The sequence below is a fragment of the Bos indicus genome, chromosome 12 (genome assembly GCF_029378745.1).
Source record: "Bos indicus isolate NIAB-ARS_2022 breed Sahiwal x Tharparkar chromosome 12, NIAB-ARS_B.indTharparkar_mat_pri_1.0, whole genome shotgun sequence".
Lineage (NCBI taxonomy): Eukaryota > Metazoa > Chordata > Mammalia > Artiodactyla > Bovidae > Bos > Bos indicus.
In genome coordinates, this window is record NC_091771.1 from 9608500 (window position 1) to 9752678 (window position 144179).

The following is a 144179-nucleotide window of genomic DNA, read 5'->3' on the forward strand; positions in this document are numbered from 1 at the left end:
CCCAACACTTAATTGTCTTTCCTCTTAATGTGCAGCTTATACTATTAAAGCCAATTGCTTTCTATATCCCTTATAAAGCACAAATGTCATTTTCTCCTCTCCAGAAACTAACCTGATAACTTTCTCACCTCAGAAATCTCTGCTTATGCCTTTCTCTAAAATTCCCTCTTAAAACCTAGAAAATGAGAAAAAATAAGAAGCAAAGCAACAATTAACTCTAAATTGGATCCATACCTACTAAATATCTCTTTTTATGTTATTCAAAGTACACAAATGATTATGAGCAGAGATAACACAGTTAAAAGGCACATAGAATGAAATAATTAAAAAAACTCTTTTTTTGCCTGAAAAATTTGGGAAATTAATAAAATCATTTTGGCAAAAGCTCAGAATAACATTTGAGATTTCCTAAAAATTTTTAGGAAAGTTAACCTTTAATGACAGCCATCTTTTATAAAATCAGAATTATCAACATGTTCATTGATTTTTTTTATCTTTTCTTTAAAGTCATAACCTTATACACACAGGTAACCATACTCTTATAGCACATGCTTGCACCTGTTGGTGACATGTCTTTTATTTTTTAATGTTATTTTTCAGTTTCAACTTATTTTCTCTTCCAACCTGATGTATTTGAGCTATTACTTTAATAGGTATGCATCATCGCATATCATGGAGTGTTGTTATTCATTTTTCATTTATTCTCATATTTTCTGATTCCTTTTTTTCTTATACTTGCCATTCTTTTACAGTGTTTTCATTTAAACTATATTTATAGCCTCCACCCAAATGTTTATAGATTAAAATTTTACTTTTCACTACCATATCTTATTCTATATTTTACAAGTGCATATTTTAGTTGTAGATATCTCTTATTCCTGAGTCCTAAACATCAAAGACAATACAAAGCTGAAAATAATCATACTTAACTTTTAGGCACATGGAATAATTACAAATACATAATAAATTATACAATTTATGAAATACAATTTGTGTAGATATAATAGGCATATGCACACACCAGGGAGGCCTACTAGTTCATGAGGAATAGCCATTCTTCATTCCAGTAAATATGACTGTGTCACTTAGCGTGAATCGATAGATAATATTTGAGTTCAGAAAGATGGCTATTGAGTGTCTTTCTTTCTATACCCTTGAAAATAAATGCCAAGACAATTCTTTCCAATTTCTGTGACTCTGAAGGACACAACAGATCGTTTCGTTTGCATTTCTTTCATCATTACTAAGTGTGATTACATCTTCATAGTCACCAGTCTTTGAGCACCCCTTCAGCAGGTTTATATCTCTTTCCATGCTTAACTGGTATTCTCAGGATCATACTTTTGACTTTCCAGGGTTTTCTATATAGTCTAGATATCAATTTATTTTAGACACAGCAAATATTTTATTATACCATATCAGTTCAGTTCAGTTCAGTTGCTCAGTCGTGTCCCACTCTTTGAGAGCCCATGTAATACAGCACGCCAGGCTTCCCTGTTCATCACCAATTCCCAGAGCTCACTCAAACTCACGCCCATTGAGTTGGTGATGCCATCCAGCCATCTCATCCTCTGTTGTCCTCTTCTCCTCCTGCCTTCTATCTTTCTCAGCATTTTTTGTCTGTAAATTTAATGAAGCAAACTTTAAAAAATCTGGATGTAATGAAATTCATCATTTTTAAACTTGGCTTGTCCTTTCTGAGTCCTGTTGCATAAGTCTTTTATCCCTGGCTTATAAAGGGAATCTTCATCACTTTCAATTAGCTTTATCATTTTACTTTAGTCCACTTCATGTCCACCTTTGTATATGATAAAAATAGGAGTTAGTTGTCTTTATTCTCCATGTTAAAATAGAGTTTTCCAAATGTCATCTATTATATAATAAATTTACTATTACTATTACTTTACTATGCTATGTATGTCACCATGTGCACACTCTTTGTATGTACGCAACCCTATTTTTGACCCCTATATTTTGTAATATTTGTTGGTTCATCTGTTGTATGCCAATGCAAAACTAATCTTTATTACAATGACTTGATACTGTGTCTTAATATCTGGTCAGAAGTCCTACTCTCTTTGTTATTTTAAATACATGCCTCAGCTCACTAGAGGTCCTTATTAAGTGCCAAACTTCAGAATTTGGTGGGGGTGGGGGGGGTACCTCCAAAATTTCAGTTGGAATGCTTCCATTGTTATTCATTGTATATCTATTCATCTTGATTTTCTTTTAAGATCAGTAATAGATTTACATTTTCTTCTATGATTAATTTTGTGCCTTGTTTAATTCCTAAAAAATATTTTTGTTGTATTTGCTATCATGAATGGTACTTTCTTTTATTTGGGTACTGTTAGTATCATTGTGTTTTCTGGGTAAATCAGTCTTTGTATTCAATAAGCCTAGTGAAATATAATATTAGTTATATTGGTTGGTTTGTTGAATTTTCTATGTAGGTAATCATATCAACTGAAGAACAACAGATTCATCCCCTCCAGCCTTATAGCTTGCAATTTTCCAGTTGTGTGGTATTCAACATCCTTCAAGCCCCATTTTAACAGAAATATTGATAGCAAAACATGCAATCTTATTTCCAATTTAAAATTTCCTATTTAAATCTGTCAGTTAATTATTTTGACTGTAGGTTTAGGACTTACCTGGTGGCTCAGATGGTAAAGAACTAGCTTGCAATGCAGGAGACCCAGGTTCGATCCCTGGGTCAGGAAGATCCCCCGGAGAAGGGAATGGCCAACCCACTCCAGTATTCTTGCCTGGAGAATCCCATGGACAGAGAAGACTGTGGACTACAGTCCATGGGATCACAAAAAGCCAGCCAGATATGACTGAGCAACTAACATTTTGCATATATAGCCCTTAATAAGTTAATTAACTTCACCTTTGCTTCTAAATTCTATTTTGTAACTAATCAGATGATTTTGTTTTTATTGAGATAATCATGAGCTATTTCTTATTTATGCCTTTAGGGTAATAAAGTACAATGATTGCTTTTCTAATATTAAGCCAATCGGCCATACATGATAATCCCTATTTGATAAGAATGTATTATTTAGTTAGCTAATTGGATTTAATTAGCTAATACTATACTGTTTTTTTCATCTAAGTGATATATATCTATAATTTATTTTCTGATATTGTCTTTGTATAGTTATAAATACAGTTTATACTAGACTAATAAAGTTTGCTAAACAGCTTTAACTATTTCCCTATTATCAAGAACAATTCATATACAATGATTAACTATTAAAAATTTTGTTTAAACTTATTTGTAAAACTGTCTCAGCCTTAAGACTCTTTGAGGGCTAGAACAAATGCAGAATTTGACTGCAAAGGGTTACATAGTAACTGGTGTCATTAATTGTGCAGTGTTACAGTCCTGCAGTAAAGAATCTTCTCTCAGTGCTTACTTGCGAAAATGAACCTGAACGGAACAGCAATCTCAGTCCCACCTCATATAAGATAGGCTGATCCTGTTTCTTCACTAATTATTATTGGCTGGGATGTACCAGTACATTGGAAAGTACCGTGCAATTGTTTAAATCTTCTTATAAATCTTGTTTCTCCAAACACCGACATTCTTACTATCAGAATATTTAGTTTTGCCAAAAAAAAAAAAAAAACTAATTAAAGACACCTGGTATGTCAGCAAATTCGTATTAGGCACAGAACCTGACCGTGAGTATAAAAGGGCCTCCCTGAGGAGTTTAAGTGTGAATATTGTGCTTGTCTGTGTGTGCTTCCAGCCTGGCCAAGTGGAAGTGGGGTCCGCCATCAGGTCGGCAGAATGAGTCGCATAAACGACAGTCTATCACAAGCTGTCTTATTAGCACACTGATGATCCTCAGGTTCAGGTCCCAGGCAGAGGAATTCTCACCAGCCCCCGCCATTATTGTGTATCCAATTCTGCATTTTCTTTGTCTGTAGGCTGCTTGCTACCCCATTACTCATATATTTTAGTTTGAGCCTCTACATTTGCCAGGTTACAAAAATTCGCTCCCAGAACTCAATTGGAAAGGATGGAGTGAACCTCAGAGCAGGAAAGCCCTACCTTCTAGGAACTGGATCAAGAAACCACAAAGTCAGAAGCCAAAGTCCCTGCAGCTACCCAGTCTCCACTTCTCTCACTTATTTTAAGGCATCCCATTCATTTTCCTCCAGCCCCTGTTTTTCAAAGTAAGTTCCATATATGTGTTAGTCTTCTAATAAGATCATCTAGGCCAAATTCTCTACAGGGTAAATTCTCTCAAGAGTCTCTCAAGAATGGATTCCAAATTAGCCTGAAGCATGTGGAAAATAAGGAAGCCTCTTCTGATGGTCTGGGAAGAGATGTTTGTTCAACCAGATAAATGAACTGATAATCTATCTATTTTATTCACATCAAAAAATAGTAAGTGGCAAAAATTGATAATAGGTCTAGAAATCAGAAGTGTGCTTTAAAATAAATCATTATTTTTGTATTGAGATTACTACTACTTACAGATATCTTCTCAATGTTACATTTAAAAGCATAATTTATACTCTAATTGTAAATTTCTCCTAAGATATAGAATAATTCCGTTTCATTGCCTTCAATTTGCTTTTCTACTCTTTTCTTTATGGTTGTATATACCACGCTCTATTGTGTAGTACTTTGTAAGACAAAGGCACATTATATAAATGTGAGAAGTCATTATCATGTACTTACTATGCAAGACTGTAAAATGCCCACAGCAGTGAAGGGAAGGGAATTCTCTGTACAGAGCAATGTTTTGCATGTTGCTGATACATTTCTCAAATAGCAATTATTTCCATGGTAACAGTATGTGATGCTAAAGAGACTGCCGCTGTCTTCTAAGATCCAGGAGAAAAATAACTTTGTCTCTGAATGCAAAAGCTTCTTAGTCAATCACAAGTATTATCAATAATTAGCAATAATAGCAAGGGGAGTTCAATTAAAGGCAAAGCAAATTGCTTTTTATTTAAATGTTCTCTTTTTAATGCATCCCAGTGTGAAAGTCCCTCTTTAAATTAGTAAAAGCAAGTGTAATCTCAATATCTCCACTGGGGGTTGTAGGAATATGCATAGTCTCACTCTTTGGTTGAGTGTTTAGAGACGTAGGACAAAATTGTACTGCTGTTGGTACTTTGTAATGATAGATATTGACAGTAACTCAGATCATTAAGTGCATTCCAGCTTTATTTTCAAATTTCTCCAGTTGTAAAATTCTTGTCTGTTAGCTTAATATATTCATGTTTATGTGAATTTAAATATAATTGTAACCATTCCACAGTCATTATAAAAATAGGTTGGGCCATCTTATTTCATTTTCAGATGCTTTCTAACCTTTTGGAAAGGCCCAACAAATGTTCTCCTAGAAAAGAGTTGAAGAGGACTCATCTCATCTTAGTTCCTGTCAGTTGAGTTTAATTTTTGCAGTAGATGTCATTTTAGCCAATAGTAGAAATGTTAAAAATTTATGAACAGGAACCATGGCATCTGGAGGAAAAACCTGAGATGTCCTCCCTTCAGTAACTTCATTAAAGAAACAGGAATAAAATGAATTCAATTTAGGGATCCTGGGGAAATTTGCCTTGAGGTCAAAGTTTATCAACTGGTAAGAACTCCTCTTTATATACCCCTTTGCTTCTTTTCTCTAGAAAGGAGTCATAGTCTTAAAAAATGGCTCTTCTGCCCACTGAGTTGTAACTTGGCACAGAAACATAGGATATGCAAATTAGATCACTAGCAGCACTGAGAAAATCAAAGTAAGGGAAAATATAAGCTATAAGCAACTTCTGAGGGTGTCGACTCCAGTATACCCATCTTTCAGGACAATATAGTTCTAGCTGACTTAATCTATGTGAATAATAGAAGTTGGATTGTGGCTGAAATGCAAGCAATTTTTATTGATGTTAAGTATAAGCACTTAGGTGATTTTTATAGATTTTACTTTTTATCCTTCTCTTTATTATGTGTTGTTTCTGTCTCAATAATTACTATACATTCAAGGATAGAAACTGTGACTGAAAATTAACCCATCATCTAATTTAGGGTAATGGCATACAGCAAAAGGGACTTCCCAAGTGGTGCAGTGGTAAATAACCCGTCCCCCAATGCAGGAGACCCAAGAGATCCCAGGTTTGATCCCTGGGTGGGGAAAATCTCCTGGGTCTTGGCAGTTGCTCCAGTATTCTTGCCTAGGAAACTCTGTAGACGGAAGAGCCTGGAGGGCTGAAGTCCATGGGGGTCACAAAGAGTTGGACAGGACTGAGTGACTGAGCATACATACGCATACAGCAAAAGATGAACGTGATAGATTAAAAAATAGTTGAAAACACTATGATACTCTTCCCAATGAGGGGTAGTACCTAATTCCTCTCCTTCTGAACCTGAGCTTGAATCTGTGACTTGTTTGACTAATAAAACACTTCGGAAGCCATGTTCTGGAACATACGAAGCTAAGTGAAAAGAAGTCTTACAACTTCTGTCCAAGTCTTTTGAAACATACTCTTTTGGAATCTTGAGTGTCCAAGTAAGAAGTTACTTATCCTGAGACCACAATACTAGAAAAAGCCATTTGAGAGACCTGCTGTTGACAGCCCCAGCTGAGTCCAGATTGCAGCCCCTCGCTGCCAAAGTATCAAATGTGTGAATGAAGCCAACTTGGACCCTCTCAGCCAGTCCATACAACCGAGTTACTCTGGTGGTGCCATGTAGAGTAGAAAAGTCTGCCATCTGATACCTAACAGGATTCTTGACCCACAAGACTGGAAATATACATTTAAAAAAAGATTAATGTTTCAAGGCTCTAAGTTTTAGAGGGTTTAGTTATGCAATCAATAGAGACTGCAAAATGTTTTTCCTACTGACCAACTCGACATCTATTTTTGTCTACTACTAAAAATAAATGTAAACTTCATCTACTTAATGATTTCCCGACTCTTTTTTCCCTTTTAGCATCATCTTTGTCTTTGATGTTCTATATTTTATTTTCATTTTAAAAGTCAGATTCAGATAAAGTTAGTAATGATCTTTTCCCGGGCAAATGAAAGTGTTTTGAAATCACACAAAGGTCCCCTACTATATATTTTTGATAGCTATGTAAAATACTATATTTACATACTATAATTTTATAAACTTGTTTGTTATGAGTAGAGATCTGATGATAATAAACTTGATTATGATGGAATAGTAGGCTCAATTTTTCTGAAACAATCCAATATTATATATAAGATATTATAAAGCATCAGGAACATAAAGCAAGTACTATGATTTATATTTGAAATTAAGGAAGAAAAAAATCTTGAAATCATGAAAATAAAATTTTAATCAACCAAATGAAAGTAAAATATCTAACCATGAGCTCTCAGGCAGCCCCTACTTAGATAAAAGCCTGAGGAGTGCTTTAGTTTCCAGCACAGCACTCATAATATTATGCATGTATTTATCAAATTAATGAATTAGAGTCTAAAGGATTTCTAGATGGAAACAAAATATATTTTAATAAACCATGATAGGATATTTTTGAGAGACACAGATGATTCAGAACCTGTATCAAGAGAGTTGGCAAAAAAGAAAACATACACAGAAAGCAAACAAAAGCAGAAGAGATTCAACATCATCTATGACTTACTAACAGGGAAGTAGTTCTTCCAAAGGAAGTTATGGACCTCCCTCATGGCTCAGATGGTAAAAAATCTGCTTGCAATACAGGATATCCAGGTTCAATCCCTGGGTTGGAAAGATCCTCTAGAGAAGAAAATGGCAACCCACTCCAGTCTTCTTGCTTGGGAAATCCCATGGACAGAGGAGACTGGCTGACTACAGTCTGTGCAGGTTGCATAGAGTCGGACGTGACTGAAAGACTCACTCACTCAAAGGAAGTTATACACCTACTATCTAAAGAATCAGCATCCTGCATTTCATTTAAAAAGGTAAAATGAACACAGAAACAAAACCCAAGAAGTTTTTTTTTGTGAGTAAAATTTTAGTGCATGTGAATATGTCTCTGAGTCAGCCGGGATACTGTAGAAAAAAACCAAAGCTGAAGTCAATCATGCCCTCATCAATCACACCCTCGTTCAAACCCCATTTTCTCAAATGTCAGCAAATTACTAAACTTTCCAGAGATCTAATTTTATTATTTCCAAATAAAGAAACATCTCTTATTAACTAGTTACCTAGATCCTCCCTGAGATACATTAGTTAGAAATCCAAGAAGTGTTAGTTTCTTCCTTTCTCTTTAAGGGGTATGGAGACTACCTCTAACCATATATCATTCTAATATAGAGGTAAACCTTTTTTTTTTTTTGTCCTCAAGATGTTAAACTGAAAATTGTCTCTAATTTTCAAGTCACATTCAATGCTTTTTTTCTGCTTTTTCATGTGTAAAAGAAGGAAGAGCAAAAATAACAACAGCACTTATCTGTCATCCATTTCTATCTTTAAGTGTGACTGGAAAAAAGGTTAATGTTCTTTCTTTTTTGTATTGAAGATTATGATTTTGAAAAATAATGGAAAATGTGCTAAGTAATCATATCTATCTAAAAAATGAATCAAAGTTTCCAGAAAAGAGCTTTTATTCAATAACAGAAATGAGGAAGGAAATTTTGAGACAGTAGAATAATACCAAGAAATAGGGTAAAACAAAACATTATGGAGCTCAACAGCTGTAATTTAGAAAGAAGCATCACAGAAACATTGCCCAGTAATTCTTAGGTTAAAAACAATGAAATGGGAATGGTATTTAGGACTTTAGATATAAGACTTGTTGTTCAGTTGCTAAGTCATGTCCAATTCTTTGAGACCCTATGGATGGCAGCACACCAGGCTACCCTGTTCTTCACTATCTTTGGGAGTTGATCAAATTCATGTGCATTGAGTCAGTGATGCTATCTAACCATCTCATCCTCTGCTGACCTTTTCCCCTTTTGCCTTGAATCTTTTCCAGCACAAAAGTCTTTTCCAATTAGTCATCTCCCCTCATAAGAAGGCCAAGGTATTGAAGCTTCAGCTTCAGGATCAATCCTTCCAATGAATATTCAGGGTTAGTTTCCTTTAGGATTGACTGGTTTGATCTTGCAATCCAAGGGACTCTCAAGAGTCTTCTCCAGCACGACAGTTCAAAAGCATCAATTCTTTGGGGCTCTGCCTTCTTTATGGTCAAACTCTCACATCTATGCATGACTACAGGAAAAAGCATAGATTTAACTATAGGGACTTTTGGCAGTAAAGTGACATCTTTGCTTTTTAATATGCTGTCTAGTTTTGCCATAGCTTTCCTTCCAAGGAACAAGCATTTTTAATTTCATGGCCGCAGTCACCCTCTTCAGTGATTTTAGGGCCGAAGAAAATGAAATCTGTCAGTTTCCAATTTTACCCCTTCTATTTGCCAGGAAGTATTATTTAACTTATACGCAGAGTACATCATGAGAAACGCTGGACTGGAAGAAGCACAAGCTGCAATCAAGATTGCTGGGAGAAATATCAATAACCTCAGATATGCAGATGACCCCACCTTTACGGCAGAAAGTGAAGAGGAACTAAAAAGCCTCTTGATGAAAGTGAAAGAGGAGAGTGAAAAAGTTGGCTTAAAGCTCAACATTCAGAAAACGAAGATCATGGCCTCTGGTCCCATCACTTCATGGGAAATAGATAGGGAAACAGTGGAAACAGTGTCAGACTATTTTTCTGGGCTCCAAAATCACTACAGATGGTGACTGCAGCATGAAATTAAAAGATGCTTACTCCTTGGAAGGAAAGTTATGACCAACCTAGATAGCATATTCAAAAGCAGAGACATTACTTTGCCAACAAAGGTTCGTCTAGTCAAGGCTATGGTTTTTCCAGCGGTCATGCATGGATGTGAGAGTTGGACTGTGAAGAAAGCTGAGCACCAAAGAATTTATGCTTTTGAACTGTGGTATTGGAGAGGACTCTTGAGAGTCCCTTGGACTGCAAGGAGATCTAACCAGTCCATTCTAAAGAGATCAGTCCTGGGTGTTCATTGGAAGGACTGATGCTAAAGCTGAAACTCCAATACTTTGGCCACTGCATGCAAAAAGTTGACTCATTGAAAAAGACTCTGATGCTGGGAGGGATTGGGAGCAGGAGGAGAAGGGGATGACAGAGGATGAGATGGCTGGATGGCAACACTGACTCGATGGACATGAGTTTGAGTAAATTCTGGGAGTTGATGACAGACAGGGAAGACCTGGCGTGCTGCGATTCATGGGATCGCAAAGAGTCGGACACGACTGAGCAACTGAACTGAACTGAACTGAATGGACCCTCGTGCCATGATCTTAGTTTTTTTAAAGTTGAATTTTAAGCCAGCTCTTTCAGTCTCCTCTTTCACCTTTATCAAGAAGCTCTTTAATTCCTCTTCATTTTCTGTCATCATAGTGGTGTCATCTACATTTCTGAGGTTGTTGATATTTCTCTCAGCAATCTTCATTCCAGCTTGTGATTCATCCAGCCTGGTTTTTTGCATGATGTAGTCTGCGCAAAAGTTAGACAATCAGGGTGACAACATATAGCCTCTTTGTAGCTCTTTCCCAATTTTAAGCCAGTCGTCTGTTCCACACTTGATTCTAACTGTTGCTTCTTAACCTGTATACAGGTCTCTCAGGAGACAGGTAGGGTGGTCTGGTATTCCCATCACTTTAAAAATTTTCCACAGTTTGTAGTGATCCACACAGTCAAAGTGAAAGTGAAAGTGAAGTTGTGTCCGACTCTTTGCGACCCCATGGACGGTAGCCTACCAGGATCCTCTGTCCGTGGGATTTTTCAGGCAAGAGTACTGGAGTGGGTTTCTGTTTCCTTTTCCAGGGGATCTTCCCAACCCAGGGATCAGACCCAGGTCTCCTGCATTGTAGGCAGATGCTTTACTGTCTGAGCCACCAGGGAAGTCCACACAGTCAAAGGCTTTCTCCTAATCAATGAAGCAGAAATAATATTTTTCTGGAATTCCTTTGCTTTTCTATGATCCAGTGAATGTTGGCAATTTGATCTCTGTTTCCTTTGTCTTTCCTAAACCCACTTGTGCATCTGGAAGTTCTTAGTTCACATACTGCTGAAGCTCAGCATGAAGCATTTTGAGAATAACCTTACTAGCATAAGAAATGAATGCAATTGTACGGTAGTTTTAACATTCTTTGGCATTGCCCTTCTTTGCTGCTGCTGCTGCTAAGTCGCTTCAGTCATATCCAACACTGTGCGACCCCATAGATGGCAGCCCACCAGACTCCTCCATCCCTGGGATTCTCCAGGCAAGAATACTGGAGTGGATTTCCATTTCCTTCTCCAATACATGCATGCATGCTAAGTCGCTTCAGTCATGGCCACCTCTGTGCGACCCCATGGACAGCAGCCCACCAGGCTCCTCTGTTTACAGGATTCTCCAGGCAAGAATACTGGAGTGGGTTGCCATTTCTTTCTCCAGCCCTTCTTTGAGCTTAGAATAAAATTTACCTTATCCAGTCCTGTGACCACTGCTTAATTTTTCAAATTTGCTGGCATATTGAGTGCAACACTTTAACAGCATCATCTTTAAGGATTTTAAAGAGCTCAGGTGGAATTCCATCATCTCCACTAAGTTTGTTTGTGAAAGTGACTCCTAAGGCCTTCACAACCCAGATAATCACGATGGTGTGATCACTCACCTAGAGCCAGACATCCTGGAATGTGAAGTCAAGTGGGCCTTAGAAAGCATCACTACGAACAAAGCTAGTGGAGGTGATGGAATTCCAGTTGAGCTATTCCAAATGCTGAAAGATGATGCTGTGAAAGTGCTGCACTCAATATGCCAGCAAATTTGGAAAACTCAGCAGTGGCCACAGGACTGGAAAAGGTCAGTTTTCATTCAAATCCCAAAGAAAGGAAATGCCAAAGAATGCTCAAACTACCGCACAATTGCACTCATCTCACATGCTAGTAAAGTAATGCTCATAATTCTCCAAGCCAGGCTTCAGCAATATGTGAAGCGTGAACTTCCTGATGTTCAAGCTGGTTTTAGAAAAGGCAGAGGAACCAGAGATCAAATTGTCAACAGCTGCTGGATCATAGAAAAAGCAAGAGAGTTCCAGAAAAACATCTATTTCTGCTTTATTGACTATGCCAAAGGCTTTGACTGTGTGGATCACAATAAACTGTGGAAAATTCTGAAAGAGATGGGAATACCAGACCACCTGATCTGCCTCTTGAGAAATTTGTATGCAGGTCAGGAAGCAAAAGTTAGAACTGGACATGGAACAACAGACTGGTTCCAAATAGGAAAAGGAGTTCGTCAAGGCTGTATATTATCACCCTGTTTATTTAACTTATATGCAGAGTACATCATGAGAAATGCTGGACTGGAAGAAACACAAGCTGGAATCAAGATTGCCAGGAGAAATATCAAGAACCTCAGATATGCAGATGACACCACCCTTATGGCAGAAAGTGAAGAGGAACTCAAAAGCCTCTTGACGAAAGTGAAAGTGTAGAGTGAAAAAGTTGGCTTAAAGCTCAACATTCAGAAAACGAAGATCATGGCATACGGTCCCACCACTTCATGGGAAATAGATGGGGAAACAGTGGAAACAGTGGCTGACTTTATTTTTCTGGCCTCCAAAATCACTGCAGATGGTGACTGCAGCCATGAAATTAAAAGACACTTGCTCCTTGGAAGGAAAGTTATGACCAAACTAGATACCATATTCAAAAGCAGGGACATTACTTTGCCAACAAAGGTCCATCTAGTCAAGGCTATGGTTTTTCCTGTAGTCATGTATGGATGTGAGAGTTGGACTGTGAAGAAGGCTGAGCACTGAAGATTTGATGCTTTTGAACTGTGGTGTTGGAGAAGACTCTTGAGAGTCCCTTGGACTGCAAGGAGATCCAACCAGTCCATTCTGAAGGAGATCAGCCGTGGGATTTCTTTGGAGGGAATGATGCTAAAGCTGAAACTCCAGTACTTTGGCCACCTCATGCAAAAAGAGTTGACTCATTGGAAAAGACTCTGATGCTGGGAGGGATTGGGGGCAGGAGGAGAAGGGGACAACAGAGGATGAGATGGCTGGATGGCATCACTGACTCGATGGACATGAGTCTGAGTGAACTCTGGGAGTTGGTGACGGACAGGGAGGCCTGGCGTACTGCGATTCATGGGGTCGCAAAGAGTCGGACACAACTGAGCAACTGATCTGATCTCATCTGATCTGAAGGCCAACTTCACTTCAGACTCCAGGATGTATGGCTCTAGGTGAGTGACCACACCATAGTAGTTATTAAACCATTTTTGTATAGTTCTTTGGCATATTCTTCCCACCTCTTCTTAATCTCTTCTGCCTCTGATAGGTCCTTACTGCTTCTGTCTACCATGCCCATCCTTGCATGAAATATTTTCTTGATATATCCAATTTTCTTGAAGAGATCTCTAGTGTTTCACATTTTTTCTTTTCCTCTACTTCTTTGTGGTGTTCATTTAAGAAGACCTTCTTATCTCTCCTTTCTATTCTCTGTAACTCTGGATTCAACTGGGTATATCTTTCCCTTTCTCCCTTAATTTTCACTTCTTTTCTTCCTTCAGTTCTTTGTAAAGCCTCCTTAGACAACCACTTTGCCTTCTTGCATTTATTTTTCTTGGATGGTTTTGGTCACTGCCTCATGTACTTCTGTGCATAGTTCTTCAGACACTGTCCACCAGATCTAATCCCTTGAATCTACTTGTCACTTCCACTGTATAATCATAAGGGATTTGATTTAAGTCATACATGAATGGCCTACTGGTTTTCCCTACTTTCTTCAATTTAAGCCTGAATTTTGAAATAAGGAGCTGATGATCTGAGCCATAGTCAGCTCCTAGTCTTGTTTGTGCTGACTATATAAAGGTTCTTCATCTTTAGCTACGAAGAATATAATCAAACTGATTTTGGTATTGACCATTTGGTGACATCCATCTGCAGTGTTGTCAGAAAATGGTATTTGCTATGACCAGTGTGTTCTCTTGACAAAACACTACTGCTTTATTTTGTACTCAAATGCCTGTTATGCCAGGTACCTCTTGACATCCTACTTTTGCATTCTGATCTCCTGTGATGAAAAGGACATCTTTTTAAATTATTTTTTCCCCAAGTTAGTTCTAGAAGGTCTTGTGGGTCTTCATAGAACCAGTCAGCTTCTGGGGCATAGATTTGGAATACTGTGCTGTTGAGTGGTTTGCCTTGAAAATGAACCAAGATCATTATGTACTTTCTAAGACTGCATCCAAATACTGCATTTCAGACTTGTTGACTACGGGGCTACTCCATTTTTTCTAAGGGATTCTTGTGACAGTAGTGGTTATAACGGTCATTTGAATTAAATTCGTCCATTCCCATCCATTATAGTTCACTGATTTCTAGCATTCCAGGTTCCTATATAATATTGTTCTTTAGCACATTGGACTTTATTTTGACCACCAAACACATCCACAACTGAGCATCATTTCTGCTTTTCATCAATCACTCTTTCTTTCTGGAACAATTAACAATTGCCCTCTGTTCTTCCCTAGTGACTGATGCTGAAGCTGAAGCTTCAATACTTTGGCCACCTGATGTGAACAGGGGGCTTGTTGAAAAAGACTGAAAGACTCTGAAAGCTGGGAAAGATTGAAGGCAGGAGGAGAAGGGGGCAACAGAGGATAAAATGGTTGGATGGTATCACCAACTCAATGGAGATGAGTTTGAGCAAACTCTGGGAGATGGTGAAGGACAAGGAAGCCTGGTGTGCTGTAGACCACAGGTTTGCAAAGAGTGGACATGACTTGGAGACTGAGCAACAACAATTTCTATGGTAGCATATTGGACACTTTCCAACCAGGAGGGCTCATCTTCCAGTGTCATATATCTTTGCCTCTTCATACTGTTCATGGGATTCTTGTGGCAAGAATACTGGAGTGGGTTGCCATTTCCTCCTCGAGTGGACCACTTTTTTCCAGAACTCTCCACTATGACTTGTCCATGTTGGATGGTCCTGCATGGCATGGCTCATAGCTTTATTGAGTTTCACAAGCCCCTTCGTAACAACAAGGCTGTAATCCATGAAGGGGAGATATCTGAATATGACTGAGTACAAACAATCATAGCTAATATGAATTAAGTTTTTATAAAAATAGAGTTACTCCTTAAATCATTATTCACTTAAAAAATGTAGTTCTCAGGGCAATTCCATAAAGTTGGCACCATTATTATCTTCATTCTTTAAAATGAGGAAAGTATGTTACACAGATTCAGAGACTTTTCCGTGGTATACAGCTAATGAAAAATGGCCATACCAACGACACTGAAAGTAAAAACGTCTTATAAATATTACCTCTTCTTGCTGATTTGAAATATTATGGAAAGTGTTGAAGGAGATGATTCCAAAGGATCAGATTACAAGGAATCAGTGAGAAAGCAGCTGTCTGATCAAGCATATGTTGCAAGTTTTTCATGAATTTACTTGATTTCCCATTTCTGCAGTTATACTTCCAAGTGCTGTTGTAGTCACATACCAATGATGCAATCCACCAACATAGCAATCAATATCTGTTAGTTGTCTATGTGGAACAAGTTTCTCCCACTCCTAGCCCGCGTGTCCAGGTTTTACTTTCTAAAATAACCCACATCCTATTCTCAAATATGTGACAGTCAGGTGAAAGTGATCAAATTCTTAGTCATAGACTGGTTCAGTATGGACGTGTCATAAAATTCTGGCTAACTGGAAGAAAGAAGCTAATGCTGGTAGGTTTGGGGGAAGAAGAGTCCTCTCCGTTTTGTGAAAACTGCTGGAAAAATAAGTTTCTTTTCACTAGATGGCTTATTGCATGGGTGCAACAATATCAGTGTCACAGTATCGGTGCTGCTGCTACTGCTAAGTCACTTCAGTCGTGTCCAACTCTGTGCGACCCCATAGAGAGCAGCCCACCAGGCTCCCCGGTCCCTGGGATTCTCCAGGCAAGAACACTGGAGTGGGTTGCCATTTCCTTCTCCAATGCATGAAAGTGAAAAGTGAAAGTGAAGTTGTTCAGTCGTGTCTGACTCCCAGCGACCCCATGGACTGCAGCCCACCAGGCTCCTCCATCCATGGGATTTTCCAGGCAAGAGTACTGGAGTGGGGTGTCATTGCCTTCTCCAACTATTGGTGCTATAATAAGACAATTTGAGAACCTAGGTAACAGAAGAGTGAACACAACTGCAGGAAAGTGCAGATGAAATATGTAAGACTTGGCAAACTCTGGATCAGATCATGGTTGAAGCCAAGTCTAACTCTGTATTTTTCAGTATGCTAATCATCAAAGTTGCTTTTAAAATTTAAATTGCAGTTCATATAATAGAATGGGCTTCCCTGGTGGCTCAAGCAGTCAGACTCTGCCTGCAATGCAAGAGCCACAGGAGACACAGGTTCAATCCTTGGGTCAGGAAGTTCCCCTGGTAGGAGGAAATGGCAACTCATGCCAGTATTCTTGCCTGGAGAATCCCATGGACAGAGGAGCCAGGCGGGCTACAGTCCTTACGGTCCAAAAAGTCAGACACAACTGAAGTGACTTAGCATACATGTAATAAAACAAAATGGAAAATGATTTATTCACCTCAGCACTGTTGACACTGGCCACAGGAATCTTTGTTGACCGTCATGTGCACTGCAGGATGTTTAGCTCAATCCCTGACTTCTACCTACCAGATTCCAGTAGAACATCTCCAGTCCTGACAATTAATGATGTCTTCAGACATTGCCATGTGTTCCCTGCAGGGCAAAATTGCCTTCTGTTGAGAATCCCTAATATAAAGCATTCATAGACATTTTAGGACACCTTCCCATCAACCAGAGCCTCTTTTTAACTATTCTGATTATCAATCATGTTATCTCACATTCCTTACTTTGATATCTAGACTAAACCATGTAACCAATCCTATTCTTTGGTCACATTTTTGTTTGGAGGTTGACAGTGGAATCTGGGCTGATGAATTTCAGGAAAGCTTTTGTTACAGGGAAGATCTGATTCCATGGTGGGTCTGTTTCTTATACTCTAACCTTTGCTTCAGGTTGCTTTTGTTCACTAAAATGATATTGTCCATACTTAATGGCTTGCCTCAAGGGACCCTGCTCCTCTGCCTAAATGTTAAATTAAAATTCCTTTGTTCAGGACCCTGTCCACCTGTGGATGGCTACAGGAAGGAAGAAATTAACACATTCCCTTCCTGAGGCTTGCCATTCCACAAGATATTTATAAGATTAATGGCTTTTTTCACTTCACCTCTTTATACCCCTCCACTCTCTGTTCTATAAAAGAACCTGGCATCTAGACCCTGATAAGATGGTTATTTTGAGACATTAGTTACCATCTTCTTGATCAGCTGGCCTTCCAAAAAAGTGGTATTCCTGACCTCAATGCCTGGTCTCTGGGATTTACTGGCCTGCTGTGTGCACAGCGAGCTTGGTATCGGTAACAGTTTGTGATTATATCTAGGAAAAAACAAAACAAAACACTTCCTTGATGTTGTGAAAATTCTGTTTGTTTTGTAGAACTATTTAGTCATGGGAAATATGGGCAAACCGCTGGCAACCGTTTTGGGGAGGCAGCTGTTAGACCATGGCTGACATGATTCAGAAGAGAAAGACAAACAGAAAGACAAGTTTTTGACAAGCTATTATGCAGTTGACTAAAACCAGCTCTGCAGCCTTCCAGTTTCATAAATGAATATAATTCTCTCTATTGAAAAACTTGCTTGAATTATGTTGTGTGTTATTTACCACCTGCGTGACTTATTCAAGGAATGTGCTTTATCTAAGGATGTAAAAAAAGTTCTAGACAAATGAATAGAGTTTAGCAAATGCTGTTGAGACAAGCTGGAACCTGGGACTTGGAACTCTTTGCTTCAGAGCCTACATTTGGACAAATGTCTTCTGCAGCAAAAGAATACAATAAATAAATAACCTCAAGGGACTACAAGTAACTGCATATATGTGTAGTTGGGGCATATTTTGAACAAAGATACAAAAACGCCAAAACTGAACCTCCACTTGAACACGAACCCTGCACACAGCACCAATGAGGACATGGGCAGACGCCCTAAGTCCAACCTACATATCTGCCTGTACTTTCATTCCATCTAAGGAAGCGGCTCACCTCTCCTCAGGACCTGTTGCTTGTTTTTGCTTCCTCGTGTTGTAGCACTAATCCCAGTAAAGCCTTGCCTGAATTCTTCTTCTGGCTTCCTATCAATTTCTAGTTTATTGAGTCCTGGGACCCAGGTCAGTAACAGCATCTGAGAGAAGTTTCTGTGATGATGGGAATGCTCTACGTATGTGGTAGTCATAGTCACCTGTGGGTATTGAGCACTTGAAAGTTGGCTAGAGTGACTGAGGAATTGGATTTCTTCTTATTCTTCTTTAGGTAAGAACATGACCTCTACCCTTTTTACAAATTTACAATTTTGTAAATTTACAAATTTACTATGCAACCAAGGTGCATAATAGAACTCTAGAACATTGTTATCTTACGTAAGCACCTTTGTGTCTGTTAAAAATCAAGTGTTAATGTCTCCCTCCCCAAAGCCTTTGACAATCACCATTTTATTCTTGGTCTCTATGTTTTGATGATTTTGACTCTTTCTATGTTATAAAAGTTAAATTTTAATATTATTTAACTAAATTAATTTAAATGTAAAGAGTTACATGTGGATCATGGCTACTGTTTAGTACAGCACAGATCTAAAATCAATGAGAACAAAGAATACATTCAGAGCTTTGGTTAACACGAAGCCCCAGCCAATCGAGACAGTTAGTGCAGCCGAGGCTTTCAGCAAAATCAACAAATCAGCCGATCTAGGACTTGAAATTGAACTTCAGGATGGCAAAACAAGGAAACAGGACTATTTGACAACTATCTGTATTTCAGAGAGTACCAAAGCAGCCATGTTTCTCCAAAGGCTGTCCAAAGCAGATATGGAATCTTAATTTGCACACATCTAAAGCACAGTCTGCTGCTTCTGCTGCTGCTAAGTCGCTTCAGTCGTGTCCGACCCTGTGCGACCCCGTAGACAGCAGCCCACCAGGCACCGCTGTCCCTGGGATTCTCCAGGCAAGAACACTGGAGTGGGTTGCCATTTCCTTGTCCAATGCGTGAAAGTGAAAAGTGAAAGTGAAGTCACTCAGTTGTGTCTGACTCTTAGCAACCCCATGGACCACAGCCAACCAGGCTCCTCCATCCATGGGATTTTCCAGGCAAGAGTACTGGAGTGGGGTGCCATTGCCTTATCCAAAAGCACAGTCTACTTGGACTATTTTAGCAGACAAAGGGGCGAGCATCTATATTGGAAGATCTTGGGTCAGGTGCCCACCAAAAAGCCTGGTCACCTGCAGCCAGGGCAGTGGACGACATAACTGTATTCATGACAGCCTTTGTCTACAATCTCTTCAGTGGGCTTCACTGGCATTAAACGACAATAAATATTCTTATCTGGTAATTTGGATTTCTTCAGCCAAATAGCATGTGCTATGATAGTCTTATCAGTGAAGGAACAGAGCTCTTAAGCAAGTGTCATTTCTCCTGCATCAAGACAGCCTTTAGAAACCACAATAACTTACTGTGAAGTCTTCCCCATATATCCTCAAACTGCCTATAATTGTTCCTTTAGACCCCTTTCCGTCTCCCCAGGAAACAATTCCAGAAATACTTCCATCAATTTCAAAAACCCTCCTTGTTACTTTATTTAAATTTTACTTTCACTGGGGCACACTCCCTGAAGGAGACAAGGCTTGACTCCGTGCAGGTACCAAATAAAGACAGGCACTCTGCCTTTACTCCGAAACTTAAAGTGCATGCTTGAAATGAAAACATTGACTGTTTCAGAAAGCCACAAGCAGCCCTTTGCCTGTGTGTCTTTAGGATGAAAGTATGGTGATGTACTTGGATTGCAAAATAGTTAACAAGTGTAGAGGAGAGACTTTCTTAAAACCTTCCACCTAGGGAGCGCTCCAAGTCAGATCTGTCTCAAAGGCTCAGAAACCAAAGGAATCAGTGGGTGGGTCCTGCTCTGCAGGTTTTCAGCTGTCTGCAAGGGCTGTAGTACCATGGGGTTTTGCTAGCGAGTCTGAACAGTAAATTCCTGGGGAAGAAAGCTAGATCAGGGAACTGCCAACAGATGGGGCATGGTATCAACTGCAAAACTCATGCTTTGACAAAAAGAGCTGGAAAAACAAGGTGGCAAGCTCCAGCTACCAGGCACCTCGGTGCTTTTTCCCAGTACTTTTCTGCCCATGGCATAACTTATATAAAATCTGAAAACCCCAAAATCTGTAGTTTTTGAAATAAACCAGGTGAGTGGACCATTTCTGGGTTTGTATTAAACACTGAGCCCTTTTTGAGGGAAGAAGAGATAATGAAACAACTTGAAATAAAGTTTGCCACAGACTGATTTTTATAATCGGCCACGTACGTGGTGCCTCACTGAGTGTGCACTACAATAAGCTTTAATGAAATGGCCAAAAGAGAGAAATATTAATATCACTGTGGAGAAAAGGCAGTATAGTTTGCTCATCATTGTTGGAACATTCGGAGAGACGATGAACAAACATTCAGGTTAAGGAGACATCTGCCAAAGTAAAGGTCTTTCAGTGAAAAGGGCACTGGAAACTTCTGTCCAGCATATAATACTTGGCCAATGGAAGTATCAAACATGAGAATAAAATGTATCAAAAAACTAATAGTTGGCTTGGGGGACCTCAGGGAAGAATCAAAGGAGAAGAAAATATTGTGTCTATCTGAGCATTCAAAGGTAAATAAGATTTTTAAAAATTGCACTTACTTAAAATATTCATCTTACTAGTTTTAAGTATATAAAATGAATGAATAATTTAACAGGAAGAAAAGAGAGAGGCTGTGAGCTGCCTGGAGAGGTAAATTCCAAGCTCAAGCTAAGTGTTCTTTCTAGACTATTCTCTTTGGAAGGGTTTCTTGCCAAAAGTATGCTCCCAGGCTCACCTCAGGTGATGTATTAACATTCTGAAAGCTTTTACCTAAACCAATAAATGAAACTCCCTGATTAGCTACAATCCCTGTAGACTCAGTAACTTTACCCATTAATTAACAAAGGGGCAAGTGAAAACAAGGAGAGAGTGTAAGGCAAGAAATCTTGCCATTTCTGTTAAGTCTTAGGATAACAACAAAAATAAATAAATAAAAATGAATGATTTACAGCCACTTTTTGGGGGCAATTTGTCGAAATAGCTAGATTTTGTTCAGTTCAGTTCAGTCACTCAGTCGTGTCCGACTCTTTGCGACCCCATGAATCGCAGCACGCCAGGCCTCCCTGTCCATCACCAACTCCCGGAGTTCACTCAGACTCACATCCATCAGGTCAGTGATGCCATCCAGCCATCTCATCCTCTGTCGTCTGTTATGTATGGCTGTGTGTGTGTGTGTGTTTATAGTTTTTTAAACATATACACTCAGAATGCTTACTGATAAGTAAAAATATTTATGACACATTTGCAAATTCTGTTAAGGAGATGTTTCTATGGATAGTTTCACTTCAAAAATTGTGGTGTTGTGGCTTTTAGAAGATTGCAAATATATTTCCTAAGAGACATAAAGTACACATCTGCTAATAAGATGAAAGTCCAGGATAATGATTATCCTTTTTCACTCGGAAATTAACACAAAGGATGGATTTTAAAGATGAAGAGGGAAAAAATAAAAATAAAGATACAGAAGGTATGTGGCACTGAAATATTTATTAACTTAACCAGACATATCAGACATGTAATTTTTCCTTTATAAACAACACATCTATTTGGATAGGAAAATGTCACATTGAGACACAAAAGCACTTGGAGTGGGTAGCAGAGAAAAGATTGGTTCCAGGATTCTAGATGTGTTTCAAAGTAACAAATCTGCTACTGACAAGAGCAAAAAAGTTGAAGAGTTTGATGATCTAAGTATGAAGAGGCTATACTCTGGCACATTGGAGAAGACATAGAAACCAATACTTCCCAAACAATGTGATTTTAATATAAATCACATATTATCTCTCTGTATAATCACTAATTTAAAATGGCAATTCTCTGAGCTAAAGAAAAAGGGAAGTGGGTTGGGGTTATCAGAAGCTAGAAAGAAAGCCCTGTGGAGCAGGAAACTGCCTCTCCGAGGAAACGGTGCTCCCTGACCTGAGCTCCACGCGAAGGCCCCAGCTCTGGTGTTGTGAGGGTATAGCCAGAAGCTAGAATCTGGAAACAGGTGTTGCTGGGAGGACACCAACAGAAGCCACAAGTCCCTTCCTCCATTTGTCCTACCTCCGGGCTCCCTCTGCTTTGGTTTGGTTTGGTTTAGCTGCTAAGTTGTGTCCTACTCTTGGGACGCCATGGACTGTACCCTGCTAAGGCACCTCTGTCCATGGGATTCTCCAGGCAAGAATACTGGAGTGAGTTGTCAATTCCTTCTCTAGGAGTCTTCCCAAGCCAGGAATCAAACCCCGTTCTCCTGCATTGCAGGCAGATTCTTTACCGTCTGAGCTATAGGGAAGATATACCGGTAGAATCTATCAGAAAACCTTCAGGTAAGTGAGAAATATGTTTCAGCATCACTGGTCAAGCATCACAGAGCAGAACAAAGAAGAATGGGTTTGAAGCTTAGAGGTAAGAGATTTATAGCAGAATATTCTGTTATTCCCTTTCTCTCTTTGCACCATAAGTTTCTTTCTTTCAATCACATAATACCATCAGCATTCCAAACCCTTCCTGGACCTTACATGACTTCTAGAGCTACTTCCCTCCATTAGTATTCCCTTTCATTTTAAACCAATACAATATTGTAAAGTTAAATAAAATTAAATTAAAAAAAAAACTTCTCAAAAATGCTCTCTAGAAAGGCCATTGCAACTCAACTACCATTCAAATACTAAATCACTTCAATCTAGCTTCCCTTCGTTAGCATACGTGTGCATGCGTAGTCATTTTAGCCATGTCTGACTCCTTTAGAACAGTTCCATGAATACTGAATTTCACCAGGGTTACCAAACCAAAAGCCTCTGCTGTATGCTCACCTGACTCAGCCCCTGTGCGTAGAATCCAGGCAGCTACTCTCTCCTGCCAGAAACACTTTCCTTTGTGGACATCCATGAAGTCCTGTTCTCACTGAATGCAATTTTCAGTCTCATGCTTTCATCTCTTACTTCACTTCACTTCTAGTTGTTTGTATGTCACAAGTTTTGATGCAGGTATGCAATATTTCTGTAACTCCACTCACTCTGTAAAAATCTTTACTGTGAGTAAAACACTGTAATGTATTAAGTGTTTAATAGTGTCTCTATGCTGGTAAACTCCAAATTCATGGATCAAAATGATATCACTCCTGTGAACTCAGACATCCAGTAAACTGATATTCCTCCTTCGTTGTTGGACAACGTCATCAACATAATGTTGCTCAAATGCTACTATTTATTATGTCCTAAAAAATTTTCCTTCTTTAGTCTTCTCTAAGAAAGGAACTGGAATGAAATCTTACCAGCTGCCCATGTTAAAAACTAAGAAATTATCTTTAACGATTGGATTTATTTCATCTTCCACATGCAATACATAAAGATACGCTTGATTTTACCTCCAAATGTGTCTAAAATCTATTTACTTTCTATACTTTCATTCTGCTTTTAGCAGTAAGAATCCAAGTCACCATTACCGTATACACCACTCCTATCTTGTCCTGATTACCCAACTCCTGTGTTCTCTTACTCTAATCCAGCCTCTCCACAGCAGCCAATGATTTTTAAAGAAAACAATCAGATCTTGTTACTTCTCTTTGAAAGCAATCCAATGGCTTCCAACAGCACTTAGAATAAATTTCAAATGATAAATGATGTCCCATAGCCTATAGAGCCTAGCCTAACTATTATATTCACCTTGTTTAAGTCTTCCACAAGCAACTCTCTATATTCCAACAACATTGTTGTTTTTTGGATGTTAATTTAACTTTCTTTTAGAACTTTTCTTTATAAAATAATTTTATTAATAATGTATGTTTATTAATAATGAGTATACTTGATCTTTGTTGCCGTGCAGGCTTTTCTCTAGGTTCAGAGAGCTGGGGCTACTCTTATGGCAGTAGCCTCTCCCGAAGCAGAGCACGGGTACCAGGGCACGCCTGCTTCAACAGCTGCACTGCGCAGGCTCCGTCACTGTGGTTCCCAGGATCTAGAGCACACATTCTATAATTTTGGCACACAGGCTGAATTGCTCCATGGCATGTGGTTTCCTCTGGGACCAGGGATCAAACCCACACCTCCTGCATTGGCAAACCAGCTCTTCGTCACTGAGCCACTAGAGAAGCCCCTTAGTTTAATTTTAAAAATATTATTGAAATATAATTGATTTACAATGCTGTGTTGTTGTTTCATGGCTAAGTCGTGTCCGACTCTTTCGAACCCCATGGACTGTAGCCCGTCAGACTTCTCTGCCCATGGGATTTCTCAGGCAGGAATACTAGGGTGGGTTGTTTCCTTTTTCAGGGGATCTTCTAGACCCAAGGGTTGAAGGTGGGCACCCCACATTGCAGGCAGATTCTTTACCAACTGAGCCCCCAGGGAAGCGCTATCAATCTATATTCTTATATACATATAGTCTTTTCTATTGTGATCTACCCAGGATATTGAATATAGCTCCCTGTGCTACGCCCTAAGACCTTGTGACTTATCCATCCTATAAATAATAATTTGCATCTGTGAATCCCACTCTCAAAACATCCCTCCCCAACTCCCCTTCCCCTTGGAATACTGCTCTTTTTTTAGTTACTTAACAAAATTTTGAGCACTTACTATGTGTTACCATCATGGTAAACAGTCTTTGTATCCTCATAAATACTGAGTCTAATAGAAAGTGACACACACACCTGTATGCATACTTTCTATTACAGATTTAAATATTGTTCCATAGGAAATAAACTCGGGATTCAGAACAGAAATAGATCATGATTGGTGAAGAGTTAAGCTATAATCTATAAATCAAGTATTTAGCCATGCAAAAAAATGAAGAGAAAAGAAATTTCAAGTAGAACATTATATGGAAAGGCCCTAGAACCTTAGTGTGGACAAGCAGCTAGCAGGACTTGAAGGCCTTAATGTAGTAAATTAAAAGGAAACAGGCAGAGATATGGTTGGATGGATATAGTAGCCTAGCCAATTGGGCCATTACAGATTTCTCAACCTTGATAAGTTTACCAGATAAGTCTCTGTTCTGGATGGCTGACCTGTGTAGTTTAATCTTTAGCAACATTACTGACCACTGGAAAAAAGTAGCTTATGACCTCAGCTGTGAAAATTATGGTTACCAAAGGGGTAATGCACAGAGGGATAAATTGGGAGACTGGATTTGACATATACAGTCTAATATATACAAAATAGATAACTGATACGAAACTACTGTATAGCACAGAGAACTCTACTAAGTATTCTGTAATGACCTCTATCAGAATAGAATACAAAAAAGCATGACTATATGTATATGTATGTGTGTATCTATATGTGTGTGTGTATATCTATATCTATATCTATATGAGCTTCCCAGGTGGTTCAGCAGTAAAGAATCAGCCTGCAACAGGAGATCTGGGTTTGCTCCCTGGGTCAGAGAGATCCCCTGGAGAAGGAAATTCTTTCTTAGGACAACCCACAGACAGAGGAACTTGCATCCATGGGGTCACAAAGAGGCTAAGAGTCAGACAGGACTCATCAACTAAGCATGAACATATATATATTTATATGTCCATTGAGTCGGTGATGCCATTCAGCTATCTCATCCCCTGTCATCCCCTTCTCCTCCCTCCTTCAATCTTTCCCAGCATCAAGGTATTTTCTAATGAGTTGGCTCTTCACATCAGGTGGCCAAGTATTGGAGTTTCAGCTTCAACATTAGTCTTTCCAATGAATATTCAAAACTGATTTCCTTTAGGATTTACTGGTTTGATCTCTTTCCAGTCCAAGGGAATATCAAAGCATCTTGTCCAACACCACAGTTCAAAAGCAACAATTCTTTGGTGTTCAGCTTTCTTTTATAGTCCAATCCTCACATCCATACATGATTATTGGAAAAACCGTAACTTTGACTAGACAGACCTTTGTCAGCAAAGTAACGTTTGTGCTTTTTAATATGCTGTCTAGGTGGATCATTTTTTTCCAAGGAGCAAGTGTCTTTTAATTTTATGGCTGCAGTCACCATCTGCAGTGATTTTGGAACCCAAGAAGATAAAGTCTGTCATTGTTTCAATTGTTTCCCCATCTATTTATCATGAAGTAATGGACTGGATGGCATGATCTTTGTTTTTTGAATGTTGAGGGTTAAGCCAGTTTTTTTCACTCTCCTCTTTCACCTTCATCAAGAGGCTTTTTAGTTCCTCTCCATTTTCTGCCATACTAGTGGTGTCATCTGCATATCTGAGGTTATTGATATTTTTCCTAGCAATCTTGATTCCAGCTTGTGCTTCATCCAGCCTGGCATTTTGCATGATGTACTCTGTATATAAGTTAACTAAGCAGGGTGACAATATACAGCTTTGATGTACTCCTTTCCCAATTTGGAAACAGTCCATTGTTTCATGTCCAATTCTAACTGTTGCCTCTTGACCTGCATACAGGTTTCTCAGGAAGCAGGTCAGGTGGTCTGGTATTCCCATCTCTTCAAATATTTTCCACAGTTTGTTGTGATCCACACAGTCAAAGGATTTAGCATAGTCAATGAAGCAGAAGTAGTAGGTCTTCTGTAGTTCTCTTGCTTTTTTCTATGATTCAATGGATGTTGGCAATTTGATCTCTGTTTCCTCTGCCTTTTCTAAATCCAGCTTGAACATCTGGAATTTCTTGGTTCACGTACTATTGAAGCCTGGCTTGGAGAATTTTGAACATTACTTTGCTAGCGTGTGAAATGAATGCAATTGTGTGGCAGTTTGAACATTCTTTGGCATTGCCTTTCTTTGGGATTGTAATGAAAACTGACCTTTTCCAGTTCTGTGACCACTGCTGTGTTTTTCAAATTGTCTGGCATATTGAGTGCAGCACTTTACTAGCATCATCTTTTAGGATTTGAAATAGCTCAGTTGGAATTCCATCACCTCCACTAACTTTGTTCTTAGTGGTGCTTCCTAATAGTGAATTCAATTTGTTGTACAGAAGAAACTAACACAACATTGTAAATCAACTATACTCCAATAAATTTAATTTAAAAAAAACCTATATATTTCAATGTCTCATGAGGAGCAAAAACCACTGGTATGTACTAAGAAGTTGCAGTGAATAATAGCCAACATTTCCTAAACTTTGGCTTTTTCCACTTGCTTCCTAGAGCTATATACTTGAATGAATGAGGTTCTCCTTTCACGTTTCTCTTAGAAGAATTTTACCAAATGTTTGAATATATAACATAAACCATAAGCTTCTTTGCAGGCCACCTGTCTCCTAATTGTAAAGCGATGCCAAATATTATGCAGAACTCCACTTCAATGAACCATTTCTGTATTAGCATAATGCTGACTGCCTTAACAAAGGAGCCCCATATACCTTAAATTCAATGGAAATGCATATCTTATATAAATAGGTGGTGGTGCAAGTTTGGAGAAGGTAAAGAATGTTCTCTGTTCTTACGTCTGCCCTCCTATACAGGTGATCCTTAAAAAATGCTGAGATTAGGGGGTGGGCCCTCTGTACAGTCCCAAGTCTGCATATAACCTACAGTGGGTTCTCCTCATCCATGGCTCTATATCTGTGGATTTAACCCAGATCATGTAGGACCAAAATATTTGCTTTTGAATAAAATATCCTTGTATAAATGAACCTCTATAGTTCAAGCCCCTCCTGTTCAGGGTCAACCGTAATTCAACTTTCAATGTAACAGAAAACAAATTTCTGTAAACGTTAAGTCAAGTCATCCAGGTATCTCTTTAATACCCCATTTTAATTTTAGTAAAGACAGTCATAAAAGCCTTAGAGTGCCTAACATCCCCGACCTCATTTCACCAGTGTTCTCACTCGGTCTGCTCCAGGCACACTGGCCTTCCAGATGTTTCTAAGTGTCCTCAAACAGGACAGGTACAGTCTGGCCCCAAGAACTTTGCATTGACTACTCCCTCTGCTTGGAGGACTCTTCTTCCAGATATCTGCATGAGTAAGTTCATTATTTCCTTTAATTTCTCACAAATTCGCCATCACAGTGAGACCTATGTCCTCTAGTTCCCCACAGCTAATAACCCCTGAACTCTGAAATCCACTGTACCTGCTGAGGCGATCATTAACATCATGCATCAGATCGTTCTTGTTCTCCCTGCTACAAGGCAGCTGGCAGGGCTGTGCTTTCTGGTTGGCCCTCATATTGGAGTGGAACCACGTGATGAGTTTTTGCTGATAACCTGAGAATGGAAATGAGGTTTGGTCCTCCTGGCCAGAGTATCAGCTGTCTGGCCACGATTTTCTGGGTCCTTTTCCTCTGACCTAACAATGGCATGACCTAAACCATGGTGTTTCTAGCCGTTTTAACCCAGACCGTTTGTTAGACTGACTGTTTGTTATCTTTACTATGTATTCTCTCTTTCTCATGGCAAGAATATAAGATTAAGGAGCAGGGATCTTTATCTGTTTTATTCATGACTACAAAGTCCTCAAAATAATGTCTATTATATAATAGGTGTTCACTGGAAACATCAGATTGCTGAATAAATCAAAGTGAGTCCCAAAAGTATATTCTGCTTATGAAGAAATCACTATTTTTTTTTAAAGGACATGAAATGGGCATGAAAAAGTTTCCAAGAAACAGTTGGTGACAGTGAAAAAGTAAAGCATAAAAGTTCAGTCTAAAACTGAATGCACACACATACATATACACAGATTATATAGATAAAAATATGTAAGTATAAAAACAGTGGAAATAAATACGTGAGTATACTTAAAGAGTCTATTTTTATGTCTATAATCATTTATGTGTATATATATCTGTATGTATATATAAATATATATATTTACTTCTGTAATTTTACCAAATTATAAATGATTAATGCATAACATTTATATTGAGCCACCTGGGAAGCTCATATAGAAATAAGGTCGCACATAATTATCTTCGGAGCTTTGCTGGTGGCTTAGAGGGTAAAGGATCTGCCTGCAATGTGGGAGAGCCGGGTTCTATTCCTGGGTGGGGAAGATTCCCTGGAGAAGGAAATGGCAACCCACTCCAGTATTCTTGCCTGGAGAATCCCATGGACAGAAGAGCCTGGTAGGCTACAGTCCACAGGGTCACAAAGAGTTGGACACGAGTGAGCGAGTGGCCCTAACTAATTATCTTCAACTATTTAGTCTCTTCTTCTTCCTTTCAGTAAAGGGAATCCTCTAGTTTTTGTTTGACAGAAACATACAATATTTCTTAGTTTCTGTTATAGTTTGATTTAAACGTGTGCCTAAATTTGGCCAAGGGGATAGAAGCAGAAGTATTGCGTGGGAGGGACTTCCAGACCACCTCTTTAAAGAAGTTTGTCCAGTACTCTGCATTCTTCCTTACCACTGGATGAGAAATGCAAACACAGGAACAGAAAGTTGAAGTTGATAGATCTGCCCCCCATACCTGCTTGATTATCCTCTGGACTGTGATACTGAGAGAAATCAATTTCTAGTGTATCTTACTCACTATATTTTACAACCTATTAAAGAAGGCTGAGAGCCAAAGAATTGATGCTTTTGAACTGTAATGGTGGAGAAGACTCTTGAGAGTCCCAGTCAATCCCAGAACAAATCAGTCAATCCTAAAGGAAATCAATCTTGAATATTCATTGGAAGGATTGATGATGAAGCTCCAGTACTTTGGCCACCTGATGCAAGGAGTTGACTCATTAGAAAAGACCCTCATGCTGGGGAATATTGAGGGCAGGAGGAGAAGGGGACGACAGAGGATGAGACAGTTGGATGGCATCACCGACTCAATGGACATGAGTTTGAGTAAACTCCCAGAGTTGGTGATGGATAGGGAGGCCTGGTGTGCTGCAGTCCATGGGGTCACAGAGTCGGGCAAGACTGAGTGACTGAATGGTAACAACAATAATAACTTAGCTGTTATTCTAGATACCACTAAATCCAAGTAGGAGGTGGTCAGAGTAGATTGGTTTATGCACTTTCATGTATAGTATAAAGGTATGTATTTCACCCTTTTCTTCCTAATTCTATGTTAGTAATTATAAAGATTCAATCACAAATTGGCTCTTCCTTTTCTAAAGAATAATACTGGTTAAGACTAAAATAAAGTCATCACAAAATTTTTAAAGTCCTTGCCTTGTTATTAGGCAAATGTGGCACTTTAATATATATGAATAATTGCATGAACTTATGTGCATCATTTTGGCAACAGATCTTCCACAGTTGACACAAAGATGCCTGGGAAAAATTTGATAATTAGCAAAATGTGATATAAAGAAATCCATATCTTATGTTGTATTCATCAATACCCAATACAAAAATAATGAATGTCTGTATAGATAAAAAAAATAGGATGCTTCCTTCATCACTAAAAAGTAGCTTTTCAGGCAAGGATCTGAGTTTTACTTAAAATATATCCTTTATTATGCTTTAGTAAAAACATGGGGTAATGCGCATGGGGAATGTTCTGTAAAGGCAGAGCCAATCCATATTTTGTGTGATTATATTTGTAAATCTTTATTTTAGATCAATTTGCCACAAGTTATTTTCAATGAGTAGGACAGGGTATGATTCAATTGGTTTTGTTCTAAAAACGTATAGCTTCAATTATTTCCTGAACTCTGTCTATAATGATTTGCATTCTACTGTCCCTGCTGTTCCCTGACACCTACGATAATATAATCTTGTCCCTCTAGTTTTGTTCTATTTCTTTTCTTTCCTCCTCTTAATTACCCCCTTTTGTACCCCTGGCCTATGGTATCTGTGTCTCTAATACTAATTTCACAACCCCCAAGGCTTGTCAGGTTAAAGATTAATGAGCAGACTATACCCAGAGGCTTCAGAAAGGTTAAGCATAATTACAAATGGGTATTTTATGCAATGCTGGAGATGTGCAAGCTGTTTTTTTAAAAAGGGCAAGAAAAAAGGTAATGAAACTTATGGGATTCATGTCAACTATTGTATCTCAAAAAGAAGGTCTTGTTAAAATGAGAAATTAATATGCTAACTGAAAGGGATTGTTACATTCTACCCTTTGTTTTATTCCTGATTAAAAGACACACATCCACGAACAAAACCATATGGTAGAATTAAGTACAATCACAAGGCTGTTATATCACTCGCTTTTAATTTTACTTTTTTTCTTTATTATGAAAAGGTACTTTTTCATTTTACAGTAAAAAAAAGAAAAGTTACAGTTTGAAAAAAAAAAGACTGGAACATTGGAAAAATTAAACAGCATTCAAAGAAGGAATATGTCATTTCCAGTTGAAATTTTATACTCACCACGAAAAGAGCTACTTTCTGTGGAAAAATAAAGCTTTTTTAGAGGTCCAGTTACACAATTATTGTAAATTATAAGCTGAACATCTGGCCATCCCAGCACCATGGGGATAGTATTAGGATTATAGTAATTAAAAGAAATCCAGTCAGTGTTTTACTAATTATAAAGTGTTACCAGGGTTAAAACATTTGTGTTTAAAAGTGAGAAAGCTGTTGGCTTAATTGGAGGTGCTTTTCCCCAAAATGTTTCAGAACAAGGGAACACGTTAGAATTAACTTTGCTCAAAACGAAAAAACATAATGCGAATATTGATCTCTAAATGTTGAGTTGATAAGTAAGGATTTTTTGGTAGCAAAGAGGTTAGACATGAATAGTGTTAATTAATTTCCTTTCAGATTATTCAAGTTCTTACTGAGGGCAGCCCTTTCCACTTATACACTAGATTTCTCCACTTCCCCCACCAACCACTTTTCTGTAGGGGTTGGAGAGAAGTGGATGTTCTCAGGTTGCATCAACATTTTTTTCTCTCTCCACTGAAATATGGAAATATGGAAAGTCACAGATGAACATGAAAATTTCCATCTCATTTAAAATAGGGGGAAAAGCGCTTTCTTGCCGTCATTGTTTTTCTATCTACCACCCTATTTTCTTTATAGGAAAATTTCCTAAAGCACTTGTCTGGTTTTTCTGCCTCACATGTCTTCCTTCCCAGTCTCTTTTAAATTCACATCAATACAGCTTTCATTTCAATAACTGAAACGGCCATTTGTTAAGGTTATTGGTGATCTTCCTAAATCCGGTGTACAGTCTACTGGCCTCTCCTCAGCCTCCTCTTCCACGCTCAGCCGTGGCAAACACCCACTGAAGCCCTTGCTTTCTACAATCAGCCCTCCGTATCTGTATCTGCAAGTTTTCCATGTATGGATTCAACTAACCTCACATTGAAAATATTTGAGGGAAAAAAGTCCAAAATTTTCCAAAAAAGCAAAAGTTGAATTTGCTACACTCTGGCAACTATTTACACAGCATTTACATTGCATTTACAACTATTTACATAGAATTTGCATTGTATTTACAACGATTTGCATAGCACTTACTTGGTACTAGGTATTATAAGTAATCTACAGATGATTTAACGTATACAAGTGGATGTGCAGAAGATATGTGCAAATCTACACCGTTTTATAATACGACCAGACCAAACAGAGAAACAGACTCCGACTTTGAAAACAAACGTATGGTTACCAACGAGGAAAGGCTGGGGAGCAGTGGGGAGAACTTAAGGGTTTAGGATTAACATTTACGCACTACTCCACATAAAATAGATAATCAACCAAGACCTACTATATAGCACAGGGAACTCTACTCTAAATTTTTTGTAATAACCTATAGTGGAAAAGAAACTGAAAAAGAATGGATGTATGTATATGTATAACTGAATCACTTTGCTGTGTACCTGAAACTAACACAACACTGTACATCGATGGCACAATATAAAATTAAAACAAAGATACCAGAGTATTCTCAGATCCCATGGGGATCTCCTGTGGATACTCACAGACGACAGCAATATCTCCCTGCTGGATACGTTTTCTTCACTTGACATCCAGGACATCCACCGGTAACTGGTTTTACACCTACCACTCTGCTCGCTCCCTCTCAGTCTCCTTGCTTGTTCCTAATCTTTCTGAACTCATGGTTGTTTAGGAAGAGCCCAAGATCATCCTTGAACGTTCTCTCTTTCAGAATTCTTTTCCTTGGTGAATTAATCCAGTCTCATGACTTTCAATGTCGTGTATATGCTGATGACTGATAGACTAGAATTTTTCAGTTCACTTCAGTTCAGTCGCTCAGTCGTGTCCGACTCTTTGTGACCCCAGGAATCGCAGCACGCCAGGCCTCCCTGTCCATCATCAACTCCCGGAGTTCACTCAGACTCACATCCATCGAGTCAGTGATGCCATCCAGCCATCTCATCCTCTGTTGTCCCCTTCTCCTCCTGCACCCAATCCCTCCCAGCATCAGAGTCTTTTCCAATGAGTCAATTCTTCACATGAGGTGGCCAAAGTACTGGAGTTTCAGCTTTAGCATCATTCCTTCCAAAGAAATCCCAGGGCTGATCTCTTTCAGAATGGACTGGCTGGATCTCCTTGCAGTCCAAGGGACTCTCAAGACTCTTCTCCAATACCACAGTTCAAAAGCATCAATTCTTCGGCGCTCAAGCCTTCTTCACAGTCCAACTCTCACATCCATACATGACCACAGGAAAAACCATAGCCTTGACTAGACAGACCTTTGTTGGCCAAGTAATGTCTCTGCTTTTGAATATGCTATCTAGAATTTTTACTGCTGACCAAATATCTATGTTCTCAGTCACATTTCACAGAGCCTTTCTAGTTAAGTGGGCCCATTGGATTCATCAACACCAATAGGTGATGCCTAGCTCTCTAGACAGTGTTTGAGAGCTAACGTGAGCCCCTCTCACATGGTGATGGTGATACATGATGAATGTGAAGGCCTCATATACAAATAGTGGAATCCTGATATAAAAGCAGCGTAGATGCAAGTGCTTAAAAGCAACCTAATCTGTGAAGGTGTTTGGACACATAGCAGGCTTTTTATGAGCAAGAAATAAAGCTTTTCCACTTTATTCATAGGGTCAACAACTTCTTCAGTAAAATGACAGATGATAAATATTTCAAGCTTGTAGACCATGCCATCTCTGTTGCAACTACTCAGTTTCAATTTTGCCATTTTAGTGACAGAACAGCTGTGGGCATGATATAAATGAATCAGAATGTAGCTGTGTTCCCACAAAAGCTTATTTAACTGAAATGGGTGGTAAGCTGGATTTGGCCTATGGTCCATTGTTTCTGACCCTTGCTCTAAGCCACTGAGATTTTGGTGTTTCTTTACGATCACAGCATGTAGCCTAGTCTATATGGATTAATACAACTGTCAAACATATGCCTTCATTCCAGGTCTCCAGGCACATGCATGATTGACATGGGCTCCTAATTTCTCCTTTTTTAAAAAAATTTACCTTATTCTCAATCCCAAAGGTCAGTGTGATGCTATCAAAAGATAAGTTCAATTTTCTCACTCTTTTGCTCCAAGTTATCTAGCACATTTCTATCTCTTTATCAAAAGTCTACAACTGTTAAAATAGCCTGCAAATAGGATAACCATTCATTCCAGTTTTATAGAAAAATACCCAACTTTTTAAATGAAGTTCATCTCCTTTCACTTTCAAAAGTGTGCTGAGATAATCAGTTATATATAACTCATTATCTCCGTGGCCTCGTTTGCTTCTACTTTCCCATATTTCATATTGATCCAGCCGTATCTGCATTCTTGCCATATCAGAGCACACAAAACACCATTCAACATCAGTACTTTTTACGTTTCCTATTTTCGTTTCCTAAAATGTTCTTCCTCTAAAACTCGCCTGCTCTGTTCCCCCTTCACCTTTATCACACGTTTCCATAAATGGGATATTCTCAATGTAGTCTTCCTCAACTGATTTGCCTTCAATTGTATACCATCTGCCAATCCACTTTGTCTCTCCCTCCCTCATTTACTTATTTTCACCACAACACTTGTGACCATCTACGGCATAGGAGTCTGACAAAATGTTCTTACTTATTTCATTTGTTGCAAATCTTCTCACATTAGAATGTACCCTCCATAAAGTCGGATGCTTCCCCCAAATCTACCGCCATGCCTCATAATGCAGTTGGTCTGTGTTTTGAATGGATAGTATCTATAATGAAAATTAATTGTTTAGGTCCTAAAAGAGAGACTACCTCTCTTCAATTTTAGTTGCATTCAACTGATTTAGGGATGATCTGTGTCTTAGCCATGAGGACTTAGGGAACAGAGACTTGTGTGTGTGTGTGTGTGTGTGTGTGTGTGTCTGTGTGTGTGTAAAGTAGCTCAGTCGTGTCCGACTCTTTGCAACCCCGTGGACTGTAGCCTGCCAGACTCCTCTGTCCATAGGGAACAAAGACTTAGGGAAGTCCAAATAAAGTGTTATCTCTAACACTTGAAGATCTAAATATTTAACAAGAATGCAGAAATAATCTAGTTAATGAGAATATTATGAGAAGTAATGTGAGGTGACATATTACAATGGTAGCCACTGCTTCAAAATGAACTGATGAGAGATACAGAAAGTTGTTTTCCAGTGACTTTGCTCAGGCACATTGACTATCTCTTGAAGTGGTCAATGGGAAACCCTATCTAGGATCAGTCTATTAGAATAAGAGCAAATTGATCTCTGCTGCTCACTTCTAGCTCATGTTTCCATTGGTCGCAGTAGCTGTCTGGGGATTTAGTGCTCCTGAACTTTCTGCTTGCATCATTTGGCTCTTCTGCAACTGCTTGGAAAGTGAGATCTTAAACTCCAGAGTCTGTTGTTTTATTTAAGCTTGTTAATGTTTCAAAGAGCCAATGATATGAGTCCAGTTGACCTCAGGAAGAAAAAAATATGTGGAGACACACAGGGCTGGGAGGTCAGTGAAGTATCAGAGGAGGAGCAAGAGGTTGAGCATGCAAAAGTCAAGGAATTCAGAGAAAATCTGAGAAGGTACTTAGAAAATGATTTTTTTTTTTTTTTGTATCCATTCAGCCAGTCTTTGTCTTTTGGTTGGGGCATTCAACCCATTTACGTTTAAGGTAATTACTGATAAGTATGATCCAGTTGCCATTTCCTTTATTGTTTTGGGTTCGAGTTTATACACCATTTTTGTGTTTCCTGTCTAGAGAATATCCTTTAGTATTTGTTGGAGAGCTGGTTTGGTGGTGCAGAATTCTCTCAGCTTTTGCTTATCTGAAAAGCTTTTGATTTCTCCTTCATACTTAAATGAGATCCTTGTTGGGTACAATAATCTGGGCTGTAGGTTATTTTCTTTCATCATTTTAAGTATGTCTTGCCATTCCCTCCTGGCTTGAAGAGTTTCTATTGAAAGATCAGCTGTTATCCTTATGGGAATTCCCTTGTGTGTTATTTGTTGTTTTTCCCTTGCTGCTTTTAATATTTGTTCTTTGTGTTTGATCTTTGTTAATTTGATTAATATGTGTCTTGGGGTGTTTCTCCTTGGGTTTATCCTGTTTGGGACTCTCTGGGTTTCTTGGACTTGGGTGATTATTTCCTTCCCCATTTTAGGGAAGTTTTCAACTATTATCTCCTCAAGTATTTTCTCATGGCTTTCTTTTTGTCTTCTTCTTCTGGAACCCCTATGATTCGAATGTTGTAGTGTTTAATATTGTCCTGGAGGTCTCTGAGATTGTCCTCATTTCTTTTAATTCGTTTTTCTTTTATCCTCTCTGATTCATTTATTTCTACCATTCTATCTTCTAATTCACTAATCCTATCTTCTGCCTCTGTTATTCTACCATTTGTTGCCTCCAGAGTGTTTTTAATTTCATTTATTGCATTATTCATTAAATATATGAATATATATTCTTTAAATATAATTTCAGTGGTTGAAAAAAAAATATTGATTGAAATTGTGCTGAAACCATATTTAACCATCTGTGAATTGCCATATTTGACAAATAAAAATATAGTATGCAAAAAAAAAAAAAGAGGAAGCTTTGGAGTCAGCTTGCCCAGGGTTCAAATCCAGTGTGTGACCCTGGGAAGTCTCCTGGCCTGTAAAATGGGGATAAAAAAAAAAAAAAAGAAAATGATTTTTATAAACTATTTTTTTTAGCATTGGTCATATCCATACATCATGACCACAATTACTGTATGCACTTCTCTTTTGCAGGGAAATACACCTATTGATTTCACTTTCTTTCTTTTCTTTAGCAATATAATATTGATTTGTGACCAGATTATGTTGGTGAGTAGACTAAATGCTTAGTTGAGAATAAAAAGTTATTAAAGACATGTTAAAAGTATAGGAGAAAATGGCCTGTGCTTAGAATCTGACCTATAGAGATGCCTCACAGCCCTTGAAAACTAATTTTTAGAAGCTGCTCCATCAAAGGATAAATTCTCGATTGTGAGTGTGTGCTCAGGTAGACTGGGAACAACCAATTTCTATGGCCAGTTTCTGAGAGGACAGGGAGGCATCAACGCCAACCATCTGCCCTCCCAGAGAAAGCTGCAGTTCTGCCTGGCAACCACGGTGCTGGGACTGTAGCTGAGTGAAGCGTGCTGCGGACTTCCTCAAAGGTAACCACAACCTCAAACAATAGAGAGGACAGATTTCCTCCTCACTCTTCTGGAAAGTGTGTTGCATCTAAGCTGCACTCAGAGGCATGTGTGCTCCGTTCCTTCCCATAAAGCAAAACGGAACCTGCTTTTCCACTCAGAATCACAGTGCAGGGCAGCCATTACTAACTTAGTTCAGACAAAGGTCTGGACACAGAACCATCTGCTGCTGCTGCTAAGTCGCTTCAGTCGTGTCCGACTCTTAGCAACCCCATGGACTGCAGCCCACCAGGCTCCTCCATCCGTGGGATTTTCCAGGCAAGAGTACTGGAGTGGGGTGCCATTGCCTTCTCCGTTAACATAGTGATTCTCCATGTCTTGTTAAGAAATGAAGTAATGACTGTGATTTCTTTGTTAGTTCATTGATTTTATGGTTATTTAAGTAATGCAATGATTAAGAGAAATAAGTAATACAGTTGGTAAGGAGAAATGGTTTGCAAACCTTGACTCACTTTAGGTCTAGATCAAAATGCATTTACCAAAACTTTGCCACTGAGGAGACTTTAACAGAAATAATATTTATAAACCTAACAATATCGGAGCACAAATCAATTAAGAAACTGTTTCTAAAGGCTTACATAGTTCCTGTCCCTTGATTAAATTTTTCTTTCTTCGTTTTGTTATTAGTTGGGATTTTGGCTGATGTTTCCCTAGGAACATTTCCACTAATGAAAAGGTCTTTCAATTTAACAGCTTTAGAGATACAGCAAGATTTTGTCCATTAAAAGGAGCTATTTTCCTATTAATATGGAATAGACTAATGACTGAACAAAGAAATACAACAAAGTCAAAATGGGAATAGAGAACAGTTTCCAAAAAGAAGAAGAAGAAGAAGAAAGCCTAAGGGGGTGAGCCACGACCATTGGTGCAGCTCAAGTGTACACAGGATATCGGAAGGTCAGGTTCAAGTAACAGAGTAGCCAAAGAGTGCACATGCCAGCATTTAGTAGCCACTTACATATGCTATTTTATGTGACCTTCACAACAACTTAATCAGCATTATTTTCTTCAATATCACATGAAAATGATATTTTCATGTGAAAATATCATGTGAAATATGATGTGAAATATCATGTGAAAATATCATGTGAAAATGATAAGGGTCAGAAGGGTTTGGAAACTTGCCCGAAATCATACACATCAGTAGTTCTCAAATTTCTGAGTGTTCATGGAAGCAACCTAGATGTCCATCAGCAGATGAATGGATAAGAAAGCTGTGGTACATATACACAATGGAGTATTACTCAGCCATTAAAAAGAATACATTTGAATCAGTTCTAATGAGGTGGATGAAACTGGAGCCTATTATACAGAGTGAAGTAAGCCAGAAGGAAAAACACCAATACAGTATACTAACGCATATATATGGAATTTAGAAAGAGGATAACAATAACCCTGTGTACGAGACAGCAAAAGAGACACTGATGTATGGAACAGTCTTATGGACTCTGTGGGAGAGGGAGAGGGTGGGAAGATTTGGGAGAATGGCATTGAAACATGTAAAATATCATGTATGAAACGAGATGCCAGTCCAGGTTCGATGCACGATACTGGATGCTTGGGGCTGGTGCACTGGGACGACCCAGAGGGATGGTATGGGGAGGGAGGAGGGAGGAGGGTTCAGGATGGGGAGCACATGTATACCTGTGATGGATTCATTTTGATATTTGGCAAAACTAATACAATTATGTAAAGTTTAAAAATAAAATAAAATTAAAAAAAAAATTTCTGAGTGTTGTAGACTCAGTTGCAGTGAGGTATTAAAAATCCAAGTGCCATAGTTTACCCCATTAGCCTTCCATTAAGCATTTAGTCTGCAGTTTTTATGACCTCTCTACTGTTTACCTTGAGTGTGAAAGGTAACATGGACAGCAAGCTGCAAATCTAGGATTCAAATATAGGTCAAATCTATCTCCTATGTCCACAAAAAGAACTAAATCTCAACCCAAATCAGAGTTGGACAGGAAATAAAAGTGATAGTGTTTGTAACAATCAGTGTCCCTTCTCTACTCTTCATTTGAACACTAGCATTGAACATGACACTAATTAACCGTGGACATAAAAAATGTGTTTCCTTTCAAATGAAAGAAGTTGTCTCTGAGCACTTCTTTTAGGATTCTATCCTACATGTACATGAACTCTATGGATTAATTTGGTTACTCTTTTGCTATACATTTAAGTTTAAATAGTTCCAAAGTTTTGTCTGGTAGCAATATTGGAGATAAATAGAAAATGTGGCTAAGGTTTTGTCCTGAGAAGTAGGAACTGCCATAGATGTGATTGCTTGCTCCAAGGAGAATCATAGGAGCTAAAGTTCTGAGGTTTTATGATGTTGCTTATTCCCCCACTGAACAGTTGAATTCAATATCACATAGATTTAGAAGCATGGCTCCTCATCAATAGTAATAGGTGGATGCACTGTGGTCAAGTAAATTCTGCTATCAGAGCATTTTCTTTTCTCAGTAATTATTTATTAAATTGTAATAATTTCTTCCCTTTTCAGATGAGAAGGGGACATGAGTTCTTTTCAAAACATTTAAGCACTTAAACTCTCTATCCCCAAATTATGCAAGCTGAATTTGCAAATTTAAGGTTTGGTTTGGCAGAAGTCAATCAATCAATAAGAATAGATTTCTATCACATTTCTATACATTTTGTATGATGCTAGCAGAGAAACATTCTAAATTATTTTTATTAACAGGCAATAGTTTGTTTTAGGGCTTGGAGATCCACTCCAGGATTCTTGGCTGGGAAATTCCATGGACAGAGGAGCCTGGCAGACTGTAGTCCATGGGGCTGCAAAGAGTTGAACACGACTGAGCATGCATACACGCACAGAAAATTTGTTTTAGCCTTCCTTCAAGTTTAAGTCAAAGACTCCAACAATTATGGAGTACAGTTCTGCTCTTATTTCTAGTACAACAAGCATTTATCGGACACACTATCAACACATTTTTCTTTTAGGTATTCTTTTTGAATTTGTGTGAGCATTTATTTTCATTTTATATTGAACTATAGTTGATTCATGATGTGTTAGTTTCAGGTGTACAGCAAAGTCATTCTGTTATATATACATATATCTATTCCTTTTCAAATTCTTTTCCCATTTAGGTTATTACAGAATATTGACCAAACTTCCCTGTGCTATACAATAAGTCCTTGTTGGTTATCTACTTTAAATATAGTAATTTGTATATGTCAACCCCAAACTCCCAATTTATCCCTCCCTCACCACCCTTTTCCTTTCATAACCAGAAATTTGATTCTATGTCTGTGAGTCTGTTTATTTTTTGTAAATAAGTTATTTCTGTCATTTTTTAGATTCTGCATATAAGCAATATCAAATGAAATCTGTCTTGCTCCATCTGATTTACTTCACTTATTATGATAATCTCCAATTCCATCTGTGCTGCTGCAAATGTCATTATTTCATTCTTTTAAATAGTTGAATAGTATTCTTTTGTATATATTCATATCTTCTTTATCCATTCATCTGTTGATGGACATGTAGTTTACTTCCACATCTTGGCTATTGCAAACAGTATTGCAATGAACACTGGAGTGCTTGTGACCTTTCAAACCATGTTTTTCTTTTTCTATATATGCCCAGTGGTGAAATTGCTGGATTGTATGGTACCTCTATTTTGAGTTTTATAAGGAACCTCCTACTGTTCTCCATGGTGGTCACATGAGTCTTTCAAAGATGAACATGAAGTTACCCCACTCCTCATAAAATTAACAGCTCACTGCTTTAGGTCAGTTTAATGGAAAAGGTGTAGCCAAACAATTGAATGATAAAAGCAAATGCAATCTGACAACAGTTTGTAACATGAATCTAAGACAACTGATACATTCATTTCACCACCAGAGACCAAGTTTGAGGGCAGTCAAGATGCTGGGTGAGAAAAGGTCAGGGAAAACAGAGGAACAGGACAGACCAAGGGACAAAATCATAGAGACCAGGGCCTAGAAGAGAGGCAAAAAATGAGGGTCAGAGAAAAGAGAAGGACCAATGGGTATAGTAAGCCAGGAATTAGTACACAAAGTAAAGAAGAATAATATTCATAAAGAAAAACAGATCTACTTTCATATAAAATGATATAAGGACTTACTTCTAAAATGTAAATACATGAGAAATTGATATTCAAAGAAGTGCATGCTTGCTGAGTCGCTTCAGTCGTGCCCAACTCTGTGTGATCGTATGGACTGTAGCCTACCAGCCTCCTCTGTCCATGGGATTCTCCAGGCAAGAAGTACTGGAGTGGACTGCCATGTCCTTCTCCAGGGGATCTTCCTGACCCAGGTATTGAACCTGCATCTCTCATCTCCTGCCTTGGCAGGCAGGCTCTTTACCACTAGTGCCACCTGGGAAGCCCGTTAAAAGAAGCTGTACTGACAACTCTCCACAGAAAATAAAGCTCAAAATATCCCGGTTGTTTGAGGAGTTGATAATTTAACAAAGCAATCATTTGTGGTTGATGGTTGGAATTGGCCTGCTCAACAATTTAGCATGACAACTGGGTTCTAGTTCTGTCCTGTCAATAACTATAAAAAAATGCATATCATAACTTCTCTGAGTTTCAGTTTTCTGAAATCAGGCAAGGAAAGGTTGGAGGTAGATTGAGGCAGAGAAGAGAGATTTCACTTCCAAGATTCTGCAACATGGAAACACATAGATCCATGGTAAGTAAAGAATAGGAGGAGAAAGCAGAGAAAGTGAGAAGGGTATTGTGCACCAGCCATAGAACAGGGAGGCAGAGTGGAAGTTTATTATGGGATACCTCACGAAGGGAGCAAGATTTAAATTAGTGTTATATCAGGACTCTTCAAGGTGTTGGAGGAAATGCAAAGAGAAAGGCATGCTGAGACACAGACGCTATAATATAGAGGCACTATAATATGTAATATATAGTGCTGAATCTGGCTTAAGAAGGAGATGCTACAAGGAGGTGGAGAAAGTTGTCTGAGAGTGAGCATGATATGCATATCTTTTAGCTGGGGGCTACATCAGTTTTCTTTTTAACATGATCATCTCTGTGATTTAGGGTGGTCCCAGTGCCACCTCTTCTCAGGCAAATCTGTGAACTCCCCAGAGCCAAGCAATCAAGGTTCTTTCCCACCAGCCTTCTAAATCCATCTTAACACTGTCAGCTATTGAAAACTCTAAACTGTGGGTGAAAAAGTTGAACTCTGTTTTCTATTCTTCTTTTTGAAATATTTAGCTGGTGATGGAGGTAAAATGGCACCAGAGGTTTATCACTAACCTGGGAACCAGGGAATAAAAGGAAGTAAATGATGAGACCCACTGCAGAGGCTTTGCCCCTGAACATGAGGCAGGGAAGGCCCTAGGGACAGCCAACAGAACCTTGAGAGACAGATGTACCCATCAGGGATGGAAGAAAGACTATGGTGTAGGGAGGAGATGTGAGAAGCAATGTTATCAAGGCTTGTTGAATTTAGGTTTCCTGTGGTCATGTATGGATGTGAGAGTTGGACTGTGAAGAAGGCTGAGCGCTGAAGATTTGATGCTTTTGAACTGTGGTGTTGGAGAAGACTCTTGAGAGTCCCTTGGACTGCAAGGAGATCCAACCAGTCCATTCTGAAGGAGATCAGCCCTGGGATTTCTTTGGAAGGAATGACGCTAAAGCTGAAACTCCAGTCCTTTGGCCACGTCATGCGAAGAGTTGACTCATTGGAAAAGACTCTGATGCTGGGAGGGATTGGGGTCAGGAGGAGAAGGGGATGACAGAGGATGAGATGGCTGGATGGCATCACCGACTCGATGGATGTGAGTCTGGGTGAACTCTGGGAGTTGGTGATGGACAGGGAGGCCTGGCATGCTGCGATTCATGGGGTCGCAAAGAGTTGGACACAAATGAGCGACTGATCTGATCTGATCTGGGCCATACTTAATGGGACTAGACCTTATAATATGCAAAAAAAAAAAAAAAAAAAGAGTGAAATGGGCCAGAAAAGAAGCAAAGGTCTTTTAAACAGAAGTAAAATCAAAGGGAAGAATTAGATTCTGTGCGTAGAGAAGTGATGCTGGTAAACCCTGCGAACATTCTTCCTAAAGAGAAAGATAGGGCTGTGAATTTGCATCACAAGGTGGAGCTAATTATGGGATGGCCAGTAGTCTCTTCCTATCCTCCCAGGGAGTGGCTGTTTTCCCTTCTTACCATCACAATGAGGATGGCCAAGAAACAGGAGTCCCTGTTTCAACACAGTGAAGAATTGGGACACACAGAAGAGCCAGCAGGAATTAGAATGGCAAGAAAAATGCACACGTGGAGAAGGCTTGTGTATAACTCCCTAGGCTCCACTGATGGATTAGTTTGTAGCATTTGTACTTGATATGTATAATTAACACCTGCTCACTTATGTTTTAGGAAAATCTTCCATGCTCCAAAAACAGCCAGGACTGTGCAGAACGCAAGGGTATAATTCTTCTGGGTGGCGGGGTTTTGGTCCTAGTTCTGTAGTTAATCCTCACAATGGGTACAACGACCGTGGCTCTCTCCTGTCACCAATTCCATGGAAGGAAAAGTCACTGTGTTCAGTGACTCAGGCCCTTTCATCCTCAATTCACAGAAAAGAAAAGAGGGTTTTGTTACATCTAAGTGAGGGCTCCCTATCAGAGAGTGTTCACATATTGAGCGTAGGTTCAGAAGTCACCTTCACCAATGAGACAGGAAGGAGGAGGAAAGGGGCAGCTGTTAAAAGAATGACATAGACGTTGAAGATATAACAAAAGCTGCTTAGAACAGAGTAGCCTCACATTGATGGAAGATTCGACTTCCAAGTGATGTTGCACCTCATTATACAGTCATCATAATACATTAACATATGCTCAGTAATGCACCCACAGGCACCATGACAGTTCCCAGGCCAAAAATGGATGATGACCCAGTTCCTAGAAATCCCCACCCATTCCCCAAGCACCTCCACTTGGGCACCCACCCCAGGAATTCACTTGAGACCTGGGACATTCTTGCTCTACTCCATTCCCCTGCAATACCCTGCATAAAATCTAAGGCCTCACTCACTGAGGTCATCTATGGGTAATTTGGCCATATTAAAACCCAGAAAAAAGATGTATCTGCTGTTATCATTTCTAATTAATTTTATTTTTTTAATTTTATTTTATTTTTAAACTTTACATAATTGTATTAATTTTGCCAAATATCAAAATGAATCCGCCACAGGTTTTAATCTCCATACTTAAGTTTATTTTGTTGCCAAGCTATGGAATAAAACTATAGAACAAACAGCAACTGTATCATTGATTCAGTCACTAAGGTGGGTACTCAAGGATAATCAAATGTTGGTGTACTAAACTTATTTTTATCATATGCCTTTTGGTTGAAAAAATACAGTGAGGTATAACTGATCTCTTCAGGCTGAAAAATGAATAAATGGGTTGGAATGTTATTTGCCAAACAAAGCAAGGTCACCACAGCCGAATAGCAATTTCAGATGCATAACAGTCTATAAATTAAGGTATTAAATTTGTAAGATACTGTTTTTAATTCACAGCTTTAATATAATTGTGTTTGCTCAATTAGAGTTGTTGGACATTGTAATTTCTGAGTTCTAATCTGTTTTTTAAAAAGGCAGAGCAAGCATTGATCGTCCTCATTAAAGTTTGAACAGCAGCTATAAAAGCAGCATGATAGAGTTGTACATCAGCTTAAGGTAAAAGAAGGGAAATTATGGAAGCAGGTGATGGAATAGGGAAACAGCTCATATTTTCCCACCTGTTCTAAGTACCCTCTTGGGTTATTTGAGTGGAGTGAAAGGGCTAAATCGCTCAGTCAAGTTCAACTCTTTGCACCCACATAGACTGCAGCCCACCAGGCTCTTCTGTCCATGGGATTTTTTCAGGCATGAATACTGGAGTGGGTTGTTATGCAAAATAAGCATGTGACAAGGTGAGGCATGGAAAGTTGCTGACAGCTAGAAGGATTTACCGTAATATTCCGAAGGCAGCACTGGGGAAAGAGGAGGTTGCTAGGGGTCTACAAACAAAAGAGATGTTAATGTAAATGTGTAGGAAAGTGTCACAAAAGTTAAGAAAACACACACAAAAAAGGACAAAGAGGGAAAACAAGGGCCAGTATCCAAAAAGAACCCGAGGACTATAAAACACAGTGCAATTTGAAAGCTTTTCTTCTTTATTAGGAGCTGGTGATTTGATGCTCTTCACCTTAAAGAAAAACAATTTCTAAATTAACAAGTGCAATAAAAACTGACCATCTACTGTGTTACCATGCAATTAGGCGTATGATTAGTCAATAGTCCAAGATGGATGGAATGTTACAGCTGCTAATAACTTTGGGGTCTCATGGACAGTTAATGGCCTTTGGAAAGAAATGCTACTCAGGCCTTGAATTGCAGCTGAACTCTGCATGCTATTAGGGCAGGAGAACCTAGACCAGATGAGTCCCTTTCAGAAGCACATGCCATGCTGTGTGGATCCGGCTGTGGAAGCAGTTTGCCAATCTGATCTTCAGAAACACATAGTCGGTGTTCGGCCAATAATGAATGTCAAAATAATACTTAGCTTCCCTTTGGGTGATTCAAAGGGCTCCGGCCAGAAAATAGGCATTATAACCTTTCTGGTATGTTTCTCATTAATTGTCCTTCAAACTGAGAGAGGTATTTTCAGAAGATTGCTTGTGTCGAAAGATCAGGGGGCAATGAACAGTGTGAAAAGTACTGAGTTGGACAAAATCATTACGTGTGATATACTGCACAAGGAAAATGAAAGTTCAGTCCTGGCACTGGGACTGGCAGAGGAATGTATGCAAAGTTGCTTCGTAACTATTACTCCTTAGACTAGATAACCACTATGGCACTTCTGAGCCCCCAAGTAAAAATGACATAAATATAAAATGAGTTGGGTTTGTTTCCCCTTGGTCCTTCTGTTCAATCAAACTTCCAGCCCAAACTTGAGACCCAGAATTTTTAAAAAAGCTCAAAAAAGTCCAGGATCAGAGGGGAAAGAGGAAATGGATAAGCCTGATATGAACATATGGGGCAAGTACCACAAAGGGCCACGTAAGGAAAGAGAGGAGCCAGAAAATGCAGTTCCCATCTCAGTCTGGCCTGAAAATTCTACATTCCTTTTGGAAAAGCAAAGTGCTGGTAGGCAGGCAGTTGTAACAAAAGTATTTTGTCAAGGAAAGTAAATGTCGTTCTTGAGATGAAACACCACTTTGAATCTGGGAAAACAAGAGTGAGTATTGAATGACAGACCCAAGTCTCATGAGACAAGCATGGTGGAGACTCTGAGGAGAGCAATGAAATCTGGGCCATTGGGAGAGAAAACAAAGACTGGCTTCTGAGAGATGGATTGAGACATAACTGAGGCAATGAGATAATAATGATTTAGCGGAATCTTGAAAAAGTGTTTTTCCCAAACTCCCTGTTCGGGGGCAATTTAAAACAAGCTGCTACTGATGATAAAAGTAGACTTTCCAGAGGAGAATACATTTCACTGAACCCACTGGATTCTTTGTTCCAAGAAAATATTTAAAGAGTGTTTTCCTGTAGATTCCAATAGTCCCCTTGCTCTTTTATTACTGGACTCTTGTTGCTTTATACTGAATTTAATGGGTTTTAGTTTTATGATAACTTTTTTTTTTATTATTATACATGACCTGAAATTCTTTCTGGAACACAGCAGAGTATAAATTAATTCACAAAAAAATTTAAAAATACTGTTCAATCTTGGTACTCCCTAGGTTTTTTAAGCTAGAGAAAAATGAAAATTTAAAGAAATATGTATTAATATATATTTGGGTGTTTATATTTAGTATACATCTATATATAATTTGCATTATATATATATACATTGCTATTGCTAAGTCACTTTAGTCATGTCCGACTCTGTGCGACCCCACAGACGGCAGCCCACCAGGCTCTCCAATCCCTGGGATTCTCCAGGCAAGAACACTGGAGTGGTTTGCCATTTCCTTCTCCAATGCATGAAAGTGAAAAGTGAAAGTGAAGTCGCTCAGTCATGTCCGACCCTTAGCGACCCTGTGGACTGCAGCCTTCCAGGCTCCTCCGTCCATGGGATTTTCCAGGCAAGAGTACTGGAGTGGGGTGCCATTGCCTTCTCCGATATATATACATATATGATAATAAATGTGTAACTCACTTATATAAAAAAAGATTAGTTTAATGAGTTATTTGCTAATTTAGGGTTGCCTGCTGAAACTTACTTTGAGAGGATACAATGCACCTGAATAGGAATAAAAATCAGAAGAGGATTTGCAAGGATTCAGATTCTCAGAATGAGAATGAAGAACAATAACATAAAATTTTCAGAACTAAAGTAAAAGGTAGAAATAGTGAGACAAAAGCTATCTTAACATCAGTAAAATAAAGACCATGTATATTAAAAAATGTTGCTAATTACATATATTCTGTAGAAGCTTATGGATGAAACTACTATAGATATTATACAGACGAGATGCCGCTTTGCCAAAGCAAACACATCAATGAGGAATAGAACACGTGTGAAAAGAGAGTGATTAGAAATAGAATACCGCCTCTATATAGCACTAACTCTGTAAGGTCACTAAAAGCCAAGCACTGTTTAAACAGTTCAGTGCACATTTACTCATTAAACCCCTCGACAGCCCTGTGAAGAAGATCCTGAGAGGTTATGTCCTTTGTTCCAGGCACATCATCAGAGGCAGAGTCAGCATTCAAACTGGCTTCCTGACTCCAGCGCGCAACTTCACTAAAAGATACCTCAAGTAATGAGCAGAAAAGAAAAAATGACCAAATGACTTCTTTGTCTAACAAAGTTCATGAGTTAAAATCTTTTGAAGTAAACAGTGTTTAGAAGATTGCGAGTGAAATATGCAGTTGTATTTTTTAGGGTTCCCAATGTTTTAATCAGTATCCGTTGAATGGGTTCCCTGATGGCTGAGTGGTAAAGAATCCGCCTGCAGGGCAGGCGACGAGAGTTGGATCCCTGAGTCAGGAAGATCCCCTGGAGAAGGAAATGGCAACCCACTCCAGTATTCTTGCCTGGAAAATCCCATGGACAGAGGAGCTTGGTTGGGGTGGGGTACAATCCATGGGGATGCAAGAGAGTCAGACACGATTTAGCAACGGAACAGCAACAACAACAACAAAATCCATTTAATACCTAACATTTGAAAGACACAATGCCAACCATTGAGGGAGATAGAAGAAATTTCTTTGTTTGACCTCATTACATTCCACGAGATCCTGTCGTGGCTCCATGTTGCTTCAGAAAAAAGAGAGAAAAATGAATCCTTGGTCTGACATCAGAGACAGCTCGTGATCTACCATCACTTATTAACAGAGCTATGGTAGAGCTTGATCTCAAGCCATTCTGGGTCACCATGTCTCTCCCCTCTTGGTGAATTTCCATTGTGAATTTCCTGCAACAGTAACTCTTCCCCAGCCACTGTTCCTCCAATCACTGGGCCTGGCTAAAAGGAATCCTTCAAAATCCAACTCGCATTTTGCGACATCTTGTCTGATGAAATTCAGGCCTGAGTTAGGTATCCCTGATTTCTGTTCCCTTAGCCTCACACCCTATCACGCTCAGTTTATTTTCTCTACCACTGGAGAAGGGACCACAAAATATAAGGTTTGTTTCTAACAGGAATTTTACCTTTCATCTCTTTTTCTCTGCACTAAGTTTGGCCATAAGAGTTTTATAAAATATCTTGATTAATGAATAGATGGATGACGGAATTTAAGTAGGGGATGTATGCAACACAAACAATTAACAAATTTTAAAAAGAAATAGAAAACCAAGAAGAATAAAACAGCAGTATTTGACTTGTTCTTGAAACACCCTTTTCCACTTCACAAAGAATTTGAAGCATCTTACAAAAATGTTTCACTACAAAAGATAAAATATACAGTTAAGAGAGTCATTACAAAGGGGAACTAATCACACCTTGGTTTGAATAAGCACACCAAGAAAGCATTCCATATTGCATTATAAAAGCATGGGGAATGAGGTTCCCCAAATGTAGCTCCTAGTGACCAAAGCATGATCTGTTACCAGATTCACAGTGGCTATAATAGGAAATCAAATCAGTTTTTCAGTAGAAGCAGAGCTATTCATGATTGGTAAACCTGAGGGAAATTTCTTCCTTTGGTTTCTCATAAAAAAGGACCCTGTGTGATAAAGAGTTCAGTGTTTCCTATGCTTCCTTACACTTTCTATAATAATGCATTTCACATAGCTGCTTCAAATATAATCTTTTCATGTCGGCCAATGACCAGCACTAAAGCATAATTCAGTAGAAGTAAACCTAAGAGGGGTCAAAATAATACTGCCCAACACAGTATAATAGACCTGTGATGGTTGGACTTGATCCAAAAGCAACACTCTGGACAGCCAGGACAGCATATGTTGCATGGCCTTCAGGAAATTCTCCATACATATTAAGTCTCATAATGAGCATTTAATAACAAACTGACAGCAGGAATTTCAAGATTATATTATTGGCAAGAATCTAGAGGTGAGAACTTCTATTCTTCTGATCAAAGCACATTCATAGGCTTTGCCAACCAGTTGAGAAGAGCAAATATAAAATAAGGAATCTAATGAAGAATTATGCCTGAATGCCAACCATTTTAGAGAAGTATACTTGGTGTGATTTTCCATTTTTTGTTTTTTCCCTTAGAAATTAGTCCTGGCTCTACTGCTGCAGCTGCTGCTAAATCACTTCAGTCGTGTCTGACTCTGTGCGACCCCATAGACGGCAGCCCACCAGGCTCCCCCATTCCTGGGATTCTCCAGGCAAGAACACTGGAGTGGGTTGCCATTTCTTTCTCCAATGCATGAAAGTCAAAAGTGAAGCCGCTCAGTTGTGTCTGACTCTTAGCGACCCCATGGACTGCAGCCTACCAGGTTCCTCCATCCATGGGATTTTCCAGGCAAGATACTGGAGTGGGTTGCCATTTCCTTCTCCACCTGGCTCTACTAGAAAATGATTAATTGGGTAATTGATGGCAAAAGTTGTAGGGCAAAGGGTCATCAGTGTTGCTTGACTATGAAAGTTTCAAGTTAGTATAAAACACCATAATCTTTAAGAAAAAGATAATAATAATGTGTGTCTGTAGTTCAATAATGTCTACATGGGATTTGCAACAGAAAACAATCTACTTTTCCTGATACATCCTCTGAGATGAATGAATGGCAAACTGTTTGGGAATCCTGTATATTTGGGAATTATGTTTGAACAGAATATTTGCAAAATGAAATTACTTTTATTTTAAACTCTGGATTTTAGCCCATTATCAGTAAGGATATAGAAAGTGATGAACGATTATCTCTTAACATTAAGAACATGGGGGATGTGCAGTTCTCTGACCTTTGAGGGAAAGCTGTGGCCTAAGTTCAATTTTATGATAAGAGTAATAGGTATGGCTTTTAGAAACAAAGCACGTGTAATTTGGGGAATGTCCACATAAGGATGATGAAAAGTGTGGTGGGCGTTTATTGAAGCACCAATAGTGTCTGCTACGTTTGAGTTATTCTTACTGTTTTGCAGATCTGGAAACAATCTGTCAAAACTCACATGAGAGTACCAGGCTTTAAATGGCAGTACCAGGACCAGAACTTAAGTGCAGTGAACATTTATTGACTGCCTTCTCAGAGGCTATTCCCTCCTTCTTCAATTTAACAAGACTTTCACTTTCCCAAATATACAGATGAGAGGCACTGTAAACCGACAGAGCCAATCAGTATATCCCACTTCTCTGGCAACAGTGATATTTCAGCATTAAACACAATGAGCTACAAGAATAGTAAACTCTATTTCCTAGGCAGGATTACAAAATAGAACCCAGGATTACAAGATAGATTATAAAACAGGCAGGATTAAAAGATAGTCTTTATCCTCTTCTGTTATTGACATAATTATGCTACATTACACTGCAGTGTGTAGCAATGTAATTAAGGTTACTAATCAGATGAACCGTAGGTAGGGAGATTATCTAGGTGGGCCTAAATTAATCAATAAATGTTTTAAAAGCAAAACATTTTTCTCAGGCTGGTAGCAGGAAAGGAAATCCAAAAAGATGAGAAGAATCTGTGTCATTACTGCTGGCCTGAAGATGGAGGGGAAACACAGTAAGGAATGTGGGCAGACTAACCGCCAGCAAAGAAATGTCAACCTCAGTCCCCAGGACTCCACCAAACTGAATTGTTCCAACAGTAAGAAGCTTGGATGACAACCTTCCCTTGGGGTTCAAGTGAGAGCTCGTTCAGCTTACATCTCAATTCCACCCTCATAAAGCTCGGAACAGCAAACCCAGACACACTAGGCTGGACATCTGACCAAAGAAACTGTGAGAGTGTACATTTGCATTATTTAATCCATTAAGTCTGTGGCAATTTGTCACACAGCAATAGAAAACTAATTAAATTTCTAGATGCAAATGAGAAAGCTCCAAATGTTCTGGCAGCCATCTGTCAAACATGAGGGAACAGTCTGCCAAGGACGGCACCGCCGCCACAGAAGAGCAAAGGAGTGGGAACAGAGAGAGCAGGACTCAGTGCCTGCCCAACCTGAACAAGCCTCTCCTGGCACCTGCATACTTATGAACGTTTTTGATAAAGGAATCAGTACATTCTATGTGTTGCTTATAGAGCCCAAGTAGGATTTTTGTTGCTTCTGCATCGATGGATTCATCAAATTTATTGATTCTCAGATTACAATGATTTTGTTCACAATGATATTGGCTACAAAATAGTGGTATTTTCCCTTGGGTTTCATAGTTTCCATAAAACTCTGATGTACTTCAATATCTATTATATATATATGTAAAATAAAGTAGAGGGGAAGAGAGAGAAATGGTAAAATATGGAATATCTCCGAAGAGAAATATACACTGAAAGAATATGTATTGAAATTTTAATTTTTGATAATTAAGATATCTGAAATGCTGAATATATTGGAAGGCTTAGCAATATGTAGGATGAAGCAAAATAATCATTTTACTCAAAGACAGATGAGTAGAAGTTATTCAAGTTGAAGAGCAAAGAGATAAAACTAAGTATGACATATATAGGAGACAGTGTCAGTGACATGACCACAAGATCTAGCACTTGTATAGAAGGAAGGAGAGGGAAGAGAAAACACAGGAGAGGGAAGAGAAAACTACTCAGAATAAATACCCAAGGAAGTTGAGGACTTAGAAAATTTAACAAATAAAATCAACCCAAACAGTTAAGAATTTCAGCAAATCCCCAAAGGATTATTTTTTTAAATAATTGCAGCAGGACTTATTAAAACTATCACTAACTAAAAATAAATAGAAAAATTTTAGAAACATTGAAGAAAATAATACACATTGCATTCAGGATAACAACTGATATGCCATTAAGAAAATGGAAGGTAGAAAATAATGAAACATATTTTCAGTGTTTAAAGGAAAAAATATCTTAATACTGAATTCTAGATCTATTAAAATTTCTTCCCAAGAGGCAAAATAATATGGGAAAACAATAATCTTAATATATTATTGGTGGGAATATAAAATTGCATAGCCACTTTGGAAATCAGTTTGGTAGTTTATTAAAATTTTAAATATAACTGTATCATATAATCTACCAGTTGCATCTCATATATATGTATATATCTAAATGAAAATGTGTGAAAACATATGTCTGTCAAAATGAAAACATATGTCCATCCCCAAATAGTCAAATGAATTTTCAGGTAGTATTATTTATAACAGCTTAAAAATAGAAATAACCTAAATGTCAAGGAGCTGGTGAATAGATTTCAAAAGCAAGCAGTTCATCTATACAATGAAATAGTATTGAATGACAAAAAATAATAAACCAATGATATAGACCACTCATGAAAGATACACACAAAGTGTTATGCTAACGGAGAAAAGCCAGGCATGAAAACCACATGTAGTACGGTTACAATTATATATAATGTTTACAACAGGTAAATTTATAGAAATAGAAAGTAGAGAAGTGGTTGCCTAGGGCTGAGTGTGGGAAAGACGATTAGTTATAAATGGGCATGAGGCATTTTATCAGGATTAGAATGTTCTAAAAATAGGCTCTTGTGATATGTATGATTCTGAAAATTGACGAAATTGACTGAATCGCATAATTAAAAATGGACAAATCGAATGGTATGTGCATAAATATTACCTTGATCCTAAAAAAGGGAACAAGTTGGTAAGTGCAACAACTTCGATAAACTTCAAACTGTTATGTTGAGTGAATGAAGCCAAAGATAAACTCATTAATACTCTATGGTACTGTTTATATCAAGTTCAAGAATGGGTAGAATGAAAACTATTGATATATCTGTCAGAATAGTAATCACCTTTGGGAGATAATATTGAAAAGATAGGAGAATAGAGGAGTTTGGATACAGGGGTAAATGCATGTCAAAATCAATCTTGCTATACATTTACGATTCAGTATTTTCCTATATAAGTTATAAATTAATTTATTATACCTCATTATGATATAATTAATTTATAATATATGGGCTTCCCAGGTGGCTCAGTGGTAAAGAATTTGCCTGGCAAGCAGAAGAAGCGAACTCTGTCCCTGGGTTAGGAGGATCCCCTGGAGAAGGAAATAGCCATTCCAGTATTCTAGCCTGGAAAGTACCATGGACAGAGGAGGCTGGTGGGGTTGAAAAAGAGTTGGACATGACTTAGTGACTAAATAACAGCAATTTATAATTCATACATACGAAAAAATATTATTTTCAAAATAATTTAAAACATTTGAAATTATATAAAAAAGCAAAGTTTGTGATTCCGCTGGACCCTATTGGGCCTTCTTGGTACAGAACCCTTCCCCATAGCCTCTGCTTTTGCAGAGGGTCGCACAGAGTCGGACACGACTGAAGCGACTTAGCAGCAAAGAACCTATATACTAATATCCGATGCCCATTCTCTAAATAATTTTAAAGATGCTAAATCCCTTATCAAATGGAAGAAATTAACTATTTGATGACCATGGGCACTGAGTTCTCAGAGTTACTAGCACCTAAGGATTGATAATATTAACCCCTGTGACTCTCGCAAGTTACCATATGATCAACCAATCAGAACTGTACATGAGCTGAGACCATACCCTGAGATGCCTCTTTTTGCCATCTTACTTCTAAAAATGCTTTGCTGAAACCTATCAGGGAGCTTGGGTGTTTTGAGCACAAGCTTCCCTGGACTCCTTACTTGGCACTCTAATAAATCCTGTACTTTTCTTCATCCTTCACCATAACCCTCTGTCAATAGATTTGTTTTACTGCCTGTAGGCAAGCAGAACCAAGTTTGGTTGGGTAACAAGTTGATTTTAGCAACTGACTCAACAGGAAATTTCTCAGTTGAAATTTTATATCAGGGCACTGTGTGATATCATAAACAATAGCCTCAATAATATTTCTTCAGCAAATATAGCAGCAATGTATTTTCTATAGTGCTCCCTGATAAAAGCTGAAAATATGTCATTACCAAACACACTTCCAATAGCAGTTCTATGAGGACTTAAGATAAATATCACCCAAGAATATGGACTTTCTAATCTCTAGGAAGAGTTTAGACTCTCCAAAGCAGTGGAAGCCAGTTTATCAATTTTACCAGCGTGTTAAAAATAGCAAAATAGAAAGGAGTGATACCCTATTTTTAGGGATGTCACATTACAATAACCCAAAAAAAATTATATGAGAGTTATTTATACATGAGGTACGCTTAGTGCTCAGTCGTGTCCAACTCTTTGTGGTCTCATGGAGGGTAGCCCGTCAGGCTCCTCTGTCCATGGAATTTTCCAGGCAAAAATACTGGAGTGGGTTGCCATTTCCTCCTCCAGGGGATCTTCCAAACCCAGGGATCAAACTCGCATCTCTTGTATCTCCTGCCTTGGCAGATTGATTCTTTACCACTGTGCCATCTGGAAAGCCTATACATGAAGAATATTTATGTGCAAATAACCCAATTCTGAAACTGAACAAAAATGTCAACATAGTTCATAAGATAAATGGAATATAATGTGTCCTGAAACCTTCAACAAAAGTATGTATTGTCTGTTTCTGGGTTTCTGAGGTTCTTCACAAGGTTGTCAAACCAGAAAGAATTCCTTGCAGTGTAGAAAATGTAACAATTGCAAATTAGCAAGTAATGTGAACTACAAAATGAATTCTACTTCTCAGGGTTTTGACCAGAGGTTCTACTTTTACTACAACAACCACATTAACAGTTTCAGGAAAGAATCAATGTTCTTTGATCACATAGAAAAGATTTGAGAGAAGGAGACAAGAAGAGATGGCTGCCTCTTACCATCACGCCTTGTGTTTGCTGGGTCTACAGGTTATATGTCTGCTCTCTAAGACACGGCTTATAATTTCAGATGGCATATACCTACATTTTAAAAATAGGGAAATGTAAGCTGCAAAGGTAAGTATGAAATATGTGAGGTCCGTGACTCTCAGCATCTGGGTATACCTGTGCCTTTGTGTGAATAAGTATGTGTGATTTCTTGCTCTGGTAAGGATAGTAATAAAAAGACTAATAACATGAGCCTATGTCTACAGCTCACAAACACCTTCATATTCAATGAGGTATTATATTGTGAAGAAAATAAGCTTTATTTTACACGGTTAATTCTTATTTGTCATTGAGTATTTTCCTGCTTATACGATAAACACTCAAATTGTCTCTTCCATATAGCTTGACTCAGATAATAAATGTCTTTTTAACAGTTATTTTTCTCTCTTAATAAAGATCAAAAGGAATTCAGAATATTCTGTAAAAATATAACAGCATTACTTCTTATCCAACCTCAAGTATATCTAAGTTTGGTAATCTTTATAAAATTTTACATTTGTCTCTTTTTGAGAGAAGATTCAACCTCTCACAAAAAAATTAAATACCATGGAATTTGCTTGTAATATTAGTCAAATCATGAGAAATATCTCTGTATCCCTCATGCAGTACTTGGGTGCAATTTCAAAAATGACAGAATGATCTCTGTTCGTTTCCAAGGCAAACCGTACAATACCACAGTAATCCAAGTCTATGCCCCAATCACTAAGGCTGAAAAAGCTGAAGTTGAATGATTCTATGAAGACTTACAAGACCTTCTAGAACTAACACCAGAAAAAAAATTTCATTTTCATCATAGGGGATTGGAATGCAAAAGTAGAAACTCAAGAGATACCTGGAGTAACAGGCAAGCTTGGCCTTGGAGTACAGAATGGAGAAGAGCAAAGGCTGACAGAATTGTCCCATGAGAGCGCACTGGTCATAGCAAGCACCCCTATTCAACAACACAAGAGATGACTCTACACATGGACATGATCAGATGGTCAACACTGAAATCAGATTGATTATATTCTTTGCAGCCAAAGATGGAGAAGCTCTATACAGTCAGCAAAAACAAGACTGGGAGCTGACTGTGACTCAGATCATAAACTCTTTATTGCAAATTCAGACTTATATTGAAGAAAGTATGGAAAACCAGTAGAGCATTCAGGTATGACCTAAAGTCAAATCCCTTATGATTATACAGGGGAGGTGACAAATAGATTCAAGGGATTAGACAGAGTGCCTGAAGAACTATAGATGGAAGTTCCTGACATTATATAGTGATCAAGACCATCCCCAAGAAGAAGAAATGTAAAAGGGAAAATGGTTGTCAGAGGAGGCCAGCTATTTGTAAATAGCTGAGAAAAGAAGAGAAGTGAAAGGCAAAGGAGAAAAGTAAAGATATATCCATTTGAATGTAAATTTCCAAATATAGCTAGGAGAGATAAGAAAACCTTCCTCGGTGATCAATGCAAAAAAATAGAGGAAAACAATAGAATGGGAAAGACTAGAGATCTCTTCAAGAAAATTAGAGATACCAAGGGAACATTTCATGCAAAGATGGGCACAATAAAGGACAGAAATGGTATGGACCTAACAGAAGCAAAAGATACTAAGAAGAAGCGGCAAGAATACACAGAGAAACTATACAAAAAAGATCTTCATGACCCAGATAAGCATGATGGTGTGATCATTCACCTAAAGCCAGACATCCTGGAATGTGAAGTCAAGTGGGCCTTAGGAAGCATCATTATGAAAAAAACTAGTGGAGGTGATGAAATTCCAGCTGAGCTATAAAAGATGATGCTGTTTAAGTGCTGCATTCAATATGGAAGCAAATTTGGAAAACTCAGCAGTGGCCACAGGAGTGGAAAAGGTCAGTTTTCATTCCAATCCCAAAGAAAGGCTTTGCCAAAAAGTGTTCAAACTACTACACGATTGCATTCATTTCACATGCTAGCAAAATAAGGCTCAACATTCTCCAAGGTAGGCTTTAACAGTACATGAACAGAGAACTTCCAGATGTTCAAGCTGGATTTAGAAAAGGCAGAGGAACCAGAGATCAAGTTGCCAACATCCGTTGGATTATTGAAAAAGCAAGAGAATTCCAGAAAAAAAAAATCTACTTATTCTTTCTTGACTATGCAAAACCTTTGATTGTGTGGCTCACACAACTGTGGAAAATGCTTCAAGAGACGGAATACCATACCATCTTACTTGTCTCCTGAGAAACTTACATTCAGGTCAAGAAGGAACAGTCAGAACTGGACATGGAAAAACAGACTGCTTGCAAATTGGGAAAGGAATACGTCAACTGTATAATGTTACCCTGCATATTTAACTTATATGCAGAGTACATCGTGTGAAATGCTGTGCTGGATGAAATACAAGCTGGGATCAAGACTGCCAGGAAAAATAAGAATAACCTCATGTATGCAGATGACACCACCTTTATAGCAGAAAGGGAAGAAGAATTAAAGAGCCTCTTGATGAAAGTGAAAGAGGAGAGCGAAAAAATTGGCTTAAAAATCAACATTCAACGAATGAAGATCATGACATCCAGTCCCATCGCTTCAAGGCAAATAGATGGGGAAACAAGGGAAACAGTGACAGACTTTATTTTGGGGGGCTCCAAAATCACTGCAGATGGTGACTGCAGCCATGAAATTAAAAGATGCTTGATCCTTGGAAGGAAAGTTATGACCAAACTAGATAGCATATTAAAAAGCAGAGACATTACTTTGTTAGCAAAGGTCTGTCTAGTCAAGGCTATGGTTTTTCCAGTAGTCATGTATGGATGTGAGAGTTGGACTATAAAGAAAGCAGAGTGCCAAAGAATTGATGCTTTTGAACTGTGGTGTTGGAGAAGACTCTTGAGGGTCACTTGGACTGCACGGAGAACCAACCAGTCTATCCTGAAGGAAATCAGTCCTGAATATTCATTGGAAGGACTGATGCTGAAGCTGAAACTCCAATACTTTGGCCACCTGATGTGACGAGTTGACTCACTGGAAAAGACCCTGATGCTGGTAAAGATTGAAGGCAGAAGGAAAAGGGGAAGACAGAGGATGAGATGGTTGGATGGCATCACCAACTCGATGGACATGAATTTGAGCAAACTCTGGGAGCTGGTGATGGACAGGGAGGCCTGGCGTGCTGCAGTCCATGTGGTCGCAAAGCGTTGGACACGACTGAGTTACTGAACTGAACTGAACCTCATCTGCAAAACATGGTTACCAGTTCAGCTTTTATATTTTTCTGATCGCTGTCAGAACACAGTAAATGTATAATAGACCCACCATGCACTGGGCTGCATAAATGTAGACATTAGAATCATAGCAGCCATGATACCAGAGTGTTAATCTACTTTAAGAGTCACCAAAGAGAAATACGGACCTCCTGGTGAAACTGAATTTGAAAGTCACTCAGTCATGTCTGACTTTTTGTGACCCCATGGACTTCTCCAGGCCAGAATACTGGAGTGGGTAGACTTCCTCTTCTGCAGGGGATCTTCCCAACCCAGGGGTAGAACCCAGGTCTCCTGTATTGCAGGTGGATTCTTTATCAGCTGAGCCACAAGGGAAGCCCAAGAATACTGGAGTGGGTAGCTTATCCCTTCTCCAGTGGATCTTCCCGACCCAGGAATGGCAGCGGGGTCTCCTGCACTGCAGGCGAATTCTTTACCAACTGAGCTAGCAGGTGGCGCTAGTGTTAAAAGCCTGCCTGCCAGTGAAGGAGATGCTAGAGGCATGAGCTAGATCCCTGAGTCTGGAAGAGTCCCTGGAGAAGGAAATGACTACCCACTCCAGTATTCTTGCCTGGATAATTCCACGGACAGAGGAGTCTGGCAGGCTATAGTCCCTACATTACAAAGAGTCAGACACAACTGAAGTGAAGCAAGCCAGCGAGAAAAGAGATATTTAGAATGCTAACTGGAAATCTCTCTGGAAATAATGCATTGTCAGTGTAATTTCCTCTGGTCTAAACTGCATGTTAAAGCTATATGGTGAGGAAAAATCAAAATTAGTTATCTTTATGAATCCATGGCTACTGTGAAAAGATTATAAAAACACACATATATACATATTATGGATATAATTACATAAAATCAACGAAATTTTGTTGTAAAATTTTTATCAAAGACCATTTTAACCATAAAAAACTAAAAATACAACATATGCAATTGATCAGACAATAGTTTTTGTTAGGTAGAGAAGAAAAGTTGAGAAGTTTATCATTAAACATACATAACAATGCACCAAGGATGAAATAAATCACACAAATTAATTGGGTATATATCTCGTCATAAACTATAGTTCTAGGAACTTGTGTTTTCAAATAAAAATTGCATTATGTTCCAAAGTGCTTTATGGAGCATCTAATTAAAATATGAGGTAACAGAATATTGTTATGCAGGTAACCTGTTACTCACAGTCATGAATTAGTTGCAAGTATGTCAAACAACTGATGTTAACAGTCAGAGAAGAAATAAAGACTAAACAAATGTCATTTAAGGACCATGACAAGAAAAATATTGGAATCCATGTATAAAATGATGAATGTTACCAATGACTTAAAATTATTCATTCTTAAACGTGTCATTGCCAACTTATCTCACTTTCATAAAGACCACTTATGTAGTCTGTAAAGAAGCATTACAGATTTTGGAGACTTGTTTGTACCAAACCCAAGTAAGAACATGTTTTCTTTTTGTGTTGTTTTTCATGACAATGCTGTGTTAGTTTCTGTTGTATGACGAAGTGGATCTGCTACATGTATACACATATCCCCTCATTCTTGGACATCCCTTCTACCCTCCTCAATTCCACCCATCTAGGTCATCACAGAGCTGAGCTCCCTGTGCTATAGTGAAGATTCCACTGACTATTTTACACATGATTTCTTTTGGATGACTGAGTAATATGAAACTGTGCCCTTTGCAACAACATGGAATTATCTAGAGGATATTAAACTTAGTGAAATAAGTCAGACACAGAAAGACAAATACAACATGTTTTCATTTATGTATTGAGTCTAAAAAAATAAAATAAACAGAATAAAACAAAACAAAAGTAGACTACAGAAAACAAACTAGCAGTTACCACAGAGGAGAGGGTTGGGGAGAGGAATTAAATAGGTGAAAGGTATTAAGATGAACAAACTACCAGTCATAAAATAGATAATCACAGTGGTGACTCACAGTGGTGACAACACAGGGAATATAGTCCATATTTTACAGTAACTGTTTAGGCTGTATAATCTATAAAAAGATTGAGTTCCTATGAACTATGAACCTATTATATTTGGTTCATACCTGAACCTAATGTAACACTGTAAGTCAATACTATTTCAATATATTTTAGAAAAGAAAGTAATATTTCTATATTCTATTTTATAAATTCAGAAATTGTAAAACTGCAAACAGTTGATAGTTCCAAAAAGTAGAGCTCATTGCAAAGCAGCTAAAGTCCAATAAAAATTAAGTTAAAAAATAAAATAGAGCTATCCTTCAGATTTTTTAAAAAAATTATATAGACAATAATATAGAACACATATTTAAAGTTTAAAATTTGCTAAGATTTAGCATGTGCAGTGGCACCCCACTGCAGTACTCTTGCCTGGAAAATCCCATGGACGGAGGAGCCTGGTAGGCTGCAGTCCATGGGGTCGCTGAGGGTCGGACACGACTGAGCGACTTCACTTTCACTTTTCACTTTCATGCATTGGAGAAGGAAATGGCAACCCACTCCAGTGTTCTTGCCTGGAGAATCCCAGGGACGGGGGAGCTTGGATGGGCTGCCGTCTATGGGGTCACACAGAGTCGGACACGACTGAAACGACTTAGCAGCAGCAGCATGTTTAAACCCTGTAAAACCATCTCTGCAATTAAGATATGAACATATCTATGATCCACAGAAGTTTCTTAGTGTCTCTGTGCAATCACTGCCTTATGCCAGTACCCAGGCAAACACTGATCTGTCACTATAGATTTGTTTGCAGTTCTAGAAATGTATCTAAATGGAATCATACACCATAAGCTCTTTTTTGTCAAGCATCATTCCACAAAACTGTTTGGAGATGCATTTATGCTGTTGGCTTCTACAGACAGGTTGTTTTTGTTTGGGCTTGATTTTTTCTATGTAATACTGCCTTGTTTGGATACAGCAGAACTTGCTTATCCATCCACCTGCTGTGGACATTTGAATTGTTTCCAGCTTTGTCTGTTTCAAATAAAGCTGCTATTAATGTGTTTTCAAATCTTTGTATAGTCATAGGGTTTCATTTCTCTTGGGTAAATACCTATGAGCAGAATAGCTGGGTCATGTGGAAAGTTATGTTTAAAATCTTTAGAAGCTGCCAAACTTCAACTTCCAAAGTAATGGTATCATTTTACCTTATCACCAGAAATATATGAAAGTTCCAATTGTTCTACATCATTGCAAACAAGCCTGATAGAATGATTCACCTTCAAAAACTTGGCTGTAAACAAGTGCTGGAAAGTACCCGAAACAAGCCTGAGCTTTGGTCAGTTCAGTTCAGACGCTCAGTCGGTTCCAATTCTTAGCGACTCCGTGGACTGCAGCATGCCAGGCTACCCTATCCATCAACAACTTGCTCAAACTCATGTCCACGGAGTCGGTGATGCCACCGAGTCGGTGAGTGTGGTAGCTGTGTCCACTTTATCAAAGGTGACAAATTTTGGCATAATTTTGTTCCAGATTGTTTATTTTTCCTTTGTGTGTGTGTTTTAGTTGTTCAGTCATGTCCAACTCTTAGAGGCCCCACATACCCCATGGGCTGTAGCCCTCCAGGCTCCTCTGTATATGGAATTGTCTTGGCAAAAATACATGAGTGGGTAGCCATTCCCTCCTCCAGGGGACCTTGCCAATCCAGGGATAGCACCCAGGTCTTTCACATTGCAGGAAGATCCTTTACTATCTGAGCCACCAGGGAAGCCCATTTTTCCTTTATTTCCTCTTTAGTATTTGTGGTATGCATAATACAATTCTCTTACTCATTCTTTAACCATTGGCAATTTTTGTCACTTCTCTTTTCTTTTCCATTCTATTTTCCTAGCAATTATCATCTTTATTGACCTTCCCAAAGAACCAACTTTTAGCTTCATTGTTATTTCTCTACAGTTTGCCTGCTTTTATTTTGATATCTTTATACAGTCAGCAAAAACAAGACCAGGAGCTGACTGTCGCTCAGTTCATGAACTCCTTATTGCCAAATTCAGACTTAAATTGAAGAAAGTGGGGAAAACTACTAGACCAGGTATGATCTAAATCAAATCCCTTATGATTATACAGTGGAAGTGAGAAATAGATTTAAGGGACTAGATCTGACAGATAGAGTGCCTGATGAACTATGGATGGAGATTCATGACATTGTACAGGAGACAGGGATCAAGACCACCCTCAAGAAAAAGAAATGCAAAAAAGCAAAATGGCTGTCTGAGGAGGCCTTACAAATAGCTGTGAAAAGAAGAGAAATGAAAAGCAAAGGAGAAAAGCAAAGATATACCCATTTGAATGCAGAGTTCCACAGAATAGCAAGGGGAGATAAGAAAGCCTTCCTCAGAGATCATTGCAATGAAATAGGGGAAAACAATAGAATAGGAAAGACTAGAGATCTCTTCAAGAAAATTAGAGATACCAAGGGAATATTTCATGGAAAGATGGGCTCACAAAATGACAGAAATGGTATGGACCTAACAGAAACAGAAGATATTAAGAAGAGGTGGCAAGAATACACAGAAAAACTATACACAAAAGATTTTCACCACCCAGATAATCACGATGGTGTGATCACCCACCTAGAGCCAGACATCCTGGAATGTGAAGTCAAGTGGGCCTTAGAAAGCATCACTACGAACAAAGCTAGTGGAGGTGATGGAATTCCAGTTGAGCTATTTCAAATGCTAAAAGATGATTCTGTGAAAGTGCTGCACTCAATATGTGAGCAAATTTGGAAAACTCAGCAGTGGCCATAGGACTGGAAAAGTCAGTTTTCATTCCAATCCCAAAGAAAGGCAATGCCAAAGAATGCTCAAACTACCACACAATTGCACTCATCTCACATGCTAGTAAAGTAATGCTCAAAATTCTCCAAGCCAGGATTCAGCAATATGTGAACTGTGAACTTCCACATGTTCAAGCTAGATTTTAAAAAGGCAGAGGCACCAGAGATCAAATTGTCAACATCTGCAGGATAAAGGAAAAAGCAAGAGAGTTCCAGAAAAACATCTATTTCTGCTTCATTGACTATGCCAAAGCCTTTGACTGTGTGGATCACAATAAACTGTGGAAAATTCTGAAAGAGATAGGAATACCAGACCACCTGACCTGCCTCTTGAGAAACCTACATGCAGGTCAGGAAGCAACTGTTAGAACTGGACATGGAACAACAGACTGGTTCCAAATAAGAAAAGGAGTACGTCAAGGCTGTATATTGTCACCCTGCTTATTTAACTTATATGCAGAATACCTCATGAGAAATGCTGGACTGGAAGAAGCACAAGCTGGAATCAAGATTGCCGGGAGAAATAACAATAACCTCAGATATGCGGATGACTCCACCCTTATGGCAGAAAGTGAAGAGGAACTAAAGAGCCTCTTAATGAAAGTGAAAGAGGAGAATGAAAAAGTTGGCTTAAAGCTTAGCATTCAGAAAACTAAGATCATGGCATCTGGTCCCATCACTTCATGGCAAATACATGGGGAAACAGTAGAAACAGTGGCTGACTTTTTTTGGGGGGGGGTCCAAAATCACTGCAGATGGTATTGCAACCATGAAACTGAAAGACACTTACTCCTTGGAAGGAAAGTTATGACCAACCTAGACAGCATATTAAAAAGCAGAGACATTACTTTGTCGACAAAGGTCCATCTAGTCAAGGCTATGGTTTTTCCACTAGTCATGTGTGAATGTGAGAGTTGGACTATAAAGAAAGCTGAGCACCAAAGAATTGATGCTTTTGAACTGTGGTGTTGGAGAAGATTCTTGAGAGTCCCTTGGACTGCAAGGAGATCCAACCAGTCCATCCTAAAGGAAATCAGTCCTGAGTGTTCATTGGAAGGACTGATGCTAAAGCTGAAACTCCAATATTTTGGCCACCTGATGCGATGAGCTGACTCATTTGAAAAGACCCTGATGTTGGCAAAGATTGAAGGCAGGAGGAGAAGGGGACAACAGAGGATAAAATGGTTAGATAGCATTACCGACTCAATGGACATGAGTTTTGGTAAACTCTGGGAGTTTGTGATGGACAGGGAGGCCTGGTGTGCTGTGGTTTATGGGGTCACGATGAATCGGACACAACTCAGCAACTGAACTGAACTGAACACCTAGAAACACTTTTTTCTATCAACTCTAATTGCTATTAATATAGTTCCTCCAGCATTTTTTTTCTCCAGCTTTCTTTTGATCAAAATTATTTTTACACTATTTATGTCTATATAGGGATTGCATTTTTGTAGGCAACTTTTTATACAATTGTTTCTGACTTTTAGCTATTACCTCTTTCTTTCCCTTTGCTGCTGCTGCTGCTACTGCTAAGTCACTTCAGTCATGTCCGACTCTGGGCAGCCCCATAGACTGCAGCCCACCAGGTTCCGCCATCCCTGGGATTCTCCAGGCAAGAACACTGGAGTGGGTTGCCATTTCCTTCTCCAATGCATGAAACTGAAAAATGAAAGTGAAGTCGCTCAGTCGTGTCAGACTCTTAGCAACCCCACGGACTGCAGCCTACCAGGCTCCTCCGTCCATGGGATTTTCCAGGCAAGAGTACTGGAGTGGGGTGCCATTGCCTTCTCTGTTCTTTCTACTATCATTTAAATTAAGTATGAGTTAAATTCTATTTTATCTGCTTGGGTTATTATTTATAGCTCATCTTAGTTGTAGTTTTAGTATTTGTAGTTTACATTTTTACTCAGCACAACCTGTCTTCAAGTTATATTATACCACTCCACATACAAATTTTACTATTTTACAGTTGAATACTTCCATTTCTCCAGTGCAGATCTCTGGGCTCCTACTGTGTATGTTTTACATAAACTACATAATACATTGTTATTATTGTATTCATTCTTATATTTGCATTTTGAAGATATTTAAAGAAGTAATATATGTACCTAAATTAGCTGCTGTTTTCATAACTCTTTACTTTCTGCATATCTAGATTACAATCCAGTATCATTTTTTTCTGTTCACTTGGATTTCACATATTTCTGAGAGATATGCATTGTTTTATTCTCTGTCTGAAAAGCTCATACCTTTGTCTTTGTTTTTGAAGTATCTTTTTTCTGGGTGCAAAAATTTAGCTCTGTGCATAGCATATATGTCTTTAAGTATATATTTAATATATTAAAATATGCATGTAATATTTTATGTACACAATATTATTTTACATTTTATACATGTACTTGTGTTTTATATATATATATATATATATATATATATATATATATATATATATATATAGGCTTCCCTGGTGGCTCAGCTGTAAAGAATTCACATGTCAATTTAGGATATGCAGGCTTGATCCGTGGATTGGGAGCATCCCCTGGAGAAGGAAATGGCAAGCCACTCCAGTATTCTCGCCTGGGAAATCCTATGGACAGAGGAGCCTGGCAGGCTACAGTTCATGGGATTGTGAAAGAGTCAGACATGACTTAGTGAATAAACAACAAACAACAACATTATATATGCAATTGTATACAATATATATGTTATTTATAAATAATATATAATATATATGTATATGTGTATACATATACACAAACATACATGCACCTTCTCTCTCCAATCCTCCAATTTCATGGATACTGCTTCATGCTAACCCACAGCTCATGGATACTCTGTCAAGCTTTTTGTTTGTTTTTAATTTTTATTACTTTCTCTTTATATTTTACTTTGGATTGTTTCTTTTGTTATGTTTTCAATTTACTGAACTTTTTATTTTCTGTAGTGTCTACTTTGCCTTAAATTTCATCCAGGTTATTTCTATCTCTAGACGTTTAATGAGGGTCTTTGGGTTTTTCAATTATCCATGTCTCCAACAAAATTTTGAACATATAGTATTCAGTTATAATGACCATTTTAATGTCCTTGTTTGCAAATTTTAACATGTGTGTCGGTTTTAAATGATTGATCTATCTCTTCATTGTGAGTCATATTTTCTACCTCTTTGTCCGCTAACAATTTTTGGTTACCAAACATTGTGAATTTTACTTTTTTGATACAGGGAATATAGTTGAATTTCAGTAATTATTTCAGTAAGTATTGAATTATTGAAGAATTAAATATAAATATTGAATGAATTTCAGTAAGTCTTCTTTGTTCAGGGACATAATTATGTTACTTGGAAACAGCTGATTGTTACAAAAATGTCTTTAATTGTGTTACACAAGACCAGAGTTGAGTAATCTATCCAATTCCCCATAAATAACGGGGCTTGCAATCTGGTTGGTGAGAACAGAGACTTTTTGTAGTGATATGTGAGCATGGGGCAGTTTCCTCCTACTCTTTCTAGTGTGTTTTCCCCCCAACCTTGTGTAAATTCATCACAGGCATGTATGGATCAGTACTCTGTTGGGTACTCAACTGCACCTTCTGCACAGCTCTGGAGCTTAGTGTGGCTGTCTTGTCTCCAGGACTCTGTTCTGTAAATTCTAGTTTCGTCATTCTCCTCAGACTCTTCCAAGCTCTCTCTTCTTAACCTCAGGATTCCCCCAGGCTCCACATGGGTTACCTCTTTGTATGCCGCATCTACGAATGTTCCCAAATCAGTCCACTGGGGTACCTCATTTTCCCCCTATCTCTCAGTTATAGTTGTTTTCGTTGCCTAACACCCAATGTCTTGCAACCATTATTTCATACATTTTGTCCATTTCTTAATTGCTTTAAAAGGAAGGCTGAATATGAAAAATTCACTCCAACTTGGCCAGAAATGTAACTCTCTTTCTGGATTTTAACATTATTGGTGGAAAAGATTAAGATCTACCTTTCACATATACAAATGGTAAGGACCAGAAAAATTTCCACGAGATGTTAGAATGACAAAAATAGAACCATTACTGGCTCACATACATTAACAAATCAGATGATAATTTTCTGCTAAAAAATTTATTCTGAGTTTTTTGTCTCTTAGTTCTACTTTTTAGGTCATTTAGAATTTCTCTGCTATCAGAAGATTGACCATATGGATTCAAAGGGTATTGTTATACTGTTGTTGTTGTTTAGTCCCTAACCATGTCCGAATCTTTCGCAACCCCATGAACTATAGCCCACCAGGCTCCTCTGTCCCTCTTCCATGGGATTTCCTAGACAAGAATGCTGCAGTGAGTTGACATTTCCTTCTCCAGAGGATCTTCCAACCTAGGGATTAAAAGCACATCTCTTGTCTTGGCAGGCAGATTTTTTACTACTGAACCACCAGGTAATCTCCTCTTGTTACAGTACTCACACACACAAAAAATCTCCTAGTATTGAAGGTTTTAAACATTTTATTCATGTTGTTTTTATAATCAACCTTTCCAGATAGGAGGCCTCATCTTCTGCTGCCTTACTACTACTACTACTACTACTAAGTCACTTCAGTCGTGTCCGACTCTGTGCGACCCAACAGACGGCAGCCCACCAGGCTCCGCTGTCCCTGGGATTCTCCAGGCAAGAACACTGGAGTGGGTTGCCATTTCCTTCTCCAATGCATGAAAGTGAAGAATGCTTTAGTACAATTCAAATATATTTGATTTTTAATATCATTTTTACCCTCTTTGTCTAACAATGAGTGTACTTCTAATAACATTTTCACATAATAATTTAATTGCTTACTTCATTAGCTGTGTTCAGCAGTGGAACTTTTTCCAAGATTTATCACTACTGAGTAGTCATTTACATATCTAAATTCTCTGATGGTAGAGAAGTTTGGGAGAGAATGGATTTATCTATATGTATGGCTGACCTCCTTTGCTGTCCACCTGAAAATATCACAATACTGTTAATCAGCTATCAGATCAGATCAGATCAGTCACTCAGTCGTGTCCGACTCTTTGCGACCCCATGAACTGCAGCACGCCAGGCCTCCCTGTCCATCACCAACTCCTGGAGTTCACTCAGACTCATGTCCATCGAGTCAGTGATGCCATCCAGCATCTCATCCTCTGTCATCCCCTTCTCCTCCTGCCCCCAATCCCTCCCAGCAACAAAGTCTTTTCCAATGAGTCAACTCTTCGCATGAGGTGGCCAAAGTACTGGAGTTTCAGCTTTAGCATCATTCCTTCCAAAGAAATCCCAGGGCTGATCTTTAGAATGGACTGGTTGGATCTCCTTGCAGTCCAAGGGACTCTCAAGAGTCTTCTCCAACACCACAGTTCAAAAGCATCAATTCTTCGGCGCTCAGCCTTCTTCACAGTCCAACTCTCACATCCATACATGACCACAGGAAAAACCATAGCCTTGACTAGATGAACCTTTGTTGGCAAAGTAATGTCTCTGCTTTTGAATATGCTATTGGTCATAACTTTCCTTCCAAGGAGTAAGCGTCTTTTAATTTCATGGCTGCAGTCACCATCTGTATGTAGTGATTTTGGAGCCCAGAAAAATAAAATCTGACACTGTTTCCACTGTTTCCCCATCTATTTCCCATGAAGTGATGGGACCGGATGCCATGATCTTCGTTTTCTGAATGTTGAGCTTTAAGCCAACTTTTTCACTCTCCACTTTCACTTTCATCAAGAGGCTTTTGAGTTCCTCTTCACTTTCTGCCATAAGGGTGGTGTCATCTGCATATCTGAGGTTATTGATATTTCTCCCAGCAATCTTGATTGCAGCTTGTGTTTCTTCCAGTCCAGCGTTTTTCATGATGTACTCTGCATGTACGTTAAATAAACAGGGTGACAATATACAGCCTTGATGAACTCCTTTTCCTATTTGGAACCAGTCTGTTGTTCCATGTCCAGTTCTTTTTTTTTTTTTTTTTTTAAATTTTACAATATTGTATTAGTTTTGCCAAATATCAAAATGAATCTGCCACAGGTATACCTGTGTTCCCCATCCTGAACCCTCCTCCCTCCTCCCTCCCCAGTTCTAACTGTTGCTTTCTGACCTGCATACAAATTTCTCTAGAGGCAGATCAGATGGTCTGGTATTCCCATCTCTTTCAGAATTTTCCACAGTTTATTGTGATCCACACAGTAAAAGGCTGTGGCATAGTCAATAAAGCAGAAATAGATGTTTTTCTGGAACTCTCTTGCTTTTTCCATGATCCAGCAGATGTTGGCAATTTGATCTCTGGTTCCTCTGCCTTTTCTAAAACCAGCTTGAACATCAGGAAGTTAACGGTTCACATATTGCTGAAGCCTGGCTTGGAGAATTTTGAGCATTATTTTACTAGCGTGTGAGATGAGTGCAATTGTGTGGTAGTTTGAGCATTCTTTGGCATTGCCTTTCTTTGGGATTGGAATGAAAACTGACCTTTTCCAGTCCTGTGGCCACTGCCGAGTTTTCCAAATTTGCTGGCATATCAGCTATACTCCAATATAAAATAAAAAGCTAAAAAAGTTCTCTGATACATGGTGTGGTTTTTTAATGTGATCTATGCAAAATGTGAAATTGCAAAAAGTAATTCAGCATTTGTTTCACTTGCAGATTTTTTTAACAGACAGTTTTACATTTTGGTCAATCTATGTGACTCTGTGATTGTTTATATTTATGAAAATATAAATCCCTTTAAGACAAATTTAATTATTTATCTTTTGCTATAATTTTGAAAATTTTAATATTGACAATCACACAATATATTTACAAATGCTAATTGCATGTTAACCTTGAAGAACTAAAAGCTGTTTGTGAGAGATAAATTATATGACCTAGGTATTGAAAAATACCCATTGAGATTAACTTGGAAGTACCTAGGAAAATACAGTTTAGTATTTATCTTTTAAAATGTCCCCAATGTATTATTTTTATAATATGATTATTATAATTGAAAAAGCCATATATAAATGTATAATGTTCTTATTTCTAACATTTCATGGCTAAAATTTCTTTGCATGAAGGTAAACAAAACTAAGAGGTAAAATTTTCTTCAATTTTTCCAAATTTCATACACACAAAAATGTTCCATAACTCTTTTGAGTTATTTAGTGATTCATTTTGATTTAGGATACATGCTAATCCCAAAATAATTGTTTAAACTGCAGTTGCAACAAATACAGCTATATCCTAAGTATTTATTTGCCAAATATTTACTTGGTAAAGGCAGAATATGAGTTAATGATTCTTGATCTTGGCAAATAACTTTGAAAATGTCTTAAGGAAATCAGCAGCCATTCTCATATTTATTGTTTGAAAATAAATAGTAAGGAATCTTTGATCACATTATGGCAAAAAAGGGGGAGTTGAAAGCAGTAGGGTAAAGACACATCATTCCTCCAAAGAGGGTGGTTTGTTTAACAAGCAAAATTATAATTTACAACCTAAGGGGTAGTTTGCAATTATGAGAAAAATGTGTGCTTATGAATGGAATAAACTACTAACATTTTCTAGTTTTTCTGGAAACTTCCAAAGTTACATTTCATGTTTTCTTCAAGTTTCATTTCAGCTTCAAACAGTCACCAGCCAAACTTATTGAATGTTTACTGTGTGTCAAGCACACTACCAGTTATAACTTTCACTAACCCATTAAGGTCCGTCCAGTCAAGGCTATGGTTTTTCCAGTGGTCATGTATGGATGTGAGAGTTGGACTGTGAAGAAAGCTGAGAGCAGAAGAATTGATGCTTTTGAACTGTGGTGTTGGAGAAGACTCTTGAGAGTCCCTTGGACTGCAAGGAGATCCAACCAGTCCATTCTGAAGGAGATCAGCCCTGGGATTTCTTTGGAAGGAATGATGCTAAAGCTGAAACTCCAGTACTTTGGCCACCTCATGCGAAGAGATGACTCATTGGAAAAGACCCTGATGCTGGGAGGGATTGGGGGCAGGAGGAAAAGGGGACGACAGAGGATGAGATGGCTGGATGACATCACCGACTCAATGGATCTGAGTCTGAGTGAACTCCAAGAGTTGGTGATGGACAGGGAGGCCTGGCATGGTGTGATTCATGGGGTTGCAAAGAGTCAGACACGACTGAGCGACTGAACTGAACTGAACCCATTAAGATTCCACAATCCTTGGAGTTAGGAATCAAGTCTAGTTTTTTAGAAGTATAAAAAAGGGTGAAAATTGAAAGTGGTTCTGTCGCACCTGGCTCTTTGTGACCCCATGGACTGTAGCCCACCAGGCTCCTTTGTCCATGGAATTCTCCAGGCAAGAATACTGGAGTGGGTTGCTATTCCCTTCTCCAGGGGATCTTCCTGACCCTGGATTCACACCTGGATCCCCTGTGTTGCAGGCAAATTCTTTACCATCTGAGTCACCAGGGAAGCCCTTAATAGGGTAACTTACCCTTTACAACTTACAAGAGTATTAAGTGATGGGCCTGAATTTGATTCTTGGCATGCTTAAATCTGCTTGTAACTGCTATATGATCCTGAACTCAAGACTCATCTCTCTATACCCTGAAATAAAACACCAGGTTATGGTGATATGAGTAAAAATGTCATAGTGTACATCCTTATTATGATAAGGTTCCAGATGCCTTTCAACATGATAAAAAAAAAAAAAATCATCCTGATGAAACCAAAAAGCAAATAGAACGAGTCAACCATTTTTCCACACCTGAAAATCTGTTCTTATCCAAACTACTGGAAATGTTACCATGCTCTATGTTTTCAAGGTGAACAGAAATGGATTACCAATGTTATTTTTAAGTTTCTTTCATTGTTCCACTAAAAGTCAGTGACCCAGGAAATTCATAATGTTTTTCTATTTGTTTTATGTTTTATTATAAAATTATGAAAATAATTATAAAGATTCAAATGGGTATGGAAGATTGAAAAGTCAAAAAGTTCCCTTCCTTCACATTCCATAGTTAATTCCTGCTAATATTCTGTCATTTTCTGAAAACTTCCAAATGAGAAAATATCTAGAACAAGAGATTTGGGTAAATTTATTGCTGTAGGTATTTCCTTCCCAGGATTATGTCAAATCTTGTTAAGTAAAGATACAGATAAGAAGGCAATCATTCTAAGTGAAGGCTGGCAGAGAAAGACAAATATCACATGAAATCACTTACATGTGAAATCTAAAACATAATACAAATGAGTTCAGTTCAGTTGCTCAGTCGTGTCCGACTCTTTGCAACTCCATAGACTGCAGCATGCCAGGCCTCCCTGTCCATCACCAACTCCTGGAGTTTATTCAAACTCATGTCCATTGAGTTGGTGATGCCATCCATCCATCTCATCCTCTGTTGTCACCTTCTCCTCCTGCTTTTAATCTTTCCCAGCATCAAGGTCTTTTCAAATGAGTCAGTTCTTTGCACCAGGTGGCCAAAGTATTGGAGTTTCATCTTCAGCATCAGTCCTTCCAATGAACACTCAGGACTGATTTCCTTTAGGATGGATTGGTTGGATCTCCTTGCAGTCCAAGGGACTCTCAAGAGTCTTCTCCAATACCACAGTTCAACAGTATCAATTCTTCAGCGCTCAGCTTTCTTTGTAGTCCAACTCTCACATCCATACATGACCACTGGAAAAGCCATAGCCTTGACTAGACGGACATTTGTTGGCAAAGTAATGTCTCTGTTTTTTAATATGCTGTATAGGTTGGCCATAACTTTCCTTCCAAGGAATAAGCATTTTTAAATTTCATGGCTGCAGTCACCATCTGCAGTGATTTTGGAGCCCCAAATATAAAGTCTGCAACTGTTTCCCCATCTATTTGCCATGAAGTGATGGGACCAGATGCCATGATCTAGTTTTCTGAATGTTGAGCATTAAGCCAACATTTTCACTCTCCTATTTCACTTTCATCAAAAGCCTCTTTAATTCTTTTTTACTTTCTGCCATAAGGGTGGTGTCCTTATGGCAGACCTCAGATATTGATTATTGATATTGAGGTTATTGATATTTCTCACGGTAATCTTGATTCCAGCTTGTGCTTCATCCAGTCCAGCATTTCTCATGATATATTCTGCATATAGGTTAAATAAGCAGGGTGACAATATACAGCCTTGATGTACTCCTTTTCCTATTTGGAACCAGTCTATTGTTCCATGTCCAATTCTAAATGTTGCTTTCTGAATTGCATACAGATTTCTCAAGAGGCAGGTCAGGTGGTCTTGTATTCCCATCTCTTTCAGAATTTTCCACAGTTTGTTGTGACCCACACAGTCAAAGGCTGTGCCATAGTCAATAAAGCAGAAATAGATGTTTTTCTGGAACTCTCTTGCTTTTTTGATGATCCAGAGGATGTTGGCAACTTGATCTCTGGTTCCTCTGCCTTTTCTAAAGCCAGCTTGAACATCTGGAAGTTCACGGTTCACATACTGTTGAAGCCTGGCTTGGAGAATTTTGAGAATTACTTTACTAGCGTGTGAGATGAGTGCAATTGTGCGGTAATTTGAAAATTATTTGCCATTGCCTTTCTTTGGAAATGGAATGAAAACTGACCTTTTCCAGTCCTGTGGCCACTGCTGAGTTTTCCAAATTTACAAAACAGAAAAAGATCACAGACTTAGAAAATCAAAGAAAAAAATTGAGGGGAATAGGTTAAATTAGGAGGGTTGGTAGGCTTAGCATACACACACTACTTAACATATATAAAACTGATTATAAACAAGCACATAGGACCTCCTGTATAGCACATGTAACTTTACTCAGTACTCTGTAATAACCTATATGGGAAAAAAGTCTGAAAAATAGTATATATATATATATATGCATAATTAAATCACTTTGCTGTATACCTGAAACTAACAACATTGTAAATCAACTATATTCCAATATAAAATAATTTTTAAAAAGAAAGTAAGAAAAACTCAGAAGCTAAGGAGAAAAAAAGGAAATGGATTGAAATGTCTCATATTTTCTTTCCAAATATGTAGTAGTGAATGGGAAAAAAATGAAAATATTTTCTGTGTTCTCAAGTCCTTTGTGGTTTTTGTTTGTTTGTTTGTTTGTTTTGTTTTGTTTTTTATCACTCAGGATCAGTTACATTCAAGTCAGCTTGTCTGGGTAAGAGAGCCCCGTCAGGCATAACCTCTCCTGCCCACCACTGTGATTAGCTCATTCTGAACACGTGACTTCCTTCTGATCATTAGGTCAGCTCAGAGACTTCTGTCTGACTGATCACGTATAGCAATTACTAGGATTATTTAAGCTCTAGAATATATTCAGATTTAAGTCATAGTCTGCCACTCTGCCTGGCATTGATTTAAAATTATTCGCAACATTCTGCCTCTTGGATGATTGCTTATAGAGCTACAAATTTTGGCTCAGTCTTCTGCACCCAAATCCCTAACTCTCTGGGCAGTATTTTGCCTGAGATGTGTTAACAACACTATTTCTGTAAGTTAATGTTTTGGACATGAACCGAAATTGCACTTTATAACTTTCTCCCAGAGTCCCATATTGAGACATATTTGAAAAATTTTGACACATATGGGAAAAACACAAAATCAATGAGAGTAGTTGATACAATAACTTCAGAAATAAGAGTGGATAAAGACCTACATTTTATAATAAACACACACCAAAAATCTAGAGTGAAATTTCAGTAGAGATAATTGTGAACTTGTGGCAGGTAAATATATTAACATTTCATTTAAATTCATTGTGACAAATAAGGTTTGTTCCATTTCATAGACAAATTAAAGAAAAAATTTACTGGGCATGCTGAATAGCAGCAGAGACATAAATCAAACTTAAATATGTAGCTGTGTGCAAGGACAAAATGAAGATATTACTATTATCTCCACATAATCCTCTTTTTAATCATCAAGTGTCTATATTTTATAGGAGATATTTCTAAATCCTGTGAGTCATTTTCAGATTTTCAAACCACAGTGTTTCTCATCAAATGACAGAGCCATTTACATTCATGGCAGCTGAGAGGTATTTTTTTTTTTTTTTTTTTTGCACACATGGCCTTATGCCTGAGCTTCTATTATTTTTGTTCCAGAAGAATGCAATAAATATGTCTAGAGACAAGGGACAAAGTTAATAAAAGGCTGTCCTTTCCTTTGCCTAAGACCCTGGTTTAAAATGAGCTATTTTCCCTGAACACCATATATTAATTGGATGGCTTCAGCTTCAGCCACAGACAAAAGCAGTCCAGATCATGATTATTTGCAATACAATTCTTCTTGATAGGATGAGCAGTCACAGAGCATAGATATTAAAAAGTAAACTTTTTCCATGATAAGAAATAGATCCTAGAATGCAACCTCCGGGTAGGTCAGTTAAAGGAGCAACACTGATAATATTTCTGGCAGTGTGTGTCTCCCTCTCAAAGATTCAGAGGTATTTTATAATTGTAGAGACTTCAAAATGATTAGACTTCTAATTAGCTAAATCTTTTAAAACATCAGTTGCTTCAGTAGAGTGCTTTCTGTTTGTTTTTAAATTTTTTTTTATTTGGTTCTTTTATTTGTTTTTTTAATTTTTTTCTTTTTACTTTACAATATTGTATTGGTTTTGCTTTTAAATACATATTCAGTCTTCCTTGGTGTCTCAGAGCTGAAGAATCCACCTGCAATGCAGGAGATGCAGGTTCAATCCCTGGAGTGGTAAATGGCAACCCACTCCAGTACTCTTGCCTGGAAAATTCCATGGCAGAGGAACCTGGTAGCCTGCAGCTCATGGGCTCACAAAGAGTCAGACATGATTCAGAGACATAATGGACGTGTACTCAGGATGTCTGTTATGACTTCTACAACTTGTAGAGGGTGGACAGTCTTTAACTGACAGCACACTCTCTGGAGCTGTTTGTTCATTTTAATTAAACAAACTAATCTGTCTCTGTATGATTTGTAAAATATAAAGTTGTTGTTGTTCGGTCGTTTGTCTCTTGCTTGGCAGGCAGGGTCTTTACCCCTTAGCCACTTGGGAAGCCCCCAAAATAAAGTACTTACCTTCTTTTTCAAATATGAAGGTGCTATTCTCAGGACCTTTGGTTAAAATACCAAAAACGAGTTCTGAATCTAAATTAGACATGTTTCAAGTCTTTAGTCCTAGATAGCTCCTGAAATTCAAACTTCATAGTGATCCAAAGGACAGCAAATGGCTGTTTGCGTAGTGCAGTATCTACTATGCTGTCAGGGTGTCATTTTAATCTCCTAATGACTAGATTCATAGCTCGGCATCAGTGAAATATAACCACTCTTGATCAGGTAATCAAGGATATCAAAAATAGCAAGTACTCCCACTAGCCCCTCTTGAAAAAAACTGGGGGAGCTAAATGTTTGTGATTCTGGGGTTTGGCAATATCTGGAGTCATTTTAAATTAGCATTACTTGGGAGTTGGGGTGTGCTAGAGTGTAGAAGCCAGAGATGCTGCTAAAAAACAATGCTCAGAACAGCTCACAAAAACAAAGAACGATCTGGTCTGAAATGTCAATAGTGCTAAGGTGGAGAAATCATGACATAAATGAATAAAGGTAACAGAAGGATGGAGAAGGCAATGGCACCCCACTCCAGTAGTCTTGCCTGGAAAATCCCATGGACGGAGGAGCCTGGTAGGCTGCAGACCATGGGGTCGAGAAGATTCGGACACGACTGAGCGACTTCACTTTCAATTTTCCCTTTCATGCATTGGAGAAGGAAATGGCAACCCACTCCAGTGTTCTTGCCTGGAGAATCCCAGGGACAGGGGAGCCTGGTGGGCCACCGTCTATAGGGTCGCACAGAGTCAGACACGACTGAAGCGACTTAGCAGCAGCAGCAACAGAAGGATAGTAGAGAATTATCATATTTTATACTCACTCCATTATTCTTGCCTGGAGAATCCCATGGACAAAAGAGCCTGGTGGGCTACAGTCCATGTGCTTACAAAGAGTCGGACACGACTGAGCAACTAATACACACACACCATATTTTATATTGCTAAGCTCTGTTCTCCAAGCCTAAATAATTGTGTCTATTTCTACTTGTCTAAATTTAAATAGCTTTCATTACAAATATTCACTTATGCATTCAGACATTCATCTTTTCATTCATTGATTCATTTAAAAGGACAGTGGGGGAAGTTCCTAAAATTCAAATTAAAATAAATACTAGAATATTTAATACATAAAGGAGCAACAAAACAACAGAAGTATGAAGTGACATTCCAATATATATTTTTCTTAGACTTAATGATAGGATAAAGCAAAATCACCGAAGAATTTCAACTTGACAATGCACACAAATAAGATCTCTGCTTCAGAAGATTATCCTAGTTGGAGCAGAAGTTTATGCAGAGTCAGAATCCAAATAGGCCTCTCAGGTGGCACTAGTGGTAAATAACCCACCTGCCAATGCAGGAGACACAAGAGACGTATGTTGGGTCCCTGGGTTGGGAAGATCTCCTGGAGGAGGGCATGGCAACCCACTCCGGTATTCTTGCTTGGCAAATCCCATGGACAGAGGAGCCTGATGGTCTACAGTCTGTGGATCACAAAGAGTCAGACACGACTGAAGTGATTTAGCATGCATGCAATGTTCCAGCAAAGGTATTTAATGGTTTGGCATAAAACATTGTTCAGGATATGAATAAATAGGCTGATTACAGAAGTTGTTTAGGAAGTAGAATCAGACATGATCATTAAGGAGCTATAGAGATTATGAAGATGTGCACCAGTCAAGGACTACGCCTGGATTCCTTCTGGTTTAAACAGTAAGGAAATACTGGTATCATAGGAGGTAGAACATAGGAAAGAGGTGCTGAGGGTGAGAGAGAAAATAATGTCAGTTTTAATATCTTAAACTCAAAAACTTGTGCAACACCTTTGGAAATGTCCTTAGCTGGTTATATTAGATTAAAAACTCTGAACTGAACTCTGGATTGAAAACCGAGAAATCTTCAAGAAAGTGGTAGAAAATTTGGTTTGGCCAGAATTCAAATGTACTGAGAAGTCACAGAAGAATATATTTCCCTGGGGAAATATATTTAATCAGATTCGATAAAGTCATCAGATACAAAGAGGGCACAGACAATAGAGTTCCTCAGTCAAGAAAATATAATGGAAAAACCAGTGTCTGAAAGAGACACGGATTCTGCCTCTTGATGCTGTGAAAATAAAATGCAGTTAATATTAAAACTATCATTTGTGTAGTGTTTTAAAGTTTACAAAGTGCTTTATAATAATTATTAATATCTTATTTAATTCAAAGAACCTGAGTAGAAGAGGACAGATATTATTGTTCGAGTCTGTAAACATAGATACTGAGGCAATAGAGGTTAAAGTGCATTTCTTAGTATCATGTAGGATAAAAGTGCCATTGCTGAAATGAGGCAAGTTTTCTCATCCTAAGCTCCATGCATTTTTCAACACAGACACAGACACACATACACACACACATATACACACACAAGCGCAATGACTGAATATAGATTAAAAAAATAAAACATGTTATTTAGAACACAGTTTTTTTTCCCCCTTAAGTATTCCATATATGCATTAAAAATAAATCAGAGCCTATTTAAGTGACGGTAGCGTAATACTAAAGTGTGTTTCTATATCATTTATCTAACTGGAGAATTTATTTTAAATATTAATAATGAGCATACATAATAATACTAAAACAGGTCATTGCTCTCAATAGGAATTGATCACACGCAGCCTCCAAACCTACAAAATTTGAGTGTGCTTCCATGATAGGTAATTTTACAGTTTACTGCAAAATTTGAGTGTGCTTCCATGATAGGTAATTTTACAGTTTACTGCAAAATTTGAGTGTGCTTCCATGATAGGTAATTTTACAGTTTACTGCTAAATGTATATTTCAAGTGACCTTGGGTGTCAGATTTGAATAGCAAAGGTTTCCTGGAATAGGGAATTCAGAAGTAGAGGAACTTTAACATGCACTCTGGTTTCAATGGTTCACTATCTCGAATAAAAACTGATAATGACTCCAGGACTGGAAATGCTTTATCAGTCCCAGTGGCTTGGTCTCTTCACACCAGATGCAGGAAGTTGCCTGTATTCATTAATATCCTTCAGTGAGGTCACAGGTAGGGAGAGAAGGCGCTCCAGGGGGGATAGCTAGTGAAATAAAAGCAAGAATACTGAGCTTTGTGTAGTAAAGGAAGGATGCAGGTTTATAAAGTTCTCATTGTCTTAAGGTCATGAATAAATTGAAAGTCAAGCCCACTGCAAGGAACGTGTTGTCACTTACGCCTTACTACTACAGCCAGGAGAGACGGCCTCTGTTCACAGAGACTATGGCTTTTTGCCCCTCTTTCTCTCTTAGCCTACCTTGTAAAATCACACACACACACACACACACACACACACACACACACACACACACACACACAAAGGGATTAATTGCTCTGGCTTTGCTACTTTGTTATGTTTGTCTTGGAAAACCTTGGATTGGTGAAAACTAGAATTGAAACCAGTGGTCCTCTTTTATGACTCTTTTTCTGTCAGCTTTGTTTCTCAGAATCAAGCTTAACAAATTCAAGTGAATCTGTGCGCAAAAGTGACTCCTGAGGGAACAGGCAAAATCCTTCGAAAGGATTGCTACACAGCTTCAGCCACAAGCGCTGAGACCTCCTTATCCGTCTAACCCTGCTTACATATTTCAGAACTGAACCCCATCTTCATCCGGGCACAGCATCCCCCTGGTGATTTGAACAAGCCTTGTTAACAGTTTCATCTAACAGGCTCAGCAGGTTCAACATTTGATTATCTTTCCCTCAGGTTCACGATCAAGTCTTTTCCCTTCGTTATGAACTGACAGAACTCTGTGCTCAGGTTCTGTGTGTGTGGAGGTAGCTTCACAGACTGAACGTGCAGAAAATGCAGAATCGACAATCTGGATGAATCTCGTATTCAAGGAATTTAATTGTATTATTGAAATTCAGGGCTGTGCCCCTGAGACATTGATCCGGTATTGTCAGTTTCAAATCCTGGGCACACTGGCAGCAGGGGCGATTTGCTCATGGAATTTGCAATTGAGGTAATGAGGAATCAAAGCTCGTGACAGGATCCCTAACTGACAGAAAACAGGGGAACCCAACGCCAATCGATAGGGACCGGCCCAACGGTGCCTGCCTGGCAGCGTGCAATCTTGGCCAAGTTCCTGGGGTTCCAATTTAGAAAGAGGCTCAGGACTTCGGAGAAGGACACAGTTGGAGGTGCAGGCTGGGGAAGGTTTTCTTTCCAAAGCACAGAGACTGTTTGCTCATAAGCTTTTATTGCCAAAGGCAAGGCACTCTAGCTTCAGCAGCCAAATAAAACAAAGGGGGATTAAAACAAAACAGTGGAATACAAAATATGAGGGGGAAAACAGGAAAAAGACTTGTGACAAACGATTGCTTTTTGCTCTGCAAGAAGTTAGGTGCAATCTGCTCTGTTGGGGGAGTCTTCAACAATTTCAAAGGTGAAGGCCCTCAGTGGTATAAGGAGGATGCATTTTAATCATAAACTTGGAATTTTTTGTTTATTTTTTAGAACTGAGAGAAGCTCATTGTAATTTCAGAGCAACGGAGCTTTAGGCGTTTCTCAGACTAAACCAAAATAGACTGCTGTTGCTGTTGGCTAGTCACTAAGTCGTGTCCAAATCTTTTGCAACCCCATGGACTGTAGCCTACCAGGCTCCTCTGTCCTTGAGATCTCCCAGGCAGGAATACTGGAGTCGGTTATTTCCTTCTCCAGGGGATCTTTCCGACCCAGGGATTGAACCCACGTCCCCTGTATTATACTGCTGAGCCAGCTATTATCATCCATAGGCCCTTACGTTGAATAACCAATTTTCCCTTTTGGTTTACAGATACCCTGAGTTACAGTTGGAAACATGGAGAAAAGGAATCCACTGAGATAGCTCTCTCACACAAAATGTTTTTATCTTGTTCCTAGATATTTACTCTCATGAGATAACTATTAAATTACATAGATGTTCCTCAGCCCAATAAAACATAGGGTGGGTTATAGTTCTAACTGTGGAAAGAACTTGATTTAAACTTGTCCTGAGAGCATTAAGAAAAGCTCTCTTTTATTTTCAGAATATCTTGGTTTAGAGAATAAAAATATGGTAATGTATAGACACCTCATCTCGAAAACCTAAAAGAATTATCAGTTCAAAAGGAGAAGGGTTTTCCTTTTACCAGGCAGCATTCTTGGTACCGTATGCTTACATGTTGTAGCTTGATACCTACTTTGGAAAAAATATCAATATGACTACCTCAGTTTCCTCCAGAGTTAAAGAACAAATGCTGTGTTAAAGATTTTAGAAAAAAAAAAATACTGTTCTTTAGCTGGATTTTAATGGTACTTAAAATACTCCTTAGATGTTTTATGCTCTCTAGAAGGTACAAGGATATACTTGTGAAAGAACAATATATTTCATTGCTGCCTGAGAAATTGCTAGATTGCTCAATGGCTCTCAGAGTCACCTTTTCCTTACTATATTCCCACAACAGTGAAAATACTGTATTTTGTGTTTAAATACCAAGAAATCCAGTCAAATAGTGACATCCATTTAAATTATTCAGAACAAACCTTTTAGATAAGTGGGGAGGTATATTTATTTTAACCTTTTTGGATAAAAATAAGTCTCTAACATATGTGGAAACTTTCCAGACCTGATGATCAAAGCAACACTGAATAGTTTAAAGTTCGCAGGTGGCTCAGTGGGTAAAGAATCCACCTGCAGTGCAGGAGACACGAGAGACTCAGGTTCGATTCCTGGGTTGGGAGGGTCTCCTGGAGGAGGGCTTGGCTACCCACTCCAGTATTCTTGACTGAAGAATCCCCGTGGACGGTGGAACCTGATGGGCTATAGTCCATAGAGCCACAAAGGTTCGGCCAAGACTGAAGTGACTGAGCATGCACAATTGCTTAATTCCCACTGTGTGCTAAACAGTTAGGAGCACATGGGAGAGCATGTCAGGGATAATATAAAGACTGCCCCTGCCCTTATTGGGGAGGCAAAAATAAATAAATACATACAGGCAAAGGAAAGGCAAAATGATTCCAATTTCCCGTTCTATCTGCCTGCCCTGTTTTCCTTCTCCTAGATCATAAAAGCTTAAATACCTTCTTATTCCTTATATATATTTCTAGAGGGTTTTACTGAATATCATTCCCAAAAAGAAAGCACAGAGGTAATGCCAAGTTTTCATGCAGCTGATGAAATTAAAAAAAAAAAAAAAGCCTCCCCCTTGTTTTGTTTTGCTTTTAAGTCTAGTTTTGTTTTTTTTTTTAATTCCCTACTAATCATTGTTCAATATTCATTCTACTATGAAGAAATTATTATCCTATAGCACAAATTGCTCTCACTCCAAAATGACATGATTAGAAATTTTCAGCTAATCAGTAAGTGGTCTGTAGTTTGATTCCCATTCATCAGTGATAGGAAAGGGGGAGAGATCGAGGAACAGGAGCAGCGCTTTATCAAGCATTCCCTATTAGGAAGTGAACACTGAAATTGATTAACAATTGAGAAACGAATTAAAATTCTTTTCTTTCGGCCATATTAGAGAGAAGAAATCGCTATATTTAATAGCAATTATGTGAAATATTCTGGGTAATGAAGCAACTTAAATAAACTTTGCAGTCCCCACTCATATTACAAATAGAACAAAATGGTAATTTGAATGTAATATCACAATTTGCATTTAGGATTATGAGGAAACTCAGTGCTTGAACTAACTCAGCTTATTAGGCAATAACAGTTTCAGTAATTCTAAGTGTTATTATTATTTCTAATAATCATAATAACACACTCTGCTTAGTTGCCTTTAGTTTGACTAGCACAGCTTACAATTTTTTTTTAAATAGAGTATAAGCGGCAACTTAAAACCTATTCTTGAATTTTTTTAACAGGATGCAGACATCTTAGGGGTAAAAGTGAGGCCATTAATATTTCAAAATGTATCCTTTTGACTATTATCTTATTTGTAACTTAATTTTTGTGTGTCATTTATTTATACATGAGAAATTTGTCCTTGATCCCCCTTAGGCAAGAATACTGGAGTGGGTTGCCATTTCTTCCTCCAGGGAATCAAACCTGCATCTCCTGTGTCTCATGCATTCCAGGCAGATAAAGATCATCTGAGCTACCAGGGAAGCTACACTAAAGCCTTTTACTATGTGGATCATAATAAACTGTGGAAACTTTTAAAAAAATGGGAATACCTGACCATCTTACCTGTCTCCTGAGAAATCTGTATGCAGGTCAAGAAGCAACAGTTAGAACCTTATATGGAACAACTGACTGGTTCAAACTTAAGAAAGGAGTACTATAAGGCTGTTTATTATCACCCTGCTTATTTACTTTTTATGCAGAGCACATCATGCAAAATGCTGTGTTGGATGAGTTACAAGCTAGAATCAAGAGCCAGGAGAAATATCAACAACCTCAGATAGGCAGATTATAACACCTTAATGGCAGAAAGCAAAGAGGAAACTAAAGAGCCTCTTGATGATGGTGAAGGAGAAGAGTGGAAAAGCTGGCTTAAAACTCAATATTAAAAATGCTAAGATCATGGCATCCGGTCCCATCACGTCATAAAAAATAGAAGGAGAAAAGGTGGAAACAGTGACAGATTTTCTCTTCTTGGGCTCCAAAGTCACTGCAGATGGTGACTGCAGCCATGAAATTAGAAGACAATTGCTTCTTGGCAGGAAAGTTATGACCAACCTAGACAGCATATTAAAAAGCACAGACATTACTTTGCCAACAAAGGTCTGTCTAGTCAAAGTTATGGTTTTTTCAGTAGTCATGTACGGATGTGACAGCTGGACCATAAAGAAAGCTAAGCACTGAAGAATTGATGCTTTTGAACTGTGGTGCTGGAGAAGACTCTTGCGAGTCCCCTGGACTGCAAGGAGATCCAACCAGTCCATCCTAAAGGAGATCAGTCCTGGGTGTTCATTGGAAAGACTGATGCTGAAGCTGAAATTCCAATACTTTGGCCACCTGCTGTGAAGAACTGACTCATTGGAAAAGACCCTGATGCTGGGAACGATTGAAGGCAGGAAGAAAAGGGGACAGCAGAGGATGAGATGGTTGGATGACATCACCGATTCAATGGACATGAACTTGGGCAAACTCCGGGGAAGGTGGTGAAGGACAGGGAAGCCTGGTGTGCTGCAGTCCATGGGGTCACAAAGAGTCAGACATGAGTTGGTGACTGAACAACAAGATTAGTTCATTGGATTTGTACTAAATGAGAATATAGATTCATGTTTTATACATGCTATAAATTTCATGATAGTCTAACATTAACTCTCCTTCATCCCTGTACATCTTTTCTGAATTCTTAGCTATTTAAATAATCAAAAACCTATACTCTGGCATCTGGTGGTCTCTGGGGTGAAGGCCAGACAAGAAGTATCCACCATCTGAGGCTCACAAGGGGCTCCCCAGGGCCACCGGTGGTGTTATTTGTTCCCAGATAATGCTGGCAATTTTGGATAATAGTTTAGCTAAGATACCTAAAAACTGGATTTCCATTAAGCCAACATCAGTGAACCAGTTATCAATTATTTTGTGTTTACTCCCTTCCCAGTCAACTAAATAATCAGGTTTGCAAAATAGGGTTTTCTCATTACACATGATCATGCAGTACATGATCAGAACTATGTGAAAATATACACACAGAAAAAAGAACAGGAAGAACTCAGAAGTCTAAAGCATACTTTTTCTCCAAATGGCACAACTGTGTTTTCATGTGTTGTGGCAAGATAGTCTTACCTTATACCTTAGCTAATATAATACTGATATTATTGTAATTATATTTTTAAAATTTAGCAGTCCACTTTCAGGACTTTGAAATATGATTTAGGAAAAATATTTTCTGAGCATTGTCAAATGCTAAATCATTTCTGCAGTCACTGCCTTGTGCCTTTGCCATCCTAAACAGATATTTATTTCAACTAAGTCATGTTTAAGAGAAAAATAAACTCTAGAACTTTTAAGTCCTTATCATCTTTATTAAGAGTTGGTCGATGACTTTATACAAAATTTTGGAATTTTTTTTATGACTCATTAAACTATGAGAAACAGCATTGACATTCTGTGAAAAATCCCCTAACGCAAATTTTTTTTGAAAGAATCATCGCTAAGTTAAAGAAGCTTTCAGTTTTCCCAGGATTTCTCAAGATGTTTTGTTATTTTTGTAGTGTTTCATGGAGTCAGTGATTTCTTCACAACTAGGTTCCCTGGGGTTAATCTGAGAGGAGAAAAACAACAGTATGAACTTATTAATATTTTGTCATCTTAGTAGTCTATTTAAACAGAGATTTTGCTTTTAACATGAGGCTATTGATTTCCAGCTAAATCTTTGCATCCACTTTTGCTACCAATACTGTTTTCTTAGATTAGTAAAATGAAAATTGTTGAAGGCTTGTTACTGAAAGGAATAAAAGTAAAGAATACACAAGAATTTACTTAGTGTAGCTAAATAAGGGCTTAACAGAAAAGCTATTTAAAATACAGTATATATGCATACAGTTTGATTTATTAGATTTATTTATAGCACATGAATGTGTACTTTCTTCAGAAAAGACTAAAACAGATCTTCAGAAATGTTCAAAAAATTAAGTGTGTAAACTCAAATGTAAAAGACTTCTAACAACTGAAAATATAGACAACTTAAGTACATAAAACTAAATAAAATTAAACATAATTCTAACTTTTTGAAAGTTCTGAAATTAAAACAAGAGGTGGTCCAAGATAAAATAAGTTATTTTCTTCTAAATTAACAATACATAAAGGAGTTGATTTTACAATAGTTTTGAAATGCCGTGTATAAATCATCATAGTACTGTTATCTTGTTGTATAATTCTATTCTCAAACATGACTTGCTTCCTTTCACTTCATTTTCTCTGCTGTCGGCTTCATGCAAGTATCTACCTTTACTTCACCTGGCCAACTGCAGTAGACTCCTTAATTTTGCTGCCCATCTATTGCATTTAAACTCTTTTCTCAATCGTCTTATTTCCTTCCATACATAAAAATGTTCTAGTTCCTTTCGATATATCATTCTTGACCTCCTATATCTCTTTCTCTCCATATCTTCACAGTCAAGGTTCCCAAAATTTTGTACTTTTTGTCTGTCCTGCTTCAAAGCTTTTATACTCTTAATTCATAGCATGATTAATTAATTCATAATCTTACTGTAGCAAGCAACTAGAAACTTACTTCCTGAGGTCATTGAGAGCCTCCCAATTGTCAGATCCAATCTGACCTTTCTGCCATATCTACCACTGTTGACTGTTCTTGTCACTTGGAAACTCTTTCACACTTGCCTTTTGTGACACATTTCTTCTTTCTGCATCTCTGCTTATGTGTCAACCAGGGTCATGACAGGAAACAGATGGCACACATAAATTGGATAAATTGAGAAGATTTAATACAGGGACTATTTACAAAAGTGGAGCAAAGGAGATGAGTAGGGCAGTGTAGGTCCCTAGGTTTAATATTTGTGAGTGTCGCTACTCCTAGGCATAGAGTGCAAACAGTAGAGGTTACCAGGACTTGGGGACAGAGAGGCTTTTGTTGAGCTCTATAGAAAATGTGACCTTCAGTTATGGGCTATGTCAATGCTTTGAGAACCCACAGAGATGTATGTGAGAAAATAAAAGCTCTGAACTATTCCTCTTTCTACTGATTTTTTTTTTTTTTTACAAGTGCCTCCTCCTCAATTGGGTGAGTAATACCTAGCACTAGAGGCCAAGGGCACCGTCACATGTGGTCAAAACAGGTCAGCTCAGCATCTCAGGCAAGAGCAAAATGAAGAAGATTAGAGAAGGGAGTAATTTGGCCCAGTCTCTCTTTTTAAGTGGTGGTTTTTCTCCAAGGTTCCAATCTGAAACCTGAACATCCTTCTAATCCTGGGAACTTTTTATTCTTGACTTCTGTTAGTATTTATATGCTAGTGATTACCCAGTATATAACTCCTTTATAAATGCATTTTCTGAGGGCAATCTCATACATTCTAGTATCTCTTTCTTGAATTCCACGTCAGAAAATTAGAACTCATTTTCTTTGCATCTAATTTACTTTTCTATATTAACTTTTTGAAACTGACACCTAAACCTACCCAATCCCCAAATTCCCAAACCCAGAATTATCCTTGACTGATTTTTTACTCACTAGTTAGGTATGACCAGCTGATCACAAGGCTTTATAGAGTCCTCCCAACAGATGTTTAATTCGCCTGCTCCTGTGCACTGCCACCATCATTATCTTAGTGGTGTGGCAAAATTAAACATAGCAGAAGTCATGGAAACTGTGTATGCGACGTGTTCACCTGGTCTTCAGACTAAGCAAAGTTCTTCCAGAGGAAAGCCTTTGTTAGCTGAGTCCTGAAGGGTAAGTAGAGAACCTGGGCAACTAGAAAATGCTTTGGATGCAAAAGTAACAGCCAGGGGCAAAAAGAAATTAACCACTGGAGAGACTGAAATAAGGAAAATATAGCTGGAGTGTGGAGAACTGACATAGGAGAATATCTTAAAATATCTTCAGCTGAGAATGAGGAAGTAGGAAGACAAAATTGAGAAGACTTTGGAAGTGAGGATGGATTTGGGACTCAATGCCTACAGTACTCAAGTTGATGAAATAAATAAAGAATTTAAGAAAAGACTGAAAAATAATTATTCTATTTAAGCTTGAAAAAGTCTTACAGTCTTAATCTATACAGTAGGAGGACATACCAGACAGTTGAGAAAAGATGATCTGATCAAATGTAACAGGTAAAGAAATCTTTAGGAGCAGCATGTCTGCTTATTATTCACATAATTCTCCAACTGCAATTCATCTTTGTGCCTTGAACATCTGTGCATACTCAGGAATCTTCAGATTACATTGTGAGTCAGGAATGTCTCTTTGAAGGGAATTCCTTTGCATTTATAATTCATTCCAAAATTCTTAAAACATATTACGATATTCATCATATCCTCTTTCCAAGAGGCAGGGTAGAAAGATAATTTATCTAAGAGTTAAAGATCTTAGACATAATTTTTCTATTGTTGCTGTTATTGTTTAATCATAACCGTATAGACTGCTGATAATTGCAACAAACCATTTAAGCACCATGCTGTCATTTCTTCTCTTTTAAAATATGAATTGAATGAGATAACTACCAAGAGCCTTTCAAGCTCTGAAATCTTGTAAATCAAAATAAACCAAAATCATGAGAATGGGTAAAATGATCCTTGTAAGATTAGTTCCAACCCTCTAAGCCCTAAAATAAATACCATACAATAAGCGAAATGAATAATCATGAGAAATGCAATCATCATTGCATGATTCCAAGGAGATCAGTATTCATTCATGTTGAACAACATTATTTAATCCATAAAGCTTGGAATCAGATTCAGATCTTCCATCTACCATAGTGGTTATTCGAATGTTGAAATTCCATGTCCAGAAAGATATTTCTAATTAGATATCAGATAAATTCCAAGTTAATGCACAAGAGAAATTCATCTGACTCTTAGAAGAAGCTCCATATAACAATACACACACACACACACAATTCTTGTCAGAGGCTATAGTTTTTTTCACAGACAAAAGAGAATAGGAAGAATGAAAATAATGAGAAAATGAATAATTAAGAAAAAATACATTGTTCTTTCTAATTTTTACATCTTGAACTATGTTAAGGAATAACTTCTGACTTTACTCTTAATTTTCTTTTATCACCTCTTGACTTCAGCTTAACACTGTCCAGTGGAGAATTATTCATCTCCTAAAGGATCTTAAAGCTTAATTAATAGAGGAGGCAGCCAAAGGGATAAAGCTAGAGATATCAGAAGTAATTACAATTTAATGAAACAAGAATGAACAAATTACCACAAAGCCCAGTAGCCTAGTAACTGACCTGAAATGAAAATGTGGTCATCAAACTGATTACCTCTTTTTTTTTAACCTCTCCCTGAAATACCATTTCCCTTTACTATTTCTTTACATTCCTTTCTCATTTTAATGAATTTTTGAAATGATCATAGTTGTGACTACAAATAAAAATAATTTTAAAAACCATATATTATGTCTTCAACATAAGCTCATCACATTCAAAAGGTAACAACGAGGCATGGTCTGCAGGGCAAAAATAAAGTTCAACCTTTTGACATAATTTTGGAGAAAGAAATGACTACCCACTTCAGTATTCCTGTCTGAGAAATCACATGGACAGCGGAACTTGGTGGACTATAGTCCATGGGGGTCACAAAGAGTCGGACACAATTTAGTGACTAAACAACAACAATAATAAAATGACATAATTTAAGTCAAAATTAACTTAAAGGACTGTTTGGATGGAGGTTTCCTTTTATTTCAGATATACCATAATGTTTTCTGAATATTTAGCATATTTCCAAGCCTGCATGCAACTCACCAATGTCTCCCAAACACAGGTTGCAGGGTGGTTCTCAGAACACAGGCTCACCACAGTATATCTTTTCTGCTTAAATTCAGCCTTAGAAAATGTTTGGAATACTGGGAATGTTTACAGTCCCGTGCTGTTTATTTTGATCAACACAATCTCTTTCTGCACTACAGGCAGGAAAGAAAAAGGGATCAGAAAAAGGGATCAAAAATAGAGAATCTTTGTTTTAAGTCAGTTGCTATCTAACTTTAAGAAGCAAAAAGGGGAAATTAACTCCCATCCCTCTCCTGAGAAGCAGCAGCAGGATGAACTGAACTGGGAAGACGGTCACTGTTCTTAGGCTTCCTCTGAGCTGAAATGAAAGCCTGCTCTCGGGGTCCCCAAGTCCCTCTCCCAGAGATGCAGACTCACTCTAACACCCGTCAATATGCCTGAATGTATTACATACTACAAAGGATTTCAGTTTGTGAGGAGAGGGCCACGGGTGAGCAAAGTCTGCTGCTGCTGCTAAGTCGCTTCAGTCATGTCCGATCTGTGCAACCCCATAGACGGCAGCCCACGAGGCTCCCCTGCCCCTGGGATTCTCCAGGCAAAAATACTGGAGTGGGTTGCCATTTCCTTCTCCAATGCATGAAAGTGAAAAGTGAAAGTGAAGTTGCTCAGTCGTATCCAACTCTTAGCAACCCCATGGACTGCAGCCTACCAGGCTCCTCCATCCATAGGATTTTCCAGGCAAGAGTACTGGAGTGGGGTGCCATTGCCTTCTCCGTATGTATATACATACATACATATATATATATATATATACAGTGCAGGCTATGGCATTCTTTATTACAAAGCTGGCTATGAGTGAGCAAATGATCTCCCTCTTCTAGCCAGCATGGGAACAATTTAATCTTGCATTTTCTTGTATCTATCAGTTCACTGCCTCTGTGGACAGACTGGCTTTCACAGAAAAAGAAACTGAGGCAATTAAATGGGGGCTTAAAATTTACCTCAAATCTCTGAACTGTCTAATGAACTGAGACTGAGAAATTAATTTAAGTCAATATTGCAAAATGGACAGTTATTTCATTGTGTGCAATATTTTCTTCTGATAATAGCTGGCTGTAAAAATGCATTGAAAGTAGCCTTATCTAATCACATCCTTAAAGAATTATATTTATTAGGTAGATAAATGATGCTAAATTATGGCAAGATTGGTAACTGTGTGTGAGGGGGATTAGGTTTAAATGAGTCAGAAAAATGCTCAATAAATACAGTAAGTAAATGCAGTAAATAGAAAGAAAAATAACCAAATGAAAACACATTGATCTGCATAGCAATGTGTTATAACTATGAAGGAAACTCATATGACACTGAGAATAAAAGATGACATATTAAAGTGATTTATTAATAATTTATTTTAAAATTGAAGATTATTTAAGATAAATATTAAATTTACCTAGAGGAATAAGACTTCAAAAAGAAAGTAATAGATACAGCTTTCAGAGTATATGAAAAGAAATGAAAAATGCGTGTAAGAACCAACTCTAAAGTACTACATATGTGTGCATGTACATGTGTGTGTGTGCTCAGCCATGTCTGACTCTTTGCAAACCATGGACTGTATGTATACACATTATATATGTATAAAAATGTAGCAAAGATTTGTAACGAATGAACTGTTCTATCAATGAGGAATTCCCTGTGCAACTACACATTAAGCTATGTTTTCAAATTTTACACAAATTCATCCTTCCTGTGCAGGCATAAGGCCAGATGGAAGCTTATGGCTGCTATGTCAATACCTACAGAATGTTGATGTCCTCTTAGCTAGTCCAAATAGAGCCATTCCATCTGCCATAAACACTGGGCCCAAAGGCCACATTTATAGATTGCACTAAAAAAAGTTAGAATTATTTTTACAGCGAGGCATTTTTATAGGCTCTGAGAAAAAAGAAGCTCGATGTGTGTTCCAAAACACATATTCTCTGGTGACTGTGAGTGTGTTTTCATATGTGCATGTATAGAGAAATAATAAAATAATCTTAATAGGTGATTTTTATGGATGCCAGAACTAAATTAACTATGCAGTATTATTGTTTCCCTGGGGGTGAGATCTAGCTGATTCTTTTTACCTTCTGCATCATCAGTCTTCCCAAGATGATGATTGGTTTTATTTCTTTTTAAAGAAATTCTAACCACTTGATGTTTTCCTTCTCTGAATGGAAAATGTAGGGTACATCTTTGTTAATCTGCCAGATCAAATTCAGTGAGCATTTTCGTTTGTTTCCTTTCAAAATGAGAGTTTCACATTGCCTTCAGTTCAGTTCAGTCGCTCAGTTGTGTCCGACTCTTTGCGACCCCATGAATCGCAGCACGCCAGGCCTTCCTGTCTATGACCAACTCCCGGAGTTCACTCAGACTCGCGTCCATCGAGTCGGTGATGCCATCCAGCCATCTCATCCTCTGTCGTCCCCTTCTCCTCCTACCCCCAATCCCTCCCAGCATCAGGGTCTTTTCCAATGAGTCAACTCTTTGCATGAGGTGGCCAAAGTATTGCCTACAAAGGCTAAACCTCCAGCATCAGGTTCCTTTTTTTCAATTTTTTTCAAAGTTTAAATTTTTATTTTGTATTGGGAGTAGAGCCAGTTAACAATGTTGTGATAGTTCCAGGTGAGCAGTGAAGGGGCTCAGCCATACATATACATGTATATATTCTCCCCTAAATTGCCCTCCCATCCAGGCTGCCACATAACATTGAGCAGAGTTCCCTGTGCTATACAGTAGGTCCTTGTTTGTTAACCATTGTAAATAGAGCCGTGTGTACAGGACCTTCTCAAACTCCCTAAGTATCCATTCCCCTCAGCAACCATAAGTTCATTTTCTAAGTCTGTGCGTCTTTCTGTTTTAGAAGTAAGTGCATATACATCATTTATTTTTAGATTCCGCATATATAGGGATGTCACACAGTAGTTCTCCTCTGTCTGATTTACTTCACTCAGTATGACGCTCTCCAGATCCATCTATGTTGCTGCAAAAGGCATCATATCATTCTTTTTAATGGCTGAGTATGACCTAAATCAAATCCCTTATGATTATACAGTGGAAGTAAGAAATAGATTTAAGGGCCTAGATCTGATAGAGTGCCTGATGAACTACGGAATGAGGTCTGTAACACTGTACAGGAGACAGGGATCAAGACCATCCCCATGGAAAAGAAATGCAAAAAAAGCAAAATGGCTGTCTGGGGAGGCCTTACATATAGCTGTGAAAAGAAGAGAAGCGAAAAGCAAAGGAGAAAAGGGAAGATATAAGCATCTGAATGCAGAGTTCCAAAGAATAGCAAGAAGAGATAAGAAAGCCTTCCTCAGTGATCAATGCAAAGAAATAGAGGAAAGCAACAGAATGGGAAAGACTAGAGATCTATTTAAGAAAATTAGAGATACCAAGGTGACATTTCATGCAAAGATGGGCTCGATAAATTAACAGAAATGGTATGGACCTAAGAGAAGCAGAAGATATTAAGAAGAGGTGGCAAGAATACCCAGAAGAACTGTACATAAAAGATCTTCACGACCCAGATAATCACGATGGTATGACCACTCATCTAGAGCCAGACTAGATGTGAAGCCAGCTTGACTTCACACCCTGGAATGTGAAGTTAAGTGGGCCTTAGAAAGCATCACTACATAAATACAGTATACTAACGCATATATATGGAATTTAGAAAGATGGTAACAATAACCCGGTGTACGAGACAGCAAAAGAGACACTGATGTATAGAACAGTCTTATGGACTCTGTGGGAGAGGGAGAGGGTGGGAAGATTTGGGAGAATGGCAATGAAACATGTAAAATATCATGTAGGAAACGAGTTGCCAGTCCAGGTTCGATGCACGATGCTGGATGCTTGGGGCTGGTGCACTGGGACGGCCCAGAGGGATGGTATGGGAAGGGAGGAGGGAGGAGGGTTCAGGATGGGGAACACATGTATACCTGTGGCGGATTCATTTTGATATTTGGCAAAACTAATACAATTATGTAAAGTTTAAAAATAAAATAAAATTAGAAAAAAAAAAAAAAAAAGAAAGCATCACTACAAACAAAGCTAGTGGAGGTGATGGAATTCCAGTTGAGCTATTTCAAATCCTAAAAGATGATGCTGTGAAAGTGCTGCACTCAATATGCCAGCAAATTTGGAAAACTCAGCAGTGGCCACAGGACTGGAAAAGGTCAGTCTTCATTCCAATCCCAAAGAAAGGCAATGCCAAAGAATGCTCAAACTACCGCACAATTGCACTCATCTCACATGCTAGTAAAGTAATGCTCAAAATTCTCCAAGCCAGGCTTCAGCAATATGTGAACCATGAACTTCCAGATGTTCAAGCTGGTTTTACAAAAGGCAGAGGAACCAGAGATCAAGTTGCCAACATCCACTGGATCGTGGAAAAAGCAAGAGAGTTCCAGAAAAACATCTATTTCTGCTTTATTGACTATGCCAAAGCCTTTGACTGTGTGGATCACAATAAACTGTGGAAAATTCTGAAAGAGATGGGAATATCAGACCACCTGACCTGCCTCTTGAGAAATCTGTATGCAGGTCAGGAAGCAACAGTTAGAACTGGACATGGAACAACAGACTGGTTCCAAATAGGAAAAGGAGTACGTCAAGGCTGTATATTGTCACCCTGTTTATTTAACTTATATGCAGAGTACATCATGAGAAACGCTGGACTGGAAGAAACACAAGCTGGAATCAAGATTGCTGGGAGAAATATCAATAACCTCAGATATGCAGATGACACCACCCTTATGGCAGAAAGTGAAGAGGAACTCAAAAGCCTCTTGATGAAAGTGAAAGTGGAGAGTGAAAAAGTTGGCTTAAAGCTCAACATTCAGAAAACAAAGATCATGGCATCCGATCCCATCACTTCATGGGAAATAGATGGGGAAACAGTGGAAACAGTGTCAGACTTTATTTTTGGGGGCTCCATAATCACTGCAGATGGTGACTGCAGCCATGAATTAAAAGACGCTTACTCCTTGGAAGGAAAGTTATGACCAACCTAGATAGCATATTCAAAATCAGAGACATTACTTTGCCAACAAAGATTCGTCTAGTCAAGGCTATGGTTTTTCCTGTGGTCATGTATGGATGTGAGAGTTGGACTGTGAAAAAGGCTGAGCGCCGAAGAATTGATGCTTTTGAACTGTGGTGTTGGAGAAGACTCTTGAGAGTCCCTTGGACTGCAAGGAGATCCAACCAGTCCATTCTGAAGGAGATCAGCCCTGGGATTTCTTTGGAGGGAATGATGCTAAAGCTGAAACTCCAGTACTTTGGCCACCTCATGCGAAGAGTTGACTCATTGGAAAAGACTCTGATGCTGGGAGGGATTGGGGGCAGGAGGAGAAGGGGACGACAGAGGATGAGATGGCTGGATGGCATCACTGACTCGATGGACATGAGTCTGAGTGAACTCCAGGAGTTGGTGACAGACATGGAGGCCTGGCGTGCTGCGATTCATGGGGTCGTGAAGAGTCGGACACAACTGAGCAACTGAACTGAACTGAACTGAATATTCCAATGTATATATGTACCACAGGTTCTTTATCCATTCCTCTGTAAATGGATATTTAGGTTGCTTCCATGTCTTGGCTATTATAAAGAGTACTGCAATAAACACTGGTGCATATACCCTTTCAGATCATGTTTTTCTTGGATATATGCCCAGGAGTGGGATTGTACAGTAATATGGTGGCTCTATCTTTAGTATTTTAAGGCGCCTCCATACTGTTCTCCATAGTGGCTATATCAGTTTACATTCTCCACAGTGTAGGAGGGTTCCCTTCTCTCCACACCCTTTCCAGCATTTGTTTATTGTGGATTTTTTGGTAAAAGCTATTCTGACCGGTGTGAGGTGATACCTCATCAGACCTTTGATTTGCATTTATCCAATAACCCGTGATGCTGGACATCTCTCCATGTGCATATTGTCCATCTGTACATCCTCTTTAGAGAAATGTCTACTCAGGTCTTCTACCCAGTTTTTGAGTGGGTTTTTTGTTTTGTTTTGTTTTGATGCTGTTAAGCATCATAAGATGTTTATAAATTTTGGAGACTAATCCCTTATTCATCACAGTATTTGCACATATTTTCCCAACCTTTGGGCTGTGTTTTCTTTCTGTTTATTGTTTTCTTTATTGTGTGAAATCTTTTGAGTTTAAGTAGGTCCCTCCCATTTGTTTATTTTTGTTTTTATTTCCATTATTCTGGCAGAAGGATTCAAAAAAATATCGCTGTAATTTATGTCAGAAAGTGTTCTGCCTATGTTTTTTCTCTAGGAGTTCGATAGTATCTGGTCTCACATTTAGGTCTTTAATCCATTTTGAGCTTATTTTTGTGTATGGACTTAAAGAATGATCTAATTTCACTTTTTTACATGTGACTGTCCAGTTTTCCCAGCACCCAGGCTCTTATAATCTGTTAAGAACCCAAGGGTTCTGAAGGTAAAAAATGACCATAGGTCACTAACCGTCCCTAAACCTATTTTGTTGTAATACCCCAGCCTCTAGGGGACAGGAGGAACCGTTGCCTTGCACACTTGCTTTCCTTACTACAGCCAAGATCCTGAACATCTGTGTGTGAAATGTAACATAACCGATGGGAACCTCTTGCAGTTTAGGATGATAGCCCTCAAACAGGAGTCATTTGTCTTTGCTCATATTTTTAATCTTTTGTCAGTGCTATAGAATTTTGTAATAGTTAAAAGATATCAGATTTAAATTCAGTTATTTTGATTTCTGTAAACGACAGATAAGCATGCATAATTGAAGGGAAAAGAAGAAATAATGAGGATTACTGGAGGCTCTTGTATTATAAAAAGGCATCAGAAACTAGAGTCTGTTATTCTATAATCACACTAGACTCCAAAAGGAAAGTTAAGAAGGGAAGTCAACTCTGGCCTCATCTTTCCCTCCACCTACACTTCAATGCATTTGTTATCGATTTTTGGTCGGTTTGTTTGTACAAATCAAATTCAGTAATTCATTTTAAGGGATTTGAAAATCTCAGAGTGCTATCCAAAGATAAGTTGGATGGGGAACAAATTTAAATATATTTAGTGCCATACGAATGTACATTATCCATGAGTATCCCCACTATGCTCAGTATGAAGTGGTGAGGAAGGGAGGGGCAGGAACTGCTGAGCCAGTCAACCGAATTTGCCCTGGGAAGGAGAGATTCAGCAGAAAAGAGATGTCAGCTCTATGTCACCCTCTGAGGCACACGTGGTGATTGACCTTCCCACTCCTCCCTGTTGGTGGAAAGTCTATCACTCAAAGCTGCTGGAACAAACTGTCTAGGTGTCAAATGATCTCAAGGACACTGACTAATGCTGATTGGCATGAACCTGTGAGCAAACTCAAAATTTTCTCAGGCAGATTCTCCCTTCAAGAAATTTGGAATTAGGATACTGAAGAATATAATGTGTTGATAATGGTATATCCCTAGCTGAAAGCTCATGTAGTCAAATTAAAGTTAGCACGATGCTATATGCAAGCTGAAATTCTAGAAAAGAAGTGAAGATCAAACTACAGAGAGGTGGATTAGGGAAAAGAAGATGAAATATAAGCAAAGAACATGCCTTTGGGCCTCTAGAGAACAGGGAAGATAGAACTTCAATTTCTTTCTACTTCCAATCTTGAAACAGTGTGCTTGAACTTCTGCTGTGGTGTTGATTTAAAATAAGCACCTTTTCCATAAACAATTTGAAAGGATTTTTTTTGTACACAAATATGCCATGTCTACAACGTGAGCATATCCTTCTCTTAACTCTTCACACACACAGCCTACATCACACTGCTGTGTGTGTGCAAAATACTGCCATCAAGCTCTGTCATGTCTGTTCACATTGGTTTCAACACTGTTTAAGAGAAGGATCTATGCCGTCTATATTTGCACATATACTATAGATCCTAGCATTCTAGGCACACCAGTGCCATTTTAAATATAGATTCATTTGACAGTCATCTTAACCCAGTTTTTCTCAGTCAATGCTAGTTGCAAACTATGAGGAAATTACTCTTCACCTAGCTTTCCTCTAAAGCATAAATTATATCTGGGACTGGATGGATGTGGAGGCCTATGAGTTACTACTTCTTTGCTCCACCTCAGTGTCATCTTTATTTCATCTTATAAACAAGACTTTTGCTCAGAAAGAACCTATGTTATTTGAAGAATCACCAAAGGAAGAAGCTGGCTTGATTAAATATAACCTTAGGACTAAAGTAGACAATCTAAGAAAGTAAATCAACAGATATAGAAAAGTGCACTGACTTTGGAAGCTTTCTGAAAGATTCATAATTTGGCTATATTTATTGTTGGCATCACTAATTTTGTTCTTTGTGGAAATTAAAGATCAAGTTGGTAGGCAAGCAAACCTACATATTTTTTCTTCAAGGATTAAAAGGAAGAAGCAACACTGGGAAAATTTTTGAAGTTAATCTCGATAGAATAAGGAACTCCAAAACACGGATGATGTGGTGTTTGATGAGACAGCAAGAGTGAGTCAGGCTCAGAGACAGCAGCTGAGAGGAGTTGAGACAGAGGCAACGCGAGAGGGGTGGAGAGGAAGAGAGACTCTGAGGTCGCTGTCACTCCAAAATCACCAGGATTCCCTGAAGCTCCAGGAACCTTCAGGAAGGTCAGGTGAGCTTCTGCTTTGCATTTTCCCAAGTGACAGGCTATTTTTTAATTGGTAGGAAAATTTCAGACACTTAGCTTTCAAACCCTGATTAAGAGGGACTGTTGTGGGAGATTCAGCCGTTTCTTCCTGGAACTACCTAAGTATAAAATATGCGTGTGTATGTGTATATATATGTGTGTGTGTGTGTGTGTATGCTTGAAGTATTTGAAGTTCCACTTTCAAGCCCACTGATGATGATTCATGTGTTTGAAAATATTCCTGAAGAAAAATATGTTTTAAGTTCAAGTTATGAACTGTGAGTGATCGAGGCCGAATGTCCCTATTTACATAAACTGCATAGGATTTTTGTGCTGCCATCTTGGGAACAACAGAGTTTGGAAAATAAACAAGGAATAACAGTCCAGTATGGGTACCGGCAGCTCAGCTGGTAAAGAATCTGCCTGCACGCCAGTATTCTTGGGCTTTCCTAGTGGCTCAGATAGTAAAGAATCTGCCTGCAATCCAGGAGACCTGGGTTCAATCCCTGGGTTGGGAAGATCCCCTGGAGGAGGGCACGGCAACCCACTCCAGTATTCTTGCCTGGTAATCCCCATGGACAGAGAAGCCTGGCGGGCTAAAGTCCGTGAGGTCACAAATAGTCGGACCTGACTGAACAACTAAGCACAGCACAGCATAGCGTGAGCAAAAACAATCTCACTTCACATTTTTAGACAACTTATTCACTTTCTCCAAAGATGATCCATTGAAAATATCCACATATATGAGAAATATTTTACATTCTAACCTTATATAATGCAAGTGCCCAATGCTGATTCCCTAAAATCCTAGCAAAACAAGCCTTTATCAGAGGGAAATGCTTTGAGATACTTTTGTTTCCTTGAGACATGATGGTTTTCAACCACTCCTGGGCGCCAACCCTGTATCTTGATCCTCCAGTGGAGGTTGAGTAAGGGATAAAGTTTTTTGGAAGTAATAAATGCTGCTCCAAGTTTCTCTTCTGGGAGAAATTAACCTGTAAAAATTCCTAAGCACAGAGATTTCTGTTTCCCTTCCTCTTCACTTGGTCCAACGAGAGGAAATTACACAGGTTGGTGGTGGTGTTCAGTCACTAAGTCGTATCCGACTCTTTTGTGATCCCCAAGGACTGTAGCTTGCCAGGCTCCTCTGTACGTGGGGTTTTCCAAGCAAGAATGCAGGAGTGGGTTGCCATTTCCTTCTCCAGGGAATCTTCCTGACCCAGGGATCAAACCTCTGCATTGGTAGGCAGATTCTTTACTGCTGAGCCATGAGGGAAGCCCCATGGCTGGCTTGTCAGGAGGGATTGGTGTTGTTCTGAAAACTCAAATGTTGTCTTCATGCAGACTATGACAATTTGAAATGAAGTTGGGAGAAATGAAGACGGCAGGCAGGTTCATGATGGCACTCACGCTAACACCTCCAATTCACCCTTTACTGGCAATTAAGGTGATTGGTTTGGGCAACTCGTTTGCTGATATTTTTTTTTTTTTCTTCAATTTTTTTCCAAAAATTCATCAGGAAAGAGAGCACTTCATTTGATCCTGTAGACAGCCTGGAGTATAAAGGAAGGTGTATTTGTATATGAATATGAAAATACAATTTTGGATTGCCAATTAAATTCTATAAAATAAGAATTCCTAGTATTCAGCAATACTAGAAATAATGACTGGTTATCCATAAAGAACATTGACTCATTCATCTAACATGCTGTCAAAATTATTTTTAAAAACAGCAGAAATTTATACATAATTCTTTGAGATTACAAAACAGATACTCCATAACATTTGGTGTAGTCAAACACAAAGCCATATTTAAATCCTGAATTATGAATTCAATTAATAATTAAAGGATTATGCTAGTAGAGAAGGTATATATAAAACAGTAAATGGCTTTTTCAGGTGATTAAACATCTCAATGATGATTCACATCAAATAAAAAAGAAAGTTTATTGTGACTTTATTCCTTAGCTCGAATAATATTCCTCCAACATAATAAGAACATAATTCAATGAAGCTAAAATAACGGAAGAGAGAGTGAAGTTCCTCTGGGGGTTCTGAATGGCTGACCTGACTGCTTTCTGCAAGTTACCAAGGATATCACAGTGACGGCAAGCCAGGGGCGACAGGAAGAATGAAGCAAGGGCAGGTATGAAAATGGAATAATTATGAGAGGCTGGATTAAAGAAGTGAATAATTTTCAGTCGGAATGATCTGTATAGAAAGGCAGTGATATAATTAGGCATTTTAAAGCCAGTAAGAATTTCAGGGTCATTTTGTGAGTGGGAGAATCTTTGAATTTCCTAGGCTAGTCTTGCCTACATCCTTCTCTTGATGTCCTGGAACAATTATTCTCCCATAAGCCTGCACAGGATACAAACTGGACAGTGTACAAGTAATCACTGATGAATGTGAATGCACTGCTCAGTGATGAAATGTTTTCACAGAAACAGAATGAAGTAGATGGAAAAGGTACTCTCAGGAACTTTGAATAGATACCTCCAAAGATAATGCGCCTACCACAAAAGATTTGAAAAGAGGTGTTTCAGTAATGTGCTCATAAAGGGTCATTTCAAGGAGACTTTTGAAAAACACTCTTCTTGTTGAAACATAGAAAGGTGATTGTATAGAAAAAATTTACAAATACACATTACAGCTATTTAAGGAAGGGTGGATGCTACCTAAATGCATTCTATTCATTTTAATACTTGGATTTTTTTAAAAAAATCCCTGTGGTTGGAAAGGCACAAGTTCACACCATAAAGATACTGCTATATCTGCTGCTGCATCACTTTAGTCGTGTCCGACTCTGTGCAACCCCATAGACGGCAGCCCACTAGGCTCCTCTGGCCCTGGGATTCTCCAGGCAAGAACTAATGGAAATTAAATACTGAATTTCTTTCAGCATCAATAGTAGTCTTTTTAAAGGTGGGCATGATTTATAAGTTCCTTGAAAAGTATCTATATATTTTCAGAAAATTAATACCGATATCCATATAGACTAGAAACACTGTTATTTGGCCATATTTGGTCTACTGCTCTTGCTTCATTATTGCCTCTTAATCCTTCGTGGGTTCCCTTCTCACAGGGAGGGAACCTGCAATTTCACAATTCTCATGTGCAGTGACTCTGCACCACCACGCTTGGCCCAAGGAAAAGCTCCTGCATCTTGGACCCTTTCTGCCAGAAGGACAGGACATGTTCAAGAATTAAACTGAGTTTTCTGCATTGGCCTAAATCCTGTGCACTCTTCAAAGAAGTACAAATAAAAATCACAGTCCAGAAGACTGAACATGTTCTACATTTATGGTTTATGTCACAAAATACTTAAATTATTTATCCTATGATATTCCACTTGAATAATGCATGATATCAGCTGCAGAAATATATCCTGGGCCCAACTTCTCTTTCTCAGAGCTTTTCTCGTTAGCTTCCTGAGAGAACAGCATTATGAGTTGAAAAGGGGTAGAACCTCCAGAAATATCTGGCAATGTGTGAAAAGGCCGATAGAATAGCACAGTGGGAAAGAGCTTGGTCTCACACTCCACCCTTTTCAAGATGAACTACCTTGGGAAGTTTAACCTATCTTGGCCTGTGGGGGTTGTTGTGGGAATTAAATAAGATGTTGACAAATACTCAATTTGAATACATCGTTACTTCCCTTGGCTGCCACAGCCCTCCTAGGAGTTGTAGGAATGCTAAGCTAAGAAAGCTCAACATTCAAAAAACTAAGATCATGGCATCTGGTCCCATAACTTCATGGGAAACAGATGGGGAAACAGTGGAAACAATGTCAGACTTTATTTTTGGGGGCTCCAAAATCACTGTAGATGGTGACTGCAGCCATGAAATTAAAAGACGCTTACTCCTTGGAAGGAAAGTTATGACCAACCTAGACAGTATATTGAAAAGCAGAGACATTACTTTGCCATCAAAGTCTGTCTAGTCAAGGCTATGGTTTTTCACATGTATGGATGTGAGAGTTGGACTGTGAAGAAAGCTGAGTGCCGAAGAATTGATGCTTTTGAACCGTGGTGTTGGAGAAGGCTCTTGAGTCCCTTGGACTGCAAGGAGATCCGACCAGTCCATTCTAAAGGAGACCAGTCCCGGGTGTTCATTGGAAGGACTGATGCTAAAGCTGAAACTCCAGTACTTTGGCCACCTCATGCGAAGAGTTGACTCATTGGAAAAGACTCTGATGCTGGGAGAGATTAGGGGCAGGAGGAGAAGGGGATGACAGAGGATGAGATGGCTGGATGGCATCACCAACTCAATGGACATGAGTTTGAGTGAACTCCGGAAGTTGGTGATGGACAGGGAGGCCTGGCATGCTGCGATTCCTGGGGTCGCAAAGAGTCAGACACAACTGAGCGACTGAACTGAACTGAATCCCTTGCAATGGCTGTTTACCACAATTGTCCGATATGGTTTGTGCAATTTGAAGTCTAATGATGATGCATCAATATTTGTAACTTATCATATTTTTAATAACAAAATGGAGAGATTTCAAGGTGTAGGCATAAGAGAGTCACTTTCAAGATGCTGCTTTGAATGAGGATGAAAAGGGTTAAGTGAAAACTACCGCACTGGGAGTTTCCCAAGTTCCTGTCTCCTTTGAGGCAGAGGTCTCACAATGGATGTAAATGTCATTTGTCCGAGTGTGAGTGAAAGTCACTCAGTCACGTCAGACTCTTTACAACCCCGTGGACTGTAGCCGGCCCAGGTTTCTCTGTCCATGGATTTCTTCAGGCAAGAATACAGGAGTGGGTTGCCATTGTCCAGGTATATTAGATTCAAAATATTGAAAACACTCCTCCAAAGGATTGCCCTTAAATTTCCAAGTTAATAAAGTTATGGAAAATATGAGAATACTTTGGCAGAGCAAACAGAGAAAATCCAAAGTAAGCTTAAGAACAATAATTTGAAAGTCCAGAAAATTAACCTGCTTTGTTAGTTGCCTTTCATACTTTTCATGGGAATCTATATTTGGAAATATTCCGGGTCACAGGAAGAAGCTTAAGGGAATTGAATATATCAGGTTATATGGTGCCCTACACAAATTGCATGTATTCATTCAAAGAACGGTTATTAAACACCTTCTATAAGTCAGACACTACTCTGTCCTGGATGATAGTAATAGAACATTTAAAAAATGTTCCTTTGTTCTCAAAGTATATATTCACACATCCATGTGTGTGCTTTCATGGGATAAAAGAGATAGCCTCTCAGATAATGGGGGAAAATAAATCATTTAACAAACAGCACTAGAAAACTGAGTAGCAATTTGAAATAAAATAAACTTAAATTGAAACATCTCATCTTACACACACACACACACACAAATCCAGATGGCTCAAAGATCCATTAAAGATGCAGATGTCATGAAGTTAAAAAATAATACATAAAAATAAATAAGCACTTTGCATTGGAAAATGCATCATAATCAAAGTTAAAAGACAAAGAAAACATCTTGTTTTCTTAACGTGTAAAAATCACCTTGACATCAATAGGAATAAGACCAACATCTCAGAGAAAATTATAACAATGGAAAGATTCTTTGTAGTTTACCTATATATAGGTAAACTACAAAGAATCTTATATATATATATGCTGCTAAGTCACTTCAGTCGTTTCTGACTCTGAGTGACCCCATAGATGGCAGCCCATCAGGCTCCCCCGTCCCTGAGATTCTCCAGGCAAGAACACTGGAATGGGTTGCCATTTCCTTCTCCAATGCATGAAAATGAAAAGTGAAAGTGAAGTCGCTCAGTCGTGTCTGACTCTTAGTGACCCCATGGACTGCAGCCCACCAGGCTCCTCTGTCCATGGGATTTTCCAGGCAAGAGTACTGGAGTGGGGTGCCATTACCTTCTCTGATTTATATATATATATATATATATATATATATATATATATATATATATATATATAATTATAAATATATTATAAATATATTTTAATATATATAATATATATATATTATAAATATATATAATATTATATTATTATATATATTATATTATTATATAGATAATATTATAAAATATAAATAAATTATAAATATATAATATATATATATAATTATATATATATATATATATAATTATAGGATTATCTGAATGGTTGGAGTGGAAACTATCAGTATAAAGATAAAAAAAAAAAACACTGAACAATCTTTTTTTCTATTTATATTTGAATTCTGATTGGCTTATGTTTCCATTTGCTTATTGAGAAAAGAAGGTATTTTTGAAAAGGAAATGCTAGTTATATCATTCTGAGGATTTGGGATTCTGGAGAAATAATTTATGTTTCATTATTTAAATTTTACTTTGGTTTGCTTCTTTTTTATAGCAATAAACAAAGTGTTCATTGAACTTAAAGTGAAATCTAACTTGGTTTTATTTGTCAAATATTGCTTTAAAAATTATTTCATTCCACCAAACTATTGGATTAAATATGCAATAGTCATAAGTGAGGAAAGTATCCAATGTTAAAACATATTCCAATGTTAAAACATATTAATACCTTTCCCTTCGGTATAAATGCTGACCATAGCCTCTAGTCATTTTTCTATATAGTAAAATATAAAGCAAACACCAAGATTACAGGAAGTCGTTTCAAGCAGTCTCCTGGCTGTTAGTCATACACAATACAAAGATTTTACATGGCTGTATCACATTTAAATCATTGTGATAACTACAGCACTCTTATCCACAAAGACAACAAAATAAGATTACTAGTTAGTATTTTTCAGTTCATTTTTAGAATGAGTATTCATTTTACTTATATAATCGATAAAAGGTTAAGTGATAATTCCAGTTATTCTCATCATCATTAAATTTATAGTGCTATGTGTGAGTGCAGTTTTAAGAATCATAAAGATTACGAAGTCACTTGGCTAAAAATTCATGATTGAGACATATATAACAAGCTAAGCAAGGCCTCAAACACCAAGAGTACAGGCAGTTCTTAGGAGAAACTTTAATTTTAAACCTTTAATTTTATAAACCTTTAAGCAATATTCAAAAGAAATAATGTGTATTGCAATATTTCAAAAGTGAAAACCTTAAGACTTGTCAAAATCTTAAATTATAGATTGGTGTCCTACATTTTATTAAATTCTCCATAATGCTTTACTTAGGCAGCTTCAGAAATGCAATCCAGAAGCCTCATAGAATATTCAGGATTCTAGCTATTGCAAGAGACAAAAGCCCAGTTCAAGCTATCTTTAAATAAAAAGAACAAGAAAAGGCATGTTTGAGGCATTATGGCTCCAGAAAGGGTTGCATCCAGGAGCTAAAAAACTGTCACGGGTACTCAATTTAGTCCTTTGCATATTACAATCTGTCAGACATTTGTTACATCATAGCCTCCAGCAGCTCCACTTTATTCTACCAGCTCTCAGCTGATAGACCAAGAGTAAGAAACAGAAAATTCCTGGGACTGAGAATTGCTAGACCAACCAAAGCACACGTCCATCTGAGTTTAACTCATGTGTGAGGTCTAAGTCATAATCTGAGCCCTGAAGCCAAACTGAACCTTGTCTACTTAGACAGGGGAAAGAGAGTTTTCGTATTAGTAATTGGAGCTGTTGTTTTCAGAAGAAAAGAGGACTGGATGTGGGACACACAGATGTTTTCCCTTCAAATATGCATAATCCTCTGTTGTTGTTTAGTTCCTTAGTCACATCTGACTCTCTGCGACTCCATGGACAGGGGATCTTAATGGTGCAGAGATCAAACCCGCATCTCTTAATGTTTCCTGCATTAGCAGGTGAGCACTTTTACTACCAGCACCAACTGGGAAGCCCATAAATAAGGTTAAACTATTAAGATTGTAAACTTCTATATCCACCTCCATGCTTTCTATCAGTACAAAGAAATCTGTGCTATCATTATTCAATAATGTTGGCTTATAGGCTTATGAAGGGGCTTCCCTGATAGCTCAGTTGGTAAAGAATCCACCTGCAATGCAGGAGACCTGGGTTGGACCCCTGGGTCAGGAAGATCCCCTGGAGAAGGGATAGACTACCCACTCCAGAATTCTTGGGCTTCCCTTGTGGCTCAGCTGGTAAAGAATCTGCCTGCAATGCAGGTTCAATCCCTGGGTTGAGAAGATCCCCTGGAGAAGGGAAAGGCTACCCACTCCACTATTCTGGCCTGGAGAATTCCATGGGACTGTATAGTCCATGAGGTCACAAAAAGTCAGACATGATTGAGCGACTTTCACTTTCACTTTATAGGCGTATGAACACTTTTGCACATAATAAAACCATAGCATTATTGAATTCCATTGGATAGTTTTAAATTGTCAAAGTGCTTAAAACATTATAATCATATTTTTCTGTCTTCTCAATGACCTAGAAACACAAGGCAATATCTCCACTTAACCTATAATAAGATTATTTTTTAAAATGAGATTTGTTAATGCCTTGAAATGTTGGGCAATATTAATTTTGTTATTCATATGGTTCAATATGTGCCTAGTGTATATGTGCATGCTACAGAGATCAAAAATGCAAAATTTTGGTCAATAATATTGTGCAAAGCCACATCATCACACCACAGTTTAACATACTTTCATTTGATTTAGAAAAAGCAATTTATGAAATAGCCACAAAATCTAGTAAGCCTGAATCAAATAGAGAAAAGATATACTTGGGGAATTTCCACAACAGATCCTTTAGTGCTTTCACCTCTTATTGATATATTGATAATAGTTAATAATCATCATTTTAACCTGCCATCTTAACTTTGCATATGGTTTACCAAGTAATTAACATCATGAATTCTGAAGTACGTGTTTTCAAAAAACTGGTCTTACCACTAGCTTCACATTTTTTTGAAAATTATTGAACTTCTCTGTGTCACCATTTCTTCATTGATAGGATGGGAATAATACCACTTACTTTACAAGCTTGCTGGCAAGTTTATATGGCATTATACCAGCAAGGTGCTTAGACAGAATTGTACACGCATTATACACTCGTATATATTTAAATACCATTGTTTATGCAATGAGCTGATATGGAAAGGGACTTCTCAGACTCTAGTAACAATATCAACCAAAACTAGCAAATAAAGGCAACAATTCAGGCTCCACATAAGCAGGTTCACTGCATGTGCGTGAGTGCTCAGCCATGAGTGCCCAGTGTTCTTCGTGACCCCATGGACTGTAGTCCGCCAGGCTCCTCTGTCCATAGATGTCTCTAGGCAAGAATACTTGAATGGGTTACCATTCCCTCCCCCAATGGATTTTCTCAACCCAGGGATCAAGCCCACATTTCTGGCATTGGCTGGCAAATTCGCTACCACTAAGCCATCCGAGGGGCTTCCCTTGTGGCTCAGCTGGTAAAGAATCCGCCTGCAATATGGGAGACCTGGGTTCAATCCCTGGGTAGGGAAGATCCCCTGAAGAAGGGAAAGGCTACCCACTCCAGTATTCTGGCCTGGAGAATCCCATGGACTCTATAGTCCATGGGGTTGCAAAGAGTCCTACATGACTGAATGACTTTCACTTTCACTTTCAAGTCACCTGAGATGCCCTGGTTCACTGTAGTAGGCTCAGGAGTAATATAGAATACAGTAGTTTGCATTGATGATAATAATACATCAGGTGTGTTATTTGTACGAAAGACAATGCATTTTTTTGAAGTATGAATTCATAGAACACCTAGGATACACATATTCCAATATATATTTTTCCACTGTGTTCTGTACTTCATCTTCAGTTTTCAGAAAAGAAGTGAAGGGATTGACTTTAGGTTGGAGGTTACACAGGTCCGCTCTTATAGCAAGAGACAGAGAGCAGGGGAGTGGGCAGCTATGTGAAACCCTGAGGTCTGGTGACAGGAAATTAGAGGTTTATCTGCTCACTTAGTTTGGTGGCAACATTCCTAGGAAAGGGTAATGTGTTTGCTATTTCTTTAATGCTATTCTCTTTTCCAACGACACTTAACTAAACTCTGCACACTGTGAACACTCCACAAATAATCTGGGGTTTTCTGAAGTTTCCATTACTCTAGGTCATAAAAGGAAATATCAGTAGTTACAAATTAATGAATATTTTCTATAGTTTATAAATATCTACCATTCTGATGGAGTTGCCAGAAAGGACAGAATAGAATTTATTCCTCTTACTCATTACCTACATAGGAGCACTCAACTGAATTTTGGGATGAAAACAGTACTATAAAATTTACTTTTAGGTAGAAATCATTAACAAATATTATTTTTGCTTTTAGACTGTGAAGATCTGTACAGCACCAAGTCAAACATTAAAATAACATTTGATTGTTATTTGAATTTAATATCTATTAATTTGAACCAATTCTTGATTTTCATTTTGCTTCTATTTTTACGTACAGTGTTCTGAAATGTCCACATAATCCTTGAAGTATTTTGTTTAGCTTGAGAAGGTACAAAAGCTTTTAAAATGAAGCACAAATAGCTTGGCAGATTTCACAAGAATATTTACTGTTAAAAGATCTATTTTCAGAAAGCATTAGCTTTGTCATTTCCCTCAGATTAGAATAAAATATAATCATGTAAGGTAGAATGTGTCATCTCTTAAAAAATAATTTATTTTTATTCCTTACTTGACTCCCATTCTCCTTTTTATAGCATCTTTTTTATTTCAACTTCAACAAAGAGCCTTAGCGTCCTTCAGTAAGCCAGAATGCACTCATCAGATAAACTCTGTATATGAGCCTATAGCGCATATTGTCAATGTAAATTTAAGGGTACACACAGAAACTAAAAATTTTAAGAAAGGCCATTTTTGTTTTTCTCCTCTCCATTAGCCCAACCAGCAGGAAGGTGATGAAATAAGGCAAGGCTTCCGGCTTAGATAAAGGCTAGAGAGGAAGTCACCTGCACACCCCGAAGGTGTTCTTTTGCAAGGTGAGAGGAGGGGGAAGCTTTTCTGCTGTTTGGGGTAATTCTTGTGAGAAAAGGATAGCAGTGATCCATGGAGTTTAAGCCAAAGCACTAGTGAAAAGTTAATCAAATATAGCACTGCAAGTGTGAGATATTTTGACCACGTATTACCGAGTGACTCTGGCTCTCCTATGCTCACTGAGCTTAGGTCTTCTTATCTTTAAATCAGAAAATGTCTACCTGTGGCAGATTATATTTTCCAAAAAGGGCCACAGCAACATTTCAGGTGTCACATGCTCTTCTAGAATCTTGTTGTTTCCTGTAAAGAGGCAATCTGTTCCTTGTTCTTTTCTTGAATGTGGGCGGGACCTTCTGACTGCCTTTCCACGGGACCTTCTGACTGCCTTTCCAGACACAGTGATGCAGGTGATACCACATGATGGCAAGGTTGGATCCTGAAAGGTTACATCGCTGTCAGCTGGCTCTCAACTTTGAGACATGAAACTGTGGCTCCCTAGTCCATTGTACACAAAGTTCAAATCTCTTGAGTCCACCATGAAAGGAAAACACGGAGGGACGCCTCACCCCCACCCCAAAGAAAGAGCTGTTGGAGTTTTCCGGACAAAGCACAAGCTATCAGAATGGAGATGACTTCTGACTGTGTCCTCCTAAGGCCAGAAACTCCTAGCCAAACTACTCTTGAATTCCTAACCCACAGAGACCATAAGAGGTAACAAAGGATTATTATTGTTTTCAACTGCTAAATTTTGTGATGATTTTTCATGCAGCAATAGATAGTTAATACACTGCAATTTAGTCAGCTTGTGAAGATTCAGTTCAGTTCAGTTCAGTTCAGTCGCTCAGTCGTGTCTGACTCTTTGTGACCCCATGAATCACAGCACGCCAGGCCTCCCTGTCCATCACCAACTCTGGGAGTTCACTCAGACTCACATCCATCGAGTCAGTGATGCCATCCAGCCATCTCATCCTCTGTCCTCCCCTTCTCCTCCTGCATCCAATTCCTCCCAGATTAGAAGGCATATTTTAACTTATTCAGAGTATACACTCAATACAAAGCAGATATTTATTAATATATTTATATGTGCTACATGCATTTTACAAACCATCCTTCCATTCCCTGTCCCCAATAATTTTAATAGTAATAATAATAAAAGAATAAAAAGAGGAAAATATTACCACCTTCTGTACTTTTTTTCTACTTTTTGAAATTTTGTAGAGAATAATAAAAGAACATTTGGTGAGGAAAGACATAGATCCTTTCTTTTTAATATAACCATTAAACTGAACTGAATGAATAAATTTTATCTCTGATGCCAGCATTATTTTCCCATCCTTTATCCCTCAAGTTCTAAATCTACAAAGCAAGGTATTTTGTTAGGGTGAGGAATATTATAAGTATGGTAGCACACCAAATATAATTATTAGAAGATTCTTCATAATAACAATGATAAGCACACTATAATTAAATTAATAATCATTTCTTGGCATGAAAGACCATGCTGCTAAGTCGCTTCAGTTGTGTCCGACTCTGTGCGAACCCAGAGACGGCAGCCCACCAGGCTCCCCCGTCCCCGGGATTCTCCAGGCAAGAACACTGGAGTGGGTTTGCCATTTCCTTCTCCAATGCATGAAAGTGAAAAGTGAAAGTGAAGTCACTCAGTCGTGTCCGACCCTCAGCGACCCCATGGACTGCAGCCTTCCAGGCTCCTCCGTCCATGGGATTTTCCAGGTACTGGAGTGGGGTGCCATTGCCTTCTCCAATGAAAGACCATATACTGTTGCAAAAATCAGAAGATAATGTAACCAGTGGAATAAAATCATCACATGCTGGAGCTTGACTGGGCATTTAGTGGAAATCAAACCTTCATGTTTTGACCATGCTAAGGGCTTCCCAGGTGTTTCAATGGCAAAGAATTCTCCTGCCAGTGCAGGAAAGCAAGAGATGCAGGTTTGACCTCTGGATCACGAAAGTCCTCTGGAGGAGGAAATGGCAATCCATTCCAGTATTCTTGCCTGAGGAACCCCCTGGACAGAGGAGTCCGGCAGGCTACAGTCCAGGGGGTCACAAGGAGTCAGATATGACTGAGAGACTGAGCAAGCAAAGCATTCAAACATGGACTAAAGACAGTTGAAACTGTTCCATATAAGAAGTGGAAGAAGTGGGAGTTTTGCTTCTGAGAATAAGGAAACTGAGAAATTTGGGGAAGGGGAAGGAGTGGAAGAACAAAATCCAAAACAAAATGACAAAATGACTCCAATCACAAAAACCATAAAAGAGCTAATGTCTGAAATTCAACATCAGATTTGTTTGCATAGGTGCTATATTATATCCTTCTATCTCTACAAACACAAAATTAAGTTCCAAATGCCATCCAGGTAGCTTATCAATTTTGGATACTGAAACTGATGCTGAAACTAAAACCAAAAGTAATACTCTCTCAGGAACAAAGCTGGGTAAGTGAGAACTGCACTCATTACCTTAGAAATAAAACAACTCCCCATCTCTTGCAAATTCCATTTAGTTATTTACTACTCAGACAACTTTCTCTGTCTACTATTTGGAAACAATTCAACTATGCTGAACTAATATTATGGCAGTCTGATAGTTTTTGCTAGTAATAACATTGTTTTCCCAGCTACTCACCAAAGGGACAGCATAGTGATTCATACTAAACCATGCATTGTTCAGTCACAAGGTTGTATCCAACTTTTTGCAACCTCATGAACTGCAGCATGCCAGGCTTCCCCGTCCTTCATTATCTCCCTGAGTTTGCTCAAACTCATCTCCATTGAGTCAGTGATGTTATCTTACCATCTCATCTTCTACTGCCCTCTTCTCATTTTACCCTCAGTCTTTCCCAGCATCAGGGTCTTTTCTAACGAGTCAGCTCTGACCAAAGTATTGGAGCTTCAGCTTCAGCATCAGTCCTTCCAATGAATATTCAGGGTTGATTTCCTTTAGGATGGACTGGATTGATCTCCTTGCAGTCCAAGGGACTCTCAAGAGTCTTCTCCAGAACCACGGTTTGAAAGTATCAATTCTTTGGCGCTCAGCCTTCTTTATGGTCCAACTCACATCTGTAAGTGACTACTAGAAAACCATAGCTTTGACTCTATGGACCTTTGTCAGCAAAATGATGCCTTTGATTTTTAATACACCATCTAGGTTTGTCATGGCTTTTCTTCCAATACTTAAAATCTTCTTCAAAATAAAATTGTAATGGTGCCATGCTCCACAAACATGGCTGTATCTGTTTCAAATTAAAAATTATCAACCTTGAGAATTGGTACATAGATTCAACAGTGGCTGTAAAGTCAAATGATTTGTGAAGAGGAAGTAGCCATACTGATTAAAGTCTGCCATTAAGTACAATGTTAGCTGCTGCTGCTACTGCTGCTGCTAAGTCGCTTCAGTCGTGTCCAACTCTGTGCGACCCCATAGACAGCAGCCCATGAGGCTCCCCCGTCCCGGGGATTCTCCAGGCAAGAACACTGGAGTGGGTTGCCATTGCCTTCTCCAATGCATGAAAGTGAAAAGTGAAAGTGAAGTCGCTGAGTCTTGTCCGACCCTTAGCGACCCCATGGACTGCGGCCCACAGGCTCCTCCATCCATGGGATTTTCCAGGCAAGAGTACTGGAGTGGAGTGCCACGCTATACCCTATCTCAGGAGCATTAAAATTCTTGTTTTAATTGAGTTATTATAGGTTATTTTAAAAATGTTAGAAGGATTTTTATAGCTTTACATTCTGAATGTTACTTTATAATATACTTGGAGTTACAATTCTAAATAGCATGCAGAGCTAAAATCTTTGCATTGAAATTGGATATACCTGAAGCCAAGTTCTAGCTCAGCCATAAACTACTTAACCTCTTTAGGTCTTGTTTTTCTCCTCTGTAAAACGTAGACAGTAACAGTACCTATCCAAGGGGTTGTGGCAAGGGTTAAGTGAGAGGATTCATGTTTCTGGCCCAAATAAATGCTGCTGTTTAAGTCTATATGTTTAAAGCTGTTATCCATGTCCACAATAACATACTATCAGAGCGTAGAGCCAACATCTGCTAATGACTAATACAGACAACTGCCACAACTTAGAGGATTTTATACTTCACACATATTTTCACATGCTGTATCATATTCACTTTCACACTAACCCTAGCTGCTGGATATTCTTACTATCTCCAGTTCAGAGATTTTAAAAATAATAATAATAACATCTCAAGGAAATGAAGTAAATTTTTCCAAGGAGATTCATGTCATTAGAAGAAGAATCAAGAGCTGCTGCTATTGCCATAATAATTCATCTCAAAACATAAAAAGCAAAAAGAGAAATGTCTCAAACATTTCAGGTTTTTTTTTTTAATACAAGAAGTCAAGCTTATTCAACTTTAAGGGCTGTCTTTTTTCTAATTGAAGTATGGTTAATTTACAATGTTGTGTTAGTTTCAAGTGTACAAAAAAATGATTCGGTTTTAGACAGATAGATATTCTTTATAGATATATAAAGATAACTAGATATATATACATTTTTTTCAAATTCTTTCTAATTATAAGTTATTTAAAATGTTGAATAGAGTTCCTGGGCTATACAGTAAGTCCTTGTCGTTTACCTGTTTTATACCAGACATTTCAGCTTAAAGCATCACATGCTCATTTGCAGTCCTGACATCCCTATAGTCTTCTCAAGGAGGTATCACTGTAACCTCACTCACATCACTTGCTTTCTTGCCCTTCCTTGTGACGGCTGTGCCTTCATTTACACACACGTCTATGTCCTTCCTCCACCATCAGTTCACCCCAGTGGAGTTCTGCATCCTCACTTTGGGCATAACGACCGTGCTCAAAAGGTTTGCCAAAGCTGGCTCTGTATAGGCCTTGAAGACAGCAGGGGATACCCTGTGTGTCAAGAAGACCCTGATTCACAAAATGCAGTCTGTACATTGTCCAAATCACCGGCTCACTCAGGTTCAGCGTGTACTTTACAGAACTTGGTCCAAAGTACTAGACTGAAATATTGGGTAAGCAACAGATAGACCAACAGCTAAGGGAAAGATTTACAAATCTTACTGGGGTTGAAAACACAATGAAAATTAAACTTTCACACCTCTCTTCTGATCAGAGCACAAGCTTACTTTTATCAGCTAGACATCTTGTTTGTCTTGAGATTGCATTATGGTGGAGTCAACTCATTTGCTGACCTCTGTCTTATTCATCCTGAATATTTCACCTCAAATGTTAGACTGGTTTTCAAAAAGATCCATAATACAAAGCAGGGTTTAAAAGGTGAAGAGACAAGGGTCCTTGAGGAATTTTGAGTAGGACAGTCAAGTAACAAGGGCACTGGAAGCTACAATTAAGTAGCTTGGGGAACTGTAAATAGCTGTGAACAGCAGCCTGAGGGGGCTGTCCGTCTTGGAATCATAGCTGCAAAGTACTGAACATTTTTCCACAAAGAGATGGTTTTCTACCTCAGAGAATTGTGTGGTCCATATGTTTTCTTATAAACTCATCCTATAATATCCTTGGCTTTCACTACCTCCAGAAGGATCTAGATAGTCCTTCTAAAGAGAGAGGGAGACTCCCACTCTATGGCAGCGATGCCTTTAGTGACTAATAGCATATTTCTTATCTCTGCTTTATTCCTTGGCTTATTCATCAATTTTTACCATTTGTGGAGCCAAGCAAAAAAAAAAAAAAAAAAACTGCAAATTTCTGCATAATCTGATTGTGCTGAGCTAGTGATATATCACATGGTTCATTGCCAATAACATCTCTCATCAATACGCATTCCAAGAACCTCCCACACAATGCTCTACATAAAGAGTGAATCGATGGCCACCACGACAAAGCCTTCAAACAATAAACAAGGACAACTGTGGTCATTGGAAGTATGGAGCTAAGTGTGTGTGCTCAGTCGTATCCAGTTCTTTATGACCCCACGGACTGTAGCCCGCCAGGCTTCTCTGTTCATGGGATTCCCCAGGCAAGAATATTAGAGTGGGTTGCCATTGCCTTCTCCAGGGGATCTTCCCAACCCAAGGATCCAACCTGCACCTCCTACATTGCCAGGCAGATTCTTTTATCATTGAGCCACCTGGGAAGCCCAGTCATCAAACGCCTTTTAATAATACTCTAGAGCTGATATACCAAAAATATTTGGACTTATTAGTCGTGGTCAAAGAATTTTTAAATATATAGAGAGGCTTCCCCATCTTAATACATGGCATTAGCTTCCACCAAATCCTCCTAGCCAAAAAGGCAGGTTCATCTTGACTCCTGTCATACCATCCATCAGATTGTTAATTCAGTTATAATTTCTGAATCTTTGTCATGCCATTTACACTGTGGCCAAGAATGCCCCAAGCACTGCCCCTGCTGGCCGGGATGGCTTTCATCTGGTCTCTCTGCTGATTACCACCTCACTATCATCTACTCTGCACAGCACCAACATGAAAATGCATGCTACTCATCATGGTTTTCTTGCTTCTTGCGGTCTCGTCTCAGCCTCACTGTTCATCTAGTACACTCCCTGACAGTACTCTCCTTTTCATCTTTGAATATTTGAAATTTATTCTTGCCAAATAGTTCTCACCATTCCTGTATCTTTGCACAGCTGGCATCTCTGCCCAGGTAGGTCCCTTCTGAGATATTTTCCTAAAGACCTATCCTGACATTCTTTTTTAAGTCGCTCATCTCAAGTCATTATCTGCTCTTCCATTTTACATTTATATCTTGCTTGCATTTCAGTAAGTCCCCTACATACAAACCTTCAAGTTGTGAATTTTCAAAGGTGTGAACACGCATCTGCTTCCATCAGGGAACTCAAATCTGTGCCATCATTGCAGGCAGGAGTGAAACTGCAAGCATCCTTCATCTCCTATTGCCAGGGATCCTTCAGCTTAGCGTTTGCATCTCCCACCTTTCCCTCCTCCAGTCGGTAACTCTTCCTGCCTGTTCATTCAATGACAGCTGCTGTACTGTGCTTTTCAAGGTTAAATGTTTTCAATTTTGTGCATTCGTTTTTCATGTATTATTTTGTGAAATGTATTATAAACTTGTAGTACAGTGCTATATAGCCAATTGTGCTAGTTGGGTACCTAGGTTAACTTTGCTAGACTTATGAAAAAATTAGATTTATGAAGGTGCTTTCAGAATGGAACTCAATGGCATGTAGGGGAGTTATGTGCATTTATTATGATGATGATCTTATTGTTTGTAATTGACTATTGTTTGTCTCTGCCACTTAAAATATAAGCTCCATGAGCCCAAGGAGCCTATTGTGCAGTTTCCTTGCTATTACCAGGCTTGGTTCTATTCATAGTCTGGGGTAGTAATCAGTGAGCATTTTTTAATGGGTGAATGAATGAAAAGGACCTATACGAAAAGATAAAACAAGAAATAAAAAGCTATGTCTTAAAAATTATCATATATCCAAGGTTTGAAATTAAAAGCTTTTATTATATATCACTCATCTTTTATAAACTCGGTTAATAGATCATTTGTTATTCTCTCACGCTTTTTTATGTAGAAATGTGGGATAAAGGTTTACTCATCGTACTTCTCTGAATTCTTATTTACATTTACTCATGGAATGCTTATTAAGGAAGTAAACTAGAATTGCAAGCAAGACCAAAAGACAGGGTTAGCGGAGCCTGGTTTCTTGATGAGACTTGTGAAATGCAAACATATTTGAGAATATAAACATTTTTAATAACGAATGATAATTAATGTCCTCTAATCAAGGCAGAATGTGTTACTTAAACAAACAATTATCTTTCAGAATTGAAAAATGTTTAAGAAGATAATTCACATCTTTATTATTTTCCTCTACTGTGTTTTCCAACAGGTAGCACATTGCTCCCTATGTGAGAATTGGCAAGTTTGCAGAGACATGAACATATCTACCAGTGAGCTAAATGACCTAATAAAAGGTCATGAGACATGGGGGGAGGAGGCTTGTGATTCCAAGATGGATGTTACCCCAGAGATCAGAGGAACTCAAATTACATGAAAGTTTCTTTCCTTTCTTTGCTGTCTCTGTTTAAAGGAGTATTTATTTTTTATTTTTTAAATTATTTCCTTAAATTGTTGTTTTTATTTTTTAGCTACACTGCATGTGGGATCTTAGTTCCCTGACCAAGAAACAAACCTGCAACCCCTGCCTTGGAAGTGCAGAGTCTTAACCAATGGAATACAATGGAAGTCCTCATAGGACTTATTTTCTAACCTGAAGTTTCAGAAGCACGGTCTCAGTGGGGACAACTTCACATTGGTCTCATTTGGGGACTCTTAATTAGCTTTCAGTAGCCCTTAATGCAGGTTCCATGTTTGAGCAGTGCTATTAAGCCAAGCACTGGTTTATTTGGGAGGCAGCCTGTTGCTGTGAGAATACTATGATTCACAGGGTCAAACAGACTGATTCCTCTTAAGTGTGCCATTACTAGCTTTCAGCTAGGCTCCTTCACTTCTGCAAACCTCAGTTTCTCACCTGTGAGATAGTGCGTAATCTCACAAGGCTCTGACAACAACTGAATGACATGGTGTGGACAGACACGCTTAACCCAGTGTCTGGCACACTTGATCCCCTCTAATCCACTCCTCCTCTAAGTTCAGTTCTGACACTTCCCAGCAGTGGGAACTTGTCAGTTTGCTCATCAGATCTGAATTTAATTAGCCCCTTATGAAAGCATAATAGCCTACATCATCTTAAAAGAATGCATTGGATCCAAAAGTCTAAAATTCTTACCTGTAAGAATCGTCAGTGTGACCATTCATTCATGGTGCATGCCTGCACCATCACTCAATCATGTCTGACTTTGTCATCCTTTGGACCGTAAACTGCCAGGCTCCTCTGTCCACAGGATTTTTCAGGCGAGAATAAATAAGTCAGTTGTCATTTCCTCCTCCAGGGGATCTTTCTGACCGAGGGATCAAATCCTCATCTCCATGTCTCCTGCATTGCAGAAGGACTGTTTACCCACTGAGCCATTGGGAAGAGGGGAACGATATAGTCAACATCTTGGTAATCCCGTCCACATATATTTCTCTGTTTAATTTCATCTCTGCTTCATCATGTATATGTGCTACAGATAAATCTGATTTCCTTGAGAAAGGCCACTGTATTGTAGATGTATCAAGTGCCAAATCTTATTAAAGTTCAGCACCCACAGTGTGTTACAATGTCAGACACAATGCTGGTCCTCTGGGTAATGTCCTTAAAGGACACATACCATGAATTTTAAATTCTCAAAAGAACATATTTTTTGTTTTGTGACTCTAATATAGATCATCTGTGACTCTAATATAGATCATCTGTATTTGAAAAGGCAGTTTAGGAAACAAGGTACTTCAACATGAAGACTCTCACCTTCAAGTGTTCAGTCAATACAGCCACACCTAAATCAGGACCTATGAGCCAGATGGATGGCAAAAGATATTCTGTTCCCACCTGAAAATCCTCTTAGCTTCAGTTTCAATTTTGCAATATACTAGATCCCAACTTTACCTGATTCTTTTCATATTTTGTCATGTAAGAATAAAACACAGATAAAGAAATATGCAGTTAGAATGCATTTGTATTTTAATCAAGAACTGTGTGTTCAGGAATTATCGCTCATGCAAACAGAGATAGTCATCAGGCCTAAGTGCTCCTTTGTATCTGCGGCAACATATTACAGAGAAAAGTATTTCTGAATTCTGAGAAATCTGCTGTCAGAAATACTGCACAGAACAGCTTTCTTTTTTTGTAATTTCCTGCTATCTTCTGAAGGCAGAAATGAAGCAGGGGGGATGCTTTCTTTCTTTGCTGTGACCTGTAAATAGGAACAGAAAATCTGTAACATTTCCATTTAAATCAAAACTCTGGAAATGATGTTAGGTGTCATTTTATTTCATAATGATAACCGTAGCAAAATGGGCATAATAACTTATAGTTTGGAAATTATACATATGTATATAAACTATATACATTTATAAGTATAGGTTTTTGTACTATATAATTTGATTTATATAAAAACTATCATATTTTAACTGAAATTCAGAAGACAGCAAGGGACTTGAGACAGGAACTCAGGGCTTCTGACTATATGTCCTACCCTATTTCCATATTGTATTTTCTCACTTAGCTTCTAGTAAGAAACATCAGAGATTCAGTTGAATAAGAGTTTGAGAAGTTGAATAATATTTTATCTTTATGTCTGTATATATATTCATACACATAAGGGCTTCCCAGGTGGTATTAGTGGTAAAGAACCCACCTGCCAATGCAAGAGATGTAACAGACATGGGTTCTCTCCCTGGGTTCGGAAGATTCCCCGGAGGTGGTCATGGCAACCCCCTCCATTCTTGCCTGGAGAACTCTATAGACAGAGGAACCTGGTGGGCCACAGTCCGCAGAGTCACAAAGAGTAGAATATGACTGAAACTACTTAGCACATATATTTATATGCATACACATAAAACAAACCAACTATGTTCATATCTAATAGTTAAGGTTTTGGTTTACCTTTGTTTAATTAAAACATAAACATTTATAATTCATATAGACCTACTTTCAACCTCTAGTTTCCATATTTAAATTGTCAACTTTGGGAAATGTATAGCAATTTTAATTCCCAATCAACATAAACCAGACAGGAGACTGAAATCATCTATAAGGTGCTTTGTAAATGTTCTTGAGTCTTTTCTGCATGTGTCACTCTGTATTTCTAATATTATGTAAATAACTTCAAAATGTGGACTGTGCTTTCCTTTTTGTGATACCTTATAAGCATTGAGAGATGAAGACAGTGACATCTTAGTAAAATGATGCTGTCTGAATCTAACTATGTAGGTTTTTAATAACCCACGGACACTTCAACTTGTTGTATTCATGTTCTCCTCATACTTTAAGCTGTGAAATCAAGAGCTAAGCAGAAGAGCCTTTTAGTTATGCTCTGATATTAATAAGAATCATTTCTTTTGCATCATCCAGAATATGCCCAATTCAATCATGAGTACTGAGCAGATTTGCATCTTCAAGCATTTGTATGAGAAATTTCATGCAAAAACCAAGTCCTATGGCCTAGATGGTAAAGATCCTATCTGCAATGCAGGAGATCTGGGTTCGACCTCTGGGTTGGGAAGGTTCCCTAGAGAAGGAAATGGTTTTTGCCTAGAAAATTCCATGGACAGAGAGGAGCCTGGTGGGCTACAGTCCATGGGGTCACAAGCTGTGCATGACTGAATGACTAACACACACACACACACACACACACATTAATGCATAACACACACACAGACACATTAATGCATGTATATCTACTTAAAAGTATTCATAACCTAAAAGTTAGGAGTTATGTTTTATTTGGTGGAAATTTTTAAGACTTCATGCTCAGGAGATAGAATCTCAAGTAACCCTGAGAGAACTTCTTTGAGGAAGTGGTGAGGGGAGCTAGTTTATATAGAAGTTTTACAACTAAGGGCAAGTAGTCTGATCATTAAAAGATTATTATTAATTAAAGGAAAACCAGATTTCTAAAGTCAAGGAAGTTTACACTTTTCTATGTATGAGAAAATGCAAGAATCTGGGTTCACTGAAATACTTCCTTTGATATGCACCTCACCTGTCTGGGGCCAGTATCCTGTGTTTTCACATCCTGAGTTCCTCAGGACTCACCAATGGGAGTGGCTGTAGTCTGATGGCTGGTAAACCGCAAATATTATTTTCCTTCCTGAGATTTGTCAGGACTCATTGACTCATGTTGGAGGTCTACAATTACTTTTGACCTTGACATCCTTCTTTACTAGTATGGCAGGAAAAATTCCATTCCTCATGTACAACACTTTGATCAGTGTCTGTACACGGTTACTGATCATTTAATAGTACTTAGTAATCAGAGTTTTAGCACATTATGAATGCTTCTTTTGCTATTTTACATTTTATCCACTTCTCATTCATTTAACAGATATCTATTGGGTACCAGCTAGGTAAGAAGCACAGTCCTAGGTGCTAGTTGCACAAAAACATACATTTTTGTTCTCTGGATTTTACAGTTATTCTATTTCTGTTGTTCCTCCTTCCCTGATAGCTCAGTTGGTAAAGAATCCACCTGCAATGCAGGAGAAGTGAAGTGAAGTGAAAGTCGCTCAGTCATGTCCAACTTTTTGTGACCCCACAGACTATACGCTCCATGGAATTCTCCAGGCCAAAATACTGGAGTGAGCAGCCTTTCCCCTCTCCAGGGGATCTTCCCAACCCAGAGAATGAACCTAGGTCTCCCAGATTGCAGGCGGATTCTTTGCCAGCTGAGCCACCTGGGTCAGGAAGATTTGCTGGAGAAAAGATAGGCTACCCACTCCAGTATTATCGGGCTTCCCTTGTGGCTCAGCTGGTAAAGAATCCACCTGCAATTCAGGAGACCTGGGTTCAGTCCCTGGGTTGGAAAGATCCCCTGGAGAAGGGAAAGGCTACCCACTCCAGTATTCTGGCCTGGAGAATTCCATGGACTGGACACTCCATGGGGTAGCAAAGACTCCATGGGGTCGCAAAGAGTCATACACGACTGAGTGACTTTCACTTTCATTGTTGCTCCTAATTCTGCATTATGCATCCTTTACTATGTTTTCTGTTGTATTAATTCCATCATTAAATAAATTCACAATAAATTCACCAATAAGTGTAACATTTTTGACTGATAGCTCAAATAAGAGTGGGTTAATGCTATGAACTTCATTGTTTTTTTCACACTGAGTAATAGACCTGATACATAGCTATCACTTACAAGAACTCAAGGTTAGAGAGAACTGAAGAGATACCCAATTAAACAAGCATGTGTTTGCATGTTATACAGTTTCTTCAATGTCTGCCCCTTGTACATTTCCATCATTTATTCTAAAGTTCATTCTCACAATTTCTTGTCACTTTCTCAACTTGCTATGATGTAAGATAAATAATTATGGCTAAACAATAAGGCTAGGATATAAATGAGAAAACAATATAGTGAAATCTTGTTAACCCAATGCTAGTTCATTCAAAATAACATTCAAATCGAATCAACAGTTATTCCCCAGTCAAATAGATATGGTTTTCTCATTAAAATTGTTCATTTAATACAAAGCATGCATTATGAATTATTTAAGGCAGAAATTAAGTCCCAAGAGGACCTTACATTATTAAAGAGGTAAAATAATTCCAAAAGATGCCAGCAAACAGCTGTATATCAGCTACAGTGAAACTGTATTTGTGAACCACTGCGACTGTTCGTGGCTGCAGGACTTGGTATGTAAGATAATCATTCCTTCACCTCTTTAAAACAAGCATTAAGGGCAATTTCTATGAGCTTACAGTTTTCCAGAAGGAGGGCTCCCCCTGCTCCTTTCTACAGTGTTCAATATCTGGTACAGAATTATTTAATTTTCACAATTAAAAACAATTAAAGATGTTTTACTCTGAACTAGGGGCTAATTTTTCAGTGATAAACTGCTTTTTATGATCTCCTCACATTTCTAAAACCTGAAAACATTCCCTTGTGAATCACTGTTTGTATAAGTGGGGAACTAAAAGAAACTCACTGTTTTAAAAGGTACAAAGAATATTTGGGGAAACGATTGGAAGATACAAAGCAGCATTTTTAGAGACAAATTTCCTCAGCCTTGCTGTCTTTGAATCAGAGCTATGATGATTTGATGCTCATCAGAAAGTCCAGCCTTAATATAATTTTAATGTTTAAGAACCTGAGGATCATCAGATTAGAAGTGTTTTGAAAGTACAAATTAAGATTATTTAAAATGTGTTAACTGTATCATCTAATTATAAAGGAAAGTCTTGCTTTAGAATCCCTAGAGGTATGGATGGTATTTCTCCTTTAAAACTATTAAATAAACTAAGAGCCGACAGCATGATTAGTGTGGTTTGAGCTTTCAGGCATGATTTCAGTGTAAGATTTCCCCTCTGTTCTAGGGGATGCATAACTGTTGAGAACAATTATTTCCTGCTGTGGCCCTAGTTGTGTCAATAGGATAATTCATTTGGGAGATTTGCAAATTATTAGAAAAGGTTTACAGTGTTTTATCCCCATAATGACCACAATGTGCTATGTTACATGGTGATTTATGACTCCTTGTGAATTTCCTTGGGATAAACCACGTGTAGTTTAACATTCTATACTCTTAAAATTAACCAAAATTGCCATCTCTACGTGATCCATTTGCAACACAGAGAGGGGTAGATTTGAAGGTTAAGTTACAAAAGCATGTAAAAGCAGGATGTGTGTTTTATAGTAATAATTCATATAATAAAACTACAGTTTTAAGGAAAGCCAATTCAATTCATAAAAGAGGCGTGATAACATTAACTTTGCTCTTGTAATAATAACAGGCATCCAGTCAGCAAATATTTTTGTTGACTATTCATACGCAGTTTGTCAGGTACAACAGGGAACATAAAGTTATCTAGAATTTTGCTCCTATTCTCAAAATCTTTACAAATTTCTCCTACTCTCTTCCTTTGGCTCCATCATACCAGAGTCAAAAAAATAAACAAAACTAATACCAGAAGCTTTTCTCTGCCTTCTTCCCAGACTTCCTCTTGGAGCACAGCCAACGTTACTGATTTAATAAACCCCATTTTATGCCACACAGCCAGTTGTAATCGCAAGTGTAGGGTCAGCTCAGGTCCCCCTGGGAAAACTCTGAGGTACTCACAGTATTAGCCTCTTTAAGAAGAGAACTCAGAACTGTTTTGTTCCTGCCCAAGAAGAGGGGTTGTTTCCCCTTCTCTCTCCCTGCCAACCCTGGGGCATTTAAACTCTCCATTGTTAAACCAACTGAACTCCTGTTTTTACTCCAAGGAAAAGGGCGGGGCTCTGCCTCACACTTCTCTGTCCTCCATGCACTTCCTCAGACTCACCCCTGTTCCTTGGGGGCACTGAAACACACACCCAAAGTGCACGTAAGTTTGGTCAGTGGTCAGTGACGTAAGTACCTCCCTGTCTCCAGGGCAAGGGTTCACATTGCAGGAGAACCCAGATCCCATCTTACTTTTCCTTGTATTTCCAGAAAAGTATTTTTGCATTTATTTTTTATAAACATTTTTATATTACTTCTCGCTTTTTAATTTTTACAATGCTATGTTGGTTTCTGCCATACAACAATGCAAATCAACCATAATCATACACACATCACTTCCCTCTTAAGTCTCCCTCACTTCCCCACCTGCCACCCCTCTAGGTCATCACAGAGCACCAGACTGGGCTCCCCGTGTTATACACCAACTTCCCACCAATGATCCGTTTTATACAGGATAGTGCATATATGTTCCCTCTCCCACTGTGCCCATAAATCCATCCTCAATATCTATGTCTCCATTCCTTCCTTGCAAACAGCTTCATCAATGCCATTTTTCTAGATTCCATATATATGCATTAATATATATCTTTTTTCTTTCTGACTTACTTCACTCTGTATAACAGGCTGTAGGTTCACCAACCTCACTAGAACTGACTCAAACGCGTTCTTTTTATGACTCAGTAATACCCCATTGTATATATGTAGCACATCTTCATTCATTCATCTGTCAGTGAACATCTAGGTGGCTTCCATGTCTTGGTTACTGTCAAAAGCACTGCAATGAACATAGCGGTGCATGTATAGTTTAGAATGTAGTTTTAAGAATTAAATGATGGGCCATGATCTTTCTAATTATTTTACAAACTTTCACCTGTTGGACTGATGGACTTGCTTTCCAGAGCTTTAGAATCAGATGAGAGTCCCATGAGTAGAAACTCTACAGAGGACACATTGGAGTACACAAAAGAAACAATCAGAAGTACTACACAGAAATCACCAATAACCAGAAAAGAGCTGGTCACTGGAGGTATCAAAATAGAAGACGAAGAACAATTTGGCAGCAGTGTTGTAAAGGGAAATTCAAAACTCAGATCAGTTCATACTACAAGGAATTTCTCTTTTTTTCTGTTTTCTATTAATACACAATGCCGCAAGCAAGTAGTAATGAGTTTTTGGTTTGTTTTTAAATAAACAAATGATGAACCTGCTTTTAGTGTAACAGGGACAGGTATAAGGAGACCACACACTGTGATAACATCAGTCTCTATTGTTTCTTTCTACTTTCTACTTTCCTTTTCTCGTTTCTTCATCTGGGTTTCAAACCAGCCATAACGTGGTGTGTGTTCTGGACTCACCTTGGCTCCTTGTGATCTGAATCCTTAGCCAGGAATTAGCTCTTCCAGTTGCTAGACTGGATCACGTTCCCTGGTGATGCTTTGAAAGTCCAGGTCTGCCTCCTGTGCTTCCTTCTTCTTCTTCCCTTTTACTGAGTTGACAACACAGCCGTCTGTCACTTTTTCTTCTTCCTCCACACCATCCCTGGCCTCAAACCACCTCATCCCTGCAGGCCAAAACTCCACATCCTGGAGTCAAATGACTTTGCTGCTGCTGAGTCACTTCAGTCGTGTCGGACTCTGTGCGACCCCATAGACGGCAGCCCACCAGGCTCTCCCGTCCCTGGGATTCTCCAGGCAAGAACACTGGAGTGGGTTGCCATTTTCTCCTCCAATGCATGAAAGTGAAAAGTGAAAGTGAAGTCTCTCAGTCGTGTCGGACCCTCAGCGACCCCATGGACTGCAGCCTTCCAGGCTCCTCCATCCATGGGATTTTCCAGGCAAGAGTACTGGCAGCTTCTATTGTGCAGAAGGCCTTAACTCTGCTCACTCCAATTGTGTAAAAGGCTGAAACTAGGATATCAGTGAGGGAACTGATTCAATCTGAGAAAAACATGGAAAGCAGAAACATATCCCCCATGGGTTTTCACAACCACAGTCGTAATCTCAAGTCCATTTTTCCAGGTTTCAGCCATGCAACCCTGGCAGACAAAAGCAGATGAAGCTGCTTTTTTAAATTGTAAAAGAAAGTCTCCACTGCAAGTGTTTGCATCCACCAGTCAAAAGGTTCCGCTCAGACACTCAAAGCTTTGCCATCTGAACTCAGAACGCAGGACAATTCATGTCGAGGACAGACATCAGTATTGTATGACAACCCCCAGATCATGGTCAGACAGGTGGCACTGTGAGCTGCCAGCAGTAATGGCAGCCCCTCGTCAACCCGCGTTTGCGGGGTCACACATAAATGTAATTAAGGGGCTGGGCTGCTGTGCCTCTGGTCTCAAGGTTAATTAACCACACGAAAATGACACCTTCAGGTGTCCCATATCATAACAGCCCTCATGGAGAGAAGCAGGATTTTAAACTGACAGCACTGATCCCGCCAGACAGCAGACTTGAAACCAGCAGAGGTGAAAACACAGACTGACAGAGGTTGCCGCACGGCTGATAAGAGGGCTAGGGGACACATTCCCCCTGCCTTTAGTAGAAGTAACTCTGAAACCAGGAAAATCGCACCCAAGGTGGCTCACTGCTGAGTGTGATTAAGGACAGGCGTGCAGTCCTGATGCCTCCATCCGAAAGATGCTCAGTGCTCCAGCTCTCCGTGCTCTGGCCTCCAACGTGAGCGCGCATGCACGCACGTCCACGCACGCAGGCTGTCCCCTCTGCGGCCAGCCGGGAGTCTCCAATTTCCTTCCAGTTCAGTCCAGCGTGGAGGAGGGTGTAAGGCCACTACGACTCACCGAAGGCTGAGACTCCCAGGCCCATGACCTTCTTGCGGGTTTATTTTCTTCCCATGTATTGCCTCTTTCTGACTCTGTATCTTTCCATATGTGCAAGCTCTGTCCAGGCCGGTCCGCTCCGTCATCTGGCTTACCCATGTCACTTGGGAAAGTTACACTTGAGAGCAAGAGAGACTTGCTGGCCCTCAACCTCGGAGATCCTTGGGTTTCTCGTCAGGCGTTTTTGTCTGCGTGCAGAACTGGGCCTCTGCTACTGCGTCAGGATGTGCATTGAGGGCTAATGGGGAGGGTGGTTTTTTTGTTTTGTTTTGTGTGTGTGTTTTGTTTTGTTTTCTATAAGGAGTGGCACCCAGTCGACCGGTATGGAACCCCCGCTCAGGTGCCTTGAGCCCTGAATGCAGTGCGCTCACTTCTCTCTGAAACCAAATCCCCTCTGCTCTCGATTTGTAAACAACTCAGCTCTGCCTGCATAATATGTGAGCCTGCGATGCCAGCGCTTCGCTGTGCCCTTCTCTGCTCCCAGCCAAGTACACCTGCTGCCCAGGGCTCCGGCTGCCGCGGCCGCTGCTGCTGTCATCATGCTCTGCCATCGCGCGCCCTGCTGCTCGCTGGGCTGGCGATGCATCCTCGGCGTGGGGAGGAATGTTTATTAGTTTTAATTGGTGGACACGGCTGGGCAGTGACATTTGGGTAGCATTGTGTGTCATTCACCCTGCACCAGGTGCCGGCTGGGATGGCAGATGTAGGTGGATCCACTTAGAATTCAACCTACAGATGAATGTCTTTCCAGAATAAGGCAGCTGCTGTGTCTCTCCCCTAGGTAGGGGAACACACACTCTTCCCTTTCTTTTTATCGCCTCTGATGCCTTCCTAAGAGGAACAGTTTTATTAAAATTTAGACTAGAATGCAATAGTTTCATTCAAAAATAGATAAATAAATAAACCCATCCTCTCTCCCAAATCCCTAAATCTGTAGCCTATGAATACCAGTGAGCAACTTCCCTTTTGTGTGACCCAGCATCTCTCAGAATTGATTGGTGACATTCCATATGTTGCAAAAATGTATATATTTCCTGGGTAGTATCCTGAACATCAACTTAGCAAATCTTTTTATACACAAATAAAATGTTTCCCTATCAGATTCTACTCTATTCAACTCTGTAACTGATCTCTCCCTAGTAAGAAGCCAGGAAGCTGCCTGCTTTTCTGTCTAACAGATTGAGTTTTTATGTCTCACTCCTCTTCTAAAGGGGGTTAAGCAACAAGACCCATCGTAGAGTCAGGTGGAAGTACCAGAAGCCCTTTGAGAAACAGTGGATCTGCGAGGTGCAAGTTGTCTCCTTCGGGTGCTCGATTCCTGGGCAGTGGTACAAAGTCTCCCTCTCTCTCACATACACACAGAGCACCAAACCTCAGCAAACAGTCATTTTCTCAGGATTTCTTCTTTTACTTCTCCCCCTCAGCAAAGTCTAGCCTTCCCTAGACCAACAGAAGCCAGGAACTTGGCTTGGTATTGTTGCTTTATGCTTTAATAAGGGTGATGAGTGTCATGTATAGCTTCTTCTTGTTTATACATTTGTATCAGTCTCAGCTGCCGCAGGAGTAAGAGTGGAGAGGGGACTCGGTGGCTTCAAAGCACAGATCTAGCAATTGCAAAGCACTTCTGCCACCTAGCGGGGCAGCCAAGGCGTCACTCATTGGAAAATGTAGGTATGTCTATAGGGCCAGTGAAAATCAACTTGTTAAACTTTGGCTTCAGTTTAAAAGGAGACAATTACGGCATATAACCCATGTCCTCAAATGCAGTAATTAAAAGTGACCTAAAAGTAATGTTTAATGATGCCAGCTCTTTAAGCAGTAAACAGCTAAACAAAATACCCTATGCTGGTAACTAATTACAGTGTTCCCAGTTGTTGATTTATAAAACAAAGTGACCCAAGCAAATGAAATCACTATATTGAATTTCTTCTCTGAAGTCTCAGGGTTTTTTTATTTTTTTTTCCATCTGTTATTTAACTGTATACTGTTGCAAAGTGCAGGGATGAATTGGAGTGTTATTATAAGTGGCACGATTATCAGCTTGGAAAAACATACAGCTCATGTCGTAGCACAGAATCGGTAGAGTCACAGAAGGTGCCCCTCATCCTAAAACACTGGAAAAGAGAGAGCAGTCAGGATGTATGTAACAGGCACCATAATATAGTCATTATTGAATCTTATCTTCATATAGCTGTAAACAACACAATATTTAAAAACTGCAAAATAAAACAATTATTAAATTGTTTCCAAATTGCTGCTGAGTGGGTCTCTGCCACTGTTTTAAGACAAGTGAATATTCTGTGTAATGGAATCATTCTATACATACTGCGGAGTTGATTCCTTTTCAAAAGACAACAGGATTCCAGAAAGAATGAGTATTCTGAAAGGATCTTAGGAAAACTGTCCAAACAGCAGATGGTATGGATCCTTATGGATACTCAGGATTCAATAGTGAGATTTCGATAATGCTAAAGATGTAGAGATTGCAGAATCAAGGGTCGTTGTTCTCCTCTCTAAAAATGTAAAATAAGAAAACAAATCCTATGCATAATTTATGGATGCCCCAGGATAGTCTTAAATTATGCAATCCACCTATCCACAAAAAGTTGCTTAATATATTCCTTAGTAACTTCATCCACTGGCTGCACTCCGCCCCCGCCCCCAAATACACACAGCACTTTATTTCTGAGACAAGTCAGTTAGAGAAGGATGTCTGTATCTACCGAGTGTGTAACATTCATTTCTAAAGCAAATACACTGGCGAGCAGGGAAGCACAAAGGCATTTAATAACTAAATGCTTCTTTTATCAACTCAGTGGTCTTCCCTGCTTAGAAAGCTTCTGAAACATGCACAATGGGATTAAAAGCACTCTCAATAAAGTTCATTACCTCCGTGGTCCTTTCCATCTTCCTGTGAAATTAACTGTATCTCCTATATGTACATCTACTTAAGGTAGTAATTTAATGGCAGTAACATCTATATCTAGGAGGGTTATTTTTCCCTTGGGTCTGCTTCACACTCAGAGATCTCTTCATAGTGTTTAGAACAAAAACCAGAAATGCTGTTTTCCTTCTGTTTTAGAGAAATGAGGGAGAAAGGGACATAGAACAATCAAAGCAATTTTAAAGTGATCATCTTAGAAAATAGTAAAGCCACAAATATGAGTGCTCAGTGAGGAAGGAAGATGAGCCATGGGTACATACACTTGATTTGCACTAAATAATTTCTTAAATTTTTAGTTTTTCATCTTATACTCTCATCTCTTCCTCTCTGCATCACCCCCACCCCCCAAAAAAAAAAAACATATGCAATCTTGGTCTGTCTTTTTATTTAGGAAGATCATGTTTATTTCCCCTATTTTCATATACATTCAAGGTATGTATTCTTAAGCCTACTCACCCCTCTTTTTGTAGGTAGAGCTCTGATTTTGTACCCTTTTCTACTCTTCTCACCCTTGACTCAGACTGAGCTTCTGCCCAGCAGGAAACCCCAGCTTGCTGAAATAAGTCATCATCATCCCTTTTCTGGTGAGCATGTGAATTAGGTCTTCTCAGTATTGGAGGAGATAGGCTGAGAAAGGGCTTCCCAGGCAGTGAGAGTGGTAAAGAGCACATGTGACAATGCAGGAGACATAAGAGACCGGGGTTCCATCCCTGGGTTGGGAAGATCCCCTGGAGGAGGGCATGGCAACCCACTCCAGTATTCTTGCATGGAGAATCCCATGGATAGAGGAGCCTGGCAGGTTCATAGGATCACAAGGAGTCGAACATGACTGAAGTGACTTAGCACGAAAGCCCGTGCTGAGGAAGAGGAGGAGGAGAAAAACTCTGAATACCTACAACAACCCCAGGGATAGGGGTTTCTTTGTACATCTTTCTTTGTACATCTGGACATGGCTCTTTTTAACTGTGTCTCTTGAAACTGTCACATACATCCTACATCTCTGAATGTAACCTTTAGGAGGATGGTAGAGGATGAGTGGAATGTAAGTCTGTGATGACTTTGCACCCAGGGGTCCACTAATCTCAGAGGCTCTGACCTTTAAGTAAAAGTTCGTATACTTTGGCCAAATGCACCCTCATTTATGTCTTTGCTTAATGACCTGCAGCTAAAAAGACTCCAGATGGCTCCAGAATATGTTTCCTTTCAATACTTTCAATTCTAAAACCTTGACCTTGTCTGCATTACTGCTCAAAATTACTGTGACGATTCTAATTATCTTTTCTATATAGTTTCCTATCGAATCCTATAGATTTCACTTTGTAAATATCTCTTGAATCAGTCTTTTCTTATCTGTTCCACATTCACTCTTTTAGTTCACTCCCTCATAATTTTTCTCTTGGAGTCTTGTTAAAGCCTCATAACTCCTCTATCTCAAATAAATTCTTTGCCTCTAGGATGATCTTGTAAGTTTCAAATACAGTAGGTCATTTTCTATGCTTCAATGCATATCAAAATATTTCTCTATGTTCAGATTCAAGACAAAACCCTTTTATGTGATTAATCATAACTTCTTTACTTTTTTCTTTCTTGTCTTTTTTTTTTTCCTTTTTTGCCTTTTCCTGCTTGCCTTATGCTAGATTTTTTTTAATTTTTATTGAAATATATCTGATTTACAATGTTGTGTTAGTTTCAGGTGTACAGCAAAATGAATCAATTCTACATATATCAATTCTTTTCATATTATTTTCCTATGTAATTATTAAAGAATATTGAGTAGAGTTCCCCGTGCAATATAGTAGGTCCTTATTAGTTGTCTCCAAAATAGAAACAGACTCACGGATCTCTGATAAGCCAGCCCTCTCATCCTAACTTCCGTGTTTTGTTGGTGTGTCCACCTTCCTCTTCTTATCTCTCACCATCCTTGCCTGGTATGGTGCTGAGCACACTGTTATGTCATTTCTGTTGCTGCTTTTTTGTGAATTTCTCCTCTACTGAATGAGCTATTTCAGAACACAGAGCATAACTTTACCTATACTTCATACCATGAAGAAAAAGCTCTCAATAAATAATTTCTGATAAATGACAATATCTAACGGCTTCCCAAGTTATAAAATAATGATTCTAAAAGGCACAAGGCTAGTTAGTAGTGCAAATGCAGTTAGAATTGAGAACTCCTTTTTATTTCAATATGCTGTTTCAGATTCAGTTTACTCTAGACCCTACTGATTCAAACTTAGAACTGTCATTTAAGACAAATAGCTTCTTCAAAAGACTTTACCAGAGCCTTATAGTTAGAATTGCTTGAGGCAGATCTTTTAACCTTCCTATCATCCTCCTTCTTATTTACAAAACAGAGGCAATAGTATTGCTCATCTCTTTTTGCCAAGGAATGATTAATGTAAGGGTCAGTGAAACCAATATCCATGGAAATGATTAAAGGCAAGGTTAGAACTCAAAAAGAATATCCTCATGCTCTTTTTTAGCTTGCTAATATCCTTCTGTGTATGTACTGAATGCAAGAAATTTACTCACAGTACAACTCAGAGTACATTTTTCCTGTCGCTTCTAAGAACATAATATGAGACAAACAAAAGAAGCACAGCACATCATCTGTACATACCCTTCTGTGTTAAAAATGAAATCTAACATCTTTCTATTTCACTCTGTTCATGTATCAGGCAACAAGCCCTTGACCCAGTAACATGTTATATTTCAATGCATTTAATCAATTCTACATTTACACCCTGAAATGCCATGCACTTGGGTTCTGCTCAGTATGTGACAGTATAAATACAATGGTTCTATGGGGAATAATCATAATAGTTAAAATGAAGTGAAATCTGAGTTGTCTTTCTGACTATTTTAAGCATGATGAGAGCTATGTTGCTATGTAGATAAAAACAATATCTTCTAGACAGACTCATTTCTCATCTTCCTCAGTTATCTCCTCAAATGTTAGTATGAGGAAGCCTTTCTCAACTATTCTGTTTAAAATGGTACCCCCACTTCTATGCACTCCATCTCACACACACACACACACACACACACACACACACACACACACAGAGTCCTCTCTCTCTTTCTCCCATCCTTCCTCTCTCTCTCTCTCTCCCTCCTTCCTTCCTTTCCTTCCTATTTTCTTTCCTGGGCATTCTTTCCTGCAGCTTTATCATCCCTGAATCACAACCTTAGATGACACACCCTTTACTTTGTTTGTTAACGCCGTGCCTATCTCTTTCCACAGAATATAAGTCTCATGAAGGCAAAGGCGGGTTTCTTCATGCCCATAACAGCATTCAGCAAGCATAAGGTACTCAGTAACCAAGCACTGGAATAATGAATATCTTACGCTGCAGAGATCATTTCAATTTGAAGATTCTCTCAAACAAGGACCTATTTTTCCATAAAAACATTTTTATTTTTTGTCCATTTTACTGAAGAATAATTGATTTATAAGGTTATATTGGTTTCAGAAGTGTATCATAGTGACTCAGTATCTTTATAGATTATGCAAAGTAATTACACAAAGTAATTATAATTATACAAAGTAATGACCATTTTTCCTTAGTTGTACAACGTATCCTCATAGCTTGTTTATTTTATACGTACTAGTTTGTATCTCTTAATTCCCCTAACCTATTTTGCCCCTCTGCCTTCCCTCTACAATTCATCCTCTATATCTCTGAGTCTACTTCTGTTTTGTTACATATGCTTGTTTTATTTTTGAGATTCCGCATATAAGTGATGGGTTTCTCAGGTGGTGCTAGAGGTCAAGAATCTGCCTGTCAATACAGGAGACGCAAGACACGTGGGTTCAATCACTGGGTTGGGAAGATCTCCTGGAGTAAGAAATGGCAATCTGCTCCAGTATTCTTACCTGGAAAACTCCATGGAGCCTGGTGGGCTACAGTGCATGGAACCACAGAGTCGGACACGACATATAAGGGATAAAATAGCATATTTTTCTTTTTCTGTCTGATTTATCAACCACAAAGAGATATGATCTCACACCTGTCAGAGTGACTCTCATCAAAAAGAACACAAATAATAAATGTTGGTGAGGCTGTGGAAAAAAAGGGAATACTTGTACACTGTTGGTGGGAATGTAAATTGGTGCAGCATCCATGGAAAATAATTTGGAGATTTCGCAGAAAAGGACCCTGTGACCTGTGACCTGCTTTGTTTTCTTGACACTTTTTTTTTTTTTTTTTTTTTTTAGACATTACCACAGTAGAAATGTCTTCAGTATCTTCAAAGGTCATTCTCTAAATGGTTTTAGCATCTTCAGTAATTGTCAACTGTCATTAAATGTTACCTGGCTTTGCTAGGTGTTAAACATTTCTATCATGATATCCTAGTACCATGCCATTATTCAGAAATCTTCTCAAGTGTGCCCTTGGAAATCTATTAACACGGTTTCTGACACAGCAACTCATGGGTAGAGAAACACAGTTGATAAAAAGACTAAAAGAAAATTAATGATTCCACATTTTATCTCACTGCTTTAAAGAGATTATTTATCCTCTGAGATACAAAATAGGATGATAAAAGTTAAAAGAATAGAATCACTTATAAATGGATCACCCAAACCCACACAAACGCTCTGTGTAACCAGCAGCCCATGTACCACTAAGGAAGATAATAGAAGAAAGTCTGTTTCTAAAACAACAGCATTTCCTTTTATGTCTTATGCTATAATAATAGTTCTGTGACTCCCAGGATCATCTGGAATTTTGCCAGGAATAAAACAGTATGAATTAACAGTTAAGTACCTCTTCAAAGGATCAAAATAAACAAGAAAACTAATTTTATTTTATTGATTAAAAGCAAGTATTACAGTAATCTCATAACAATTTATATTGAGCTATCATGACAAAGAGGCAGAATTCAAATGTTTAAAAATATAGTGTATTTTAATTAAAATTGCTACTGATAAGAGAAACACACCTACTAATTTTGAAGGATTACTTTCCTGATCATATCAGAAAAAACAGATTAAGATTATCATACATGAATTTCCTTCTCAATATTTTACTATCCTTCTCAATACCTAATATGCTTACTCATCCTGACCATGCCTAAATTTTCTCTATAAAATGGAAAGAGTAACAGTGATATACTTGAATGAAATTTTAAAAAAAATCATAGACTGAGAACAGCTATGAGCATTCTGTATAAAAATTATTTCAGGAAAAATACAATAAATTAACACCATGAATAATTCTGATTCCAAAAATATTTCACATATACTTAATTCTACATAAATGATAAGACCTTTATTTTATTAACTATTATATTTCAGTCTTGAAGAAGGAAATGGCAATCCAATCCAGTATTCTTGCCTGGAGACTCCCATGGACTGAGGAGAATGGTGGGCTACAATCCCTGGGGTCACAAAAAGTCTGACATGACTGACATGACTGGGCACAAACTTCAGTCGTATGAATGTTATTACCATAACATGTGTTTTTAACAAATATTTCAAACATTTTTCTTCTCATCAGATATCCAAAAAAAGGAAAGAATATTAATAATGCATATTTAGATTGAAGTATTCTTTTTTAATGAAAGAATCACCTTTGCATATTTTAAAATTAAGTTTCATACAGCATGTTGATGAAATACATTTAAAAAGATCCCTTACTCCTGCCCTCACCAATGTTTCCACAAAAAAAGCAGTCTCAAGATTACTAGACAATTCAGTATAGTGTTTGCTTTTTTTTTTGGTTTGTTTGTTTTTGAAGTTACTTGTAAATTCAATTCAAGAAAAGATACAAATGAAGGAAGAAAAGAGATGTAATAAATTTAAAGAATAACTAATAAGTTCTTGCCATGAATAAGGGGAAAATATACATAGATAAGACTCGGTAACACAAGCCAAACTATGATAAACTCCAAAAGGTAGACAGAAAGTCTTAAATGCCTTGAAAACAAATGAATTATTTTATTTTTCTTGTGCTTTTTTAAATCGAAGTATAGTTGCTTTCTACTGTTGTGTTACTTTCTAGTGTACACCCAGATTCAGTTATGTCAGATTCTTTTCCATTATTGTTTACTGTTGCTGTTTTAGTCACTAAGTCATGTCTGGGTTTTGCAGTGCCATGGATTCCAGCCTGCCAGGCTCTCTGTCCATGGGATTTCCCAGGCAAGTATACTGGGATGGATTGCGATTTCCTTTTCCAAGGGATCTTCCCGACCCAGGGATCAAAACTGTGTCTCCTGCATTGGCAGGGGGATTCTTTACCACCGAGCCACCTGGGAAGCCCACGTTCATTACAGGATAGTGAATATAGGTCCCTGTGCTGCACAGTAGGACCTTGCTGTTTATTTTTTATATAGAGTAGTATGTATCTAATGGGCTTCCCTGGTAGCTCAGCTAGTAAAGATCCACCTGCAATGCAGGAGACCTGGGTTCCATCCCTGGGTTGGGAAGGTCCCCTGGAGGAGAACATGGCAACCCACTCCAGTATTCTTGCCTGGAGAATTCCTATGGACAGAGGAGCCTGGTGGGCTACAGTCTATGGGGTCGCAAAGAATTGGACACGACTGAGCAACTGAGCACAGCACAGCACAGTATTCAACTATGACAAACCTAGACAGAATATTAAAAAGCAGAGGCATCACCTTGCCAACAAAGGTCCATCTAGTCAAAGCCGTGGTTTTTCCAGTAGTCGTGTACGGGTTTGAGAGTTGGATCATAAGGAAGCCTGAGTGCCAAAGAATTGATATTTTCAAATTGTGATGCTGGAGAAGACCCTTGGACAGCAAGAAGATCAAACCAATCACTCCTAAAGGAAATCCACTCTGAGTATTCATTGGAAAGACTTATGCTGAAGCTGAAGCTCCAATACTTTGGCCACATGATGTGAAGAGCTGACTCACTGCAAAGGACTCTGATGTGGGAAAGATTGAAGGCAAAAGGAGAAGTGGGCAGCAGAGGATGAGATGGTTATAGAGTATCACTGACTCATCAGACATGAGTTTGAGCAAACTCCAGGAGAGAGTGGAAGACAAGATAGCCTGGCACGTTGCAGTCCAGGAGGTCACAAAGAGCCTGACATGACTTCGTGACTGAACAGCAGCAACAGTATGTATCTGCTAATGCTAAACTCAAAATTTATTTCTCCCCTGTCCCCTTTCCCCTTTGGCAACCATAAGTTTGCTATGCAAGCTCACATTTCAGTCTGAATTACAACACAGGCAAAGGAATATTAATATAAAGGTTAAAGAAAAAAATACTGAATCAGAATACTTTTATTTCATTCTAGTAAGACCAAACAATATGCTAATGAGCCAAACATTCCCTTGATTTCTGGAAGGTTTTCCGGAGTTTGTTCCTCCATTCTCATCGGTTTCCTTACAGGGCCTCACAGTAAGCCTTTTGAAATTGTAGTTTACTCTACAGACAGGTAGGCATTTCATACCACCTTTTGTTCATGTTCCTTCAACCACTTTCAACACATGAGATTGCTCATTGTTTAGGGAATAAGATTTCATTAAACACTACATCAAATGCCCCACTAAAATCAATACATAGGATACCTGCTTTGTGGCCTTTATTTACTAAAGTTGTGGTTCTATCAAGACCCAGAAAAAAACAGCTCTCTATATAAGATATCTATGAGTTATGTTTATCTGTCTTTTGAGAGTTAGCACATATGTTTTTCTTAAAATTTGTTATTTTACTTAACTAGGAAGAAGATTAGACATATTTGAGTAAAATATTCAAACTGGATTGGCTTGCCTATTTTCAAAATCACAAGAGAATGACACATTTTAATCTATAATGTTTTCTATTTTTCAGGTTCTGTGACTTTTAAAAAGTCAATCATTCTTTATTTGATAATGTGTTCATTCACTTAAACAAGTTCTATCCATTATGCTGTCAGTTTTCCATGATTAAAATACATTTTATAATTGAATTACTTTGGTTCTGTATGCCCAATTATCTAGTTATTGGAAAACTTTATGTACTTGAATGTGAAATGTCTTGGGTAAATTGAAAAAACCTGCCTGCAAAAGACACAAATACATACCACTTTAAATATTGTGAGTAATTCACAAGGATGGCATCAATGGGCTTGTTGTTCAGTCGCTAAGTCGTGTCTGACTCTTTGTGGCCCTATGGACTTGAGCACACCTGGCTCCCCTGTCCTTCACTATCTCCTGTTGTTTGCTCAGACTCATGTTAGTGATGCCATCCAACCATCTGATTATCTGTTGCTTCCTTCTCCTCCTGTTCTCAATCTTTCCCAGCATCAGGGTCTTTTCAAAACACTAAATATCTAGGCAGACTCACTAAACATATAGTCTTAAACCAAAATTTTGTGTTCAGTGATTGGCAACAAGGGATTGTGAAGTAACTGGGGGCTGTGGTTCCTCTAGCCATGCTAACCCTGGCTACTCTAGCTAAGAAGGTGAGTAAGGGTAATTCAACAGTAAGTATTGAAATGATAAACAACCACAGATCGCAGCTTGATTAATTTTTGGTCTAAAAGTGTTGGTGATTTCTACATAACTCTAGTTTGCTTTTAAAGCACAAACTCTGAGCTCATCATATCTGCGTTCCATCTCTTAATGTCAAGAGTGTCACAAGAATGAAATTACAGAAAGGCAAATTACTCATTGATCCATAAATACTTAGACTTGTACAATGTGTGAGCAGAGAGGATGCCTGTGGAACTTTTACTTTAACTGCCTTATTTTGTATATGGGGAGGAGGGTTCCACTGACAACAGGCAACTTTCTCAGAGTAGCACAGCCAGTTAGAAGCAAAAGTAACGCATAATTTCTACTGAACCCCAGTTTGAAATTCTACCCATAATGCCACACTCTCCTCATTCTTCAAGAAGAGGATAATTTTGTTGTTAAGTTTACAGGATTCAAAATCTCTATGAAAAAAATTGCTAAAATATCTAGAATTGCTGTAAAGCATTCTAAAATTCCCAGGAGTACTAAGGTACGTAGATGTGAACTATAATGATGACTTGTTCAGAATTCATTGCTATATCCTATACTTAAACTAGGAGAAGGCAATGGCACCCCCCCCACACTCCAGTACTATTGCCTGGAAAATCCCATGGATGGAGGAGCCTGAAAGGCTGCAGTCCATGAGGTTGCTGAGGGTCAGACACGACCTCACTTTCACTTTCACTTTTCACTTTCACGCATTGGAGAAGGAAATGGCAACCCATTCCAGTGTTCTTGCCTGCAGAATCCCAGGGACGGGGGAGCCTGGTGGGCTGCCATCTATGGGGTCGCACAGAGTCGGACACGACTAAAGTGACTTAGCAGCAGTAGCAGCAGCAGCATACTTAAACTAAATATTTTGTTCACTATATTCAATTTTATAAAGAGAAAGATCAGAATAAATAAAGAAAAGCAATGATCTCTTTTTATAAAACCTTATTCTATCACATGTTTTCCGCTCCCATCAACATGATGGTTTTTTTAAAACTCTGTATCTCCAACGCAAATCTCCCTTCTATACCCCAGGCCTCACTATTTAATAGTCAACACTATTTAATGACCATGAGCACCTCAAACTCAAAATGTCATAATAGAACTCATCATGTTTCTCCAAGGCCCACTCTTCACAACACAACCAAGTGAATACCAATTATTCCAGGCTCCTTTTCATTATTTTCTGTGATCAAAGAGTATAACCAGCATCCCTGCCTCTAGCAGCCCAGAACTCCACCCATTCAGCAACTCTTCCATCCTGTTTCACATCCTACATGGAAGCAGTCACAAGAGCTTCTCTGTTGTATAGCCTTTCAATCTCTCTCCCATCCTCAATATTTCTATCTGGACTCCCGTTCTTTCTATATCTTCTAATCCCAAGATCAATCACATCTTAGACCAGGGGTCCCCAACCCCCAGGCCATGGACACTAGGCCCAGTCCTTGGCGGGTTAAGAAGTAGGCTGAAGAGCAGGAGGTGAGCAGCAGATGAGCAAGTAGAGCTTCATCTGGATTTACAGCTGCTCGCCATCACTCTCGTCACTGCCGAAGTGCCAGCTCCTCTCAGATCAGTCGTGGCATAATAAATATCATGGGCTTGAATCATCCCCAAACCTGCCCTGCCCCAACATCTGTTGAAAAATTGTCTTGGGTGAAACTGGTCCCTGGAGCCAAAAAGATTGGGGACCACTGCCTCTCTCACATTGTTCTCCTGGATTAGTAGAACCGAAGCTGAACTGCTGCATTGTTGCTTTCTCTCCAAAATGTAAATGGAGAACCTGCAATTCTGCTCAGTCCACACTCTTTACAATGGCATATGAGGACTGTCCTGACCTGGCCCTGGTTATCGCCACAACCTCATCCTTTCTGATTATGCTTCACTACTGAACGTTCCCCTGTGTTTAACTTTGTACCTCTCAGTAAGTTGTGTGTTTTCTTTCATGTTCAGACCTTTAGGGTGTATTTTCTGAGGAGAATAATGAACCTTCCCTAGGACTTATCCTGCGGCTTCCCAGGCAGCGCAGTGGTAAAAAAAAAAAAATCTGCCTGCCAATGCAGGAGATGTAGGACACAGGGGTGAGATCCCTCTGGTTGGGAAGATCCCCTGGAGGAGGAAATGGCAACCCACTCCAGTATTCATCCTAATTTTGTTTAATTAAGCAAAGATGCTGTTCCTTCGGAACCAGCTAAGCTATTGTCTCTTTGGGGAAGCCTTTTCTGACTGCCACAAATGTATTAGCTGCTGATCATAACCATTACCATACAAAATTAAATACAATTCAATTAGGAAGTAGCACACTACATGTGATTTTTCCATTTTGAGTTTTTTTTTTAATTTATTTTAAATTTTCTGGGGTTCTACAGCCTCTGATTCAGTAAAACAAGGGAGTTGCATTGAATGAAACTTTAAAATACCTTCTAAATGTAAACATTTTATATTTCTTATAGCATATGAGGTGCTAATTTTAAAGAAGAGGATTTCATAAGCACTTATTATGTATAAATTATTTAACATTCATTTTCTCATTTAATTTGATATTAGTAGGAATACCTTATGTTACAGTAACAGAAACTTAGTTTAAACCACTTTTAATAAAAGAAAGTAATACTTGTATGACTGCACAAAATGAAACAAAACACCAATCTAAAGCAAGCATTAGCCCCTGGTACAATTGAATCCAGGGTTCAAACCATATCTTCAGCACTTGATGTCTCCTTCATTTTTGTCTCTTTATTCCTCAGAGTTAGTCTCTTTCTCATATAAGCCCTCTTAGAAGCAATGACCCTGATAAAAAGCTCAGCTTTTTCATTATCATTCATTTAATAATTCCAGAAGAAATAGAGTTTTTCTTTCCCAATAATTATAGCAAAATTGCATGATTGAATCTTACTGGACTTACTTGGGTTATGTGCATAATTTCCTGTGATCAGAGACATTCAAAAGCAGGACTAACTAGTTCTAAGTACCCAACCCTAAATTAAGAGTCTTGGGGTTAGGCCCACTCAGACCTCCTAATCTGAGATCAGGGTAGGATTTGTTGCCAAAAGATAATCTCTTATTATTTTTTTTTTTAAGGAGTTACAATAAAAGTCTTTATTTAAGTTTGATCAGTACAGGTAAGATATACTAGATCACAGAGCAATATGCATTAACAGGATACAACAATTCATAAAAACTGAGTAACCATGCACACAAATTTCTTAAACATTCAATCACCTAAAGAGAAAATGCACAGATGTATGGTGGCAAAACTGTATCTAACACTGAAACTACTATAGGACTCCTTCAACAAGTCCAACTTTTAGTGATAAAACTACTGTACTGGGCAACCTTGGCAGTCATAAACCCACATCTCCTCCGACAAGTCTGAATGGTGCATAAGCGTAGTAACAGCATGAGTAAGAATGCCCTCACACAGCACAGGTTCTAGGGTAGACACAGATTCACACAGACATCACTGTGTTATACTTTAAGCAGAGTTCCATTTACAACTTCACATTAACTCATATAAAAATAACCTGACCCTACACAAAATGTCCTTTTAGCAACATTCAAAGTAATTAACTGTTACAATTTCCAAAGTGGCAGAGGTATTGAAGCAAAGAAAAAGGGAAAAAAGAAAAAAAAAGAAAAAAACCCACAAAAAAGGCAAATTGTGACAAAAGTATGCGTTAATTAAATGGACAGTATCCTCTTCCAAATTAAGTGACACTGTATAAGAATTTGCTGGATTTTTTTTTTTTTTTTTTACAAAACTGAACCCTGTACATTTACAGTTGAGGCAAAGCCATTCTGAACGTGGCGGGAAGCCGCAGTTCGGTTACCTTTCCCACTCACTGGTTTCTCCTCTTGCAGAGGAGAACAGACTCTTAATGACTGGAGTCTGTGTCATTTGAGTGGTGTGTGAGAGAGTTTTCACTGCCCCTGGGAGAGTCTACACTTTCATACCCTGCACTGAGTTGGTTTACGTAACTACTACCTCCTCTGCCAGTTCTCTCCTCCAAGCTGCTGGAGGCCTTATTCCCATTCCCTGGAGAAGAAGGAAAGTCATCTACGGCTGTGTCCCTGTGAAATCCAGACCCAGACGTCCTCTGCCGGGAGGAACCGCCATTACTTGGTCCGTTGGCCAGATGACTGCAGTCTTTACCTGTGGCCTCTGCCTGTCCTACAGGCTCAGAAGATGTAGTCCTGCTGGTACTCGGGCCTGGGGCTTGAGACTGCTGCTGTTGGTACTGAGCCAACTGCGGGCATGTCTCCTTCAGTTGTTGCTGAAGAACTAGAATGGTACTCTGCATACCCTGTACTTCTTCGTCAAGTTGAATGATGAAGTCATTCAGTTCATCCTGACTGCTTTTAAGCTCCTCACTATATTTCTTCTGTAAAGCCAACTCCACTTCAAGTTGTGCAATACGTCCCTGGGACAGCTGCCTTCCAAGCTCTTGATTCTCCTGGATAAGCATTCGACACTTCGCCATTAACTTTTTGCCTGTTAGGCTACCAGGCGTAAACTTCCAGGCACTCAGTTCATTCTGGGCTTGTTCCAGTTTGTCTGCAGTCTGTTCCAGTTCACTTTCATTTTTAGGAATAACAGGTTGATCGCTGGGTCCACCATTGTTGATCTCAGTTGTGCAACGCTAGGCTGCTGGACTTGCTTGAGGTACTGGATCTGAGTAGTACACTCTTGCATTTCTTGCTCCTTGGTTGCTAGTCGCATTTCAAGAATGTTTTCCCTGCGTGCAGATTCTTGCTGCTGCTGCTTTTGTTTTTCTTCAGATTCCCTTTAGCCAGTTACATCATTAGAGTTGAGATCTGTGTACTTGCCCTCCAAAGCTTGCACATATGCTTCATACTGTTTCCACCTTAGAATTAATTCATCTCGTGCCATAACTTTGAAGTCTGCTTCACTCAGTCGAACCTTTTTGGGAAGAGGTTCTTCGTTGGTCATCTTGAATCCTCTCCAGACGGAGGCTGCGCCGGCGCCCACCTCGTCACGTAGGCTGACCCCACGCTGTCCTCTCGCCGCCAAGGCTGCCAGACCGTGCTGCCTCCGCCGGCCCCCGCGCTCCTCCTCCG

The 144179-nt window shown here is 38.6% G+C and overlaps 1 pseudogene; it reads right to left on the bottom strand.

Moving 5' to 3' along the window:
* Positions 1-142837: 142837 nt before the first annotated feature.
* Positions 142838-144098, bottom strand: LOC109567116 (pre-mRNA-splicing regulator WTAP pseudogene; annotated as a pseudogene).
* Between the last annotated feature and the right edge of the window lie 81 nt (positions 144099-144179).